At 44.8% G+C, this 144,179-nt stretch overlaps 1 protein-coding gene across 3 annotated transcripts; it reads right to left on the reverse strand.

Annotated features, from left to right (window-relative positions):
- Positions 1-5,553: 5,553 nt before the first annotated feature.
- On the reverse strand, positions 5,554-102,055 carry PRR5L (proline rich 5 like). 3 transcript variants are annotated; one of them, XM_023185528.3, is made up of 10 exons: positions 101,730-102,055; positions 101,168-101,243; positions 76,626-76,914; positions 74,512-74,592; positions 59,016-59,064; positions 46,176-46,233; positions 40,299-40,390; positions 24,231-24,371; positions 19,320-19,446; positions 5,554-8,366 (listed from the first exon to the last, which is right to left on the reverse strand). In XM_023185528.3, the coding sequence occupies exons 3-10, from the start codon at positions 76,787-76,789 to the stop codon at positions 7,972-7,974; spliced, it is 1,107 nt and encodes a 368-aa protein (XP_023041296.1). In that variant the 5' UTR covers positions 76,790-76,914; positions 101,168-101,243; positions 101,730-102,055; the 3' UTR covers positions 5,554-7,971. The 3 variants fall into 3 exon arrangements, with proteins under 3 accessions (XP_023041296.1, XP_026309856.1, XP_023041299.1); XM_026454071.2 differs by lacking the exons at positions 101,168-101,243; positions 101,730-102,055 and adding an exon at positions 78,361-78,551; XM_023185531.3 differs by lacking the exons at positions 74,512-74,592; positions 76,626-76,914; positions 101,168-101,243; positions 101,730-102,055 and adding an exon at positions 60,393-60,678.
- Between the last annotated feature and the right edge of the window lie 42,124 nt (positions 102,056-144,179).

Below are 144,179 nucleotides of genomic sequence, written 5' to 3' on the forward strand. Positions count from 1 at the left end.
TTGTACCCTCACCCACTCCAGGGACTCGGGGAAATCCTCTCAGGGGAAAAGCCAGGAAGAATATGAAGCTTTCCTCATGTTTCCTTTCTCTTGAGGATCACAGCCTCTCAGGTCCTGCCTGCACTGAATGTTCTCCAGTTCCTTTGAACAGTTCCTTTATATATTTTGCCCAGCTTTCCTAATTATTTTATAAGGAAAATTAATCTGATACAAGCCATTCCCATATGGCCAGAACCAGAAGCCTAATGCGATTTCCACTTACTGAACCCTTCTCAAAACTGCTCTAGACTAGGCAGCAAAAGTTTCTGTTGGCAGGCAAATAATTTAATCCTTACTTCAGCCTACAGAGAATGAAATGACCTCATAAGTTGGACCACAAACAAAGCTGAGATATTTAACTGATATCAGACTGAAATTTAAGCACTTGTTAAGAGTTACACAGTCCTGAGAATATAAAAGAATTCAGAAGTCTATTTGGTTCAAGGTGTTTACACGGCTTAGGATTTCTCTCAAAAGTCATTGGACGTAGGCTAGAATCACCAAGGAAATGAAAAGCCAATCTAATGAGTGACTTAGTGAGAAACACATACTGCTGAAGGTAACTGAAGAACTAGGCAATTGTACGATACAGGAACAAGGGCCCCGAGGTCACTTCTTTTAAGCTATGAACTCATTGACTAAGTAACCACAAATAGGACCCAGTGTCTCTTACGGACTCAGACAAGAATCGAGTATGCTCCACCTATAAACTCAAGAATGCTGAGAAGCAACCACCAAAATTACTGGAAGTGATAGGGTTTTCTTAGGTGTGGGGAGAAGAATCCACTCAATGTCTGCAGGTCTAGTTCTCACACCCGAAGGAAATTTCTGGTAGTGATTTGCCTTGGTTACCTGGAATGGTTATTATCTTCTTTAGTGGGTATTTTTTCAACCCTGGTTCATCAGTCTGGGCTAGTCAGAGGACAAAGGCCACATCAGTTATTTTAACAGAGAGAATTTAATATATGAATTATTAATCAGAAATTGGGCAAATAAGATGGCAAAGAGGGGACCCAGAGGAATCACAGAGGTGGTAACTACAAGAAGCAACTACCACCCTTAGAACTGGAGAAACAAAAAGAGTGTTAGAGGTTATTGAAATTTAAAAAGTTAGAGGAGGGGCCCCAGAGGGCTTCAGAATTCTGAGGAGGGATCCCAGGCTGGACAGTGCTTGCATCTCTAAGGGGAGATGTTGAGGCTGGTTCTGGGAATGTGGATAAACTGCAAACAGTAACTCAGTACTGCTGCTGCACCCAGCTGTCTGTGCCAGGTAATGTGGACAAAGACAGGATGAGTCCAATTCTTCTCCCTTCACCAGTCCCCCAGGCTCCCTCTAGCGCCCTCCATTAGCAGAACCTACCAGGGACCCAGCTGACAAAGCAGCAAGGTGGTTTGCAGAATCCCAGCCACAGCAACACAAAAAAAGAAAAAGGCTCAAAACTGAGAGACAATAGCTCACCAACACTTCAGGGAGGTTTAGATTTAAGGGTAGAAATATTTAAAAGAAATAAAACTATAGCATTAATATTTTATATTAGGAAGGAATATGTGCCTATTTGGTGTTTCAGAATGTGATATTTGAGAGAATAAAGCCCATTAGAGTGCAGTTTTACAACTCCACTTTAAAATGTATAATTGAGAATTAATTTAGATTTGTGTTTTTTTAATGGTGACATCTAAGTTTAAGTAGAGTATAAAAACATTGAAGAGGACTTAGATTTCTCTTTTAAGTTAAATTTATTAGCTTCTATAAGAGTTTAAAATTTGGGATGATTTTGCTTGTGGTCAGAAAAACCAAAGTAGTTAAAAAATAAACATATTAAATTTCTAAATTTGTTTAAAAATGTTTGAAGTGCTGAGCTATGCTTGTAAATAAGAGCAAGCATTATTCAAACACTCCTCCAAAGTTACTGCCACGATCTGCTAGACTTATAAAATAGAATAAAATTTGTAAGCTGAATTTAAAAGCATAAAAAATGTTTAAACTTTGCATCTGAAATGGAATATTGATTCTAAATACAAAATTATATTATTTATTAAATATAAACATTAAATTATTACTTTTTAAAGACAAATTTTAACATAAGTTTTTTTTAAAAAGCCCCAAAATCTTTTCTACATAGGAAATTTACTGTCCAGGATACCAGAGTCCCCCACCCCCACTCCCTACGCCATGAGGTTTTCTAGAAATGGTTGCAGAAAAGCAAGAGATGCAGCTTTGTTCCTCAGCTTTTCTAGAAACCCCGGAACATCTCTTACCTTGTAGCAAGCTGAGGAGATTATGCCCCTGGCTTAGTTATTCTTCATTTTCTATCAGGCTAGGGTACCTCCTAGAATAGAAGGGGATGACCACTGGACTTGTGGTAAACCTGGGGTCAAGTCCTAGCTCCATTGCTTAAAAGACCCAAGGCTCAGTTTACTCATCTGCAGAATGGGGGTGATACCTGCCTTGCAAGGTTGTTGTGAGGAACAGCATAGTACTCGGCCCTCATTCTGGATTCCTGAATGCAGAGAGGGTTGGGGCAAGGAGGCTCTTGTCTGAGCCCACTGGCCTGGGACATTCTCTCTTCTTGGCAGGAGAGTTTCTTCAAAGAGATGGCCCTATGGCAAACAACAGGTACTCTCACTGTCCTCAGGATTGCCAGGTCCCAAAGCAATCTCTTACCACGGACAGAAAGAGGGCAGGCCAAAAGAAAGAGCTGGCTCTGGAGCAAAATGTCAGCCCCGTGAACAGGGTTAACTCTCTGCAGGGAAGTGGCAGACATTGGCTGGAGCAAAGGGGAGGAGTTGCAAGAAGGGCTCAGACTCCCACCTGTGTTCACTGGGTCACCTGGGCACACAGCCTCAGTTGGAACATGCTTGGAGACAGCTGCATGAGGAAGATCCCTACCTGGAGAAAAAGGAGAGAGGTGGCATCCTTTCTGCACATACCTGGGAGGGGCGGGGTGGAGATCAGAATTATACCATCCCATTCATTTATTCAATGCACATGACTTAGAAATTTCTCTGTATTGTGAGGCCCTAAGCCTGCAAATATAAATCCTACACATTCTTGCCTTCCTGGATTAAGCCCCTGAGAATGTATAGAGGTTGAAGTGACTGCTTCTATCTGGAGAAGTGATGGGGAGGGCCCCCAGGGAGAGGGAACAGTGGGAGCATGGCAGGGGTTATGGAGATGGAAGGCAGCTTCCTGGGACAATGAACAGCCCTGGTGAAGCAGTTGGTCTCCAACTCGAGGGAGTCAAAGAGCAGCCAATGAGGCCGGGAAGGCAGGTGGGGTCGGCTTGTGAAGGACCTTGAAGTCAAGTTCAGGTGTATGGATTATATTGAAAGCCAAGGAAAAGTTTTAAGCAGGGGTTGCACCTTAGATCAAATGGGAATGTCCATAAGGGAGAGATGGAGTCTGTACACAAATACAGAAAGTACCAAGTTGTGCAAGTCCAGACTCGGGATGGTGAGGGCCTGACAGAAGGCAATGAGGCAATTAGAGATTGGAGCCTGGGACTACAGAATCGTGGTCTCTGTGGGAGTCTAGGCCATGGTGGGTGGAGGTCAGGCTATAAGGTCCCCAGGCCATGTCACCCAGTCTCCCCTGTACACTGAGACCAGCACTTGTATGCTGCAGTTTCATCTTCCCAGGCTCCCAAGTACATCCCATGACTGGCCTTTCTCCTGCTGGGAGAGAGATTTCAGCAGAGGCGGCAGCAGAGCAGTACCCACAGAAATCTTCAGTCCAGCTGAGAAGGGATGGAGACAACAGCAAGCATGCCAGGGAGGACACCAGTGCATCTCTGGCCAGCTGAGGGGCTCAAGGCCATTTAAGGACTTTCAGAAGAGCTTCAGCCAACTTACCACTGCTCCTTAGCGTGAAGGCAGGGTGAGCCCCTGGGGTGGACACTTTTTGTCCATCTTGCTTTCCTTCTCTTTTCCCATCGGATTCCACTGGGCCGGAAGACAAGGAGTTTCCTGAGTAGCTAAGCTGGTCTTTCAGGAGCTTGCCACCCACAAACAGTAATCAGTAGAAGCAGCAAAAACTAAGGATTATGTGGTAATCATCATTCTGTGGGGCAGAATAATGACTCCCCCTCCCCCATCAAGGATGTCCACGTCCTAATCCACAGTACCTGTGATATATCCTACAAGGCAGAAGAGACTTTGCAGATGTGATTAAAGACTTTGAGTTGGGAAATAATCCTGGATTATCTGGATGGGCTCAATGTAATCAACAAGGGTCCTAGGGAGGCTGAATGTAGTTTGGAGTGATGCCATGTGAAAGGGACTCAACCACCATTCACTGCTGGCTTTGAAGATGGAGGAAGAAAGCCACAAGCCAAGGAATATGGGCAGCCTCTAAAAGCTGGCAGAGGTAAGGAAACAGATTATCCCTTAAAGCTTCCAGAAAGGAATGCAGCCCTGACACCACCTTGATTTCAGCCCAGTGAGACCCATCAGACTTCCAGCCGACGAACTGTAATAATAAATAAGTTGTTTTGAGCTGCTAAGTCTGTGGTAGTTATGGCAGTGATCGGAAACAAAGCAGATCGTAAGGCTGGCTCCTTGTCACTCAGCTCTTGGGTCAGTTGACTTGGAGAGAGACCTCCCTTTGGCCATTCTACCCACAGTCATCCTTTCTTCACTCTCCAGTCACTGGCACTTTGCCATTTCACCCAGTGTTGTTCGGTAGTTGTGATGCTTGTGTTGACCTGATTTCCAGCCTTCCCCACTAGAGTAAGCTCCATGAGAGAAGGCACCTTGGTTATTTGCCCATCACCATATCCCTAGTACCAAGAAAAGTGCCTACACACAATGGAAGCTCCACAAATGTTTGATGGGTAGACGGGTGGATGAATGAATATGATGGTGCACTGCTATGTCATGGGCACACTAATGACATGAAACCTATTGAGACAGAATGCTCAGTGGTTGTTTACCATAATTATGACCTGCAAAGGCTCAACCGAAACATACACACTCTCCTTTTACATACTACAGGATGACTAATCAGTCACACCTCTTCAAAGGCTCTTATTAAGCCTTTAGAGGTCTCAGACTGTTGCCGCTATAGGCCTCCTAGAAGTATTTATGCAGAGTAAAATATGATAAATTTCCTCTGCCAAGCAGAATCAGAGGGGAATACATGAGATCATCCATGCGTACATATGCTAAGTGTTCCCTCTAGGTCAAATACTCTGGGAAGAAAGGCCAAGCTGGTTTTAGAAAAAGTGTTGGCTTCTCAGACTTTTTTCAGTATTTTCTAGGTCCACAATCTGTTTCTCCAGGATATGAGTTGCCAATCCAGTCCAGGATTGCAAACAAAACTCAGGGAAGACTGGCTGAGCTAAGGCTGCTGTCCGACTGTGGAGTGGAGGCAACAGGAAAAGAGATGAGGAGGCAGAAGTGGGGGCAGGGAGTTTGAGGGAAGGATGCATCAAAATCTAGTTTGAGGGAAAAAAAAAAAGATCTAATTTGACTGCTATACTTGCAAATTCAATCAAGACACCCTTGGGGCACCCAGCAAGGACAAAATGTTGTTTATTGAATTCGTTTTGGAAACAGACAACATGAAAGGTTTCTGTGAGCTCACTCGAAGAGTCATGATTGCTTCCTGTCATCAAATGTCAACCGTAGGAAAAACCTAGCATCAATAATGAAAACGAATCTAGGAGAGAAAAAGTGGTTAAAAACACCTCAGCTATCACTCTTCCAATAGCCCTCTGATAGCTAACACGATCATAAACATCAAAATTTTTATAGGTACAGTCTACTGCACAAATATCAAGTGTGTACATCGATGGTAAAGTTGTAAACTGGCTAACAGTCATCAGCAATTAAGTATACTGGGTCTATACTGACACTCCCATTCTCATTTTAAGAGCTTATATATTTAACTGATGACTGCTCTCCTCATCAGGGACATTTAAGACATGGAAAAGGCATTTATATACACATGCACGCATGCACATGTGATTAACCTTACAAACTGAAAAAGTAAGCCCAAACATGATTGATTAATTTGCCTGGATCAATAAATACTAGTCTCAAATGTTAAGTGTACTAATAAGGACAGAAGCTATCAGTTACATAAATCATCATGTTGCTACCTACTGATGTTCCATTTGCTAATGCATGTTAGCCAATTTGTAGACTTTATCCAGCACATACACAGAGATGATCATTTTTGTTTGAAATTCTCAGCCGATCAGCAGATCTCTTTTGGACATTTCTCTCCCATCGTTCTTAGAATGAAAATGAAATAACTCTTAAATTTCTAAATTCCCAGCCATCAAGAGCACAATTCTGATCATATTTCAAATCTTCACCCAGAAGGGAAATGCCATCAAGAGTTAAATGAGAAGATCTCATCACCATGGCAGCTTAGACTGATCTTCACCTTCTCCCAGCACCCTCTTGCCATATTGGAAGCCAAGGTGGCTCATCTCTTTGAGATATCATAAACATCAACAGGAAGGGTCAGAGGATGAGCCTTGTCTTTTTTCCTGGAGCTGTTATCAGTGAGACAGACAACTACAAAGAAGAGGATAGGGATTCAAGGTGGATAAAAGCCCCCAGACCTGGAGGGAGCAGTAGAAGGATGCAGCATCATGCTATGACCTGCAGCCCCAAGTGCTTCACGTGTTAGAAATTCCGGGCATTTCTTTAACCACAGGGAATAAACATCCTTCCAAAAGGTCCTGCCCACATCTCCCCTCTCTCCCCACACTGTAAAGCATAGAAACATTCCATTTTCCATGCTTCCTGGAAGAATCCTCTGCCCATGAGGCAAACTGGGTCTCCCCACCCCAATGCAGCTTTTCCTAGAAACCATGAAATTTACAAATTTACACAGGCCACTGTGGATTCAAGTCCAGCTGCTTCTAGAGCTCTGTGACATAAGAGCTCTGTGCACCATAGATCTCTTTATCCTGAACCACTTCCAGTCTCTTTTTCCCAGGAGCTCTGCTTGTGATTTTAGTGTGAAGACTCACCCCAATGGAAATGAACAGTGCAAGATCCCACGTGCAAACTTTGCAAACTTTGTTTTTGAAACAACACACATTTTAAAAATTCAAGTCAAATCCAGGTACAGGCTAGTTGGTTGGTATCAGTTGGCCCCTCACAGCCACCACAGGAAAGCATGATAAGAAAGTCCGTTTCTGAAATGAGAGAGACAAGAGGCATCTGGGGGTGAGTTCCTTGAGCTTGAGAGGAAGCCTAAGAGGGAAATGCTGAGGCTCAAGAAAAGACAAGGCAGCTCCAGCCTCACAGCCCCTCTGGGTCAAAAGCCAAAGGCCTCCGTGCAAGCAGCACATAGGATATGGATATAGGCGAGGACAGATCCTCACCCACCAGAGGGGTAACTTTCCCAGCAATTCTGAAACTAAAATAAGGCAGGCAGATTCCCAGAGCCCTGCTGAGTAGGGGCTGCAGGCTATTTTCACTCTACACAAAATGGGGGAGAGGAGTTCCCTCTCCACTAATTTTTCACCCATAACCCACCGCATCACAAGGAACCTAAAGGGGAACTCCAAAGGCCAACACATCCTTGGTGGTTGTATGTGTGGTCCTGACAACCTCCTGCTTCAGAAATGCCAGGAGTATTGGCTATGTCATTGGGAACATTAGGCAGTCCAACATCGGAGGAGGAAAGGCCCAGAGATGAGGATCTGAGTCAGGCTGGCAAGGCTGGAGTCAGAAAGTGACCATTAGGCAACTGGTCACTACAATTGGTGGCTACAAAGAACTGGTCACAGTCACCAAAATGAAGAGGTTTACAACAACGGTTTCCCCTTCGGGCATTTTGACCAGGACAGTACCCTAAAAGAAATAAGGCAGCATTGCATAAAGCCAAGAGGCCCCTCAGTAATCCATGGAGATGGAGGTGTCCTCATCCTGGTTGCAAAACAGGAGGTGGAAAGGCCTGGGGGTGGCGACTCAGCTGAGGGAAGCACAGTTCAGCTCTGAGCCCTCCTGGCTGCCCCTGGCCCCCTCCTCCAGTCCGTCAGGGCTATCGGTGATGTTGGGCTCGCTGGAGCACTGCCGGTGGGGTGGGGGGAAGCTGGGTGGCAGGAGAAGGCACTTGTCCTCACTGCTAGCCTCCTCCCCCAGGCCTGAGTGCATCATGGTGGCCATGGCCAGCAGCTGGATGTCCGAGTGGGCATTGGCCACCGTGTGCCGCCGCACGCTGCCACACTTCTCCAGGTAGGCTTCCCCCTCCTGCTCCGTCAGTGGGGTCAAGACCATCTCATTCAGTGGCCGGCTGACTGCGGTTATCGGGGAAGCATAGTTCAGGACAGTCACCTTGGGCCGGACCCTGGAGTGCCGCCTGGCTGCAAGAGAAGAATCAGCAAAGACTGTTATTGGGGAGGGGGTACCGGTGCTCAAAAGCTCCTAATCCAACTGGGGGAAAAGAACAAGGTGGTGGCTCAACCTTTAGGAGCAGCTCTTAGGTGCAGCCCTGCTACAATGCAAGGGAGGAATTTGGTGATACCTAAATGTTTCTCTTACAGCTTTACCTGTTTATGCCAGATCCTGCCCATAACCAACCCTACCCCACATATTAGGTGGTCACCAACAGACTTTCCTTGACAGATAAGGGTCAAGGGAATCTGGTGTGTTTCTCAGCTGCTGCCTGAGCTTCATCGGATTTGCCCTAAAATTCCCTTTCAAACAATGACCCCTGAGGACCTGGGCATGGGATGGCCAGCTTCCAAAAGAAGCACCCTGGCTTCCTGCAGGAGTGGCCTCTCCCATGCTAACAGGTGACATAAAAGAGCCTTCATAAGCTGAAATCCAGAGGAAGAGATAACTGGGGAGTTACCTCAGTTGTCAAACCCAAGGTAGCAGGACTGTCTTGCAAATCATAGGGAACCAGGGCTATCAATGACCCTCATCTCCCGCCAGGTCAAGGGTCTCAGACCTACGTTCTGTTCAAGTCAATTGTCCTGGACTCAGTCTTTAGCATCACCAAAGAACAGGCTAGGTTCCGTGGATCACCCCAAGGAGGCAGACACAGGAAGACTGGGTACTAATTATAAAACTGCTGCTTTTTGGTTTTGAGACAGTTTTGCTCTTGTTACCCAGGCTGGAGTGAAATGGTGTCATCTCAGCTCACTGCAACCTCCGCTTCCCAGGTTCAAGTGATTCTCCTGCCTCAGCCCCCCGAGTTGCTGGGCCTACAGGCGCCCACCACCATACCCAGCTAACTTTTGTATTTTTACTAGAGATGGGGTTTCACCATGTTGGCCAGGGTGATCCTGGACTCCTGACCTTAGGTGATCCACCCGCCTCAGCCTCCCAAAGTGCTGGGACTAAAGGTGTGAGCCACCGCACCCAGCCTACACTGCTGCTGTTGAATTGTCATCATGTTCCAGAAACTGCTAAACCTAGACATTTTATCCTTTGAATCCTCCCCAAAACTGAACCTAATTCATGGTATAGTATTAGCTTCCACTTTCCAGATGAGAAAACTTGAGTCTCAGAGAGGACGTAGCTTAACCAAGGTCATATAGATAGAAGGTAGTTTAAGCTGGGACTCAAACAAGTCTGTCTCTCTCCAGACCCTTGCTCTTCTAAGCTGCCCATCCAAGGCCCAAAGATAACTAGGGTAGGTGAAATAGCTCAAGGGAAGGACAAGCCAAGTGGAGGTGCTTCAAGGGCTGGAAAAAGCATGCCCATCTGGAGATAGGAAACTTGCCAGGAGGATGTACACTGGAGATGGACCTTTAGGATGGCAGAACTCCCAGAAGCGGGGAAGGGGTGACAGAGTTCTGAGCAATGGCAGCAGCCTGAGAGAGCTGCTGAGACAGGTGCACCATCAGGTCACAGCCTGGCTGGAACAGAGTCCAGGAGACAGTGGAGAGGTGCCCGGGCAAGCAGATGGAAGCACCTGGAGTACATCAGCCAGGTCACAGCAGAGCTGCGGGGACGCAGTTAACATCGAAGGTCACAGGGCAGGATGGGCTGTGCTCAGGAAGCTTCCTTGGGCAGAAGTGTGGCAGAATGGGCTGCAGCCAGCAAGGCCAGCAGCGAGGAAAGCCAGGGAGAAGGTTCAGGTATTATGTTCTATAATAAATATGGATTGCATGTGAAAAAAGGTAATGCTAACATCAAAGTGAGAGGTGATGAGGAAAGGAAGTAGACTTGTGGTGATATGGGTAAAGTGAGGATGACCACTGGAGACACCACAGAGATACTACAGAACCCCACAACTAAGAGATCCTGGGAGCGGGGCAGGGAGGAGGAGCTGTGGGACAGAAGGAGGGAATGGCAGACTTGGGGGAGGGGCGAGGGATGGGGAAGATGCAGAGGAGGCAGCTCGTGAGACCCAGTGGTGGGGCCTGGCCACATCGCATCTGAGATGCTGAGGGGCAACCTCCACGGGCAGACAGACATGCAGTTTTGAGCTGGGAAAAGGAGTTTCTATCTAAAGACAGAAATTTGGTCATTTTCAAATAATATTTAAGGACAGCGAGAAATGTTGATAATATTTGGTGATAAAAGCAGAATATAAACAACAGTATTACATGCATTTTGTCCCTTTTTAAGCCAAACTGGGGTTATACTGGGTGCTATATTCACCTACCACACCTATGTATAAAAGCTGGGAAAGGCTACATCAAAATATCTAGTTATCATCTCTGGGTAAAGGTATTACCCGGTGATTTTTAAAATTTCTTTATCTTTTCATTGATACGTCTTTAAAATTTTCATTCCATATGTGAGCATTTCTTTTATGACAAGAAGAAAACATTTTAGGATATGAAAATCAAAGTCCTCTGGAAATCAGTAATGGCTGGGGTCCTCCAAGTGAATGTGACCTCTCTGAAAATGAAGATTGGATAAAGGACTAAATTATTCTCGTGTGTGCACCTGTGCTGGGCGGATAAAGTGAGAGGAGCTAACAGCACTACTTTCAGAGGGGCTAAAGTATTAACAGCTAACACACAGGACAGCACTTAAGAGCGTTGGGTGCTAATCTGAGCATCTTGTATCAGTGAACAAATTATCAACCTAATGAAGTGGGTACTGTTATCACCACTGCCACTTTACAGATGGGGAAATTAAAGCACAGAAGAGGTTAAATAACTTGTTCAACATTACAAAGAAGAGGCGGAGCTGGGACTGGAGCATAGATGGCAGCCTCCAAAAGCCAGGTGAGCCTCATTGCCTTTCCAGAAGGAAGGAAACTCTAGGGTGGGTCAGAGAGGCAGGAGAAGAACCAAAACACTCAGGTAACCAAAGCCTGGGGAGTAGAGTCCCAAGAGAGGAAGCAAATCTGACAGCAACACCCCAGCTCCCGGGGCCTCTGCTCTCCCACCTTCACACAGGCTGCACCAGGGCAGAAACCTGCACAGAGTTTGAAATAGAATAAGCACCATGACAAGGCTGGGTCCCTTGGTCCCAGAGAAGTCCCCCAACCCATGCTCCTCTCGAGGCAGTGCTGCCTCCTCTGCCACCTAGGCCCGGTATCATGTTAGGAGCTGGATGGCTCTGGACCTGAGAGAGGCAGAGGCATGGGACAGTCCAGCCACTGCAGCTGGTCTGGCCTGGGAGAGAGTGAATCTGAAGGCACGGCCATGGGAGAAACACAGCTTCAGACGGCCGGGGGATGGGTGGGTTCTGTTCCGGGCCTCTTCTTTTCAGCCTCCCTTTCTGCCAGAGCACACCTCTCCCCAGCTTCCCATTCACACACCCAATTTCACCTGTCCCTGCCTTCCACAGCGCCCATATCTCTGACACACTGAAGACCCAAGAGAAAGGTGTTCCCTCTGCCATCCAGGCAGGACAGTGCAGTGGGGAGAAAGGGAGTGGGGCCCGATGGTATCAGTATTCCCACCACACTCGGACAGGAGGGGGAACACCCCACTTTCCAAGGGGAAAGCAAACCATGCTGTTCACAGACTGGCCGTGGGGACATGTGGCTCATGCTGCTTTAGTTTACTCTCTGCTCTTGCAGTGGATCTGGAGGGCCCTAGACATGTGTGTCAGCCACTTCCAGAGCCCATGCTCCCGGAAGGAGATCACAGCAAGACCTGCCCACATCCATGTGCAAAGCTCACAGCAGCTCCTGTCATCAGACTGTTGTGTGTGTGCAAAAATAATGAAGATAATAAAATTCTAACCCTTTGGACTAAATCTTGAGTCTACTGGCTCAGAAGCCCAAGGGGCCTATTTGGTTTTAACAACAATTTTTCAAAATCAAAGGATAATACATAGAATTTAGAGTATACAGTGTGTTCCCACCCAGGATCTCGCTGTTTAGTCCCAATCTCCCTCCAAAACAGAGTTGTTCTCAGTATACCCACTGCACAGATGAGGAAGACTGAGGATCAGCCCCAGTTCTCTTAGGTTCCAGATGGCAGTGCCCAAACTTTCCCCACTACACGCTGCTGTGTCTCAGAGGACTGCTGCTGCCCTCAGAAGACATGTCCTTTGAAGCGGCCCCCCTACTGAAGTCAAGTAACAGCAAACACTGCCCCCCAGCAGGTGCTAGACAAGTAGCTGACACTGGCTTCCCTCTTTGGAGATAGGAGACAAAACGCCAAGGAGCAACCAAGAAGAAAGCATCTACGCCAGGCACTGGCAGTTCTTCGTGAAGCATGGACGCTTGTACCCTCCAAGTTACACATTTCTAAAATGTTCCCGCATTCTTATAACCTGCATTACTTTTATGATCTCCAAAATCAATAACTATAAAACAGAAGCACCAGAAGAGTTCAAAGCAGCAAGGATCCCACTGAAAAACTGTCCTTAAAAAAAACGCCCTTGAGAACAATTCATTTCTCTCTCACTGCTGATAGAAGTACACACTTTAGATTGCTGTTGGGAAATCCATGTTGGGACCTGAACCCTACAGCCAGCCTAGCGGGAGACGGGAAAAGACCTATCTGGGGAGCATTTGCTGCATGCAGATGTCTGGGCTCCTGAGACTGGGTACCTGCCTGCCAGGAGGGGTTTGTGCAAAGGGTAGGGCAAAAGAGCCAGACGGTAGCGACATTATTTCTATTGTTGCTAGAGATTTCGATAATTTTGTTTGTTTTGAGACGGAGTCTCACTCTGTCACCCAGGCTGGAGTGCAGTGGCACGATCTCAGCTCACTGCAAGTGCCACCTACTGGGTTCACGCCATTCTCCTGCCTCAGCCTCTCGAGTAGCTGGCGTTACAGGTGTCCACCACCACGCCTGCCTAATTTTTTTGTATTTTTAGTAGAGACGGGGTTTCACCGTGTTAGCCGGGATGGTCTCCATCTCCTGACCTCGTGATCTGCTTGCTTCGGCTTCCCAAAGTGCTGGGATTACAGGCGTGAGCCACTGTGCTCGGCCTCAATAATGTTTTATAAGAGTATGGGGGACTCCTCTCTTTGGGGAAGGGGTATCTGGAAAGATACAGTATTAATGTTAGATTTTACAACATGGCTTAAACTTGGAAGAAAGGCTGAGACTAGAGAGGACAGAGGGTAAATCAAGGGAACGGGAAATCTACTTGCATGGCAGACACATGCAGCATCTTTGGAAGAAATGAGAATTCATCTGATGATTTCCACAGGTCCCAACCCACGGGAATGAGCCAGGGAAAGGTGTCTCCAATGATCCTTGGAGGGCCCAGGCAGCAAACGGACAAGAGAAGCCCCTCTGGCTGCTCACGGGTCAAGAGCTGGAGCCAGAGTGAGGGGGGCTGCCCTGGAGGAGGAGACCCCATACCACCTGTCCCCACCTTCAACAAACACTACTACCTGTACATGCAAAATGCTGCACTAGCTGCAGAGAAGAAAAGAAACATAAATCTGATGTGGGGCCCCCAACAGGGGCTTGAGCCCAGCACACTTGTGTACTTCCATGCATGGATGTTCACATGTCAGGTGCAAGAGTTCTTAGGAGCAACTATTTACTGAGCATCTATGGGATGCTAGGTACTGTATCAAAAAGGAGGTGCTCCACTGATGGCTTCTAACCACTTTGCAGAAGAACCTGAAGTTGAGATGTGGAATAACTACAGTCACAGTGAGTGAGGAAACCAGGACCCAAACCCAGAGCTGACAGCACAGGCCCAGCTCATGACCCCCACACACAAGTAACTGTTAGAACAGGTCAGTGTGGCAAATGTCAGGTCAGAGATACAGATGACAGCACCCTGGAAATTCAGAGAAGAAGGAAGAGAATTCACAAAGTCTATTTCAGATGGGCTGTGCTTCTCTAGGCTTGACTTACAGACTGAACCACTCACTCACAGGAGAGGTCTGTGCCAGGTCCTGGGATACAAAATCCCTGCTCTCAACGAGCAAGCTCAGTGTAAGGGAGAGGCTGAGAAACAGAAGAACATGGCAATACAGCCATGTTCTGGCAAGGCCAAGGATGTGGTCTGGGATCCAGGGCAGAGATTGGGGAGGTACACATAACCTCCCCGGAGAGTGATTTCACAGGGGCCAGGCTGCCTTTAGCTGGGGTCCATAACATAGCAGGCAGCTCTACCTGGCCCTTTCCTGAGACAGGACAGCTTCTTCCTCCTGCTGGCCCTGAATAGGAGGACAGGGCCTCTGTGCTCAGCCTTCTGTGGCTCAGAAGTTGCTCCGGGCCACACAGCTGAGCCCTAGCTCTTGTGGTTTCCAAGGCCCTGCTCTCTCCACAGTTGCCTCAGCCTCTCTCTCCCTGCTGATGACTCACCAGAGAGGCTACAGCTCTTCCTTCTGCTTTCTGGGTGGAATGTTTTCATTCCCAAGATTGGGTGTGGGCAGAGCCAGGACCACAGGGACCACAAGGCTGTGTTGAGTCCCCCGAGCAGACAGCGTTTCCTTGCTAAGTTCCCGCCCGACTCCAGAGCCAAGCCTCAGACAAGTGCGTCAGCTGTGTCCCCACTGGGAGGTCAGGCCTGCTGGGCCCCTTGGGAGGCCTTAAAACTGAACGCCATGCCCACGACTGGCAGACAGCGACTGACACTCTTGCTTCTTGTTCTCCTCCCCAACCTTTTCCTTCTTTGCCCCTGGGAAGGCAGGGCCCTGTCACCCAGGGAAGGGAATCTCCCCCTAAGGGACTGAGTACCCTGTGGGCACGCCCTGGGGCTCCAAGCCAGTCCTTCCCTTGCAGTGGTGCCCTTTTAGCAGGAAGAGGGCTGGGTCCTGCCATTTCAGCTGGCATCTCCAGGCCACCTCTGCCGCCTCCTCTTCCCTTTCACACGGGGTGAGGCCAAGGGGAGGCTTTATTCCCTCCTCACTCACCAGGAGCCCTGCTGAGCACTGGCATTCATCCAGGGCACCGGAGCCAGCAAGAGCAGCTCCTTTCAAACCCCCAGAGAGAAGCAAAGCCTGGAGAAGGCCGTCCTCGGGCCCTTTGTTGGGGACTTGGTTCCCAGGCTTTTGATCTCCCAGGCTCCCTGGCCAGGCCCCACCGGAGCGACCGCCATAATACGGCCATTGTGACCCCAGCACACCAAGCCCGTGGTGGGCGTCCCTCTCCAGGCTGGCACCTGAAAGCCGTGAATGCCGGCTTGTCACGCAGAGAAGTTACAGTATCCTGAAGGAGAAGGGCCCTCCCCCGGGAGACACAATGGATGGAGGCCTGTGGGAGGCCAGCGCCTTTGTGTGGGAGAAGTCGAGCGTGCTGCTGAGTGTACACGCTGGGAGAGCCCTGCAAACAGCAGGGAAACAGCCTGGAGACTTCGGGGACTTGAAAGGTGGGGCAAGGGCCAGCCTCTGAGGAGTCGGCCTTTTACAAAAAGTTTCAGTACCCTCCTCCTCCTCCCTCGCCAACTGCCACTGTTGCAGAAAAGTGGCTGCTTTGGAGAGGGGAGCACATTCTCTCACTCGCGTCATGGGCCTCCGACCTATGCATACCCAGGGGTGAAGCCGGACTGGCAGGAAGGGAGACCTTCGGAGAATCCTCGTGCAGTCGAACACTCGCGGGCGCATGGGTGCAGTGCGGAGCCCCGGGAATAAACCGCTTCTCTGGCTGTGGCCACCTGCCCTGCAGGTGACCTGGAGACTGAAAGCACAACAGTACCTTGGAGGATGGAACGAATTACATGCCAAAACCCTGGTCAGTAATCCAGCTTGAGTGGCGGCTTCTTAGGGGATGGCTGGCCCCTGCTGCCTGTGACCACGCCTACCCGCGACCATGCTTACCCATCCTCCGGCCCAAGTGAGCCGCGGCAAAGCCCTCCCATAGGTTTAAGGGGTTTTTCACCTCCAACCTCACTCCTTAGTTTTTACTTCAGCCAGCCATCTCAACACTCCCCTCCCACAGGCAAAAGAAACCTTCTACTAAGGGGCAGACCGAGGCCCCGAGAGTCCTCTCTTTATCTGGAAAGCCGTGTCCTCAGGACGGGCACCGCTGTGACCACTTTAGCTTCTTAGTATCCAGAGACATGGGATGAAATGTCTGGCTTAGGATCCCTCTTGGGCTAAGGAACACCTCCTGAGCTGTCCCTTAATAAAGTCACCTCCTCAAAGCTGGCAGCAGGCAGTGGGGGTGGAGGTGATGATGGCGCACGTGGGGCAGCTGATAAAGTATCCACAACTCCAGGCTCTGTAATCCTGGTTCCACGTGACCTTAATCCTCACTTGCTTCCCCTGTAAACCTGGGAACAGCAGTGTCTGCTCCATGGCCCACCATCCAGCGCCCCCAGCACCATGCCCAGGACGAGGTCTGTGTCCCGTAGCTTCCCTTGCCATCAACTTCCTTGCAACTCTGAAGCCCTTTCAGTTCCTCTAACACTCCTTTCTCTTGCTCATCATCTGTCCTCCAAACCCTCCCATGGTCCTCCCCTTGGCCTGGGGATAGTCATCCCTCTCTGTTTACTCAGCTAACTCATATTCATCCTGCAGGTCCCATCGCAGACATCATCACTTCCTCCAGGTAGTCTTCCCCGATTCCCTAGTCAAGGTGAAGTCCACATGCCCTGGGTCCATGGCCCCTGTACTTTCCCCCTCAGAACAAGTGTACTCTGATGAGACACTGCCTTGTTGGTGACTTCTCCCCTAGGCCGTGTGTGCTGGAGGGCAGGAATGGGTTGGCTTCATTTACAGATAGCACCTCCCAGAGTGCCAGGACAGGGTCTTAGTACACATTTGCTGAAATAATCTAAAATTAACCAAAAGAGGGTCACGTCCTTCCCTCCCTGCCCCTACTGTGACAACTCACCAGAGGCAGGGACTGTCCTAGGTACAAGAATAAAACCTCGAATCTTTACTTTATAATTTGGCGAAAATGTGCATTATTATTCTTTTAGTTGGAAAGCTAAAGCTATCCCCTCTTAGAGTGAGTCCTCACTGAACAAGCTTCCCAATCGACTCTTGTTCCTGGGATAGGATACCAGAATAATCCACCAAAAAATATGCCTCTTAGGCATAAGGATTTATGAACTGAAGGCAGTTAAGATGCAGATACAGGAAGCTCTCTGTCCTCCCTCTATTTGCTTAATTAAAGACAGGATATAGATGTATAAAGACAAAAGGTATCCCATCCCACTTCTACCAGGGAGAGCAAAGGTTAACCACTGAAGACAATTTTAGACCCTTATCAGCCGGCAATGGCACCAGAGAAACCTACATGAACAAGCCTCACTAACCAGCCCTTATCTGCCATCTATTTCCCTTCCCACAAGCTGCCTCCCCTGACTCAAAGTTGTTTTTCTTTGCCTTGTCACTTCTCTAGAAATTTATTTTTTGTTGTTGAAGATGCTATATGAGCTGAAATTCAAAGCCACGTATTTAAGAACTACTAACTCCCTGGTAGTTAGTAGTTCTTAATACTACTAGTAGTTATGAAACATACAATATTAATAACCTTCTGTTTGTTTTTCTCCTATTAATGTGTTACAGGGGTCTGTTCCAACTAAGAGCTTAGGAGGGTTGGAAGAAAAACTGTTTTTCTTCCTCTACACTGGCATTAGGCCCAAACAATGGTGGCATTCCTGCCATGGCCCAGCTAACTTGCCGACATCCTGACAGCTCCCTGGATGCCCCGTCCCCCAAATTCGGTGAGCTGAGCCAGCAGGAACGTGGGCTCCAGGGAGACTGCAGCAACATGGCGCCCAGCTCAGAGTGGGGCTGCGGAAGGCTATTTTCCTTCAGTGTCATTGAAACTGGCTCGTTCCAGCTCCTGGGAGGAATGAGTGAGGAAGGGAGGGAGGAGGGAGAAGAACCAGTAGGCAGCAGGCTGAGGCCAGCACCCTCCGATCTGTGGTGGCTGTGGTTAAGCTGGTGTCTCCAGAAAAACATGACCAGGGTGGTGAAAACTGCCAGCTGGCCCTGGCTCTTGCTGTGGTAGAGAGGCCCAGGAAGGGGCAGGAACCTCACTGGAGGACACTCCTTTCTTTGAAGCTCAACTACTACATCTCCATCAAAGCGAGAAGAGGGGGTATCAGGTTCCCAATGTGAGTAATCCATTTCCGCCTCTGCATCTCTCTGTGGGTGCTGGCTCCCCTGTCCCCGAAGTACCGTCGCTGCCATCATCTAACATTTTTTGAGTGCCTACTATATGCCAGGCACCATTCCTGGGGACAGAATAATGAATAAAACGTTTCTGCATTGTGAGGGTTTATATTTCAGACACTAACTGGGTTTATTATTATTATTATTAGAAGCCTTATCATACAGCTATTTCTACAAAGACTGGTCTGAGAGCTATTTTGTATTATATTATAGAGATATTTGTACTGAACCCATCTAGACTGCAGTGTCACTGAGAGAAGGAACAGATCTGATTCATCTCCAGATTTTCCAAGGTGCCTGGTACAGAGCCTGACACTCACTGATGCTAGGTTTACAGCCATCAAAAAACGGCCCCAACAGGATTTGTCCCCAAATCCAGGAGCCCCTTTCCTTGCCATGTGGTGGTACCTACAGAAATGGAGTGGGAGATAGCAGCTCGATAACATCTGGCCACGCATACAAGTCGACCTGGCATTTCCAGTTGGTTTCAAAGGGAAATCCATCACAGTAGGTTTCTCTACTCACCCAGAGGAAGAATGTAACAAAACACAGTTTCTGGTATCAGATACAGAAAGATTAATGTCCTAGGCACACCAAAATGATCAAAGCCACGATCAAAGATGTGGATCAGACAAGCACCACCACAAAGGCATAGTATCGGTCCTTGGGGAGGAATCGTCAAGGGGTAGAGGTTACTGCAACCTCCAGAGGCCAGGAACATGAGTGCTTAAGATGCACAGATTTGCACTGACCCACACAGGAAGCAAAAGGCTGGGCACATAATCAGTGCTCAGTTAAACAGTGCTGGTATCGTGATCACCAGGCCTCTTAACAACTTGACAGCTGCACTCCTTACCCAGCGTGTACGTAGGGCCTGAGAAGCTACGGTCCCCGCTGATGCCGAGGAAAGGAGAAACCACTTGCTTCACCAGCTCCTCCAGTTGCAAATAACTCTCACTTGGGCCTGTGGGCTCGTGAACACTCTGGAAAATGAACAAGCAAGATACACAAAGGTCAGTGTTCACTGCCATGACCAGCAGGTTCTCATTCAACAAATCCTGACTGTCCTCCTCCAATGTACAAGGCTGTGTTGCTGACAGGCAGCATCGCTGCAGTTAGAATGAAGGAAACTGAGGCCTGAAGCCTTAGTCACTCGCCATGGGTCGCTGCAATTAGAACTGTGCATGGTTAGTACCACGGCAGCCTCTCCCATTGGGCCACCAATACAGCGTGGGTGTCCCACCTCCAAGGCTGAGATCCGACTGGTCTCAAGGACAATAATCTTACCAACATGCACTGGATCATACACAGCACAGAGACATTTAATATATATAATGCACAGAGGTCTCCTGATAATGCAAAGAGGAAGGTCCTCTTATTATCCCCCTTCTATGGATGAAGAACTAAAGACCCAGAGAGCTTAAATACCTTGCCCAGAAAAACCCAGCCAGTAAATGGCAAAAACCCTGGACTGGAACCCAGGCTATCTGGCTCTGATCCCCTCTTCTGCCACTTGCTAACAGGCTAGAAAAGAAGGGAAGAAAGAATATGGAAACGTTCAGGGTGATAAGAGAAAAGGAGAATTCTTCTAGAGCCAGGAATCGTTTTAGCACCAAATGAAGAGCCAGTTAAAAACGCTAGCATGACAGAAGTCCTCAAAGCGAAGCCCTGAGTAAAGAACAGTCAAAAGCAGAAAGAAGCCAGTAACCAATGTTTTCTAGAAAACTGGCAGACTCCTAGGGAATTCAGCTTCTTGCTAGAAAGGACTCAAACATGCTGTCATGTTGAGGGGTTGCAAAGAAGCAAAGCCCACCTGGCAGAAGAAGGGACTGGCCAGGAAAGAAGTCTCCATGGGGCTGTGCCCAGCCCAAGGGGTTAACATGTCAAATTCTCGAAACGGAGTAGACTGTAAATCACTTTCACTTTCAAAGTAGACTCCACTCCAGTGCGGTGTTTCAGGGATTGAAGGGGAAACTGGTCAGGTAATGAGGCAGGAAGGGCTGACTCCTGCAGGCTGGTGATCCCAGGGGGAGATGTAAGCTGCCAAGGAAACAGGCTCTTCCTTGGCCCCTTTTTGGTACCATCACACTGAGATGGGTGTGGCTGGGGCTGGGGGAGAGAGGACACAGCTTCAGGAAATACAACGAGGCTGAGGAGGGGGCTATGGTGCAGATTTGGAGGTAGAAACAGAGCCAGAAGAGATGCAGAGAAAATGAGTGGCTTCTCCCCCAAACCTTCCATACATGCAAAACAGGGAGGGACCACAGAAAAAGGAGAAGTGGCAAAAGGTGGGAAGAAAATGGCTAATGAACACGTGATTTGGAGCTGGATGGTTTTCTCCCAGAAAAGTCGCTGCTGAGAACTTGGCTTGTGCACAACCCTCTAGGAAGGTGCTGACCTCAGCCCTCGGCTTGGCTGCCAAACAGCTATGGAATTTGTGTGGTCCAGCGTAAAATGAAAATGCAGGGCCTCATGTTCAAAACTCATCAAGAATGTCAAATGGCGATGGGAGAAAATAAAAACAAGCTCAGGGTCCTCTGAGCACAGGCTGCACACTCTGCCTGGCTGGGATCCCTGAGAATGCACCATTCTTACGGTGGTCTCAGGACCGGTCTGTGTCAGCTGGGAGGGAACTGATCTTCGCACTGGTCTACATCTCTGACTCTGCCTCTCACTGGGGCAGTTTGAAGGCAGCGCACGTGGCCCACTGTAGGAGTATTGGTACATTTTGGGAAGGGTAGAGTTGGGTCAGGGACACCGTGGAAGAGCAACAGAAAAGACAGAGCTGAAGGCCTAAGAGCTTCTTTCTCTGTAGTAGGGTCAGGTAGTTTTGAAAAATATCAGCCCCAGGTCTCATGGCACTGTGGAAAGTGCAGGTCTAGGGAGATAATGGACAATTCTAAGTACTGAGGCCCACATTTCCTGTAGCAGATACGGCCCCAGGGCAGTGCCACCTGGAAGTTTCATTCAGATCCAGAGGCCACAGCCCGGAGGCCATCGCCCCTGCTGCTCAAGATGGACTTGGGCCAGGGAAAGATCCGAGCTCTTCACAGTCATACCCCCAGCCCCAGGCTCTAGAACTCCAGGCGAGGAAGCACATGAGCCAAAGGCACCATTCCCAGGAAGCCCTCAGGGGAAGTGATGCCAGATGCCCTGCAGGAGAGTGGGACGATCTTTAATGGTCTGTAGGGTGCCTGTGGGGCATTTTCCAGTACCCTGGGAGACTGCAAAAGGAAGGCAGTAGCTGCCAAGAAAGGCTAAGTGGAGGTAGGAAGACAAGGGCTAAGGGATGGGGAGCAATCAAGCTCTGTTATCAATGAGTACAAGACCTTGAGAAAGGCCACCACCTTCTCTGAACCTCCATCTCAGCTGTGAGATGGGGAAAATAATGGTATAGACACAGGAGGAACTGCTTCCTTGCCTGACTTTCTGGAAATTCACCATGACCCCAGAGCTTCTCTGACTGTACTTCCCTCTGCCAAGAGAAGAAGCCCTGCATGATGGTCACCAACATGGGTGTGAGGTCAGGGACCCAGAGTCAGTGCTGCTCAAGCTTCTACTATATTCCATGGCCAGTGTTTAATTAATACCTATTATGTGTCAAAGACTGTGCTGGGTGCTGAGGGCTCAAGGGCAAGGAGAAAACATTGACCTGCCTTGATTAGACAGGGGATTGAGGGGACTGGAAAACAGTGTCCTGAGCAGGAGGAATGGTGAGTACAAAGATCCCATGGCAGCCAGGAGAAGCCAAGAAGACCAGAGCAGTGGGGAAGTCAGGTTCCAGGCAGGGATAGAAGGGTGGGAGATGCCGAAGGTGAGGGTATAGACTTGGGCTGGTTTTCTAAGATCAATTGGAAACCACTGAAGAGTTTGAGGCCGTCCCATGGAGAGCAAATTGGGGTGGAGACCAGAGTGCATGAGGGCAGATTCTCCTGGGCAAGCAGTCTCACCTGTCTTTGGGGACTCAGGACTATGATGACAGCTTTCTCATACGGTTGCAGGGCTAGCTGGCACAGGGCCCAGAATGTTGGAATGTGATAGGTGTTTTTCATTATAGACACAGGCCCTCCTGTTCCAGCAGTGACAGGTGAGAGCCTTCACCTGCAGGACTGGATCAATTCTCCTTCCCACAAAACCAAACAAACCACCACCACCCAAAACACAAAGGAATCGCTTCTCAGCCCTAAACTATTATAGACTGAAATGGGAAGATGGGAGCCCAACTTTCCGAATTTTCCTATCAGAATCCCAAAGGGCTCATTTTCAAGACTCCTTATTCAGGAAGCACGATCTAATTAAGGCTTCTCAGACCCGAGCCCCACATGCATTTTTCTATCCCTCTCCTTCTCCATCTCTTCCATAAAAATACTTGACCTGGCATTCCGGCCAATTACACCCACCCTCATCCTATTAGGCAACTCTTCCTCCTCCCTAATTATAGGAAAGGGGGAGAATGCCCAGAAAGATGGCCCAGCTTCAAGGACTGAAACATAACACCAGCTGGGGGATGTGGGGGTAGGATTGGGGCCCCAATGCCTGACATTCCATCACTGCTGTGAGGGCAGCAAGGGGTCACCACTAGCCTGATCAAGGATGAAGCCATCTTCCCTGAGGAAGGGCTCAGAGCTAATGCTGCAGCATCTGAACTTGTTACACAGATGAAGAGGCATAGCAGTCACCTCTTGGGGGTGTCCCTAGCCAAAAACCCTACTCTCTGAGAATTGTGTGGCCCCACCCATAGGAATGAGTTTGCCAAGGCCATGTTTATACTGCTTGATCTTATTCAAAGGTCATGGCTGATCGGGCAAAGAGGAATCATCTAGCCCAAGCTGGACCAATTAAATTATTTCCTCTGGGGAGGAAGCACGGTGTGCATAATTCCAAATCTTACTGCCTCTTCCTAGCTGAGGGACCTCAGGCAAGCACACAATCTTACTAGGTTTCATTTTCCTCACCTCTAAAATGGGAGTAACAACAATGCCTACTTCATACAGTGATTGTCTGGATTATCTGATTAAGGAAACAACACACTTAAAGCCCTTGGCCCGTGCCTGGCACATAGCCAAGGACCAATAATTGTTAGCTCAACTTCCTAGTATTGATTTAGAATTGGGATTGAGTGACACTAGGCAGCCACTAGCTAGTCTCTTACTGGAAGCACATCAACTGTGAGGTGTCACATTCAATCAGGTAAAAACCAAACACAGAACACAAACCTGCAGGGAGAAAAAGACCAAGTCCAGGAAAGATAGACAAGACGAAGACAGACAAGGTAGCCCAGATACAAGTAGAGACTAGGAAGCAGAGGAAGGATGGTGGCTTCCTGGCCTGAGACAGCCTCATTCCTGGTTGTAATCCCTCCTGAAGTCCATCTGCCTTGGGAGCTTTCCAGGGAGTTCCTCATCTGCTTAAGCTAGGCCAAAGTGTATTCTTTGCTGTGACTTGCAACTTGTGGCTCCCTGGCATCACTGGAGAGTGGAAAAGGGTATCTACTTCCTGAATGAAAGACTATGCTTCCTTCACTCCCCAGTGCAATCTTGGCACCAAGCACAGCACCAGGACCTAACAGGTGCTCAGTGAATGCACATCAAATGAACGAATGAATGAATGAATGAACGAACGAACGAACACAGGCCAACAAACTAAATAGTAGTTAGCCAAGCTAAGGTGCTCTGGTCACTAGGTTCCTTCCCCCTTATCTCAAAAAGGCAGTCTCTTCCCTCGCTCCCTCCCTTGGCCTTGGGGCAAGTCTCCAGCACAGCCTCACCTGCAGGATGAGCAACATCTGGACAATGGACGAGGGCAGCTTGGACTGGGCCAGCAGCAGCAGGTCACCCAGCTTCACCTTCAGCAGGACCAGGTCTCGGAAGCCCAGCAGGGAGATCTGGCGGATAGTCAGCTCCTGGCCCTAGAGAGAACAGAGAAGGGAAGGCTGTGAGGTGAGATCTTACTGAATCTGCCACCGATCATGTGAAGCTCAAGACAACACATGTTTATATAGCACCAAAGATGTGATGAGGCATCTGCAAGGGCCAGTGTGTCTTTCAAAGAGCCAAAGACCAGGCTCCTCTAGAATTAAAATGTCGTTAAGATAAGGCATGACTCAACCTGCCTACCTAAATGACCCAAAGACAATACAAGGCACATATGATCGGGGCCACACTATTATAAGTGCTATAAGTGGTTGGGAAGGAGAGAAATTCGAGAAAGATGGGAGAAACAAAGAAGAAGATCAATACTACCTCCCTACATTCAAGGCTGTTTTCCCAACTTCATCTATAATACATCTGAACACCTATCATACAAATAAAGAAGAAAAACACGGGACCTCTTAGATTGTTGTATAAATACCAACAATTGAGGAAGAAAAATAAATAGGAAAGTAGGAGGAAAGGGATTTGTTCAATTGTTGGGATGCGGTAGGGAGCAGAAGGTGAAAATAATAACTATCAATAAGCTAACATGTATTAAATTCTATGTGCCAGGCATGATTCTACATAGTTTAGATGTAAACAACACATGTAATCCCCACAACCACCCTTTGACCATTATAAAACTCATTTCACAGATGAAACACCCAAACGCCCAGAGAGTTACTATAATTCAACCAAAGTAGAGCTGCTTTCAAACCCAAACTTCTTGATTTTAGAGCTCCTCAAGTTCCCAAGACCAAAAGAGAAAGGAAGGTACATTTTCAGACTCTCCTTTGCACACATATATACAATGCGCACTAAAACTCAGTTGCTCTTGGTAGAGCCAAACCCATTTCACAGATGAAACATCCGAAAACCCAGAGAGTTACTATAATACACCCAAAGTAGAGCTGGGTTTCAAACCCAAACTTCCTGATTTTAGAGATCCTCAAGTTTTTCAAGAACAAAAGAGAAAAGAGGGTGCATTTTTCAGACTCTCCTTTGCACACATACATACAAATGCACACTAGAAGTCGGTTGTTCTTGGTAGAACCAAAGACATCATTAGGGTACCCTCCCAAGCTGACGGAGCTTTAAGGATGTTTTCTATTTCCTGCAACTCCATAGAGTTTTATAGAAACATGGTCAAGAGTGGTTTTGCTATCTCCATATCCCCTGGTCCCCCACATCCAACAGATACACACAATCACTACCTTTCAATAACATAAAAAATTATAGAGCTCACATTATGTTGAGTGCTTTAAGTTATCTTAAAATGAGAGACTTTGATTGGGTTTTTATTCCTTCAGTATCTTTTAAAAGTTGGCCAGTTGGTACTACCTCTGTTGGATGGGTTGATGGACAGAGATGCTAAGACAACAGGAGAGAGCCAGCATTAGGCAGCATTATTCTGGCCAGGTCCTGGCTCTTGGTCCTGTGTGATGCTGGAAGCAGAGGAGACATAACCAACTTTTTGTTCACAACCTTCCAGGGGAGTGAACAATAGAACTGTCTGATTTAAACTACAGATTGTGGGAAGACAGAAAAAGGAAGACTGGGGCAGGCAACCTTCTAGAAATTAGAACAGCAATTCTGGTGGGAAGGAAAGACTGCAAGGCAAAAGGAAACAATTCTAGGACCTCCTGCTCCAACAACTGCCAAATCACTTTCCAGAACTGATTTTCTAGGAATTCCCTAGAAGGTCATCAAGGCATCCTGAAGGACTCTTCATTCCCCAGAACTGCACTCCAAATAGACAATTATTTTGCCTTACTGGTTTTGGTTTTGTATTTACATCATAAAACATTTAAAGGCAAAGATTAAAAGAGATCGGAAAAAAGGGCTTAAGGTAAAGTTACAAGTCCTCTTCATCTAATCTCTTATTCTCACTCCATACTGGTAACTGCTCCTTGAGGTTTTTACTTATATTCTGGATTTCTCCAGAAAGCTCCTATATCCACAAAACCACACATAAAACCTTTAAACCCACACAGATATTATACCCCTCCTACTGTTCTGCAGCTTGCTTTGGTTCACTTTGTATATTTTGGAAATCTTTTCATACCAGCACATATTGACCCACCTCACTCTTAAGGCTGCGTAATATTCTACCACTGTATGAACACACTCTGTGTAACCAACCATCTCCTGACCAAGATGCTTTCATTTGCACACGTGTGTGTGTGTGTTTCAAACATATTTATCCATCCTATGTTGGGCATATTTTCTCAGCATATCCAGATTATTGTCCTGCAAAGGAAAATTGCTCAATCTAAATATGCCTTTTAAAAGTCTTTTAAAAAATACTGCCATGTTGCTCTCCAAAAAGACTGCATCCATGTGTACTCCCAGCAACAGTGTATAAGAGAGCCTACTGTCTCACACCAACTGGGAGGATTATTTCTTAAGTAGGATGATTAGGAAAATACATGTCATGACCCCACTTAGGCAACTCTCACGAGTTGTGCCCACACTTCCATAACAGTGCCAGTATATGGTAGATATTCATCCATAACAGTGCCAGTATATGGTAGACACTCATCCATAACAGTGCCAGTATATGGTAGACACTCAACAGTCATCCACTGTCAACTCATCTGCTCAGCCCATGACACAGGAAAACCACGTCCAAATAACTGGATTATCTGCTGTGATTCCAACACATTTTATTGTACAGAGAATAGTAATCATAATGATATTGATGATGATGATGACAATTGTTAAGCCCTTACTGTATGTCATATGCAAAATTAAGTGCTTTTCATGTATTATCTCACTTACTCTTCTTAACACTCCTGTGAAACAAGTTTTATTATTTTCTAGAAGAAAACCAAGGCTCAGAGAGGCAAAGTTATCTTCCCAAGAATATCAAGATGATAAGCAGCAGACTGAGGACGTGAACCCAGGTCAGTGACTTGGTTTGGATATTCGTCTCCTCCAAATCTCATGTTGAAATGTTTTCTCCAGTGTTATAGGTGGGGCCTAGTAGTAGGTGTTTGGGTCATGTGGGCGGATCCCTCATGAATGGCTTAGGTGCCCTCCCCTTGGTGATAAGTGAGTTCTCAGTTAATTCACATGAGAGCTAATTGTTTGAAAGAGCCTGGTGCCTCTTCCCCCATCTCTTGCTACCTTCTCTCATCATGTGATACACTGGCTTCCCATCACCTTCCACCATGGTTATAAAAGTTTCCGGAAGCCTCACCAGGAGCAGTTGCTGGTACTGTGTTTCTTATACAGTCTGCAGGACTATAAGTCAAATAATAAACCTTGTTTTTTTTCAAAAAAAAAAAAAAAAATTACCCAGTCTCAAGTATTCCATTATAGCAATGCAAAATGAACTAATACAGAAAATTGGTATAAGGAGTAGAATGTTGCTAGGAAGATACCTGAAGGTGTGGAAACAGCTCTGGAACTGGGTAATGAGCAGAAGTTGGAAGAGTTTGGAGGGCTCAGGGCTCAAAATATGACAAAAAGACAAAGGAAGGTTTGGACCTTCTTTGAGACTAGTTAAATGGTTATAACTAAAACACTGATAGAAATATGGACAGTAAAGGCCAGGCTGAGGTGTTCTCAAATGGAAATGAAGAAGTTATTGGGAACCAGAATAAAGATCACCCTTTTTATGCCCTAGCAAATAACTAGTCTGCATTGTGTCCATGCCCTGGGGATTTGTGGGAGGTTGAACTTAAGAGTGATGACTTAGAGTGTCTGGTAAAATAAATTTCTAGGGTGGGTGCGGTAGCTCACAACTGTAATCCCAGCACTTTGGAAGGCTGAGGTGGGCAGATCACAAGATCAGGAGTTTGAGACCAGCCTAGTCAATATGGTGAAACCCTGTCTCTACTAAAAATACAAATATTAGCCAGGCGTGGTGGCGGGCACCTGTAATCCCAGCTACTTGGGAGGCTGAGGCAGGAGAATCACTTGAACCCAGAAGGTGGAGGTTGTAATGAGCTGAGATTGTGCCACTGCACTCCAGCCTGGGCGACAGAGTGAGACTCTGTCTCAAAAAAATTCTAAGCAGCGAAGCATTCAAGATGTGGCATGGCTGCTTCTAACAGCCTAAAATCAGGAATAGGTGTAAAGGAATGACTTAAAGTTGGAACTTATAATTAAAAGGGAAACAGAGCATGAAAATTTGGAAAATTTGTAGCCTGGCCATGCAGTGAAGAAGGAAAAGGCATTTACAGGAGAGAAATACAAGAGAGCTGTGGAACAATCACTTCCTAGAGAGATTTGCATGATTAAAAGGGAAACAGGTGCTGATAGCCAAGACCACAGTTTTAAAAAGGCCTTGAAGTCATTTCAGAAACCTCTGGGAAAATCCCTCCCATTACACGCCCAGAGACCTAAAAGGAAATAATGGTTTTGGAGGCCACGCTCAGGGGATGCCCAGTGCTACCTCAGGATACTGCTCCCCACATCCCAGTTTCTCTGGCTCTAGCAGTAGCTCAAAGTGCCCCAGGTACCATTCCAGCTGCTACTCTGGAGGGAGCAAGCTATAAGCCTTGGTGGCGTCCACATAGTGCTAAGTCTACAGGTGCACAGAGTGCAAGAGAGAAGGAGGCTTTGCAGCTTCAACCCAGATTTCAGAAGATGTATGGAAAAGCCTGGGTGCCTAAGCAGAAGCCTACTGCAGGGGTGGAGCTCCCACAAAGAGACTCCACCAGGGCAGTGCCAAGGGGATATGTGGGGTTGGAGCCCCTGACACAGTCCACAGAGGGCCACTTCCTAGTGGAGCTGTGGGAAGAGGTTGCTGCTCTCTAGACCCAAGAAGGGCAGAGCCACCACCTTGCACCCTGAGCCTGGAAAAACCACAGGTACTCAACTCCAATCTGTGAGAGCAGACCCAGGGGTTGGCACCCTTCAAAGCCACAGGGGCAGAGCTGCCCAGGGCCTTGGGAGCCCATCCTTTGCGTCAGTGTGCCCTGGATGTGGAACTTGGGGTCAAAGACTATTTTGGAGCTTTAAGATTTAATGTCTGCCAGGAGGCTGAGGCAGGAGAATGGCGTGAACCCAGGAGGCTGAGCTTGCAGTGAGCCAAGATCGCACCACTGTACTCCAGCCTGAGCAACACAGCAAGACTCTGTCTCAAAAAAAAAAAAAAAAGGTTTAATGTCTGCCCTGCCCTGTTGTGTTTCAGACTCAAGTGGGGCCTGCTGTCCCTTTCTTTTGGCCAAATTCTCCCTTTCGGAATAGGAACGTTTACCCGGTGCCTGTGCCACCATTGTATCTTATAAGTAAATAACTTGTTCTTGATTTTACAAGCTCATAGGTACAAGGAACTTGCCTTGAGTCTCAGATGAGACTTTGAACTTTTGATTGAGTTGATGCTGGAACAAGTTAAGACTTTAGGGGACTATTGGGCAGAAATGATTGTATTTTGCGATGTGAGAAGGACATGAGATTTGGAGTACCTGGGGCAGAATAATATGGCTTAGATATTTGGTCCCTCCAAACCTCATGTTGAAATGTGATCTCCAGTGTTGGAGGTGGGGTCTAGTAGAAGGTAGAGTCATGGTGACAGATCCCTCATGAATGGCTTGGTGCCCTCCCCTTGGTAATGAGTGAGCTCTCACTCTTTTTTTTTTTTTTTTTTTTTTTTTTTGAGACAGAGTCTCACTCTGTCGCCCAGGCTGGAGTGCAGTGGCCGGATCTCAGCTCACTGCGAGCTCCGCCTCCCGGGTTTACGCCATTCTCCTGCCTCAGCCTCCTGAGCAGCTAGGACTACAGGCGCCCGCCACCTCCCCTGGCTAGTTTTTTGTATTTTTTAGTAGAGGCGGCAGGATGGTCTCGACCTCCTGACCTTGTGATCCGCCCATCTCGGCCTCCCAAAGTGCTGGGATTACAGGCTTGAGCCACTGCGCCCGGCCGAGCTCTCACTCTTTAGTGAGTTTTCACTCTTATTAGTATGAGAGAGCTAGTTGTTTTAAAAAGTCTGGCACCTCCTCCCCATCTCTTGCTTCCTCTCACCATGTGATACACTGGCTCCCCTGTTGCCTTCCGCCATGAGTGAAGGCTTGCTGTGGCCTCACCCGGAGCAGACGCTGGCAACTACACTTCTTGTTCAGCCTACAGAACCATGAGCCAAACAAGCCTCTTTTCTTTATAAATTACCCAGTCTTGGGTATTCATTTATAGCAACACAAACAGACAAACACAGTCAGTCATGAGCTAACTCAGCAGCTCATGCTTTGAACCACTTTGTTCCTCTTTGGTGCTGCTCCCCCCCACCCCCCCTCATTTCTTACCCAGATTATTCTGTTGCCGTCACTTCTTCATATGAAATACCTGTAGTTATTTGGGTCTAGACTGGGCCTGGGTAGTTACAGCACTCACCTGGAGAACATGACGGATTTTGCCTTTGGGACTTCTGAGCCCATGGTTAAACATTACACTCTCAGAAGAAAAGGCCTCGATTTATAAGCGACCAGTGGGGCATGTTGAATTGGTACCTAGTACTTCCTGTGTTTAAAGGTGAGCTGAACCGGGCCAAGGACAGCAACATGCCACGACCATTTATGTTAGAACTGGCTCCAATATCCCAGTCTCTCAATATCGAAATTCTTCCCCAGCATGGGTGAGGGGCAGGGGGCTTTATCTTGAGAACTCCTTGCTGGTTTCCAACCCATAAATTCTTTTTCTAAATGCAGAATCTGGCCTTCGATGTAGGCAGAAAATACTTTTAAGGGATGGTGTGGGGTACCTGGTTTATACCAACCTGATTAACTTGCCACATAAACAAGTTAATCATTGCTTTCTTCAAGGATCATTTGGGGCCATTAACCAGAGCACTGGCTTGTTACCAGGCCTTAGCCATCTCTTAGGCCCACAATGAATCAGAGAAGGAATTCACGCTAATCCAGAATTGGCTTTTCTTTTCTTGTTTTAGGCTTGGGGATGGGGGGAAAGCATAAGAAAACCAAGCCTGTCTCCTCACAACCTACATCCTCCAAAAAAATAACAGTGCATATCCCTGTTACCCAAATGCCATCCAGTTTCTCTAGGCTAAGCACCAAGGAAAAGTAAAGCCTAAGAGCATACAGTCCCATAAAACGATAAATATGTGAACCTGATCAGCTGAGAGCAAAAAGGAGGAGGAAGGCACAGTTTGCCTCCTTCTGGGTATGCTATATACCTTTGATGCCCATTTGCTACAGATCTTCACCACCTCCCTGGAATATTCCCTGTCCACAGTCTGAATTTGGACATGCCCATCTCACCCATACCCAATTCAGCTAATTGAATAAAGCAGGGTTAGCACATGTGAATGGTCTCAGGAGTTGACAGGAAAAGAGAAGCCAGCAAGGTTGGGGCCATGGCAAACTCAAGAAGAGAAGCAGAATTCAAGTCAGTCAGTGGGGAGTGAGGAGGTGAACAGGGGAAATATTAATTTTTGCCAGATCTTACCATGTTTCAAGAGAACCAAAACAGAGCTATCCTTAGACCCACATGTCTGGGCTCCTGCCTGGCTCTGAGCTTTTAAGACCCTCCCCCCATCCCCTGCCTCCACGTTTGCCCTCTTGACTATATTGGGGCTATGTCCACCCAGATCCTGCATTCTCCATTCTAGAACCATCTGGACACCTGCACCCTGGAATTCCCTACACAAAAGGCCTGAAGAGAGACCCAGGGTCCTTTGAAATGGTGGTACCATGTTGCTGTCCTGGATCTGGTTCAGCTTGCCTTTAAACACGTGAGGCAGCTGGTTCTAAGATGGCCAAATAGGAACAGCTCCAGTCTACAGGTCCCAGCGTGAGCGACGCAGATGGGTGATTTCTGCATTTCCAGCTGAGGTACCGGGTTCATCTCACTGGGGCTTGCTGGACAGTGGGTGCAGACCATGGAGTGTGAGCTGAAGCAGGGTGGGGCATCGCCTCACCCAGGAAGCACAAGGGGTCAGGGAATTCCCTTTCCTAGCCAAGAGAAGCTGTGACAGATGGTACCTGGAAAATCGGGACACTCCCATCCTAATACTGAACTTTTCCAATGGTTTTAGCAAATGGCACACCAGGAGATTATATCCTGTGCCTGGCTTGGAGGGTCCCACGCCCATAGAGCCTTGCTTACTGCTAGCACAGCAGTCTGAGGTCAAGCTGCAAGGAGGCAGCGAGGCTGGGGGAGGGGCGTCTGCCATTGCTGAGGCTTGAGTAGGTAAACAAAGCAGCCAGGAAGCTCAAACTGGGTAGAGCCCACCGCAGCTCAAGGAGGCCTGCCCGTCTCTATAGATTCCACCTCTGGGGAGAGGGCATAGCTGAACAAAAGGCAGCATAAACTTCTGCAGACTTAAACTTCCCTGTCTGACAGCTTTGAAGAGAGTAGTGGTTCTCCCAGCACAGAGTTTGAGATCTGAGAACAGACAGACTGCCTCCTCAAGTGGGTCCCTGACATCTAAGTAGCCTAACTGGGAGACACCTCCCAGTAGGGGCTGACTGACACCTCATACAGCTGGGTACCCCTCTGAGACGAAGCTTCCAGAGGATCAGGCAGCAGCATTTGCCGTTCTGCAATATTTGCTGTTCTGCAGCCTCCACTGGTGATACCAACCAGGGTCTGGAGTGGACCTCCAGCAAACTCCAACAGACCTGCAGCTGAGGGTCTTGACTATTAGTAGAAAAACTAACAAACAGAAAGGACATTAACACCAAAACCCCATCTGTACATCACCATTATCAAAGACCAAAGGTAGATAAAACCACAAAGATGGGGAGAAACCAGAGCAGAAAAGCAGAACATTCTAAAAATCAGAGCACCTCTTCTCCTCCAATGGAATGCAGCTTCTCGCCAGCAACGTAACAAAGCTGGATGGAGAACAACTTTGACAAGGTGACAGAAGTAGGCTTCAGATAATACACTTCTCCAAGCTGAAGGAGGATATTCAAACCCATTGCAAAGAAGCTAAAAACCTTGAAAAAAGGTTAGATGAATGGCTAACTAGAATAAACAGTGTAGAGAAGACCTTAAATGACCTGATGGAGCTGAAAACCATGGCACAAGAACTACGTGACACATGCACAAACTTCAGTAGCTGATTCGATCAGGTAGAAGGGTATCAGAGACTGAAGATAAAATGAATGAAATGAAGCAAGAAGTTTGAGTAAAAAGAAACGAACAAAGCCTCCAAGAAATATGGGACTATGTGAAAAGACCAAATCTATGTCTGATTGGTGTACCTGAAAGTGATGGGAAGAATGGAACCAAGTTGAAGGAAAACACTCTGCAGGGTATTATCCAGGAGAACTTCCCCAACCTAGAGAGGCAAGCCAACATTCAAATACAGAGAATGCCACAAAGATACTCCTCGAGAAAAGCAACTCCAAGACACATAATTGTCAGATTCACCAAAGTTGAAATGAAGGAAAAAATGTTAAGGGCAGCCAGAGAGAAAGGTCAGGTTACCCACAAAGGGAAGCCCAACACTAACAGCAGATCTCTTGGCAGAAACCCTACAAGCCAGAAGAGAGTGGGGGCCAATATTCAACATTCTCAAAGAAAAGAATTTTCAACCCCGAATTTCATATCCAGCCAAACTAAGCTTCATAAGTGAAGGACAAATAAAATCCTTTATAGACAAGCAAATGCTGAGAGATTTTGTCACCACCAGGCCTGCCTTACAAGAGCTCCTGAAGGAAGCACTAAACATGGAAAGGAACAACCGGTACCAGCCACTGCAAAAACATGGCAAAATGTAAAGACCATTGATGCTAGGAAAAAATTGTATCAACTAATGAGCAAAATAACCAGCTAACATCATAATGACAGGATCAAATTCACACATAACAATATTAACCTTAAATGTAAAAGGACTAAATGCTCCAATTAAAAGGTACAGACTGGCAAACTGGATAAAGAGTCAAGACCCATCAGTGTGCTGTATTCAGGAAACCCATTTCATGTGCAGAGACACACGTCGGCTCAAAATAAAGGGATAGAGGAAGATCTACTAAGCAAATGGAAAACGAAAAAAAAGCAGGAGTTGCAATCCTAGTCTCTGATAAAACAGACTTTAAACCAACAAAGATCAAAAGAGACAAAGGCGGCCATTACATAATGGTAAAGGGATCAATTCAACAAGAAGAGCTAACTATCCTAAATATATATGCATCCAATACAGAAGCACCCAGATTCACAGAGCAAGTCCTTAGAGATCGACAAAGAGACTTAGACTCCCACACAGTAATAATGGGAGACTTTAACACCCCACTGTCAACATTAGACAGATCTGTGAGACAGAAAGTTAACATAGATATCCAGGAATTGAACTCAGCTCTGCACCAAGCAGACCTAATAGACATCTACAGAACTCTCCACCTCAGATCAACAGAATATACATTATTTTCAGCACCACATTGCACTTATTCCAAAACTGACCACATAGTTGGAAGTAAAGCACTCCTCAGCAAATATAAAAGAACAGAAATTATAACAAACTCTCTCAGACCACAGTGCAATCAAATTAGAACTCAGGATTAAGAAACTCACTCAAAACCACTCAACTACATGGAAACAGAACAACCTGCTCCTGAATGACTATTGGGTACATAACGAAATGAAGGCAGAAATAAAGGTGTTCTTTGAAACCAATGAGAACAAAGACACAACATACCAGAATCTCTGGGACGCATTTAAAGCAGTGTGTAGAGGGAAATTTATAGCACTAAATGCCCACAAGAGAAAGCAGGAAAGATCTAAAATTGACACCCTAACATCACAATTAAAAGAACTAGAGAAGCAAGAGCAAACACATTCAAAAGCTAGCAGAACACAAGAAATAACTAAGATCAGAGCAGACCTCAAGGAGATAGAGACCCAAAAAACCCTTCAAAAAAAATCAGTGAATCCAGGAGCTGGTTGTTTGAAAAGATCAACAAAATTGATAGACCACTAGCAAGACTAATAAAGAAGAAAAGAGAGAAGAATCAAATAGACACAATAAAAAATGATAAAGGGGATATCACCACCGACCCCACAGAAATACAAACTAGCATCAGAGAATACTATAAACACCTCTACACAAATAAACTAAAAAATCTAGAAGAAATAGATAAATTCCTGGACACATACACCCTGCCAAGACTAAACCAGGAAGAAGCTGAATCCCTGAATAGACCAATAACAGGCTCTGAAATTGAGGCAATAATTAATAGCCTACCAACCAAAACAAGTCCAGGACCAGATGGATTCACGACCAAATTCTACCAGAGGTACAAGGTGGAGCTGGTACCATTCCTTCTGAAACTATTCCAATCAATAGAAAAAGAGGGAATCCTCCCTAATTCATTTTCTGAAGCAAGAATCATCCTGATACCAAATCCTGGCAGAGACACAACAAAAAAAGAGAATTTTAGACCAATCTCCCTGATGAACATCGATGCAAAAATCCTCAATAAAATCCTGGCAAACCAAATCCAGCAGCACATCAAAAAGCTTATCCACCATGATCAAGTGGGCTTCATCCCTGGCATGCAAGGCTGGTTCAACATATGCAAATCAATAAACGTAATACAGCATATAAACAGAACCAATGACAAAAACCACATGATTATCTCAATAGATGCAGAAAAGGCCTTTGACAAAATTCAACAGCCCTTCATGCTAAAAACTCTCAATAAGTAAGGTATTGATGGGATGTATCTCAAAATAATAAGAGCTATTTATGACAAACCCACAGCCAATATCATACTGAATGGGCAAAAACTGGAAGCACTCCCATTGAAAACCGGCACAAGACAGGGATGCCCTCTCTCACCACTCCTATTCAACAGTGTTGGAAGTTCTGGCCAGGGCAATCAGGCAGGAGAAAGAAATAAAGGGTATTCAATTAGGAAAAGAGGAGGTCAAATTGTCCCTGTTTGCAGATGACATGATTGTATATTTAGAAAACCCCATCGTCTCAGCCCAAAATCTCCTTAAGCTGATAAGCAACTTCAGCAAAGTCTCAGGATACAAAAGCAATGTGCAAAAATCACAAGCATTCTTATACACCAATAACAGAGAGCCAAATCATGAGTGAACTCCCATTCACAATTGCTTCAAAGAAAATAAAATACCTAGGAATCCAACTTACAAGGGATGTGAAGGACCTCTTCAAGCATAACTACAAACCACTGCTCAGTAAAATTAAAGAGAACACAAACAAAAGGAAGAAGATTCCATGCTCATGGATAGGAAGAATCAGTATCGTGAAAATGGCCATACTGCTCAAGGTAATTTATAGATTCAATGCCATCAAGCTACCAATGACTTTCTTCACAGAATTGGAAAAAAACTACTTTAAAGTTCATATGAAATGAAAAAGAGCCCACATTGACAGGACAATCCTAAGCCAGAAGAACAAAGCTGGAGGTATCATGCTACCTGACTTCAAACTATACTACAAGGCTACAGTAACCAAAGCAGCATGGTACTGGTACCAAAACAGAGATATAGACCAATAGAACAGAACAGAGCCTTCAGAAATAATGCCACACATCTACAACCATCTGATGTTTGACAAACCTGACAAAAACAAGAAATGGAGAAACGATTCCCTATTTAATAAATGGTGCTGGCAAAACTGGCTAGCCATATGTAGAAAGCTGAAACTGGATCCCTTCCTTACACTTTATACAAAAATTAATTCAAGATGAATTAAAGACTTAAATGTTAGACCTAAAACCATAAAAATCCTAGAAGAAAACCTACGTAGTACCATTCAGGACATAGGCATGGGCAAGGACTTCATGACTAAAACACCAAAAGCAATGGCGACAAAAGCCAAAATAGACAAATGAGGTCTAATTAAACTAAAGAACTTCTGCACAGCAAAAGAAACTACCATCAGAGTGCACAGGCAACCTACAGAATGGGAGAAAATTTTTACAATCTATCCATCTGACAAAGGGCTAATATCCAGAAACTACAGAGAACTTAAACAAATTTACAAGGAAAAAACAAACAACCCCATCAAAAAGTGGGTGAAGAATATGAACAGACACTTCTCAAAAGGAGACATTTATGCAGCCAACAGACACATGAAAAAATGCTTACATCACTGGCCATCAGAGAAATGCAAATCAAAACCACAATGAGATACCATCTCACACCAGTTAGAATGGTGATCATTAAAAAGTCAGGAAACAACAGGTGCTGGAGAGGATGTGGAGAAACAGGAACATTTTTACACTGTTGGTGGGACTGTAAACTAGTTCGACCATTGTGGAAGACAGTGTGGCAATTCCTCAAGGATCTAGAACTAGAAATACCATTTGACCCTGCCATCCCATTACTGAGTATATACCCAAAGGATTATAAATCATGCTGCTATAAAGACACATGCACACGTATATTTACTGTGGTACTATTCACAGTAGCAAAGACTTGGAACCAACCCAAATGTCCATCAATGATAGACTGGATTAAGAAAATGTGGCACACATATACACCATGGAATACTATGCAGCCATAAAAAAGGATGAGTTTGCGTCCTTTGTAGGGACATGGATGCAGCTGGAAACCATCATTCTTAGCAAACTATCACAAGAAGAGAAAACCAAACACCGCATGTTGTCACTCGTAGGTGGGAACTGAACAATGAGCTCACTTGGACTCGGGAAGGGGAACATCACACAATGGGGCCTATCATGGGGAGGGGGGAGGGGGGAGGGATTGCATTGGGGAGTTATACCTGATATAAATGATGAATTGATGGGTGCTGACGAGTTGATGGGTGCAGCACACCAACATGGCACGTGTATACATATGTAACAAACCTGCACGTTATGCACATGTACCCTAGAACTTAAAGTATAATAAAAAATAAAATTAAATTAAATTAAATTAAAAAAAAAAAAAGAAAATGTGGCACATATACACCATGGAATACTATGCAGCCATAAAAAAGGATGAGTTCATGTCCTTTGTAGGTACGTGGATGAAGCCGGAAACCATCATTCTGAGCAAACTATCGCAAGGACAGAAAACCAAACACCACATGTTCTCACTCATAGGTGGGAATTGAACAATGAGAACATTTGGACACAGGGTGGGGAACATCACACACTGGGGCCTGTCGGGGGGTGGAGGGAAGGGGGAGGGATAGCATTAGGAGATATACCTAATGTAAATGACGAGTTAACGGGTGCAGGACACCAACACGGCACATGTATACATATGTAACAAACCTGCACGCTGTGCACATGTACCCTAGAACTTAAAGTATAATAATAATAAATAAATAAACAAACACAGGAGGCGCCAGGTACTGATTCAACATGCCCCTTTGTCAACTTACAAATCCAGGCCTTTACTGTAACCCCCCTTCCAGTAGGGTTGCCGGATAAAACACAGGATGCCCAGTTAAATTTGAACAGTTTTTCAGTATAAATGTGTCCCAAATATTGCGTTATTTGCTTACATATGCAATTCAAATATAACTCAACATCCTGTTTGTTTGTTTATTTATTTGGAGACAGGGTTTTGCTCTCTCTCCCATGCTGAAGTGCAGTGGTACAATCTTGGCTCACTGCAGCTTTGATCTTCTGGGATCACATGATCCTCCTACTTCAGCCTCCTCCCTAGTACCTGAGACTAGACACGTGCCATCATGCCTGGCTAAATTTTTTTAATAGAGATGGGTTTTCATCATGTTGCCCAGCCTGGTCTCAAACTCCTGGGCTCAAGTGGTCTACCCACCTCAGCCTCCCAAAGTGCTGTGCCCAGCCAACATCCTGTATTTTTATATGCTTAATCTGGCAACCTTATCCCCACGTCTGTCTTCCTGAGAGAAGACTCATTGATGGCTGATGGGTGACTACTGCAAGGAAGGGGAAGGTTTCTGCAGGCTACAGGACAGAGGCTTCTATCTGTACTATCTTACTGGAAATGTTATGGGGTGGGTCTAACATGGAAAATGGAATCTATAAGCCTAACCTCCCAGGTTTTAGATATTTGACATATGTTTTCAGCAATTCAAAATTCCTTTAAAACACTGTTCAGACCAAACAGTCCACGTGGGCCTTGACCTCTGGCATAAGGTCATTCTACCCATTGCTTAATGGCTGTGTTCCTCTGCATACGACACCCACACTTCAACAATACCTAATTACATATGAAGCCTCAACCACAGTGGGAGGAGAGAAGAGTGAGTACACTGCAGCTTAAGTGAGAGAGACATGTATTTTGGAGAGGAACATCTACAGGTCAACCTTCCTTAGGGGTGGCATCGACCTGGCAGTGATCATCGTGGTATTAGCTCTACAGAGACAAGGGGGCAAGGATATCAACACAAATGTAGAAGGAGTGGAGGCCACAGAATAAGAATACTAGAGGTGTCATTCATATTTTACTCTAAATTCCTCGTTTTGCCGGAGATACGATGGAGCTATGCTCACAGAAGATAAATGACTCTGCCCAAACCCACACTCTTGAATCTAAGTCTACAGATTCCTAGTCCAGCGTTCTTCCTACTAAATCACATAGGATCCCTTACAGAGGAACACAGAATGTTACTCCTTTTTCATGATTTGAAGGCAACAACAAACTTGCTTTAAAATTGTGCTTCAAAAAAAAAAAAAAGGGGGAGAGAAGAAAGAAAGAGGCAGGGGAGAAAGAAAGAAAAGAAAGAAGAAATCTCCCTTCCCCCCAACTTCTCTACTTTTGAAAACTAAGAAAAACAAACCACTCCAAGAATATAAAGACATACTCAAAACCAAGAGGGTAACAAGAGCCTAAAAATTGCTAGTTATGCAGGCACTCTTCTTCACTTGAAGTTAGGCACTAAATATAGAACCAGAGAGCCCTTAAAAGATCTCTAAACTCCTTAACCAATGCAAGTGCCCAATCTCCAAGTTTTCTCCCGTTTACCAGGAGGCCCCAGGCTGCAAAGGCCAGGAGAGAAGACAGACTGCTGAGGATGGCAGGAAGCGTTCCCCAGTGAGACTAACCTGAACTGGATAAAATATTGCCTGCAGGGTAGGGAGAGTCTCAGTGAAGAAGTGGTCCCAGACTTCAGCCAGAACCTCAATGCGATTTTCACCTACAAGAGGGCGAGAAGATGGGAAGGGAGGAAGAAAGAAAAGAATTTGTCATTATTTGTAGAAGAGGCCAGAGGACAGTTCCACATAAAATGTCAAGTTGCACATGCTAACAAACTTGCAGCCAGGAGCTATTAAAGCCCAGAGAGCAGAGGTGTGGTACTGCAGGATCTTCATTCCAGGCTAAGACCAACAGAAATTCTCAGGGCAGAAATACATTCCGTCTCACAAGGATGCATGCATTGATCTTAGCTCACTGGTCTTACCAATAAGTAATCTAAACTTACCAGTCTTCACTAGTAAGACTCTGAATGGGAGATGCAGCATTAGGTGTGGGGAGGGAAGAGAGCACATTACTTACATTTGATCTACAAGGTGTTACTATAGTAAATGTAGGACTGGGTGGGAAAATCCAATGGAAAATATGCAAATATGCCTTTCCATCCTCCAATCCAGAAAAGGGAGCTGACATCTTAAAATCACACAGTAACTGTTATCACATGAATGGTTACAACATTATCCAGCACAATGCTAGTTTACTCACCTATAAGATATCTCATGACTAGACTCTAATACCCCCGCTTTACAGGCTCAGAGAGGCCAACTAACTGCCCCAAAGTCAAACAGCTCAAAGGCAGAGCTGTGATTCCAGAACCCATGCTCTTGGCCAGGCTAATCCGGGAAGATCATGTGCACAGCTATATACTGTTTTGTTTTCTTACTCATTAAGACACTGGGTTTATTCTGGGTTTCAGCTGTCAATGGAGAGAGGCAGAAAGAGGATCTGGAAACTGTTTTCTCCACCCACTTCTTTTTTTTTTTTTTTTTTTTTGAGACGGAGTCTCGCTCTGTCACCCAGGCTGGAGTGCAGTGGCCCGATCTCAGCTCACTGCAAGCTCCGCCTCCCGGGTTCACGCCATTCTCCTGCCTCAGCCTCCCGAGTAGCTGGGACTACAGGCGCCCGCCACCTCGCCCGGCTAGTTTTTTTGTATTTTTTAGTAGAGACGGGGTTTCACCATGTTAGCCAGGATGGTCTCGATCTCCTGACCTCGTGATCCGCCCGTCTCGGCCTCCCAAAGTGCTGGGATTACAGGCTTGAGCCACCGCGCCCGGCCTCCACCCACTTCTTTACAGTAACTGGGAGGGCAGCATTCTCTGAAAAGGCCCTCTGCAAAACACAGCACCTGACTTCTGGTGCTGTCCCTACTTACTCCTAGGATCAGGAAGCCTAAGCTACAGCCAAGTGTCCCTGCTACCCCAGGCTGGAGCACACAGGTCACCCAATACCATCGGAAGGCTGTGTGAGGAACTCTGCACCTCCAGGAAAGACAGGCCCTAGCAGAGAGAAGCCTGCATAGCAGTTGCTGTTTAATGACCTAGATATCAGAGCTGATATTGGTCACTGCCTCAGCTCATCCCAAGCAGAGAAACTGGGTCAGCCAAGATTAGACACTGAGAGACACGTTTGGCAAGACACTGCCAGTTCCACTGAATAAATCTTGAAAGATTCATTTGGCACCGTCTATTAATTTAATGGGCAATAAAAGCAGTGGCTGGGGAGAGAGAATAGAACAAGGGCATGACTAGTAGCCAGCAGGTCCAAAGATGTGCAGATTTTGAAAGGTCAGGGTGAAATTCACAGGGGGAAAATGCAAATCCAGGGCACCCTCAACCTTCCTGTGCAAACCACTGATCACACTTTATTGGAACGGTTTATTCACTTCTTCTCTGTCTTGTCACTGGAATGGGAGTGGGAATGGGGCCCTGCCTGTCTTGCTCATCCCTATATTGCTAGTGCTAAGGATGGTGCAGCCACTTCAATAAATCAATCTTTTAAAAGCTTTCCTTGAATGGATGGAAAGTGCCAAGTGTATAGATTTTTGCAGATACTGGGACTGGTGAGTGGAAGAAGGTTACCATTTAACCCAAATATGGGACAGTGTAGAACAGGACTTAATAGTTAGCATGAACATTTTCCTTTGCTCCTAGGATAAAGAAAACCTGAATAATATGATCTACACAGCCCAGGAAAATCCATCTCCTCCTTCTGGGTCTTGATCCTCTTCTGTATTCCTGTTGGCCTTTGAGCTCTAATTATCCCTCTTGCAGTCAGCCTTCTCTGTCATGCCACAGGACCTTTGCATGTGCTGGCCCTTCTGCCTTGACTGCTCTTTCTCTCCCTTCTTTACCTAACCTACTTTTGTTGATCTTTCTAGTTGCAGCTTGAACATCACTTCTAGGAGAAAGTCTCTCCCCAATGGTCAAACCACTCTGCTACAGATTGTATTCTTAGTACTTGTCCTGGGTACAGTTTTATACTTGGTGATGATTTGATTCATGTGTGAGCTCCAATGAGGGCCTGTAATGCTGTGATGGTTTCTCCGACTCCTGACTCCCCAGCACCTAGCAACGTACTGGCTCATAGTAGATAATCAAATAAACATTTGATAGAAGCAGTCAGTATCCTCTTTCAAACGTGGGCTATGCTGTTTCACTGCAGGGAGGAGGAGGGGGAAGTCTAAAAGGACCATCTCACATACTGAGTCATCCTGGTTCCTAGAACCAAGGTGAACTCCAGCACCTGGATAATGTACCCCAAATGGTAAAAGGTGACTCCAGCTTCTCTGTTGATGTCCCTTATCTTAAGCCTTCTACAACCAAGACAAGCACAGAGCCTGTTGATCTGAAGGAAGGGAAGAAGAGAGAACCTTACAGGTCAGCACTGGTGCCTACTTACTCCCCCTTTCAGTGCCAAGACAGGATGCTCGTTGACACACAAGGTAATTCTGCAACCTAGCAGCAGTAAGACGCCTCCCAAGAACCCAGGTCTAATTGCTGGCTGCAAACTTCAGAGAGTAATGGAGGTTTTGGAAAGTGTTCAGAGAAGAACATCAGACAGACACAGACACAGCAACAGGGCAGCCCTGGGGGAGAAAGAGTTAAAGAACGCAGGTGTCTTCCCTTCCAGAAACAGCCCATAAGTCAAGGACTTAGCTCCCTGCAAAAATGAAGGGGGTTGGATAGATAGTTCTAGATGACTGTCCCATACATCTGCCCTCTAATGTAACACAGCAGTTTAGGTCACCAGAAGTACATAGGTAAGTGTCAGAAACTTCCTAAGACTCAAGGTCACTAAGGCTCTAGAAAAGATGAACTTATTATGGCGTCTTCTGCTCACAAAAGAGCAACAAGTGGGTATGAACAGCCACCTGTCTTTTCTGCAGCAGTAAAGAAGGGGTGTGTGTATATAGACATGTAAGTATCTAAGCAGAGATGTCAACAAAGAGGAGTTTGTTCAGTGCCTGGACATATCATATTAATTGTTTTCAAACTTTGTTTTATAGCAAGAGAATCCTTTTATCCAAACAAAATTTTTCTTGGAGTTCTAATACATAAAATTAAAAAGTAGAGATGCCTGGTTGAAGACGGCAGAGTCCCTTAAAGGCTCCCCATTCACTGTACAGAAAAGACCCCAACACCCAGAACTCCAGGACTAGAAGAGACTCAGAGAGAATACCCAGGCCTGGTGCTCTCAAGCCACGCCAGGGCAGGGGCATAGAATGTGGGATGAACTTTGTTCATTCTGTCTAGCCCCATTTCTCATTTTTCACTCTGAGTGTATCTATGATGAGGGTTATTTGGGTGAGAGACATTCAACTTTCTCTTTTAAGGGCATTTGAACCTCTGGTTTTATTCAGTATCTTTTTCACAGAGCTGTTTTTCCACATTTCCTGGAGCTTGTAATAACTCCCCAGATAACATACATACAACTTATGTGACTAGGGACAATGTTTCTTTCCCTTCCCTTTACCAGGCAGTTGTTTTCCACGTTTTTGTACTAACCTGACTCCAAAACACAAAAGAGGGCCGGGCACAGTGGCTCATGCCTGTAATCCCAGAACTTTGGGAGGGCAAGGCAGTGGATCATTTGAGGTCAGAGTTGAGACCAGCCTGGCCAACAAGGTGAAACCCCTATAAAAATACAAAAATTAGCCAGGCATGGTGGCAGGTGCCTGTAATCCCAGCTACTCAAGAGGCTGAGGCATGAGAATCGCTTGAACCTGGGAGGTACAGGTTGCAGTGAGTCGGGATTGCGCCACTGCACTCCAGCCTGGGCCACAGAAGTGAGACTCTGTCTCAAAAAATAAAAAAAAATGCAAAAGAGCCACTAAATTCTTAAGCAAGTCACCTAAGAATAAGCCCCTTCCTTTGACACGTGAGAAGATAAAGCAAATGCAGCATGCACATACAATGGAATATTAGCCTTAAAATAAGAAGGGAATCCTGTCACATACTACAACGTGAATTTGAGGACCTTATGCCGAATGAAACTAAGCCAGTCACAAAAGGACAAATACTGTATGATTCCAATTATAAGATGCCTAGGGTAGTCAAAGCATGGAAACAAAAAATAGGATGGTGGCTGTCGGGGGCTGAGGAAAGGGGGCAATGTTGGGAGTTGTTCGATGGACATGGAGTTTCCGTTTTGCAAGATAAAGTTCTAGAGATCTGTTACACAACAATGTGAATATAAGTAACACTACTGAACTGTAAAGTACTGCAATTATAAAGAGGGTATATTTTATATTGTGTGGGATTTTGTTTAACCACGATTTAAAATTTTTTTCTAAAGGCCTTGGGTTACTGGGTATTTATAAGTTTGAAAAAAAAATAATGTCATTGATGTATTCAAGGGAAGAATGGCTACAGGTTCAGTCAACTCTCAAATGTGCAAAGGTTAATTTCTAACCTCTATTCTTCCCAAGGCTTGGTAAGCATTTACTGTATGCCGGACCTCAGAACTTTCCAGCGTCAGTTTCTCCTTTTCCTCCCTACTTTGTCTTTCTAGGAGCCCCTTTCCTGGACATACTAGTGTCTCTCCCAGGGAATGGAGAGAAACAAAAGGATGATGACATGACACCTAATAAGTCTGGGCCTGGAAGTAAGTTCGATCTATGGGACATTAGGCTGGAGCAGAAAAAAAAGAAGGGGTCCGGTATGTACACCTGCTGTGTGCCAGGTATGGTGCTACACCACTCATGTGCCTTATGTTCCCTACAACCCCCACCCCAATTTATCACTTCAAAAATGATAAAAGCTGAGACTTGGAGAAACCAGTAACTAACCAAAAGTCACCCAAGAAGTAGGTGGCAAGCTAAGATCAAGTCCCACTTCGGTGGGAGCTAAAAGTAGCCCTTGGTAGAGTCATAGGGTTGACCAAATCTTGCCTTTGGAACCTGTTTCCATCTCCATTCAGTTCCTTTCTCTCCTGTCAGTTGGACTTTAAAATCTAAGATCAGGAAATTTCCATTTGTCTATCAAATCATACCCTATTGAGTGAGTACCTGCTTAGCCTAATGTCCCCCAAATGGACAGGAATCCTCTATGACTCCCCAGAAATATTACAAAGGTCTGTAGGAAATAGCTTGGGGCAGACCAGAGGAAATAGCATGGAGGATTCACAGAGTAACTTATTTCTTCAAAAGAGACCCTTAGCCTGCATCCCATTAAACAAACAAACAAACAAACAAACAAACAAAAAAATCCTGAACAAGGTCTCCAAGGAAACCACCCCATCCCACTACATTTTTCTGAAACACAGTTCTGACTTGCAATGCTGTGAGCAGCTGACTCAAATGAAAGTGCTGCCGCCTAGGTAGGGAGGAAATAGACAGGGTGAATCACTCGCTTGGAGTCCGTCACTTCTGGACAGAAGCATCTCAGCTGTTCAGACATCAAAGGCTGAGTCACAGAGGCCCCAATCTACCAGGGCTGTCTTGTACTTGCCTTCACACAGCTTGATCTTCTCCTCCACAAAGAACAGTCCTTTTGCAAGAAGCTGGTTCTGCCAAAAGAGAACAAAGAACATAAGAATTTGGGCAACTCTAGAGCGTGAGTGATGAACCCTCTTCCACTTCCAGTGGGCAAGGGCACAGAGTTCTAGGCACTTGTGTTCTAGCCATGCCTCCGAGTTTAAGAAGCCTTTTTTCCTCTTGGAAGGCCAAAGCTTCAGGAGAAGACAGTAAGACTTCCCATAGCAAAAGAGCAAGTGAGATAAGAGGCAAACCCAACCGCCACCCTCATCCCTCAGACCAGGAAAGAGGCATGACACAGCTTGGATGAATTCGCTATTGTTGACACCCAGTGTCCTAGAGGCCCTTAGTGATCTAAATTCACAAAAGGGAGCACTGAGGCAATGGGAAACCATGCAGAAATAACATATTTAAAAAAACATAAATTTAGGGCTTCTCACACTAGCATGAAAGAGACTGCGTGCAAAATCTTACGCAGCAGTGAATATGCATCGGTCGATGAATGTGTACATGGGAAATTGTGGAAAGAGAAAAGTAAAGTCTTCTTGCAACTGCAACTAACAATTGTTGAGTGTCCTGTCTACATCATAAGCTTTATATCCTTCATCTCATTTAATTCAGTCCTATCAAGTTGGTGCTACCGTCCTCACTTTACTGATGGTCAGTGAAGAGACTTGCTCAAGGGAGACAGACTTGGTCTTGAGTCTGTAAGCCATGTTCTTTCCACTCCACTTCACTGCCTTCCAGCAAGTCTTCCCACCCAGACCCCTTTCTTCCCTTGAAAGGCTACAGCTGGCCACCTAAGACCTGGAGCAGCCTCTCTGCAAGTCACAGAAGCTCAGAGATCAATGACGGGCTGGTGTCTTTACACTCATGTCACATTATTAGATTAACAAGGCCTATGATTATGGGAGAGGCAGCGGCAAAGGTAATAATGTGTCTTACCAAAGGACCTAATGCATTCTTTAGCCTTCTCCTTTATAAAACCCTAGACCCTATTGCAATGATAAAAGAAGCATATGCAGCAGAGTGGAAAGAACTTGGGTATCAGTTCAAGTTCCAGTCAGCTACATTCTGGCTGTGCGATTTTGTATTTAATTTCCCTGAGTCCCAAGCTCTTCCTCTGTAAAATGGCATACTAGCAATACCATAACATTCTTCATTATAATCATTATAAACACATTAATCATTATAAACACATACACACAGTATTTTATGTCCTTAGTAATCAGCATTGGTGGTAGCAATAGTAATAACTGCTATCTCAGCCCAACTTCCCAAAAGGAGTGGGAGGCCGAGAGTCAGTAGTGAATGGGCCTTTATAAAATGTACTAATAGAACATTTTATCAAAGGTACTATCCCATTTCTGCAATGGATACACATTAAGCAAATTCACACTCTTATTAGGATTTACAAAATACGACCTAATTTGAGAAAGTAACTGGTCACCATGTAGTTCTTTTTTTTTGAGATGGAGTCTTGATCTGTCACCCAGGCTGAAATGCAGTGGTGGGATCTTGGCTCACTACAACCTCTGCCTCCCAGGTTCATGCAATTCTCCCACCTCAGCCTCCCATGTAGATGGGATTACAGGCACCAGCCACCATGCCCACCTAATTTTTGTACTTTTTTAGTAGAGACGGGGTTTCACCATTTTGGCCGGGCTGGTCTCGAACTTCTGACCTGAAGTGATCTGCCCACCTCTGCCTCCCAAAGTGTTGGGATTACAGGCGTGAGCCACCACAACCAGCCACCATGTAGTTTCAAGATGGCAGATAGAATACCAAATCAAAATTACAGTGACACCATATAGGAATACACCAACTTTGTTAAAGAAGAAAAAAAAAAAAGCAATTCCTTCACAAAGAACTGTGAAACACACAGGCAATAAAGACAAAGCCCTAACCTGTTCTTTAGCTTCCAGCCAAGTTCATGAATCCCAGCTGGGTCATGGCAAGACTTTCTGGGTCAGAAAGCAAGAAAATACCCCAGCACCAAATTGACATCTTGTGACAGCTGAGCTGGACATGAGTGGTCTGTGGAGGTATGTTCAAATGGCAACCACTCCACCTGAATACTTCTGAGCACAAATCTCAATTGTGTCCTGCAGTCTCCGCCTGGCTGGTCCCTTACACCTAGTCCAGGCAAGGTTCTCAGAACGTCCCCTTAGCATTCTGTGCACGGGCTCCTGAATGCCATTCTTCTCAGCACTTCTAGTGTCAACACTGATGTCCCAGGCTTCTATTAAAACAACTTTCTTAACCCTCCCTAATTTCACATTTCTGAAATCCACCTATAGAGGTAATAGAGATCGCCTCTGTGATGCAATTTTCATCATGTTGTTCTATCACTATAATTACCTACATGGGGGGAGGATAGGGGGAACTGAGGCATGGACAGAAATAAAAACCTAGTCCAGGTGATAGTATGAGTTAACAGAAATTAATTCAAACCATTCATCTGTTAGAATTTTAGGTCCTTAGGAGTGAGGGCATGTCTTATTTAATATCCTTGGCTCCTGGTATAGTACCTAGAACATAGTAGGTACCTAATAAATATTTACTGAATATATATGCTGACTATTTTAGTGATAAAAATCATTTTTTATTTTTAAGAAGCCAAGATAAAAGACAGAATATTTTTAAGAAGAATAAGTGCTATAGGGTCCCTAAGTTTGTTGCCATTTTCTTCATCTGAATTAGAAAATCATTTGAAAATTACATTGTCCACATCTTATGGAATAAACCTTAAAACATGGCCTGGATTTTCCTTTCTCCTTTCAAGGTCTTCTCCCTTCAAGGAGCCATTAGGAAAAAAAATCTTTCTTATATATTTTCAAGGAAAAGTAATTATTCCTATATTATGGAGAAATGATAAAGAAAATACTCCTTTAAAACTTCTCACAATACACAGCATGGAAATTCTATAGCTTAGACCAAAATAAGAGAAACACAAACTTGAGGTTAGAAGGGGTCTTAAGAATCATATAGACATTCTCTCCTCTCCCCAGTCCTATGGTCAAAACCAATTGGTCACACACATTTTGATGATATTTAGTGGATCCATTTCCATTTTCCAGGAGGCTACAGTACCTTTCAAAGGTATCTTGAAAATCCTTATATAACTCCCTGCTCCCAGGAGTCTGTAGATTTTGCTCTTACCTTATAGTTGTATAAACTGAGGCTAGAAGTAGGGTCTCCCTCTCCACAATTCCAATAAAAGACATGAGAGTGAGGCTCAGTCTCTCTACTACTCATGTTTTATTCGGCACACACTATCAGAGTAAGGATCTTTTGAGTTAGCCAAGCCCCAGGCCCCTCTTCACTGGGGAACCACTGCCATCCACCCAGTGGAGGTGTGCCCATTCATTTATGCTCCAACATCTGAGCCACAGCTGCATCTTCCAGCTTTGCTAATGGGTCTCAAACTGAACCCCAAATCTCCTCTCTAGAGAATTTGAGCCCCAAAGGGTCTTGCATTCTTAAGGGCCTTGTACTCTGAAAGCCTCCACTTGTGGTTGAGTGCTCTGCAGTTGCCATCTTTGATTCTTAGTATTTTTATCTTTGAATTTGTGTTTTATAAGTGAACATGCACGGGCATCTAAAGCCTCAGCTCACTTATGGTCCTGCCTCCTCACCACCTCCCCAGGAGGGATTTTCAGGCACCTACACCTCACCCCTGCTGCCTGGGCTCCATCACCAGTGTCACCCTACTCCCAAGGTGCTGACAGAGTCATGTTGGTGGAGGCCTCTGCACCGGTACAGGGAGAGTCAGGACTGGGCATGTGCCCTGCAATGTCTTGGGGAGAGGCATAGTGCCAGCCATCCTGCACTCCCTGGACTGGCAGTGCTGCAGTGCAATTGCTGCTGACTCAACGGGGACCTCTCACCCACCCTCCATCTAGGTACCAAGAGTGCCCAGTGCAGACATGCAATCTCCTGGGGACCCCTGCCCACTATGAGCTGCAGTGGCAGGCCCATGGGAAGGGGAGATTGGCATCCCTACACCAGTCTGGTTAGTAGAGTTATTTTAGAAGAAGCCAGGGACACCAGTGTTGACATTAGAGGTAGTGAGAAGAAGGGCATTCAGGAGTCCTTGCACAGAATGCTGAGTACCCACATGTTCCTTCTGGACTGGCCTCTGCAAATTATGACGCTCACCCTGTCACTTCACCTAAAGATATGCCAACTTAACATCTGTGGGGCTTAAGCCTGCTCAAATGGGTTGAAGGCGGGGCGAAACCCAGCCTTGGCTCAGGCAGCCATCTTGCATTGTGTGTTCTTCCTAAGTGTCCAGTCTTCCAGGACCTCACCTCACAGTATTCCCATCCCCTGATGAATGCCTGACTCCAGAAGTTTCTGAGTGTTTGCTGGCTGCTGAGCTGTAGTGACGGAGCTGTATGGTAACAGAGCTGGAGAAGGCCCAAGTTTCTCTTGTCCCACTCCTTGCCTGATGGCACCAACCCCCCACCACCTCCCCAGGCAGAAAACTAAGCCAAAAACGGTTACTAAATAGTAACCACCCAGGAAGCAACTTGGGACTTGGAACTGGGCCCATTGTTACTTAATGCATCCTCTCCCCACCCCATACATGAACTTGGACACAGTCAAGTCGCACTCTAATGAAGTGGCAGAGGAGATGGAAGTGAAAAAGAAAAACAGCTGACATATCTGTTTTTCCTAAGACATATAAAAACGGGCTGCAAACAGAAAAATGAGGCTTAGCTAGGAAAAATGTAAACAAGATGTGTGGGGAAAGGCATCTAAAACCACCAGTCTTCAATGGACAGGAAAGACCCGGCCCCTCCCGGGTCATCGCAGAGCGAGTTGGAGGAATGGGCAGAACAGAGCAGAGGGTGGCCGTGGGTGGTGTGGGGCTACCGACGATGCATGCCTCCTGCCAAGCAGGCACCTTCCCAGCCCGGTGGGAGGGACCCAGATGAGATGGGTCACCAGGGAGAACCCCATCTTCCCAGCAGGAAGAACTTTCCACGGAGACCAGGAAGCAGGAATTCCGTAAATGCTAAGGCTGCTAGCTACCGTCCCTTTTAATGTTTTAGGGGTGGTGATAATGGCAGTAAGAATGCCAGTGGAGTCAGTTATTGGTTTTTACTCAGTATCAGACACTGTCTTACGGTCTTTTGCTGCCTTCTCACATTTTACTTTCACCACAACCTATCCACTTTTTACAAATAAAGAATTTGAGGCTCGAAGAAGCAACTAGCAAATGTGAGACCAGACTTTGCACCCAGGTTGGTCTGCATCCAAAGCCCAAATCTTCCCCCTATTATATTCTTCTGGTTTACTTAGCAATAGTAATAAAAATACTGATACAAATACTTATCACTTGTTGACTGCTCACTATGTAACCAGACACTTTTTATACGTCACCTCACTTAGCAACCACATCAACCATATGAAGTAGGTCCCATGATTCCACCTGGATTACTATTAAGAGAACAGATGATCAGAGAGGTTAAGTAACAAGGCTGAGGGCACACAGCTAGTCAGTGTCCTAACAAGGATTAGAACCCAGATCTACTGGTAGAAGGGTTGGTGCTTTTAGACATCATGCTTTCCTGCCTTAGAGAGGTTTCTTATGTCCTTGCCCAGAGAAGAAAGTAGATGGGATCCGTTACAGATTCAGATACTGGGGCAGTTGGCTTGGCAATCTCAGGCCATGTAACTGGGTTCTGCCACAGGGCTCCACCCAGCTGGGCCTTCCTCTCGACTATCCACATTCAACATCTAGCAAGGGGAGTGCCTGGCACTCGAGCGGATATCCATTCCCAAATGAGATATTCTTTCCTACCCCAGAGGGAAAGCAGCTGTGTTGCTCTGCCTTCCCAGAACCTGTGTTAACCAGTTTCACTCCAGACATTTGCCTCCGGAGATATCAATGTCTTAGAAGGTTCCCGTTGTTGGCATAAACCCAGGGCTGGAAATCATAGGCCACTTCCAGGTTTTTTTTTTTTTCTCTATGACTTTGAAAGACCAGCCATCACCTCTAATGATGTGTACATCTCCTGTGAACCTGGATGCCTTCCTAGATAAACAACAAAGCCTTACAAACACAACTTACGCCCAGGCCCAGAGAATTCCTAATAAGCCAATGTTGGTGTGTGTGAGTGTGATGAGACTCACGAGAAGTCCCCAAATGGAGATTGAAGAAGTGGAAACGCGGTGCTAATACTAATTCTTCATTTAGCACCGTTTCAGCCATAATTCGAGGGTGAATTGGGGCTTTCAAAAGGTTATGTTTACAAGGAAGAAGGAAGACAGTCCATGTCTGATTTGCTGAACACTCAAAACAAAAACAACAACAAATAAAGTAAACCTGGAACTCCTCCTGCCTGGGTTTTTGGGATTTTTTTCCTGGGGATTCCTTGAGGGCATTTAAATATAGTCCAAGAGATTTTTCTTCTGTGGCCAGATGACCTGGGCTGGGTCTTCGCACCACCATTTACTAGCTATATGTATTTGTATCTTAGACAAATAACCCCCATCTCTGAGCCTCAGTGGCAGCATCTGTAAAAGGGGGATACATAATAACAGAACCATCCTCATCAGTCATCAGGAGGAATAAATGAGTTAGCCCAGGAGAAATGCTGAAAGCATTGCCAGGCTTGAGCATGCCTCACAATCACGCAGGACTCATCAAAACGCAGATTGTGGCTGGGTGCGGTGGCTCACACCTGTAATCCCAGCACTTCGGGAGGCCGAGGCAGGTGGATCACCTGAAGTCAGGAGTTCAAGACCAGCCTGACCAATACAATGAAACCCCATCTCTACTAAAATTACAAAAATTAGCCAGGCATGGTGGGGTGACCCTATAATCCCAACTACTCGGGAAGCTAAGGCAGAAGAATTGCTTGAACCTGGGAGGCAGAGATTGCACCGAGCCGAGATCGTGCCATTGCACTCCAGCCTGGGTGACAAGAGTGAGACTTTGTCTGAGAAAAAAAAAAAAAAAAAAAACAGATTGCTTGGGCCCCAACCCCAGAGTTTCTGATTCAGTTAGAATTTGCTTCTCTGACAGATTCCCAGCTGATACTGAAGCCCCTGGTTCGGGGACCATACTTTGAGAACCTTCAGCTTGGAACAATGCCCAGCATGTATGTGCTTGAAAATATTAGCTGTCATTACCATTATCATTAATTCTGTTCTCCTTATAGCTCTTAAAGAGCCTCAGAGAAAGTCACCTTATTGCTTTCCATATTGAACAAAAATTTCCCGACGCTTCCAACTCAGTTTCTACTTCTCATGCCCACTGAATCACTGAGTGTTTCCACTATTTTAATACCACATTGTTTCCAGCATCTGCTCCTACCTGTTATGCCTCCCCCATCAATGCCCTAAGCCTGGCTCCTGCTATTCCTTTCTCATCTACAGTGAATCACCAAATTCCCTACATAGTGAGTTCCTGCAAATACATGCTCATGTAGAATACCACACTTCCATGATTTAGGAGGAATTCTGTCCCCATAGAGCTTGAAAGGATTATGAAATCCCTAATTACACCTCATCTTCAGAGCTCATTTTTGGGTGATATATTTTCAGCCTTTGGTACCCATGTGCTCCTTTCTTCCACAACTGATGTGCAATAACCTGAGTCCAATGAGGATAAAGATTTGCCACTTCTGCAAGTCTATTGATTTTCATCTTTATCTCAATTATATTAAGACCTGTGGTCATCAATTTTAAGATCCATTTTTTCCAGATAAACTCATAAAGTATGGTAAAAGTACAATCAAAATACTCAACTAATTGCACAAAATTCAAATAATTGCCAAGGAGATTAAAAACGGCAAAGCTGCTGAAAAGTGACCTCTGGCAGGCAGCGAGCCCCACAGTGAGTAGCCCAAGACACCCAGGGATGCTTCTCGAAGCCCGCAGTCTGGCTCCACCTCATTCTCGCCCCTCATGGTGGCCAATGGGAGCTTCTAAGCCACCCCAAAGCTTACAGATTCCACAATGCTGTTCTTCTCTAAGTACTGGCCAAATAAAAAAAAAAAATGCAACCTCTAATGACCTCTCACCTAAAAACGTAACTTCTCCTCTGTCGTCTCACCAGATCCTCGTTCCATTTGTTCAAAGCCCCCCTGTGTGGATAGGCCCCAATTTCACCTTTAAAGAAGAATGTATGTGGAATTCCTTTTACTACTCTCTGTTCACCCAATTAGCTCTTTTTCCATTTTGGGAGTCCTGCTTGTTAGAGAAGCCTGTCCAGCTGATCAAAGAACAGCTGAAACTTCTGTCTCCTCCTCAATTTGGATTTCGAAATCACAAAAGTTACTTTCACCACTCTTGATCTTCTCTCTATCCAGCTTGCCATGAATCCTCAGAAATCCTATCTTTGTTCCCACAAAGTATAATTGCTTTTTCTGGGCCTGATTTAAAGTCTTTGCCATCCATTCAGGTCTTCAGTTAATGCTACACTCCTTCAGCTCTCTGCCATATGCTGTAAACTCTAGGGAAAACTGACCTCCTGGGACTCTTGCAGATACTAGCAGCAAATGGAAAACTAAATATATATGCATACATGCGCACACACAAATGTATCTCAAACATTACCAAGTATCCATGACCTACTGACAACTGTGGTAGCTAAGTTTCCTCTCTTCCTAGTATTAACCCATTCAAAGCCACCGACTCTAGCCTGAGTTTCTGTTATCAAGTGAAACACCAGTTCCAACAAAAGGAATTGAACTTTCTGGGCTTGGGGGAAAAGCTTGTAACACACGCAACAAAGCCAGTAGATACAGAATGGCAGAAAGTGCAATCTGCAAACACGCCCATGCTCTGAACCACCAAGATACCTAATTAGGTAAATAGGAAAATCCAGAACGTTTCATATCATCAGTTTCAAAAATTACAAGAAACCAATTATCCCTCAGAGCTGTCACTAGTATATAGCGTTTCTCTTGGAAACCCCAATTTTCCTTCCGAGCACAATTCAAAACAGAGGGAAAGGAAAAAAAATCAATACTGGAAATGTCAGAGACTTTTCCAGCCAGTGCCTTACGGACGTCTCTCTGGGCTTCCGCAGATCACACAGCTTGTCTTCTCTGTGTGCGGGCATGAGATAAGCACAGTTTTCCTACATGATTTCTCTTGGCCTCACCCGGGGTCATTTTCATTATTTCCCACTCAGGAAAGTGGGAAATGTGTTAAGACTCACAGAATGTAAAATAAGAATGTTCACTTACAAAAGCAGAGCCACAGAAAGGGCTGTCCGAGTGGCAAGCTCGGAGTTGGGGGTCAGAGTGAGGAGACAGACTTGACTGCTGAATGCAGATGCTTGGGCATGGCCATCTGAGCCTCTGCAGTGCAGAGCCCAGCACCCAGGAAGCCCATCGTTCACCTTTCCCAACAGCCACAGCCATGGTTTTGGTGGCTTTCCTGTCCACCCCTGGGTTCCATTCCTCATCTGTCCTCAGGCCTTCCTTCTGCCCCTTTACTGGAGGAACACACTTTCTGGCATTCCTCCTGATTTTCCCTCCTGAAACAACATCTGACAGTCGAATGTGAAGGCTAAGCTCACCTCTACAAGCCTTCCCTCTGGGACGTGCCTCCTTCTATGGAGATTTCTTCTGTAAAGTGAATGGTTTGAAACCGGCCCATTTTTAAGCAATACCTGGTAATGGGCTTTCCAAATCTGAATCTCTCTTGAACCACCTGCCTGACTAGGGCCAGAGCCAGGGCCACCTACATGATTATTCTTTGCATACTATTTTTCTTATATCAATCCACTTTTTAAACACATAAATATGTTTAAAACAGAAACCATAGCAACATCGTTTACACTAAGTGAAATGGAACTCAATGATCAACTCAATGCCAACAAAATAATGTTAAGAAATCCTAACTAGTCAGTGTCCCTAGCTGAAGACACTAAGTTCGAGGACTTCTCCTCCTTCTTCAAACAAGGGAGATTACCAAATCCTGGAGGAGGGGAGAGGACACCATGGTGCCACTGAAGATCCTCTCTAGCACAATGCCAAGGGTGAAAGGAAAATAAAAGAGGAGAGCAGTTTCTAACCACAAAGCCTAATGTTATTTAATGTCATTGCACGCATCACCTAAAATCATTTCAGTGATCTGTGGCAGAAAATCCCTCCCTCTCTCCCAAGAAGGTTTACTGAGTATCTACTATGTTCCAGGAACTTTGCAGGGAGTGGAGAACCAAAAGACTAAGAAAGAAAGAAAGAAAACAAGAAAAAAGCTGTGTACCCACATGACGCTTAAAATCTACTAAAAAAAAAAAAAAAACTGCATCTAGGAGAGCCTTGTTTCCAGATCAGCACCTTAAATAAACTCCGATTTAAAACTGTGAAAACCAGTCCTTGCCCCGCACCCCTGGCAAGAGACTCTATTCACATAATAGCTTCTCTGATTAGGTTCCCGATAGGAAATGACAAGTGGTTATTAGTTTTTAAGCATCTGGCACGCTTTGTAAGCAGCAGTAACCGCCCCCAAAAACCTCAGGGCTTCCCAGATAAACAAGTCCCCACCCAAACACCCTTTCCTATCCGCCCTAGGGGTAACCCCCAGCGCCAAAAGACAAATGACATTTAAAACCTGATGGAAACCACACCAAACTATGGAGCTTTTAAATGTCAAGGAGGAAGGCAATTCAACCCAGCAGGTTTCTCCAGGACTGACTGAAAAACCACTTCTCTGTAGTTAGATTTTTAAAAAATCAATCAGTAGAGACAGCAAGAGAAGAGAGTGAGGCCAAGACTGACCTTTGAGTCAAGGGCAACTGAAATGATTCACATTTGTGACTAATTATCGCTCTCTTAATCTTTATGTTTTTGTCTCCCTGAACAGGAGCTGTCTTCCAAGCAGCTGAGACATATGACTGGATTGAATTCCAGGCTTCTGTTGGGTCTTGGTTTGTCCAGATTTAGAGGAGCTGTCCGTGTGTGTGTGTGTGTGTGTGTGTGTGTGTGTTTAAACAACTGACATGTCATTCTTTTAAAGTGCATGTAAAAGTCTAAGCTTCCTGAATCTCATAAAGAAAAGTTATAAAAGGATGTCCGTACTGTTTTCAAAACCTAAAATCTCTTTAAACTGTCTTATTAAAAGTATGCTCTATTTGGATACAGAATAATATTGCTAACCTGAAACCAAGATGTTATGCATTGTATGCCACTTTTCCATTTGAAGAGATGGATTACACCTTAGAATAACACATAGGCACTTATATAAATTTAGAAAGCACTTATTACTGTCTTACTCTCTCTGCTAGTCACTGAGCACTTTTTATAAATAACTTATTTAGTCTTCACGACAACCCTATAAGGTCTGGTCCTATTACTTTTGTTGCACAGAAAAGGAAATACAGAGAGGTAAAGCAACTTGCTCAAAGTCACACAGCTAGTAAGTGGCTATGCTGGGCACCGAACCCAAGCACTCTGCCTCTAAAGTCTGTGATCTTGACCACTACCCCTATACTGCCCCCCTACACACTATGTGCAGAGTGCTTTACATGTGTTATTTCACATAAAGCACATAATAACCTTTTAAGATAAGTTGTATGTTTAGTCGCATTTTACAGATGAGGAAACCGAGGCACAGGGAGGTGAAACAGCTTGCCCACTCAGCAAACGAACGAGAAGTGGGGATTCTGACTTCACTAAAGTGCCGTCCAGTCAGTTACTCCTTGTCACCCAACACTCCCCATTCCCTCTCCACCATATATGCCTTTGGTTACAGTCATGAAAACAGCTTGTGTCTGTGAATGAGAAACTATCCTCTGATTGGTCCTGGAACCTTAAACTCACTAGCTTTATGCTAGAGCTTTATAGACAAGAGAGAAGTCTGACTGATCCAGACAGTGGATCCAGATGTGGTATGATTCAGGGTCCCCTGGGGGATCCCCATGGTCAAAACTATTTTCTCGGTAATACTAAGCTATCTGTTTTATTTCCCTTGCATTATCCACGAGTTTACAGTGGAGTTTTCCCAAAACTACATGACATGCAATACCATTACAAGTTGAAAATGAAGCAGATATAAGAATCCAACTGTCTTCTATGAAGCCAGACAATGCAGTCATCTCCTTACTATTTTATTCTGAGAGCTATTTTTCATAAAAATGTAATTGGTGCTAGTATGTAATAGGCTTATTACTTGAATAAATTAAGACATATTTTAAAGCTCTTCAGGTTTAATTTCTTTTTTTTTTTTTGAGACAGAGTCTCGCTCTGTTGCCCAGGCTGGAGTGCAGTGGCCAGATTCAGCTCACTGCAAGCTCCGCCTCCCGGGTTTACGCCATTCTCCTGCCTCAGCCTCCCAAGTAGCTGGGACTACAGGCGCCCGCCACCTCGCCCGGCTAGTTTTTTGTATTTTTTAGTAGAGATGGGGTTTCACCGTGTTAGCCAGAATGGTCTCGATCTCCTGACCTCGTGATCCGCCCATCTCGGCCTCCCAAAGTGCTGGGATTACAGGCTTGAGCCACCGCGCCCAGCCTTAATTTCTATTATGGTAGAGATAGACATAAGACATATAATGGAACCATCCATACTATTCTTTGTTTTGATCCAGACAAGGATCAAAATATTTTATGTGTGTAAAGGGGTCCTGAGACCAAAATGCCTGAGAACTGCTGCATGGGACTGGGATCTCCATTAACTGCTGGGGCACTCAGGCCTGGTGCCCCTCTGCAACACACAGCACACAGCAGGGACTAGGGATATGTAATTTTGGCTGTTGAAAGAATGTCCAGTTGTACAGTACTGGCCACCCCCTTTAGGTCCATGCCCCCACATGCATGATAATGACGGATGCTCATATCCACACAGCTTACCTGAAAATAGTCTGTAATGAATGATCCAAGTTCACTCTTCAACAGCCGCCTGGGGAGAAGGGAGAAGAGAAACACCGTCAAGCGGCCCTTGATGGTACAGCTCATGGTGACAATGTGCTCACCAGTGGCATGGGGTGGGGCCAGGCCTGAGAAGTTAGGGGCACTTTCTTAGGTCCTGGTCCCCCTGCCCCCATTGTTATCATGGAATTGCAGCAATAGAAATCCTAGAAGATGCGTTCCTCAGTTCACTCTGAGAAAGTAGCACTGTGAAGAGGGCAACCAGCCACAGGAAATCCTAATTCCAGCAGAGCTGCTAGGGGCAGGCCAGGGCACCTGGCTTTATATGAAGCAAAAAGAAGAAAAGAAAGACCATGATTTTGCACTCCTCCACATTTGCAGAGCACTTTATAGTTTAAAACGCATTTTTCATACATTCTTCAACCAAGGATTATAAAGTGTATGTTGGGGGGGGTAGGAGTAATTATTATTCTTCCTGTACAGATTTAAAAAATTATGCCTCAGAGAGTTCCCCAAAACAAGTCAGTGGCAGAGCCAAGATTTGAACCCAGACTTTTTGCAAAATCAACATCTTTCCCCATAACTCCACCCTGTCTCTCCTCCAAATCCAGAACCCCTCCCCCGACCCAAAATTCAACTTGGTACCATGGTTTGGTTGGTCTTACAACCCATGCCCAATGGACTGAAGCAGTCTTCAAGGTGGGCCACAGCAGGGAGAACAGAGAGATTTTATTTATCCAGCAATGAAGATGTGTTGAATGGCTCTTTATGTGTTACACGTTGTTCTAGCACCAGGAGTTCAAAGGTAAGTAAGACAGACAAGGTCTCTGCTCTCTTCTTGGGGGCTGATGGATAGATAGCATGCTAATAAGTACACTCACAAGATGATTTCAATGAATCTTAAGTGCTAATAAAATACAAATGGAAAATAGGGATATTGACGCTAGCTCTCCTTTTCCCTGTGACAAATAATGGAACCACCCATACTATTCTTTATTTTGATCCAGACAAGGTAAGGGAACAAAAAAACAAGAATAACTTGCTCCCCAGATCCAGTGAGTTCCCTAGGGAGTAAACCCTTCAGGATTTCAAATGCTTTTTTTTACTCATCCCATTGGCTATGGCTAATAAGGAGCAAATGCTCAAGTTTCTGACAACCCTTGCTGAGGATTCACTCCCCCAAAACATGTTCACTCATGTCACTGAAGGATAAACAAGAGGTTACAGCAAGATGTTGTTTTGTGCAGAGAAAACAGGCACAATAAAATTAAGACAAAAAAGAGAGAACCACACGATTTGAATTTCTGTGCCAGAAAAAGCCCTGGAAAACCACAAACACACATTGAACGAAGAAAATACCTTCCTTTTCCCATGACAGAAAATACGTCTCTTGTGGATGCTGCATTTTGAGGGCCAATTTAACGGCAGTCTCATGGAGGGCCACCCCGTCAACACAACCCAGGGGTTCTCCCAGATGTGGGCAGGTCTGATCCAAGAGAAGGAAGCCTTTGTCAAAAGCCACTGGACTAAGAGCAGGTTGGGCATCGCTAGTCTTTGAGGCAGAGGCTAGACGCGTCTCTCAGACAGGAAACAGCAACCTACGGGGCAGCCTAAAGTGGATGGAGGCTTTGAAACAGGAAGAGGTAAGAAGATTGCTTCTGACCACAGGAGGGAGAAACACCTTCTAACAAAGTCCTCATGGTCCTTGGGAAGTCTCAACGCCATAGGTGAAGAAGCCAAGCTTTCCGCACAAGTGGAAAAACAAGTCCTAACAATAGGCTACTTAGGGCAGAGCTTCCCAAGGAGGTATCTTGGGTACTCATGATGCTGAGGGACTAACATGGTTCTGAGATCATATAATACGCTGTGGAATTGGTGTCCCAAGGAACCCACAGTGGGAAAACACTGTGCTCATGAAGATGCCATGGGTAAGATTGGAAAAGAAAGAGGTCGGGGTTAAGGGGGCCTTCAAGATAAAAAACTATGGACATCCTCCTGGAGAGCAGCATGGAGGAGGGATCTATGCTGGTGTTGGAATTATGAGTTTGGGCTGGATATGACTGAACAAGTAAAAGTTGCCCCAGGCATCTCACAGTGGGATGCAGAAAAGCATCCTGATGCTACCCAGTTGAGGAATCCAAGACATCTCCTCTCCTTCGATCAGGGAGGGCAGGAAGGGGCTTCACTCTACAGGGAGGGTGGAAGCCCAGGAGCCTTACATTGCAGCCAGGGTGCAGCAAGCCACAGCCAAGGCCAGAATTCTGCAGAGGGTCCCAGGAAGAGAAGTCTAGGTAGAAATCAGCCTAACAGAGCAGAAGCTAAAAAGCAGACAATGCAACTTCCAAGATAAAGACTTAGCAGAAAGGACTCTGAAGCTAGAAGCAGCTATAACAGGGGTGATGAGATGGTAATGGGGAAGAATAAAGAAGTAGAACATGAAGAGGGGCCTTCTACCATGCTGCTAGTGATAACGATTTCTTTTTTTTTTTCTTTTCTTTTCTTTTTTTTTTTTTTTTTTGAGATGGAGTCTCACTCTGTCTCCCAGGCTGGAGTGCAGTGGCCGGATCTCGGCTCACTGCAAGCTCCGCCTCCCGGGTTCCCGCCATTCTCCTGCCTCAGCCTCCCGAGTAGCTGGGACTACAGGCGCCGCCACCTCGCCCGGCTAGCTTTTTTTTTTTGTATTTTTTTAGTAGAGACGGGGTTTCATCGTGTTAGCCAGGATGGTCTCCATCTCCTGACCTCGTGATCCGCCCGTCTCGGCCTCCCAAAGTGCTGGGATTACAGGCTTGAGCCACCGCGCCCGGCGGTAACTATTTCTTTACTGAGGAGGAACCAGACGTGATGTGGTAATCTGCTTTATATACTTTAAAAATAATGGTCCATAGCCAGGTACAGTAGGAGAACCACACATTTGTCCTTTTATCAAATCTAGAATGCAAAGCCTTCTCCACTAGGTACTGTTCATAGAATTATCTGAACAGAAAAGACCTTATTGATCACTTAAGGCAAGATTCTATTGCTCTACGTGGGCAAATCAGTAAGCTACACTGCCCTTATTCCTTATAAAATCCTGCCTTCTGTCTGGGCATGATAACATGGTTAGACAGGGTCACATGTCACATATGTGCGGAGTTTTTCGTTGCAGCAAAATATAGAAATCAACATAAATATGCACCAATAAAGTGCTAATAAAAAGATTATATTCGGCCGGGCACGGTGGCTCAAGCCTGTAATCCCAGCACTTTGGGAGGCCGAGACGGGTGGATCACGAGGTCAGGAGATTGAGACCATCCTGGCTAACACGGTGAAACCCCATCTCTACCAAAAATGCAAAAATATTAGCCGGGCGTGGCGGCAAGCGCTTGTAGTCCCAGCTACTTGGGAGGCTGAGGCAGGAGAATGGCGTGAACCCGGGAGGCGGAGCTTGCAGTGAGCCGAGATCGCGCCACTGCACTCCAGCCTGGGCGACTGAGCAAGACTCCATCTCAAAAGAAAAAAAAAAAAAAAAAAAAGATTATATTCATCCAGGCAATGGAATTCTATGCAACTATTTAAAAAAGGGAGTGAAGAAGTGCTCTAAATAATGACATGAAAGATTTAAGTCATAGTAAGCAAATAAACAATGCAAGATACAGAACAGTGTGTACATACAATAGGCTATCTTGTAAAATGGGAAGAGAAAAACAAGAATACACATTTTAGTTTACATTACATTAACACATTTGTCGGTCAATTCCACTCTTATAACTTGCTGTTCGAGTCTGTATTACTATATGAATGGGTTTCCCCATAGGCCCTTAGAATTGAAATATATAGCTCCGTGATTTTTAAACACAGAGAACACAAATACATTTTATTTATTTTTTAATTCATTCGCTGTTTTTTATTGAGACAGAGTCTCACTCTGTTGCCCAGGCTGGAGTGCAGTGGTGCCATCTCAGCTCACGGCAACCTCCGCCTCCTGGGCTCAAGCGATTCTTGTGCCTCAGCCTCCTGAGTAGCTGGGATAGCAGGCACCCAACACTGCTCCCAGCTAATTTTTGTACTTTTGGTAGAGATAGGGTTTCACCATGTTGTCCAGACTGACCTCGAACTCCTGACCTCAGGTGATCTGCCCACCTTGGCCTCCCAAAGTGCTGGGATTACAGGCATGAGCCACTGTGCCCGATCCACATATGCATTTTTTAAAATCATATGTAAAAAAGTACTGGGTTGTGTGTCCTCTTCTCCATACCTACAGGTAAAGCCTTGGAGAAGCTTGAAGTTGTTGCTAGAAATTACGTAGGGCAACACAACACTTTAGCCAACCCAATTCCCTGAAGTTTGGGGAAGATGCTGTCCTGCAGACACCACATCACCAGACCCCACTCCAGTCCACAGACCTTGTATAAAGTATCCAGTATTATCAACTGTGTTTCCATATGTATTTCTGACATACACATAAAGAAACTCTGGAAGAATACCCAATAAGTTACTGTTACTAATACTTACCTTCGAGGAAGAGAGAATGGAAAACTGGTTTCTGGGATACTCAGCCTCCCGAGTAGCTGGGACTACAGGCGCCGCCACCTCACCCGGCTAGCTTTTTTTTGTATTTTTTTAGTAGAGACGGGGTTTCATCGTGTTAGCCAGGATGGTCTCGATCTCCTGACCTCATGATCCGCCCGTCTCCGCCTCCCAAAGTGCTGGGATTACGGGCTTGAGCCACCGCACCCGGCGATATGTGTAAAATTGTATACCCTTGCTATATGTGTAAAATTTTTGAACCACATCAATACAACCCCATTCAGAAACAAATTTTTGCCGGGCGCGGTGGCTCAAGCCTATAATCCCAGCACTTTGGGAGGCCGAGACGGGCGGATCACGAGGTCAGCAGATCGAGGCCATCCTGGCTAACACGGTGAAACCCCGTCTCTACTAAAAAATACAAAAAACTAGCTGGGCGAGGTGGCAGGCGCCTGTAGTCCCAGCTACTCAGGAGGCTGAGGCAGGAGAATGGCGTGAACCCAGGAGGCGGAGCTTGCAGTGAGCTGAGATCCGGCCACTGCACTCCAGCCCGGGCGACAGAGTGAGACAGTGTCTCAAAAAAAAAAAAAAAAGAAACAAATTTTTAAGATTCTGAAGTTAATAACCACCACCAAGATTATTGCTGAATGGTCAGAAGCCCAAGAAAGAATCACAGGAGTAAGTCCCTATCAAGGGCACATCAGGAAGCAGGGTGGGTACCAGCTAACAGAGAATCCCACAAGTCCTGGGAGCCCACCAGTCCAGACCTGCCTCAAGCTGGTAACCCAAGAACCCTTTTTCCCAGGACTATAGAGAGTGAAAAGATGAGGAAAGGGGGCGAGGAGTCCCCAGCAGCACTGGCTAGGCCAGCCTGTGAGCAGACTGTGGCTGAGTCATGTTGCAAATCTATAATCCATGTCTATACTCTGTTTATTCTGCTTGCATTGGTTTATAAGGAAAGAATGTTTCTGAAAAAAACTCTATCTTGTCTCAGCTGAATTGAGAGAAGGGGATTTTCCACACCTCTGTTCCAACACACCATCTCCAGTGGAACTTGGCAGACACTTCCCCACTTAAAAGCTACCTTCCCCCCATCAAAAAAAGAAGGAACTCAGAGTGGAGACCCCATTAATTAATTATTTGAATCTTAACCATTTACTGAAAACATAATGTTATGTGTTAGACATGGTGCTAGATGCCGGAAGAAAAGGATGAAACAGAGCTCAATGATTTCTCCTGTGCCCCACGAGAGAGTGATCTGGTCCACTCTTTTATAGGGCACAGGAGGTTCATCTTACCCAAAAGATGAGAATAAAAAATATCAAGGCATTAGAAACCTAGGCCAAAGTCATAATGAGACAATTCACCCTATAGCCTTACTCACGTTTACCAATTTAATTTGTAAAGGACAAGAAAGAAGAGAAAAGCTGGAGACAGCCAAATTAAAGAGGCTGTGGTTTGTGGTTCCCTAGATGCAGGAAAGATGAAAACCCTGATTCCTAACACCTAGGCCGTAAGCTCCTTGGAGGCTCAGGCCTAGAATCTGGCAGCCTCCCTTCCACTTTTCCCACTCTATCCTGGGGTTGTTGCCCTGTCAACAGAAAAGCAATTACTTGTTAGAACAAACAATCATCATCATCATAAGGAATAATAAACAAATTGCTCTTAGGATGGAACCCGGCATTTTTCTCCAGTTAAAGTTTATTAAGCACTTACTGGGTGCTGGAAACCACTGTCAACAATGTAGGCGTTCCCACATTTAAGCCTAAAACAGAACTGTAAGCAGCAATAATAGCCTCACTTTTAATACACAAGGAAACTGACCGGAGCAAGCACAGGCCAGAGATAACATATGTCTTGTTGCGATCAGGGAGCCCGGAGCTGCCTGGCTCTGCATCCTGGCAGCCACTTAGTAGTTGTTAGCAATGACCTGGGAAAATTCACTGGTTCTTCATACTTCAGTGTCCTCACCTAGAATGTGGGGAGGATAAGGATAACTACTTCATAGGATTACTGCACAAGTAAAATGGGTTAATCCTCATCAAATTGCTGGAACGCTGCCTGGCCCACAGCAAGGCTTGGCAAGCATGAGCTGCTATGATTTCACCCAGGACTCTGAATCCCAGGGTCTTGAAAACTCCAGCCCACTGCTTCTCAGCATCTTCCTACAAGTACAGCCACACTATCATTTCCTATGCCTGGGATTGAGGACCCAGGAGAAATTCGTAAAGGGGGTAATATGTTAGGTAGGGCCAGACCAGCTGATGAAAGGATAAGAAGGTAGGAAGGTGGAGGCAGAGTTTTGGAGAAGAGAATTGCCGGGACGTGTAACTGACATGAAAGCAACCTCTCAGCCTCAGCAGCCCCCATATGCCATCTGTTTCACATACTGGACTTCCATGCCCGGTTTCATTTGAAAACAGAATTCTACTGCTACCAACCCCCACCACAAGCCACTGAGCTAGAAAAAGGGAAGCCGGGAACTGAGGGTAATGTGAAAGGGACACTTACATGGGGCCTGACCAAAATGAGAAACTGGGTGTGAAGTTCAGCCAGAAGCCAAAAGGAGGCATAATAGGGGGAAAAAATGGGGAAGCACTGACTGGTCTACATGATCTCACCCTTTCTCCCTCCCAGGCTGACCAGCTGAGACACCACCCCAGTTGACAGGATTTCCTGTTATTACACAGACCTGCGATCTCACGCCTCGCCGTCTTGTCAACTCAACTTCCCACTTCTGTGGGCTGAAAGGTAAAGCGGGCATTACTAAAAGCTGGAGCCAAGCTGGTGGAGAGGCACAGGGACAGCAGGATGGTAGCAGAGTGGGCAAGCGCAGAAGTGACAGAGGGAAATCACCTCGGACGGAGTCAGTCTGCCTTGCACACAGAGAAAGACCAAAGGCGGCGAAATCCTTCTCCTTGTCCCAACTGTCTTCCCACATGAGGTTAAAGAGGATGAGGCAGCTTGCAAGAAGTGCTGCAGGTGAGCCAAGATGAGTTGGAATAACCGTATCAGTAGTTAACATTTATGTGCCATTTTTGCCCAGAGTTCCCTAGCCCTGCACCCTGGCCCTTTGGTGAGATCCACCCAGACCACCTCAAGATCCAGGAACAGCAGAGGTCCTCCAGAGTCCTGTGCCCAATGCTGTAGCCGGTCAGTGCCCATCCAGCCTGATTGCTGAACGTCCTGATATCACCCACCTCGCTTCTGCGATAGGGTATGTTTCAAGGAGACAGCTTCTCTTAAGTCGGAACAGACAGAAAGACTCCCTCCCCTTCTCTGGTCCATTCCATGGGAACCCATGGGAGGTGGTATCCTTGACTCAGGACATGGAGTACTCCCACCTTTTGGGTGTTTGCATCCTAGTGGGTGGCAATGGGAACAGTGAGAACCATGGGAGGAAAACCGACAAAGAGCATTTACTGAACTCCTAGTGATGCGGCACACTATGCTCAGCAGTCTGCACACAGGCTCTCAAATTCTCCAACAGCCTCACAGGTAGGAGTGTATCCTCATTTTCCTGATGAGATTGATGCTCAGAGCTTTGCCAGGGGCATACCCTGGTAGATCCCAACTCAAATGGAGGCCAACCTAACCAGGCAGTGGTACCCCCCCCATGCCACAGGAGCAGGCAGGCAAGGAAGGGAGGCAAGTGAGTGTGTACTGTAAAGACCAAGAAAGTCCTTCTAAAGCCAGCAGCCAGGCCTCAGCTCCCCTGACAAGCTCCATGCCAGACCTTGAGTCCAGTGCCCAGATCTGACCTTTCCAGAGAGTCTGGAAACCTGGAGTTTTAGGTGAGATGGCCAGATTTCTAAACAACTTTTAAGCCAAACACCACATGCGCCAACCCCATGGGTTTCCAATCTGCCATTTCTAACAACCCTTCTTAACCTGAAAACCAAGTCTGTTTCTCAGCCACAGCAGGTACAAGGTAGTAACACATCATCAGGCAGAGTCACCCAGACCAAGAAGAGACCTCATCTTAATCCCTCCAAAACTAGGCTTCTCAGAAGGTCAATGCCCCCATCATGATCTATTCATGAACCTATGCTCAGGTACATCAAGCCCAAATCTGGATAATGCCAGCTCTGTGTGGCTCTTGCAGCCCACTTACTAAGGGTTTAAGGACATGGGAGACTTCGGTTCAAATCCCAGCTCAGGCTCTTACTGGCTACATGACTCCGGATGAGTTATTCCACCTCTCTGCGTCTGTACTTCCTCCTTGTAAAACAGGGATACACTATCTATCTCACAGGGTGTGGGGAGTTTTAAAAGAGTTGACATATATGAAGCACTTGGAGCCTGGCACATACTAAACGCTAAGCAAGTATCTACGGTTATCATTACCTCGTGGCATCAGGCCAGGGACTGGTCTATGATATCAGCCTGTGAGCTGGATCCAGGCTCACCTTCCTCCCGTCCCCTCCCAGCTCTCCCCACTACTGTGGGTCCCCCTCTCCTACAGTCAACAGACTCTGTTAAAGAGATGGAAAAATCGGAGGTGGATTTCCCTTTGGGTTTCCGGCAAGCAACTGACTCAGAAGGAAGATATTTCAACTCAGACCTGTCAGAGATCAAACACAATTCTTGGAACCTCCTCTTTCCTTGAAAATCTCTGGGGTTTTCTTCACACTACCTCCTCCCTCCCAGCAAGAACAGAAGCAGGGTGGTTGGAGAGAGAAGGAAAATGTGCGTTTCCTGTCTCAGGCCGGCTGCAGATAACTCATCTCTGGTTTCCGGAAACCTCATCTCTGAGCATTTATTTCTGCAGAGAAAAAGTCCTCCCAGGGAGTTTGAGGAGGCGGTAGGGCATGGAGTGGTGGTGGTGGCAAGAATGTTAGATCCTCAACTGCCCTTTCTGCCTGCTCCCGCTTCCGATTTCAACTTGGGTATCACTTTCTCCTAGGTCTAATTATGTGCCCATCCTCCACAGGCTTCCAGCACTCCAGATTCCACCTTCACCCCTCTAAGAGCATTGCCCGAGAACTTCCTGCCCAGTTCCTCTCTCATTCTGCTGTAAGAGCTCCAAGACACAAACCACCTACTCAGTGGCCACCCCAGAATACAGCCCCGTACTCCACATTTATTCAATAAAAGAATCAATGAATCAATGGCCCCTCCTTCGACACACACACCCCAATACTCAAAGACTGAATAAGAACTTACAAGAACATTGGCAAGCAGGTTCTTCAAAGAACCAGCAAACATCAATCTTGCTTTTTTTTCACACTTTTCTAATTCTTCTCGGTCGCATAAAATCAGTGGGAGAGTTGGCAGAAAAGACTGTTTAGGGAGAGCGCACTCCTGTGTCAGCTTAGCTGCCCTCGTTCTTGGAAGGGCTCATGAAACCCAAACCTCTAACCCGGACTTGTCCCCGCTGCCAAAATGCAGCCACATCAGGGGTGAGGCTGGAGAGGGGTGTTAAAAGCCGCACCAACACCCCACAGAGAAGTCAAAACAAGAAGATTCCCAGAATCAGCCCAAACTCCAGCAGATGGAAATTTAGGGAAGCCAGAATTGTTGATTGTGATGCCTGGGGATTTAGCCAGAATACGTCTATTCTGAAAGGTCATTTTCTTACCTTGAGAGATATTACAATGTGCAAGCTGTGCCTCCTAAGGCAGTTTCAATAGGAAATATTCTGATTTACGGTTTTCATATCAACAGACCATATGCCCTGACTTTTACACAGGGCAACACTGGCCACTATATTGAGGTGAAACATTTCTGTCGGATTTTTTTTTTTGAGACAAAGTCTTTTTTTTTTTAGACAAAGTCTCACTCTGTCCCCCAGGCTGGAGTGCACTGTGGTGCGATCTTGGCTCACTGCAACCTCTGTCTCCCAGGTTCAAGCAATTCTCCTGCCTCAGTCTCCCAAAAATAGCTGGCTGGGATTACAGGCGCACACCATCATACCTGGCTAATTTTTGTATTTTTAGTAGCAACAGGGTTTTGCCATGTTGGCCAGGCTGGTCTCGAACCCCTGAGGTGATCCACACGCCTTGGCCTCTCAAAGTTCTGGGACTACAGGGTGAACCGCTGCACCTGGCCTGACAGATTTATTCTTTTGTTGTTGTTGTTGAGACGGAGTCTCGCTCTGTCACCCAGGCTGGAGTGCAGTGGCGCAATCTCTACCTCCTGGGTTCATGTCGTTCTCCTGCCTCAGCCTCCCGAGTAGCTGGGACTACAGGCACCCACCACCACGCCCAGCTAATTTTTTTAATATATATTTTTAGTAGAGACAGGTTTTCACCGTGTTAGCCGGGATGGTCTCGATGTCCTGACCTCGTGATCTGCCCACCTTGGCCTCCCAAAGTGCTGGGATTACAGGTGTGAGCTACCACGCCCAGCTGGATTTATTCTTACCGTGTGGAGACACCTGTCTTTGGATCCAATACTGTGTTTTAGAACTTGACCTTCCTCAGTCCCAAGTTCTTCCTCATAGTTACTTCAAAGCCTATCTGCTAACATTTAAAATACAGTCTATTTTCAAAGACATGTCTTAAATGGAAAGGCCACTTATAATAATTACTGCATTACAAGACCCAGCTACATAAAACATCTTCCTTCCTAGTCATCCTTTGCATTGGCTACTATTTAAATAAATTTGTATTTCCCAGGTACATACTAACTCCACAGATAGAAAGTGGCCAGGGTGACTGGGATGAGTGACCCAAAGAACGTGATTTAGGCTTTGACCCCAGACTTGGATACTCCATCAAAAAGTTTATTACCATTTGGCTTGAGTAGAATGGAGAACTGAGAAAGTCATTTCCTCTTGTTCTTTTCTCTGTGGAAAGGAGAAACAGCTGGCTCTCCTTGTAAGAACTTAGCCTCACCCAAACTTCAACTCCAGGCACCACTCTGAGGATTCTGTCCCAGACTCTCTAGTTCAAAGTGAGCTCACCTCATCCAAACTGCTGGAGAAGTTTTTTCTGAGACAGGATCTTGCTCTGTCGCCCAGGTTGGAGTGCAATGTGCATCGTCACGCCCAGTTTTTAATTTTATTTGTAATTTTTTGTAGAAACCGGGGTTTCATTATGCCGCCCCAAGCTGGTCTCAAACACTTGGACTCAAGCAATCCTCCTGTCTCAGCCTCCCAAAGTGCTGGGGTTACAAGTGGGAGCATGACACCCAGCCAGGAGAGGGTTATACACAGCACTATTCATGGGGAAATTCATCACATCGGCCTGTGCTTTCATGCACTGTACTCACCCATTATGTATCACTTTACTATTTCTTAAGTGTTCACAGTAATAAGAATCATATGGCTAACATTTATTAAACTTTATTAAATCACCAGACCCTGTACTAAGGATGCTTTTAGCATTATCTCAATCCTCCCAGTGACCATGAGGTTAGGGCTATTATTATCCTCATTTCATAAAAGACAAAATAGACTTAGAAAAATGAAGTCACTTGCCCAAGGTCACGCAGCTAGCCCAATCTTGATCCCTGGTCTCTCTGAATCCAGAAACTGCTCTCTTTGGTTAAAATTTTCTATTAAACCTAGCACAAATCCTCTTGCGTATAAGAGGACTGTCACAACTGAAAAATGGGCTGAAGAACTGAGGCCTCTCTGTTTGCACATCTCTTTCTGACATCCCTACCATTCTGTGCCCCACCCTCTCCACCAGTCCTGCCTCAATCATGTTGAGTTGATTGATCTATTCTGCAAACAAGTCTTCCAAAAGGAAAATCAAAACCCAAGTGTCTACTTGAATGTAACCAGAGAGCAGCCTATTTCAGTGTTTAAGATGCTGGAATAAAGGCAGCTGTGTTTACCTCCACACAGGCACTTGCTGATGTGGGAGGGCTGGCTTTATTCAACCTGGGACATCCAGGTCACATTCAGTCCCTGGGAGATGCTTCACATCCTCAGTTATAATCTGCGTCTCTGATGTGAAAGCCTATCTTCATCCTCTGGCCTTCTCTAATATAGTGTGGCTAGAATACAAGGTACAGAAAAATGGGGAAGAAAGTTCTGATTTTTTTTTTTTAAGCTTTGGCTTACTCTGGGCTCAATTTATATCTGGGCAAATAGTTTCAAACCTCAACCATATGTAGTTCCCACTAGTCTGAAAAATCACTCAAGACACAGAGGACATCTAGTAGCCCTAACTCCAACACTGGAAAGGAGGGCTGGGGGAGTGTCATGCTCCTTAGGATGGGTATTAGTCACAGGATATGATAAGAGATGGGCTCACAGAGACCTCGGGAAAGGAACGATGGCAGAAAAAAGATCAGGAACCATCAGCTTAATCCCTCTCCCAGCATAAGACCTCTCTTTCTGACACTACAATATTGCCCAAAGAACAAAGGTGTTGCTAGGCATCCCCCCAAAATTTATATGTCAAAGCCTTAACCCCCAATTTGATGGGATTTGGAGATGGGCCTTTGAGAGATACTTGGGGTTACATGAGGTCATGAGAGTAGGGCCCACATGACTAGTGTCCTTATAAGGGACATCAGAGAGCGAGCTCTCCCCATCGAATGCAAAAGAGGTCATGTGTACACAAAGTACACATCTGCAAGCCAGGAAGAGGGCCATCACCAGGAATGGAAATGACCAGCACCTTGATCTTGGACTTCCCAGCCTCCAGAACATCAAGAAATACATTTTTGTTGTTTAAGTCATCTAGTCTATGGTATTTGTTATGGCAGCCCCAGCAGACTACTAGAGGTATCTAAGTCAGAAAGGAGTTCAAATCGTTATGCCACTGCTCATTGCTGTGTGACTTTGGACATGTTATTTTATTTCTCTAATACATAATTTTCTCATTTATCAACTACTCATAACAAAGGGCTGTGGGGAGGGTTGAATGTATTGATGTAGGAGGAAGGTACCTAGCATTTTTTGAGGACTCAACACCCCGAAGCAGCAATACCTCCCCAATGCATGCAACGACTAGTATCATAAAAGGGCAGCTTCTTGGCCATATTCAGTCCACAGATGTGTTTTGTTTGGCCTGCACTAATGTTTGGGGAAATTTGGATTTACCAACATTTAAAAGTCAGAAAATTTCACATAAACATCTCAATTTCCAGTTCTTCTTGAAAAATAAGAGATGTATCACAGGGCCTGTGTTCTGCCAGGGTAATCCTCTTTCAACAGAGGACAAGATCTCACCACCCGGCACCCACACCAGCTTCACCCATTCAGAAGACCTGCTTGGTACCTGAAGTCTTTTGAGTTAGCAGCCCCTGGGCTACCTGGGCTGGTGAAATCTGGCTTGGCCTGTACTTATCCCAGCTGTCCACAAACAGCTTTTAAGTACAATTTCAGGATCAGCCTCCCAAAGTGAAGAACAATTAGCACATTCCTGAGTCACTGTTTTATTTATTTATACTTGTATTGTGAACTAAAGAACCTCATGGAAAGGCCAGAATTTTAGTCCTTGGAGAAGAATGAAGCTTGGCAATGTGGGGGTTGGCTGACCCAGATTTGCCCCTGTCACTCAACTTCTTGGGGCCTCAGTTTCCTCCTTTGTAAAATGAGGCCTTGGGCTAGATATCTTTTGTCTTTTTCCATATTTATATAAGATGTGAAATTCAAGAACATGGATGGAAATGTAATACAATTCTAAAGACTTTAATGAAAGTAGAGCTCTTAAAACACCCCATTGACCTTAACACAGGCCTTAAGTAACTGTAAACAGGACCAGAACAATGTACTTGTTTATTGTTCTGCCCACTCCAGGGTTGGGTCTTTAGCCTTGAAGTTCTGCACTTAACATATCCAGAAACAAATGAATGCCAGGGCCTGAAAAGACCTGATGGAAGCCAGGCGCCATGGCACATGCCTATAATCCCAGCACTTTAGGAGGCCAAGGTGGGTGGATCACGAGGTCAGGAGTTCAAGACTAGCCTGGCCAAGATGTGAACCCTCGTCTCTACTAAAAATACTAAAATGAGCCAGGCACGGTTGCAGGCGGCTGTGATCCCAGCTCCAGAGGCTGAGGCAGAGAATTGCTTGATCCCAGGAGGCGCGGGCCTTAGTGAGCCAAGATGGTGCCACTGCACTCCAGCCTGGGCAACAGAGCAAGACTCCATTTCAAAAGAAAAAAAAAAAAAGACCTGATGGATCAATCTCCTATCCCTAGAAGATCCTGGTGCTCTGAGCCCTGCCTGACTTGCTGCTCTCATTTCACCAAAACACAGACCTAACTGCACAACTACCCAACAGCAGGTGCTCTACGCATATGGATGGGCCTTCTTTTGGTTCTTTGCTCACTGCAACCACAGGAACTTTGCATGCACAGTTTCTACCAACTGGAGCTCTCTTCACCTAGGTAATATCCGTGGATGTTTCAGATCACAGCAGCAGCATCACATTCACCCTTCCTGGCCTCCTTGACAAAAATCAATCATTCTAACATATGCTTTCATCACATCAGCTGTGTTGGAGTAGCTGTCTTAGTTGCACTGTTACATTTCACATGTGTGGCTAGTTGACTCATGATTCCCTTCCCAATGAATATAAATTCCAGGAGGGCAGGGTCCATGTCTGTCTTTGGTCCTTGTTGTCTCTCCAGTGCCTGGCCAACAGAGACGCACTCAAATGTTTGCTGGTAAGACACTTAGTAAAAGGAAGAACAGCGATAAAACCCCAAGCAGTCTGGTTCCAACAACCAAGCTGAATTGCCTATTATGGTGCCTAATGGTTAGGAGGGGCACAATAAATGCTTGCAGAATAAATGACACCTGCCATCTATCAACCCTCTACCCCTTCCCCCACAAAACACACTACATACTGAACAAATGATTCTCTCTGGATCAGAAGTTTAGACAGATATAGGTCTCAGAACACAACAGCCATGAAAGCAGCATAGCTGACAGAAGAAGCAATAAGAGCCAAGCAGGAAAAAAAAACAAAAACAAAAAAACCCCTTAAGGCCCCTAAGGGGGTAGCCCCTCTGCCCCTGCTCAGGCTTATATGGGAAAATGGCACCAAGTCTGGCCTGCCACATACCTGATGTTTTCGTTCAGTGCATAGAGCTCGTTGCTTTGCAAGCCGCCCCCTTTGAAAACGTTGATTACAGCAGTCTGAACGCTACAGGAAAAGAGAATAACACCTAGTTAGAGAATCTCTCTTCTTGGGCCATTTCAATAGCAGCTCAGGGCTGAAGGTGGGTGGAGTGACCAGGAAGCTCATAGCACAAACCTGGTCACATTCTCCATCCATCCTCCATTTCCTCCTCCATGTCCTTGGAGAGAAAGGAAGACGGAAGCCGAAAAGACTCAAAAGCAGCCCCCGCTTTCTTGCAAGCTGGCGGGTCTTCCTCCCTCACCTCGCTGGCGGCCCTGCTGGTGCAGCCACAGTCAAGGGCTGGCAGTGGGATCTGACTGCAGGAAACTGCATGGGCCTGGGAGATTCCAAATGGCATTTCCTGCAAGCAGAAGCTGACCCACGCCTGGGGTTCTTTCACAGCCACTGTCTTCACAGGGAAGCTTGGTGGCCTTGAACTAGCATGAACCGGTAATTCCTTTCCTTTTTAACAGCACTTTCCTTGGAAGAATTTCCCGCAGGCCAGCCTTACAGGCCCCTCATATTTCTACTCCTGTGAGGTGTACGGGCAGTAGAGTCAGTCCCTTGAGAGGCCATATCAGGGCTTACTCCACAGCCTCTAGGACGACAACCCAGTGTTTCAGCAAAGGAGCTGCTTACGATCTTGTCTGTATTAAGGGCCCTGGCCTTTTCTTTAAAGAATAGGGATTCATTTAACACCAAAACATTTTGGAACCCCCTCTCTCCATCCCTATCATCAGAGTCATGCTTTCTGTGTCCATTCATTGAAAATATCCATAATGGGTTGGGCACGGTGGCTTACGCCTGTAATCCCAGCACTTTGGGAGGCAGAGGCAGGCAGATCATTTGAGGTCAGGAGTTCGAGACCAGCCTAGCCAACATGGTGAAACACCGTCTCTACTATAAATACAAAATCAGTCAGGTGTGGTGGCGTGCACCTGTAAACCCAGCTACTCAGGAGGCTGAGGCAGGAGAATCACTTGAACCTGGGAGGCAGAGGTTGCAGTGAGCCAAGATCGCACCACTGCACTCCAGCCTGGGTGACAGAGCAAGACTGTCTCAAGAAAAGAAAAAAAAAAAGAAAAGAGAAAAGATCCATAATGACCCAAACTACAAAGAGTTCAGTCATGCTTCAAAATAATGATGCATTTAATTTCTCCAAACAGTATCTGCAAAGATTTGAAAAACAGTAGCCCACAAGCATATAAGACACAGTGCTGATTCCGTCTGCTCAATTCTTGGTGCACAAAAGGTTGGCTAGAACCTAACAAAACTCTGTGCCTCCTCTTCTAAGCACCCGTGGCTCACAGGTCTTCATAATCTTTGGTTTAAGCCACTCATTTAATTTTTCACACACATGTTTTATCTTCCCAAGCGGGAAGTAGGAAGTAAGTTACTTAAGGTTACTTATAGAAGCCCACTCTCGGCTATGCTGACAGTTTCAGGTGTGACTAATGAGCATGACTAGTGACTGTAATTCCAGTACAGCTGTCCCAGTCTCGTAAACTGACTCTGACAGGCCAGGGGCTCTCAGTGGTCTATTTTCCGGCTACTGAAACAAAGAAAGCTAACAGACCCACTGGATGTAAAAAAAACCTTCCCCTCTTGGCCAGGTGTGGTAGCTCACATCTATAATCCCAGCGCTTTGGAAGGCTGAGGTGGGAGTGATCCCTTAGGGCCAGGAGTTCAAGGCCAGCCTGAGCAGTATAGTGAGACCCCAGCCCTTTAAAAAAAAATTGTTTTTTTAATTAGCTAGGTGTGGTGGCATGTGCCTGTTGTCCCAGTTACTCAGGAAGCTGAGGCAGGAGGATCGCTCGAGCCCACAAGTTTGAGGCTACAGTGAACTATAATTGCACCACTGCACTCCAGCCTGGGTGACAGAGTGAGACCCTGTCTCTAAATAAAGGAGAAAAAAAAGAAAATTTGCTCTTGTCATCATTTACCCCCATAATCACGACCTTCCCAGAATCAGCAGAAGCTGAGTCAGCCCCCGTATGCCTCCCTCCCTGCCATGGCCCTTGGCAGCCCTCCACCCCACATCCTGCGGCCTCCTTCACCTGTTCCAGGCTGAGCTGGAGCTCAGCTGCAGAGCCTGCCGAGTTGCTTGGAATCGGGGAAGGTCGCTGAGCACGGGGGAACTCATGAAGCGCGGTCTAGGCCTGCGGAAGGAGCCCATCTTGTGGAACTCGCCAGGCAGAATGGGAGCGAAGCCACGGGTCATAAGTCCTGGTGACAGTTCAGCTTCACCTCTAGGAGCAGAAGGTTCTGAATGCCCTCAGAAAGGGCTTTTCCACGGGCTGCCTTCAGGTGCTCAGGCTTTCTTAAAACCACAAAAGTAGCCAACACCTGAAAAGAGAGAGTAGCTTTTATTGAGAACTCCTGGCCTGAGAACACCTCTTAGAGGAAGTTGGCTGGGACTTTCCAGCCTAACTACCCCCAAAACAACTGTGGTACCCAGAAATAGCATCTATTCCCTTGTAGGTTGTTCCCATTCACAGGTTTGTACAGATCTCTTTTTCGTTGTTAACAGTGTGGTCACCCTCAAGTAGGAAGACAATGACAATGGGGCAAGGCTAAGGCCAGTCCTGCAGAAAAATGATTTCTAAGCTGTGCTAGACTCTGGTTCTAATATGCACCCATCAATTTGGGCATTGCCTGGGTTTCTGTGGCCCATGATGTTGTGCAGTAAGAGATAGATTTTTTAAAAATGTCTCAAGGAGGACACAAGAGCTCCTCATCCTGGCATTGATGACCTTCCATCATACGCCCTTACCATGCCAGTCTAAATGTATTGCTCAGTTTTTCTCAAAGTATCAGTGTCTCTTCACTCAGGCACATCTCACCTTCCCTTACCTGCTATTCCTTCACTCATTTCAACAGGACACACTCACTGAATCTTTGCTATTTATTAACCACTGTGAGTTGGAGAACATCCAAAGATTTCTAATACCAAATCCCTGCCCTCAGGGTACTCAGTCTATGGAGAAGATAACTATCTTTTCAAGTACTCACTCATGCAATAAATATTTATTGAGCAGCTACTATGCACAGGCACTCAGGCACTGGGACATATAAGATGGCTCCAGAGGCCATGGTGCCCTGCACCATGGAGCTCACAACCAGCAGGCACTCTTCTATGTCATGCCTGATCCTTCCACCACACTTTTGCTCGTACCAACTGCTCCTCTTACCCAGAATTCTCTTTCTTTTTCCCTCTGCTTATTTAAACCCAACTCACCCTGCAGGGTTGGGTTCAAGGACACTGTCCCCTTATAGCAGTTGCTGGGAGACTTTGCGGCTTCACAGTTAAAGGCAGTGGCTTCAGGTTTGAGTCTTAACTTGGCCACTCCCAAGTTGTGTGACTTCGGACACACTGAGTCTAAAGTCCTCAGCTGTTACTAATGCCCACTTTCCAGGACTGGAGAGACGAAATGAGATCACGTGACATGGCCAGCAGACTGGCACAGCCATGGGCCTCAAGGACTGGCTATTTCCATTTCAGATGAATTTCTTTCTTTCCTTGACACCTTTGGACCTGTAATTTCAGTCTCTTATTCTTTAGTGACTCTAAAGTCCTTCAGTGACTCTAAGGAATGACTTAAAAGGTGAGTATTAGAGTTCAGCAGAGTGAAGGACAAAAGGAAACACCACGAATCTCATAGTCACTTTTTACTTGCGGGTTTAGTAGGTTTGGCCCAGAAGTATGTTCACTGACATCTCTCTCACCAGCTAACTCTGCTATGTCCCAAAAACTAATGATGCAAGAAAAAGATATTCTAGCCTTGAGTCAACCTTCAGGTTGCCAGGGGAGAAGGTTTTTGCAACTCCAGCTGGTTAGCATTTGAAGAAGGGGGAACCGAAGTCTCAACTCCAAATCGAACATGCTGTTATGGTCAGAAGAGTGAGTTAGGCCACTCAGATGGGCACGGAGGCAAGCCATCGAAAGGGCACGGGAGGTGTTAGCAGCTGTCTGCAGGCAACAGGCATAGCAACAAGGAACTTGTGATACAAAGAAGCAGAAAATATAAGACTTGTCCTGTCTCTTAACTTTTTTCTTTTAAGGAAAAAGCAGACTTATGTCCTGTTTTTCTGTACAGTCTTTGCCCCTTCACCCCCTGCTCAGAATGAGTTCAACAGTTTTGTTAAACTTTATTAACAAAAGAAGCATAACAGGCCTGTCAAGTTTCAGAAGGTCTCAGCAGCTTCATAAATGCCACTGCCACTTGGAAAGATCTACATAAACCAACAAATGAGGTGACGAAGAAATAAAGCCACACAAGGTCCTTCCGTATCCTTAAACCGGCTAGCTTTGGGATTTAACTCGTCCAGTAAAGGTCACACTACAAAGACAAGATCCATTTCGCTGCCCTTCTTCAAATGGGCCTGCTAACTGCAATTCACCTGTGTAATTACAGGATATTAACTCCCTTTATGAGGATCTTAAACGAGTTAATGGAGCTGCCTCTCATTCCATGGTACTGGTACAGGGAAGTAGAAAAGTGAGCAGAATGGATCATTCCAGGTGTTTACCCACCACCTTCCTGCCGAAACACCCACTTCTCCAGGAAACTGTAAGACACTGAGGATCACAGGCTGGCTCCTGTCCCCATCCACTTCTCAGTTAGTGTCCCCAGGCCGCCTAGTCCAGCAAAGCGCCAGGGCAGCTCCATCTACACACTCAGCCCCTCTTAAATAAGGGTCACTTTCAGCCTACAACTGTGGCTCCCGCGGACTCATCAACTGCAGAGTCACACACAACGAGTTGCCACTGACTCATTTTTCTCCTCCCGAATCCGCCACTCTCAATGCTGACATTTGAAGAGAATGCGAAGCTGTCTTTGTCTCCACCGTTCCTACTTTCAGGCAGAGCCAAGAGACCTCCCCAGAGCAGCACAGGGAGGAAGGAGGAGGCCGTTGGGAGCATTGACAAGAGTGCCCTAAAGGGAAACGCTGATACACCCTGGGTTCACCTGCTACAGCGCTGGGCCCGCAGGCGCAGGCCTGTCCTGACCTAAATCTGACAAGTCAGAAAATGACAGAACAGACGGGCCCTCGGAGTGGGGCCAGTCCAAGTCCCATTCACAGATGACAAAGGTATAGCAAAGAAACAAAGAAACTCGTCCAAGGTGCTCGAGGCAGGAGGAGAGCTAGGACTGTGACAGCTGTTTCCCGACACCTGTTTGAGCATGTTCCCCAGCTCCCACCTAGGCCAATCCGCAAACTCCTTGAAGACAGGCATAGGGCTTTATTCACCTCTGCATCCTCAAGACTAAGCTCACTGCTTAGCCTGTAATCCCAGCACTTTCGGAGGCTGAGGTGGGTGGATCACCTGAGGTCGGGAGTTCGAGACCAGCCTGACCAACATGGAGCAACCCCGCCTCTACTAAAAATACAAAATGAGCGGGGCATGGGGGAGCATGCCTATAATCCCAGTGACTCAAGGCGCTGAGGCCGGAGAATCACTTGAACCTGGGAGGCGGAGAATGCAGTGATCCAAGATCGTGCCATTGCACTCCAGCCTGGACAACAAGAGCAAAGCTCATCAAAAAAGAAAAGAAAGGGGAGGAGAGGGGAGGGGAGGGGAAGGGAGAGGAGGGGAGAGGACAGGAGAGGACAGGAGAGGAGAGGAAGGGACGAGAGAGGAGAGGAGAGGAAGGGAGAGGGGAGGGGAGGGGAGGGGAGAAAAGAGATGAAGGAAGATATAAGAATTAAGAAGACATTGGCTAGGCCAGGCACAGTTGCTCTCATCTGTAATCCCGGCACTTTGAGAGGCCAAGGCAGGCGGATCACCTGAGGTCAGGAGTTCAAGACCAGCCTGGCCAATATGGCAAAACCCTGTCTCTACTAAAGGTACAAAAATTAGCCAGGCATGATGGTGTGTGCCTGTAGTCCCAGCTGCTCAGGAGGCTGAGGCAGGAGAATCGCTTGAACCCGAGAGGCGGAGGTTGCAGTCAGCCAAGATCGCACCACTGCACTCCAACCAGGGCGACAGAGCGAGGCTTCAATCTCTCTCGGAAAAAAAAAAAAGGCATCAGCTGCCTGGCTGCCATGAAGCCAAGCATTGTCTCAATACATAAACTTCCTCAACCCTCACAAAATACCACTTGAGCTGGGCACAGTGGCTCATGCCTGTAACCCCAGCACTTTGGGAGGCCAAAGTGGGCAGATCACAAGGTCAGGAGTTTGGAAATCAGCCTGACCAACATGGTGAAACCCTGTCTCGACTAAAAATACAAAAAATAGCTGGGCGTGGTGGCGCACCTATAATCCTAGCTACTCAGGAGGCTGAGGCAGGAGAATAGCTTGAACCCAGGAGGCAGAGGTTGCAGTGAGCCGAGATCGTGCCACTGCACTCCAGCCTGGGTGACAGGGCAAGACTCTATCTCAAAAACAAAACAAAACACTTGAACATCAGAGAAGTTAAGTAACCTATCCAAAGTCACACAGCTAGTGAGTGACAGATCATTGACTGGTGCCTCATTCCCTAGCCCACTCCCACCTTTCCGTGCTACCAAACTCAGTCAGAAAACCAGAACTGGAGCCACTAAGTTAGGAACCAAATTTCATATCAAAAGTTCAATCTCATGCCCCTGAGATAAATAAACTGGCATAAGGAACTCTATGACCATACTTGATGGGGCAAGAGGAGTGGTGAGAAAGGATGAAAGGAGAAAGCACAGTTGCCTTAGACACCCACTCCCTACTAGCTGTGTAACCTTGATCAAGTTACTCGACCTCTCTGAGTCTCAAATTCCTCCCACACGAAATGACCCTGAGTGACTGCCTGAGGGTTGAAGGAGGATTAAGTGAGTAAATATTTGTCAAGTACTTAGAACAGTACCTGGCAAATAAGTGCTACATAAGAGCTCGTTCAATAAATAAAATCACGTTGTTGCAGTGATTCCTAAATTGCCAAGCCGTGATAGCAGTGGGGATACAACAGCAGCTCCCTCTGCTTCTGGTAACCCAGTGGCATCTGGAAGCACTCCACTGAGGAGCAGACAAGTCCTCTGAGCCCCATCCCCCTCACAGTGCACCCAGGCTTGCCTCCTTAGCCCTTTGATTGAAAGTGGTTTTCCACCCACAGTTGTGCTTCTAAGTCTTACCTCAATCCTGTAAGGCAGATGGAGCAGACAGTCTGTCACAAATTAGGAAACTGAGGCCTGAGAAGGTGCCTGACTCGGCTAAGGCTGGACAGCTGTCAGATCAGGGACTCAGCCCCGGCCGGAAGTCTCCCAGCCTCACGCCTGGCTCACTGTTGAGCCTGCCAGGAGATTCCTTTTATGTTTTTTCCTATATGTTTCAAAATATTTTCATTATGAAACATGCTTTAAGAGTTTATACACACACAAACATATATTTTAAATAATAATAGGAGACCAGGCATAGTGGCCCACGCCTATAATCCCAGCACTTCGGGAGGCTGAGGCTGGAGGATTGCTTGAGCCCAGGAGGGTGAGACCAGCCTAGGCAATGTAGTGAGACCCTGTCTCTACAAAAAATAAAAATAAAAATGAATTGTTCAGCGATGGTAGTGTTTGCCCGTATTCTTAGCTACTCAGCAGGCTAAAGCAGGAGGATCGCTTGAGCCCAGGAGTTCGAGGTTACAGTGAGCTGTGATCATGTCACTGCACTCCACCCTAGGCAACAGAGCAAAACCCTGTTTCTATTTTTTTAAAAAAAAACTAATAAATAAATAATGATAATAAACTAGTATTTACTTAAGAAATAGAATGTTACCTTGGAAACTCTATGTGCCCCTATTTTTCTGATAATAGCATACTTGGTCATATATTACAAAAAACATAAGAATTCACATAACTTTATAACATACACAGTGAAAGGCCTCTTTCTAGCCACTTAGTATAGAGCAGCTCTATCCTGTAGAACTTGGAGATGACACAAATGTTCTGTATTTGTGCTGTCCAATATGGTAGCCACTAGCCATATATGACCATTGAGAACTGGAAATGTGGCTAGTGCAAGTGAAGAACTGAATTTTAATTTTATTGAATTTTTAATAGCTGTACACATATGTACACACACATTCTTGTTAATATGCTAATAAGAATGAGTAATGTTTTTCTTTCCTTTTAATAACACGTCATGGCCGTCTTCCCATATCACTACATATTGATCTACTTTATTATGTTTAATGGTAGCTTGACTATTCCATTTAGGAGGTATTACGTTTTATTTAACTAGTCCCCTATGGGTGGATATTTAGGGAGTTTCCCCTTTTTTTGTTACTGTAAAGAATGAGTGTATCTGTGGGTCTTAGGGATGACATGACCACGTTTGTAAGGTGGCTTCTCAGCAGTGGAACTTCTGAATCAAAGGGCCCAGAAATTCTTAGTTATGACTCTAATGCCCACCCCTACCAGAGCCTAGAAATAGCATTGCAGAAAAGATGTTGAGAAGTATAATGCTTATAGCTCTGAAGGATGTACAGCCACAAGTGTGTATCATTCAGAGCTTTGGGGGCAGATAAACCCTAAAATCAGTGGTCACTTTGCCATTCGCTCACTGTGGTAGGCAGAAAAACATCTCCCGACCCCCTACAAAGATACATTCACTTGTCACCAAAACCTGTGAATATTATCTTATATGGCAAAAGATGCGATTCAGATAAGAATTTTGAGAAGAGAAGCTGGTCCTGGATTATCCAGGTGGGCCATAAACACAATCACATGTGTCCTTATAAAGGGGATGCAGAAGGTACTAGAGACAGAAGAGGAGAAGACACAGACACACATAGAGAAGAAGGTGATGTGGAGACAGAGGCAGAGACTGGAGTAATGCAGGCACCGGGAGCTGAAAGAGAAAAGAAGCAGATTGCCCTCTACAGGGAGTACAGCCCTGCCCCACTTTAATTCTGCACTTATGGCCTCAAGAACCATGAAAGAATATATTTCTGTTGTTTGAAGCCATGAAAGCTGTGGTCATTTATTATAGCAGCCACAATATACTCACAGTATGACCTTGGACACCTCTGAGCTGCAGTTTCTACATCTGAAAAGTGGGGAAAGGAAGAGTTGTGGTGACCAGAAAGATTGTCTATGAAGTACTTTGCATGGTTCCTGGAACTGTACAGGTGCTAGACACAGGTGCAGTGGAGGCTGGGAGAAAAGTCACCCAAGACAGGCTGGTGTCACCACTTCCTGTGGAGCACTGAGCAGGTGATTTAGGATTTGCAAGATATTGGATGAGATGACTCAAGTAGGACTTAGAATGCTCCTTGAACACAGCAAGTGCTTGATAAATGCTACCTATGGTTTATTGTATTACCTCCATTACTGCTACCCCTGTATTAGCCTGTTCAAACTGCTATTACAAAATACAGCAGCCTGCATGGCTTACACAACAGAAATTTCTTTTCTTGCAGTTCTAGAGGCTAGAAGTCCATGATTAAGGTGTCAGCAGGGTTGATTTCCTTTGAGGTCTCTCTCCTTGGTTTACAGATGGCTGCCTTCTAGCCATGCCCTCACATAGTCTTTCCTCTGTGCACTCATGCCCTTGGTGTTTCTCTTTATGTCCAAATTGCCTCTTCTAGGACACACACACACAAATGGAAAGACATTCCATGTTCACTGATTGAAAGAATCAATAGTATTAAAATGTCCATACTATCCAAAGCAGTCTACAGATTGAATGCAATCCCAATCAAAATACTAATGACATTCTTCACAGAAATAGAAAAAAAAATCCTAAATTTATATGAAACCAAGAAAGACCCAGAATTGCCAAAACCTTCCAGAGCAAAAAGAACAAAACTGGAGGAATCACACTATCTGACTTCAAATTATACTACAGAGCTGTAGTAACCAAAACAGCATGGTACTGGCATAAAAAACAGACACACAGATTAATGGAGCAGAATAGAGAACCCAGAAACGAATCCATACATTTATAGTAATTCATTTTTGACAAAGGTGCCAAGAACATACACTGAGGAAACAACAATCTCTTTAATAAATGGTGCTGGGAAAACTGGATATTCATATGCAGAAGAATGAAACTAGACCCCTATCTTATATATAAAAATCAAATCAAAATGGGTTAAAGACTTAAACCTAAGACCTTATACTATGAAACTGCTAAAAGAAAGCATTAGGGAAACTCTCCAGGACATTGGACTGGGCAAAGATTTCTTGAGTAATACCCCACAAGCACAGGAAACCAAAGCAAAAATGGACAAATGAGATCACATTGATTTAAAAAGCTTCTGCCCAGCAAAAGATACAAATCAACAAAGTGAAGAGACAACCCACAGAATGGGAGAAAATATTTGCAAACTATCCTTCTGACAAGGGATTAATAACCAGAACATATAAGAAGCTCAAACAACTCTATAGGAAAGAAATATAATAATCTGATTTTAAAATGGGCAAAATACCTGAATAGACATTTCTCAAAAGAAGACCTACAAATGGCAAACAGGTATATGAAAAGATGTGCAACATCATTTGATGTGGTTTGGCTCTGTGTCCCCACCCAAATCTCATGTTGAATTATAATCTCCACGTATCAGGAGAGGGACCTGGTGGGAGGTGATTGGATCATGGGGGCAGTTTCCTCCATGCTATTCTCATGAAAGTGAATGAGTTCTCATGAGATCTGATGGTTTTAAAGTGTGTGGCAGTTCCCCTCTTGCTCTCTCTCTCTCCTGCCACTATGCTTCCCCTTTGCCTTCCCCTATGATTGTAAGTTTCCTGAGGCCTCCATAGCCATGCAGAACTGTGAGCCAATTAAAACTCTTTTCGTTATAAATTACCCAGTCTCAGGTAGTTCTTTACAGCAGTGTGACAATGGACTAATACATCATTGATCATCAGATAAATGCAAATCAAAACTATAATGAGATATCATCTCACCCCAATTAAAATGGCTTTTATGCAGAAGACAGGCAATAGCAAATGCTGGTGAGGATGTGAAGAAAACGGAACCTTCATATACTGTTGGTGGGAATGTAAATTAGTGCAACCACTATAGAGAACAGTTTGGAGGTTCCTCAAAAAACAAAAAAATAGAGCTACCATATGATTCAGCAATCTCACTGCTGAGTATATACCCAAAAGAAAGGAAATCAGAATATAAAGGAGATATCTGTACTCCCATGTTTATTGCAGCACTATTCAAAATAGCCAAGACCTGTATGCAATCTAAGTGTCCACCAACAGACTAAAGAAAATGTGGTACATATACATAATGCAATACTCTTCATCCACAAAAAAGAATGAGATCCTGTCATTTGCAACAACATGGGTGCAACTAGATATCATTATGTTAAGTGAAATAAGCCAGGCACAGAATGACAAATTTCACATGTTCTCATTTATTTGTGGTAGCTAAAAACTAAAATGATTGAACTCACGGAGATATGAAAATGATGGTTACTAGAGACTGAGAAGGGGTATTGGTGGTGGGAGGAAGGGGGGATGTTAAATGGGTACAAAAATATAGTTAGGTAAAATGAACAAGATCTTGTATGTAATAGTACAATAGGGTGACTACAGTCAACTGTACTTTAAAATAACTAAGAGTATAATTGGAATGTTTGTAACACAAAGAAAGGAACAATGCTTGAAGTGATGGATACCCCATTTACCCTCATGTGATTATTGTGCATTTCATGCCTGTACCAAAATATCTCATGTACCCCCTAAATACACACACTAAGTACCCACAAAAATTAAAAATTAGAAGAAATGTTCTATGCCCAATGTCTCTGAGTTAGAGAAACTAGAATTTTGGTCCATATTCCTTTCTGAAAGACCAATGCCAGTTACATTAAGAAAAATTCCCTTCAAAAGCAACTTAAAAGTTTTGGTGCTGAAAGGGTTCACTTCAGTTATCTGGAAAGCCCAGGCCCTGGGTCCAGGAAATTCTGTGGTGGTTACAGAGTTACTGGGAGGTATCACAGGCCTTGCTAACACTCAGCTCACATGAGTTTCTTCAAAAACTTCCATGATGTGTTTCTTGGAGAAAAAGAATGTGTCATCTCACTTTCTCCTCACAGCTGCCACGGCCAGGGCATAGAGATGGGGCAAAGCCCTGCCTACTGGGGCAGTGGGTAGAGGAAGATACTGCACTTAGTGGAAAATGCAAATGAATTCCACTAGGGCTCCAACCTTTGACTCTGAAAAGGGAAGTAGAATCATGGCCCAACAATTTAAAACAAAGAAGTAGGTGGCTTATAATAACTCTGAGGCTTCCAGGAAAAAGCCATTCTGAGTGTAAATAACAAAGAAGTCAAAGAAAACAGCCATGCCACCTGATGTGACTGCCTGGAAAACAAGGAGAAACTAGTTCCCAGGGAAACAAGAGAGATGACCTCTTTTACACATAACCCTTGGAAGCTTCTACAGTCAGAAAGCCCAGCATGCAAATCCTTCCCTGGGCCATGAACACAGGAATGACCCAATGTCCTTCCACACCACCAGGATTTAGATAATGATCAGTCAAATTCAACTGATCCATTCTCTAATTGCAGTCAGAATGGTCTTTCTAATGACAACCTTGATGATCATGATAGCACCATTTACTGACTGCCAATTGTGAGGCGGGCACTTGCCATGTATTATCTCAGCATTTTAAAAATGAACTTAGAAGGTCTTGACTTTTAGTGAAATAGAATAGAAAGTATCAGAGTGCATCAAATTTGGAGAAAACAAATGTATTCATGTTTACTGGGTTTAAATGTCTCACTTGTTTCATACCTCATATGGTACTCAAAACTACATGAAAGCATCTGTTTGGGAGTACCTGTGTCTGATCTTACGACCACAAGAAGGCAGGTGCTATTACCAACCCCAGCTTACAAAGAAGCAAGTGGAGGTGCCTAGTGTTTAACTTGTCTCAGGTCACACAGCTCATGAGAAAGGATGCTGGGACTAGAACCCAACAGTTCAGAGCCCACCACGCTTACGTCACTCTTTGCTGCAATGCCTTCAAATGTTCCCCACAAGTCTTAAAATAAATTCACAAACTCCATCCTCACAGCCTCACTTCTCACCACTCTGCAGTTCCTCTCATTGGCCTTCCTTCATGTCTTCCACCAGCACCTGCTCTGCCCCGCCCCAGGATCCTTCCATGTGCTGTGGCCTCTATGTGAAATATTTCCCACCCCACTCCCCAGGTTCAAACCTGCACCCCCTTTATAGCCCACCATCACTTGCTCAGAGAAGCCCTCCTTTCTCCTCAACCCTGATTAGGTTCCATTACCCCAGAGAGCACCCTCCCTACCTCCTTCGTCATCTTGTCATAATCTGCCTTAATAAATGACTATAGAATGATTTGTTACAGTTTTGTGAGGCCCATAAGGGCAGGCACTATCTGTCATGTTCTCAGGTACATCCCCAGGGCTTAGCACAGGGCTTAGTGAAGCAGGAATTCCATAGATATTCTCTGAATGAGTAAATGAGCCAGGTGTATGTGAAGCATCACTGCTAAGAGACAGGAACTATAAGCAGGTGTTGGCTCAGAACACCAACATTTAAAATTACATGAGCATTTTGGGAGGCCGAGGCGGGTGGATCACCTGAGCTCAGGAGTTCAAGACCAGCCTGGCCAACATGGTGAAACCCTGTCTCTACTAAAAATACAAAAATTAGCCAGGTGCGGTGGTGGGTGCCTGTAGTCCCAGCTACTCAGGAGGCTGAGGCAGGAAAATTGCTTGAACCCAGGAGGCGGAGGTTGCAGTGAGCCAAGATCGCGCCATTGCACTCCAGCCTGGGTGACAAGAGCAAAACTCTATCAAAAAAAAAAAAAAAATTACATGGGGCTTCACCATGGGTAAACACCAGGGTATTGAAATCTGACTCATTTGGCTTCAAATCCAGACTCTACAGCTTATTAGCTGGATGACCAGTGTATGTTCCTCATAGGCTCTGAATTTTCAGTATCCTTGTCTGTCAAATGGTTGTAATGCTTAAGTGCATGTTGTTAAGATGAAACTGAGATAACCTAGATCATGGCCTGGCCATGAGTAGAGGCCCAAAAAGCTACAGTTATTATTAATATTTTTAAACAACATTGTGTTCTTCACAAAACTCTCTTAGGCTTCACAAGGTGATGGGTGGTGGGGTTGGGGGAGACAGGCATTCGCACGCATTGTTGCAGGGAGAGCACCCTGACTTGACTGCTGCGGAAGGAAATATGACAAGATCTATCAAACTGACAAAGGCCATACCCTCTGACCCAACAAATCTATTTCCAAGAATTTTATTCAAGGCACATCAAGTGGCTTATGTAACACGGGTTTTACTGCAGCCTTCTTTATAACAACAATGAGCTGGAAATAACCTAAGTGCTCACCCACAGGGAACTGGCCATATGTAAACTATGGTGTCCCATATACTGGAAGACAAAGCAGCTCTAAGAAAGAGCTGACCTTGGGTCCGTCGCGGTGGCTCACACCTATAATCCCAGCACTTTGGGAGGCCGAGGCGGGCGGATCACGAGGTCAGGAGATCGAGACCATCCTGGCTAACATGGTGAAACCCCGTCTCTACTAAAAATACAAAAAATTAGCCAGGCATGGTTGCGGGCACCTGTAGTCCCAGCTACTCAGGAGGCTGAGGCAGGAGAATGGCGTGAACCCGGGAGGCGGAGCTTGCAGTGAGCTGAGATCCGGCCACTGCACTCCAGCCTGGGTGACAGAGCAAGACTCCATCTCAAATAAAGGACAAAAAAGAAAGAGCCAAACTTGAATGAAAGAAAGGCTAACCACAGAGCCATGTGTACATTATGCTACCATCTATGTAAAAAAGATAAAAAAGAGCATTTACCCTTTTCATTGCATGTGCGTAAAATGTCTCTGGAAGGGCAAACCGGCAACAGATAACACTGGTTTCCCCCAGGGCAAGGAGCTGGGTAGCAGGGACACAGTAGGGAAGTCTTTTCTCTACAAGCCCTTTTGGACTTTTTGAATCAGAAACATGACAATGCCTTACTTCTTCAAATAACGAAGTGTAAAGGCAATAGTGACTCCCCTAACCTCCCTTCCACAAAAGGAAGACAACAAATAAAGGTCATATGATTTCTTCAAAGTCACCCAGCTGTTAGGAGGAAGTCAAGATTCAGCTTCGGATCCCAAGTTGGACTCTAGCAATGACACTTCATTCATTTGACACCAATTTTATGTATTTAGCATTTATTCCACAACAGGAGTGACCCTGTGCAGGAACATATGGGCTAGCAAATAAACACTGGCAGGAAAAGTAGATGAAAGGAAGAACCAATTTCTTTTCTTTTTTCTGCACTATGCATCATAAGCAGGCCCAAAGGGTCAGGCTGGGACCAGCTTAGGGAGTGGGGCAGGTGTGGACAGTAAGCTTGCTTTACTACCAGCACCTGACCTGGCTAAAGGAGGCAGCCACTACTCAATCCGATCCGGTGTTTGCCATCTTCGGATATAAGCCCGGTTTTGCCAGATCTGATATTTCCCAGGAAAAGCCAAAAATCCAAATTTTTAGAAATGTGAAATCACTGGATTTGTAAGTGTTGGCAACTAATTCAACAGGCCAACCAGCACTTTGAAGGCCAAACATGTAGGTTTGTGACCTTTACTCTACCACCATCACAGCTGCAGCCTCTGGTCTTCTTAGACCTTTTATGCGGAGCCTAAGCCAGGTATAAGGTAAGCTTGCACTAATCAGTCCCTGTGGCCTTGGGCAAGTCACTTCACTTCTCTGGGTCTGCTGACTCACCAGTTAATTAACGGTTTGGCCCAGCTGATGGCCACGATGTTCTTTCACCATCTCTGGCTGTGCATTCAGCCCCTACCCTGGGAGCCATACACACTGAGAACCTTTGAGAGAGGAGGCAGGGACTGATACACTAACACAACACAAACTCAGAACCATCCCTCAGCCATGCTTGAACTCCCACCTACCACATTATGTAATTCACCAGCCTCTTAACTTAGCGGCTCTCTGTCTTAACTCACTCTCAACCCATTATCGATTTCTCTATGAAGCCTTATGTATGACATACTCCCTCCCCTATGTATTATATACACACCCAGATACAGGGTAAGCCAGCAGCACCCAAGATATTGCTAAAGGAAACACACAGAAAGCAGAACCCTCCAAGCCAGCATAGGAGACTAGATCTGGACCCCACGCCTGCCCCAGGGCCAGACCACTGGACGGAAACTAGATCACAAGCAAATTTTCAAAAGTGGTGGGGCCATTTGGTCAAATCAATTGTTTACCATGACTATTTTATTATCATTATGACTGCTGATTAGAATAATATTAACTATCATCAGAGGCTGGCCAGGATGGTCAAGACTGTGTCAAGCCTCTATTTGCATCTATTACCTCAGTTAATTTCTACTCTGAACCAATGAGGTAGGTTTCATTAGGCTCATTTTGCAGATGAAGAAACCGAAGCATAGGGATTCACTTGCCCAAAGGTAGAAGACTAGGAAGGGGGACCAAGAGGCAAATCCTGTATGATTTCAGAGCCTGAACTCCTGACCCCTCTGTTTTAAACAATGCTTGTGTGTGCCACACACAGAGCTGAGAGATTAAACGCCACCCATTGCTTCCCTTCATAAACATCACCCATAGCTTCTTACCTTAGAGCAAGAGGACTCTGCCCCTCAAGCAAGGAGTCTTTGTTTCCTTGTGGCACCCAAAGACCAGGCTGCAGTTGTTGTGTTTATTTACTTGTTCAGTGTCTGATGAGCCCTGACAGGATGGAAACTCCCTAAAGGCAAAAATCTTGCCCGTCTTGTTCACTCTCATATCCCAGTGTCTAGCATGGCACCGAGCACATGAAAGGTACCCCAAAAATATTTTTATTTTATTTATTTTTAACATATTTTTAATTATTTTTACTTTTTTTCTTTTCTTTTTTTTTTTTTTTTTGAGACAAGGTCTCACTCTGTCATCCAGGCTACAGTATGGTGGCACAATCACAGCCCACTGCAGCCTTGACCTCCTGGCTCAAGCAATCCTCCCATCTCAGCCTCCTGTGTAGCTAGGACTACAGGTGTGTACCACCACACTCAGCTAATTTTTGTAGAGACAGGTCTTGCTGTGTTGCCCAGACTAGTCTTGAACTCCTGGCCTCAAGTGATCCTTCCATTGTGGCCTCTCAAAATATTGGGATTACAGGTGTGAGCCACCATGCCTGCCCAAATACTTTTAAATGATGGAATGAAAGGTGCACTTCCAAGTCACCAGGAAGAGTGGCCTTCCCTTTCCTGAGAGATCAGAATAATTTTCTTTGCTGCTGACTAAACTTGGGTCCACCTAAGCATTATTGTCCATGGGGACGTAGACCTGGGCCACATAGGTGAGCAATCCTGAGTCTGTTTGCTGGTCAGTGGAGCCTACGGACATGGCAGAGCAGAAGTGCCTGCTACATAGCATAGCACATTTGTTTCTATTAAGGACCAATCTTTGCAACTCTTAGGAGACAACAGCCAGCCAAGGAATGAACACTGACTCTTACAAACAAGCAGATGTTAAGGGTCAACTGTGAACTATGGAAAGGGCTCAACAGGAAGCAAGTGACAACTTTCTCAGGCGCTACTGGAAACCGAGTGCAGACAGAAGAGTCTGAGAGTCCAAACTGGCGCAACAATAAATATTAGGGCAAACAGGATACACACTCAAGTGTTTATCTCTGCTTAACAGTGTTCACTAAGTGTCCACAGGATTCAGAAAGCTGACAATTTGGACGCACCTAGAAGTAATTATATCATCACGTCATCGTCACATTGGCCTGCAAGCCACTGTATAATCACCAGAAAAATCCCCTTCTGTGGTACAAGTTAAGCAAAGCTGTGGGAAATAACCACACATCTTATTTACTCATCTATAAGCCCACTTTAAGTATCAAGTTTCTTGAAGTGCACATTGTCTGGGTGTGGCCCACAAATGTCATCCAGAGTGATTCCACAGTGCCTACCAGATGGTAAGCCAAAAAGTCTAGACATAAGCAGTAGCTAAGACTGACCATTACATGAGTGAGTCATTACATTTCTGACATGTAACATATATAAAACCCTGGTGAGAGAAAGAGTAGTCAAAAGCTACAGTCTGGCAGCCAACAAGAGTTTTAAGTGTGGGAAAATGTGCTCTAGATTAAAATGTGCAACTTTAAAAAATTAGCTCCACTGTCTCACTGCAGAAATAAGAAAATGTTTTTTTCATAAGAAAAGGAGATGAGGCTGGGTGCAGTGCCTCACACCTATAATCCCAGCACTTTGGGAGGCCAAAGTGGGAGAATCCCTTGAGGCCAGGAGTTTGAGACCAGCCTGGGCAATATAGCCAGATCCCATCTCTACAAAAAAATAAAAAACATATAGCCAGGCATGGTGGTACATGCCTGTAGTCATACCTACTCAGGAGGCTGAGGCAAGAGGATCCCTTGAGCCCAGGAGTTTAAGGCTGCAGTGAGCTATAATCACGCCACTGCACTCCACCCTGTGTGACAAAGTGAGACACTATCTCCAAAAAAAAAAAAAAGAAAAGAAAAGAAAAGGAAAGAAGGAAGGAAGGAAGGAAGGAAGGGAAAAGAGAAAAGAATGGAGAGGAGAGGAGAGGAGAGGAGAGGAGAGGAGAGGAGAGAAGAGGAGAGGAGAGAAGAGGAAGGGAAGGGAAATTTCTTCTCAGGTAGTATAGCCAGGTATAACAGGCATTGAATAGAGACTCAGAAAACTGATGAAATAGCCACATATGATCATTTCATGGACGTAATGAGTCCAATTCAGGCCCATTTAACTCAACCAAACATTAGAGTGCCCACTGGATGCCAGGATCTGAGTAAAGGAAGTTACAGGGGGCAAAGAAGAATAAATTATCTTCCCCCAAGGAGCTCAGAGTTTCTAAGGAAATATCCAAAAGTAATACTATAAATGCAAGCAGACACCAAGGGCTGTAATTGAAGATAGACAACTGAGACAAGATTGAGGCAGAAAGGTTCACTCACATTCTAGAGTTACGAAACAAAGCTAATGAAAGGTCAACTGAAAACTACAGGTTCTCCACTTCCTTGCCCATAAGTCTAATGAATATGGGGCCTGGAGAATGGAAAGGAAATTTTGAGAAGGAAAAACAAGCTTTCATATGTAAGAAGTTTTAAAAGTTCAAGGTGTATTCAAGTCTTAACTATGAGAGACCAGGTGTAGGATGAAAACATCACATCTCAACAAATATCTAGGGAGTACCTACTACCCTTGCCACAAAGATGAGCCAGATATGGCTCCTACAATAATATAATAATAAAAGGGAATAGTAATTGGTCATGATTAAAGAAAAAGACAGGGGTGGCCGAGGCGGGTGGATTATCTGAGGTCAGGAGTTTGAGACCAGCCTGGCCAACATGGTGAAACCGCATCTCTACTAAAAATACAAAAATTAGCTGGGCATGGTGGCAGGTACCTGTAATTCCAGCTACTCGGGAGGCTGAGGCAGGAAAATCACTTGAACCTGGAAGGCGGTGGTTGCAGTGATCCAAGATCGCGCCATTGCACTCCGGCCTGGGCGACAGAGCCAGACTCCATCTCAAAAAAAAAAAAAAAAAAAAAAGAAAAAAAAAAAAAAAAAAAAGAGAGGAGAGGGGGGGAGGGGAGGGGAGGAGAGGAGAGGAGAGAAAAGAAAAAGACAGGAAAGCCTAAAGCTGGGATGGGAAACAATGCTTACAGCAGACCAAAGCAGAGAATGTGAACAAGATTAGCGGGGCCAGGTGGGGAATGTGGCAAATTAAAGAGTGTCTTCAGACTCCTTTTGGTTTATTACAGAAAAGCTGAAAACCTGTGTTCGGATGTCAACTCTCCCAACTTTTAAATACTGGAAAAATCATCTTGTTTTCTTCTTTTCCCCAAAATACAATGCAAGCCAAACAGTACATGTCTGATGCCAAAGTTTGGCCCATGGGCTGCCAGTTTTAGACCCTTGCATGAGACTGAGTGGGGACAAATGTACACAGCTGTTGACTGTGAGGGCCAAAGGAATGATGAAAAGACATATTGTGAAGGTTACAGAGCTAAGTCTCAAGAAAAAGAAATACAGCCCCGGGGAAAAAAAGTAATTGAACCAAAAAAATTAAACTCCGGAGGCCTGTGGTATAACACTTGCCACTAACATCTGCACAGCACTTTATAGTTACTAAAGCTGTTCCTCATGTTATCCCATTTGACCACCAACAATCCTAGGAGGTGGACACTATTATTATTCCTATTTTAGAACTGGAGAGCTTCCGGTTCAGAGCATTTAAGCAACTTGCCTGTGTGGTCCCACAGCTATGGAGGGATAACACCAGAACTCAGGTGTAGCTCTTGTACTTTTTCAGACTCTCAAAGAGAAGAATTCCAGGCCATCTCTATCACCTGATTTTTAAAGAATATAGATTCTTGGGCCCTCCCCTAGTGATTTTCACTCACTGGGTCCAAGATACCTAAATTTGTACTTTCCAGATATCTTCCAAGTGATTCTGATGTACAACGAGGCTTGGTAACACTGGTCTAGACCAATGTCCTCAACTAGGGGCGATTTTGTCCCACTGCCTGGAGACACTTTTTGACAGTCATAACTATGGGAGTGGGGGGTGCTATGGGCATCTAATGGGTAGAGGCCAAGGATGCTGCCAAAAATCGTACTATGCACAGGACAGCCCCCACAACAAAGAATTATCTGCCAAAAATATCAATAGGGCCAAGGTTGGGAAGCCCTGACCAAGGCTCTAGTGCCCTGCTACCCACATTGTGATCTGGGAACCCACAGAATCAACATTGCCTGGGAGCTTCTTAGACATTCCAGCCCTAGCCCAGACCTACTGAATCAGATTCTGTGGTTTAACAGGATCTCCAGGTGATGCCCATGCACTTTCAGAAGCACAACTCTAGACCACGCTTCCTTGGCCATCAGGGAATTTTAGAACAGAATGGAACCTTAGTGGTAGGCCAAAGTCATTACTTTTTAAATAGGGAAACTGAGGCCCAGAATAACTCACCATGGTCATACAGCTTGCTCATGGCAGAGCTGAGATCAGATTGCAGATCTCAATTCCTCAACCTGTGTTATCTCCGTGATGCCCATTAGGACCAAAATGAGGGCTCATTCAACAATCCTGCCTCTCTGAAAAGTTGATACCAACCTTGGTGGGAAGCTTTTCTTTTGTTTGAGACGGAGTCTCACTCTGTCACCCAGGCTGGAGTGCAGTGACGCGATCTTGGCTCACTGTAGCCTCTGCCTCCTGGGTTCAAGCGATTCTCCTGCCTCAGCCTCACCAGCAGCTGGGACTACTGACACACACCACCATGCCCGGCTAATTTTTTTGTATTTTTAGTACAGACACGGTTTCACCATGCTAATCAGGATGGTCTAGATCTCCTGACTTCATGATCCACCCACCCCAGCCTCCCAAAGTGCTGGGATTACAGATGTGAGCCACCACGCCCAGCCGGTGGAGAGCTTTTTTGAGGCCTGAAAGGAATCTATTGTCCTGTTGGTGAATAATAATAATAAAAAAAATTATCCCGAACACCACAAAAGAGTACCATGTTTACCCACTAATTCAGCCTGCGAGATGTTTTACAAGGAAAGCGGCCATACTGCTCCCATAGTGGTGATGTCCAGGAGCTAGCATGATGAAACCGTTCTCCAAAATGACGGCAGCAGTCAATATGGTCTCCCCAAAGACATCTGGGGAAAGATATTGAACCAGTTCCAAATAAGTATTTAGAATTAAATGGCAAGTGTAAAAGGGTTTGCACCAAGGATTTATGCGGCTGAGGTCATAAGCAGGTTGTGACAGGGTTTAAGACAGCCTAGTTCAGTCTGATACAGACACACATCAGAGCCAATGGTAGATTTTCTCCCCCTCCCCACCCACCCCTACCCTGCCCTCTGTCCTTGGGAAGAAGACAAAAACAAATCCTTTCAGCTATTCTTCCAGGCTCAACTTAAGCTAACATATACTCCAATTCCTAAACAGCTGAGTGCAATGCAGTCCCTTAATCCTAGTATTTGCTGGAAACCCAACTGCTGTCAAAGATGCCATCAACAAAATACGGGACGCATCCTGTGTCGAAAAGAACCAGCAAAGTTGGAGAAAGTTCTGTAATAGGTAAAGCAAGGAGAGAACGGAAAAGTGGAAGTATTGCTGGCATTTGGCAACCAACTAAAGTGAACCAGAATATTGATGTGCGGGTGAGGGAAATATATTCGCACCTCAAAATTGAGGAGAGATAAAGAAGAATGAAAGCTTTGCGAGTTTAATACATGAGTAAATACATAATTTTATGTAACATATAATTATATGCTAAATAAATTGAACAAATAATAACGACAGGTTGTTTGGAGGGGGTAGATGTTTATCAGGTCTTCCCACAGGCCACAGTCAGACGAGTTTCTGCCGCTCTCCACAAACCCTTCTAGCTGAGCCTAGCTGTGAGCTTCTGCTTTTTAATGAAGTTAGTATATAGTGATGTCATTTATTATCCTGCTCTAGAAATGCAATATTTTTTAAAAGGGGGGGGGAAGCAGAGAATGTCCTCTACACATTTGAAGAATATATAAAAGCCTCTAAAATCTCAGAATATGTTACAGCTGGAAATTTCAGGGAGTTTAAAAAAAAAGCTTAAATTTCATAGACCGTTTAAATTCTTAGTTGATGGTAATTAGGGAGCAAGTGGCATTTCTTTAAACGCTGCTAGACAGAACTTAATCCAATTTAGGTAATCACTAACCTTTGCTTTTTTTCTCTTTCTGTCTCTCATACATGAAATCCAAGGATTGATCTACAAAGACCATAAACTGGCAAAACATAAAAAAAGAATATTTAAAGAGGGAGACTGGGTGACTGGAACCTCAAAGGGCCAAGTCTAATTAAAATGGAAACAGGTCCCACAGGCTCCCTAATTTATATTGACTATAAAGCCAACATCGAGCAGCAGAAGACATCGGGAGGGAGGTGGAGACACTTCCGCACTCTTCTCTTCTGGGAACCTTGTCTGGTGTGTTCTGCAGTGTGACAGCCATCCTCGCCCAGGCCAGTGCTAGTAATTCTCTATATTCACAATAACTACAGGGTGTGACTTTCCTTATTCTGTGGCATCACTACTGTAAGAATTATCCAGACTGTCCCTTCAGGCTTCATTGTTCACCCACCTCCTGTCCCCTCATGTTACAGTCCCTGAATAGCTCCAGCCTTGACTCCTGATCCAGAAACTTCCGATCCAGAAACTTCCATGTGAACCACTAGGATTTTCTTGAGAACTTGGGACCCTGGGTTCTCCATGGAAGGCTTTCAAGGGTAGATATCAAAATGTACTGAAAAGAGCAAGACGCTTGAGTTCATGGCTGTGTGACACTGGGAGAGTAACAACCCTCTCTGAGCTTCCGTTTTCTCAACTGAAAATAGAGAAAATAATACCTTCCTGCCTGGGTTGTTGGGAGGCACGAATACCATTACCATAGCTATACCTGGCTCACAGAAGTTGCCCAATAAATAAGTCAGCTCATTTGCTTTAACTGTACAAGTTACAAAGTAAATCCTGGATCCCCAGGTACCGACAAAAATGTGAATTAACTCAAGTTCACCTCTGATGCCCCATCACTGCCATCCGTCCCCTTCCTTGGCTCTATGTGAAATCTCTTGTAAAACAGTGCTTTCTGCTTATCAGGGTACTGCTCTCTTTGTTCCCCAATTCCAAAATCCGTATTATGTACAAAATCCACAAAATATTTTATTCCTATATTTCAGCAACTAACATATTAATTCACACTGACTTGTTAACACATGGTCATTTCTACAAGCATTGCCTTTAACATGTATTTACATTTTCCATACAGAGAGGCAACTCTTGAGAACAAACCTTTAATGATGAACATTAGACATTGTAGGGATCTTTCAGAGGAACTCACACACTGTTTTTCAAATCAATTCTGTATTGAGTCTAGCTCTGCAGAAAGAATGAAAAGGAAAAAGGCTGCAATTTAAGAGAGATTTCAGCATATTTTACCTTGTACGAGAGGAACAGCCACAGGAAAACAAGACACATGCATACCTACAAATCATTAGTATGGAGAAATCTGAAAAAAATTAAGTAATCCACAAAGTCCTTACTGAATTCAATTCTCTAAAGATAAATGGCTTTAATGTTGAAGATACATTAAGTCAAGGAGCAAAGTGAGGATTATAATTTAGGTCTGGACTATTAGCAAGAGATTTTCAGATAATCAGTGTAAAGGTTTTCTAAAGACAAGATTAGGGCTTTTTTCCCCAATAACTGAGCCAATTTGTAACACTCTGTTAAATTTTAAAAATAAATTAAAAACCATCAATCTAATCAACTATAATGTGAGCTAATCAACAATGGAGAATTGAAGGGAAAGACATCTCCAGACTACAAGTCTGGAGTAACAAATCTGTAATCCATTCTCAGCTCCATCCCTGTGTTTACGGCCTTAGACAAATTATTTAAATTCTCCAAGCCTCAGTGGGCTCATCTATATGATAGGGATAGAATAGTACCTATATCATTGTTTGCATGAGGAGTATATAATATTATCAAAGTCTCTCAGTGCAAAGTTTAAAACATTTTAAGACCTCAAGAGGTGTTTGCACCTTTCCCCTTTTTAAAACAAGTGGCACATATTGTAATGTTCAAACACAGAACATTATTGAAATCTCACCCACAGAAATAAATATATATCCATGGCCGGCTGGACCTCAAAGAAATGAGGTCCCTCCCTTGAGAAACAAACTAGTCTAAACTAAGCCTTTTTTGACTTTTTTATTTCTTGTGCCTTTCTTCTTTTACATATTAATGGTTCCGGTTGTTAGAAGCATCAGTAACATACTCAAAGAGCAATGGCTGCAGTTGGAAAAACTGAAGACAACTTTGTGGATTGATGAAGCATCACTTCCCTTATCTGCAAGGCTACATTCTACAGAAACGGCTCTAAACAGCACCCTTGATTCTGATTCTAGGGCTGCAACCAGAGAAGACTAACCAGCCAGGTTCCACAGACAGGAGCCCTGCACCTTCCTCAGTCGAACTGGGAACCTTACCAGGGGCTAAATTTTAAATGGGGCTAAATTAGTTTCTGCAAGCTCCATTTCCCCTCCTGACCCGCTAGCTGCTTCGTGTTGTAACAGCGCCTTCCACCCCAGAGCAATTTACCACAGCTCAGCACTTTGACATTTTGCAGTATGTAGGGCAATGAAATGTCATGACTGCAAATTTCTACGGTGGTTAGGATCACCAAAGAGGGATCAAAAAGGATAGTCTCGCGGGCTTGATCAGCAAGAGTCCCTTGAGGATGGTGGGGGATTGAAGGCGTCCACTAGGCCGGTGGCATCCCTTTGATCCTTAGTATGGGTCATCGGAATGTGCACGTGTCGTCTGGGCAACAGGTCCAGAACTCCGCCCAAGCAGGGAAGCCCAGAGATTCCAGCCCAAAGTTTTTTCCACGCGGGTCTCCGGGGCAGACGTGCAGCTCAGACGCAGCGCGTGAACCTTTCGTCTTGTGGAGCGCATCGCAGTAATTGAAACCTTGCACACCGCAGGACTGCCGTGGCGTCTATAAATACCGCCTAACTGCTGACAAACAAAACGCGGGCTCCCGGCACCGCGGAGGAAGAGGCGGCGGCGGCATGTGACCGAGGACAGGGGCTGGGTGGAACTGGGGGAAACCCCTATTGCCAGACAGGAAGGCATCCCGGAGCCGATTCCTGAAGCACAGTTAGCAAGCACACAGCCTGGTCCCATCCCGGGCGGCGGCCTCTAGGAAAACCGGCCGGAGGGTTGGGCAGGCAGGGTCCTAGCTGCCGGGGCGGGGCCCCCAGAGCGCCCCCTGCGTGCAGCTAGCCCGGCGTGCGCGCACAGTAGGCGCGCAGAGGAAAGTCTCGCCGTAAGGAACGCAGGCGGGAGAAATAAAACCGAAGGGGGATACTGCGGCCTCCCAGCGCGGGGTCCGCAGCTGGGCCGTCCCAGGGCTTGCTCGCAGCCCGTCCCGGCGGGGTCCCCGCGGGGTCCCCGCGGGCTGGGCCCTGGCCCGCCCTAGTCCGCAGAGCGCGCGTGTGCATCAACGCACGGGACAAAGTGGCTCCCTTCTCTGCCCTTCTCTCCCTCGCCTCCTTCCAGAAAAAGGGGGACGGCCGGGAAAAGGCTGCTGCAGGCGCGAAATCACCCGCGCTTAAGCGGGGACAGCTCTTTAGATTTGCCCCCCAGACCGAGGGAGAAAAAGAGAGTCAAACAAGCCGACTTTCTTTTTCGACCTCCCGGCTCAGCCTAGTTCCCGTGATCACCAGCATCCCCGTCCCACCCCAACGGCGGTACCTCAGCCACCCTAAACAGCAGACCGGCAGCGTGGCCTGCCCACCGCCCCACCATGGGGGTCGCGAGTAGGATCCCCTACGCCTGCCTGCAGCGTCCGATCGGAGGATCCTTAACCATGCAGGAGTTCCCACCTGGTTGCCCCCCAAATGTGACACTTTTCCCCAGCTCCTCCCCCGACCCCCGCCCCGCCGCGCCCGGTGAGATTAGTGCGCGGTAATTTTCTGCTCAGTCCTGCGCTGTTGCTGAGCCTATGACTCCGGCCCCTCCCAGAGACGTCCCCCACCCACCACTCACCTCCTTGGGGTCTCCGGCGTGAATCACACCGAGTCGCACACATCCGCCGCTCGCCTCCGCCCCAGACTCCGCGCGCCTAGGAAAAAGTTTCCGGTCTTCCCGGGGAAGTTTTCTCACCGGGGAGAAATGAGCGACCTGGATGGTTCTCCCTGTCGCGCTCTGCCCAGCTCTCCCTCCCTCCCTCCCTCCTTCCTCTCCCAGCTCTGCCCTCCGATGGGGTCTCGTCCAGCCTCGGTTCCTCTCCAGAGCTAGTGAACAAACGCATCGGCCGCGGAGCTCCCACAGCCGGGCTGGTGACACGTTTCCCTCCTCTCTCATCTTACGGCCTCCTCCTCCCCCTCCTCCCTCTCCTCTCTTCCTCCTCCTCCCACTTTTCCTGTCCCGGGCACCTCGCTTTAGTTTCTCTCCAACAGCCCCCACCTCACTTCACACCATCCCACTCCTCCTCCCCTTCAGCAACTCTCACCCTGCTGGGGAGAGCGGAGAGGGGGCCCTGCACTTAAATCCAGTTCAACAATTTCAGGAAACCCAAACTTTTTGACTTAACAAAAAAAAAAAAAACCAAGGAGGATGCAGGTCAACGGAGCTCCGTGCTTGTGTTTCTCTCACACAAGGGGAGATCTGCAGCCCCCGGCCCCGCTGCCCCGCAATGGGAAACTGTCAAGCCAAGAGGTGATTCTGGGGCTCACTTGAAAGGAGCAGGGCGGAGCTGAATAGAGGACTGGAGCCTGGAACTTTCTTTCTTTCTTTTTTTTTTTTTAAGGAATAGTCCCTAGGGCGATTCCAGAAGTTGTTTCAAGTGCATTAATGAAAACATAATACAAGTGAAATCTTTCCCCTGTTTGCAAATTCTTTTAAAGCTCCCAAACTCATTTTCTAACTGCAGGTTTAATGAATTGGAGGGTCCTTCAGAGTATGAATACCACAGAAAACCAACAAGCCAAAAATTAAAAACAATGCATAATTATTTTGAAAACTGTTCGTGTGTGTGTGTGTTGAGTTTTTTTGTTTGTTTTGTTTTGTTTTTTTGTTTTTTTTTTGTTTGTTTTTTTGCAGGTGTTAAGAATTTAGTGCAGCTGTTTGCAGGACTCACTACTTGCATCATTTCACCCTATGGTTGAGCAGGAAATACTTTAAAAATGCTGCCCGATCGCACATCACACATAGGCTTTGAAACCACAGTGACATTTGCTAAAGAAAAAGATGTGCGTGTCCTTTTATCTCAAAACTGAGCAAGACTCATTTTCATTTTTTGATTTGGTCATTGTGACCCTACAAAACCTACGTGTTAGGGTTGTTGTGGGCATGGGAGCGGGTTGAGGAAGTTCTGGGTGTCTCATTTGTCCTGTGATATTAGGTAAAGCTAAAAGATCCTCAACAGAAGCCCTAGAATGATGAAGGGCTTTAAATTTCATCCCAGGAATCACACACAATGAAAGAGACGGCATGGGACACATGCCTGGGAAACAAAATCTTTTTTTTTTTTTTTTTTTTTGAGACATTTCCCCTCTGTCATCCAGGCTGGAGTGCAGTGGCATGATCTCGGCTCCCTGCAACCTCCAACCCCCTGCGTTCAAGCAATTCTCATGCTTCAGCCTCCAGAGTAGCTGGGATTACAGGCATGCACCACCATACCCGGCTAATTTTTGTATTTTTAGTAGAGACAGGGTTTCACCATGTTGGCCAGGCTGGTGTAGAACTCCTGACCTCAAGTGATCCACATGTCTCTGCCTCCCAAAACGCTGGGATTACAGGCATAAACCACCTTGCCTGGCCAGAAACTGAGAGGACAAAGAGCAGGGAGGAGACGTAAAAGAGGCTGGTCTGAGGGATTAAGAGCCAAAGCCTGGAACCAAAATGGCAAGGTCTCTACAGCAGCTCCTCTTCTTCCCATCCTCTGGTTATTAGCCAAGTTACTTAAATTTGCTGTGCCTCAGTTTACTCATATGAAAATGGGAATAAAAGTAGTAGCTATGTCTTAGGGTGGCTATGAGGATTTAGTGAATTCATACAGAAAAAAATGCTTAGAAGCCCTGCTGGGGTTCAAAGGATATTAAGCTATTATTATTCCTGTCATTGTCCCTAGGACCAGGGAAGAGGAAAGGGAGCTAGTTCTACCCGGCTGCAAGGAGATCAGTTTGGGAACATCCGTTCTACATTGCTAACTCTCTCATCTCCTTCTAGTCTGATTTCAATGAGACCTACCCTACTCCACCTATTTAAAGTTGTAATTCGCCCTTCCCTCCCAGTCTCCCTCATTCAACTCTGCTTTTTTTTTTTTTTTTAATAGCATCTGTCACCTTATAACATATTGTATGGTTTACTTTAAGAAAAAAAATATGGCCAGGTGTGGTGGTTCACGCCTGTAATCCCAGCACTTTGGGAGGCCGAGGCAGGTGGATCACGAGGTCAGGAGTTCAAGACCAGCCTGGCCAACATAGCAAAACCCCATCTCTACTAAAAATACAAAAATTAGCTGGGTGTGGTGGCGGGTGCCTGTAATCCCAGCTACTCAGGAGACTGAGTCAGAGAATTGCTTGAACCCGGAAGGTGGAGGGTGCTGTGAGGTGACATCACACCACTGCACTCCAGCCTCTGAGACAAAGAAAGAAAGAGAGAGAGAGAAGGAAGGAAGGAAGGAAGGAAGGAAGGAAGGAAGGAAGGAAGGAAGGAAGGAAGGAAGGAAGGAATTATCTCTCTTTTACCACCTCCTACTTTCAGGGTAGAACATCAGCTCTATAAGGGACTGCTGTAGTTAAACAAATCCAATTTTTTAAAATTCACTGATATTGCCCCAGTTTCTAGAACAGTGTCTGGCACATGGTATGTACTCAGCAAATGCCATAGAAATGAACTCATTTAGCATATGCTATACTGATTGCCTATGGTGGGCAGGGCATTGTGCAATAAGAAAAAAAAGTTAATTATGAGGCCTATCCAAAGATGAAAGAGGCTCCTGTGGAAGAAGCATACTTCCTGGTAAACAGAAGTATTCACAATATAGGAGCATGCCGTAAAAAAGTATTGAAGGACTGAAAGGGAAGTTTAAAGAGGTTAAATTCTTTTCTAACCCTAAGAGTTTCTCATTTTGTAAGCAGATAATTTTTTTTCTTCTTCTTTTTTTTTTTTTTTTTTTTTTTTTTTTTTGAAACAGGGTCTTGCTCTCTGGCCTAGGCTGGACTGCAGTGTCTTAATCATAGCTCAACATAGTCTCAAATTTCTGGGCTCAACTGATCCTTTGCCTTGGCCTCCCAAAGCACTGGGATCACAGCCACCACGCCAAGCCAGAATTTTCTTAAGATGAGAAGTAGTCAGTATTTCCATGGAAATCAGAGCTTCTCCTTAAGGAGCATTAATGCCAATATGTGATGCTTGTCACCACCCAAATTCTAACCAAAATTTCACCTAAATGTCAATAGGACATTGCTTTTTCTTATTAAGAAACAGAATCTTCATAGGAGAAACCAGTACATTAATTTATGAGGAGGAAATTCTAGGTCTTTATTAGATATATACACAGCTTGCCATGTCCACAGCCTCCGAAATGGAAGTCAGTCCAATAGAGGCTCCTGTTGAAAGAGTAGCTAGCAGGGCACCTAAGCCAGGTGCATCCAATCCATAGATTTGTCCTGTGAAAATTCTGGCCCCCAAAAGTACACTTTGCCAGTAAGATTACATGTCAGGAATGTGAACAAACACACACACACACACATACACATACACACAAGTATTATGCAGAGCAAAAGCTGAAGTTTGTGACTTTATTTGAACTTTACATTCTAAAAGCTGCAGACTGGCTGTGGGCTCGTTAAATGTTATATATTAGATTGTATTGTTTGAACCTCATGAGGTCAACATTGTTTGAATTACTTGCCAATATTTTAAAATCAGAAAACATTATGCGAAAATACAGATTTTTCAGCTTGCCTTGAAAAACCTGGGGGACCTGGCATGATTCTTGCTGCAGACCTACAGTCCACAATTGACTAGTTCTGCAGTGCTTTTTCTCCCTTTTAGGGAGAACATGCAGTTTCCAGTTTGCCACAGTCCCAGCCACTCCCTGCTTCTCCTGTTACCAGCCTGATCACCCATTTTTCTGCCACTCTGAATGCAGCTTGCAAGGGATGCGGACACATAGTTAGAAGGGGCCAGCGCTATGAGCAAGCAGAAATTATGCAATAGAATGGCATGGGTTCAAACCATTTTACAAACAAAACCTTGCTTGGAACCACATAATTTGAACACTACTGAGATAAAGGAAGCAGTAGAAGACAATTGGACATCAAGACCAGGAGAAGCAGAGGCCCTCCCTGAGAGGCTGCCTTGTGATCAAAACCACCTTTCAGATTCTGTTCTTTCAAAAGTCCATTGTTCTAGTTTTGCTTTGTTCCCATGACAATGCCTGCCCACCCCATTCCCATTACTCATTTCTACCCCACAAAGAGCCTAATCGCACCAAGTTCAGGCAGGGTTAGGTGACTTGTTTAAAGTTATACACAGGCGAGAAAGGACAGGACAGAAACCTCTGATACCCATTCACTCTCTCTTCCTCTGATTAACTGCTTCCATCTCTGAATGATAATGAAAATTACTCAATTTATACATTATCACATGTATTTATTCATTTTATTATTTATTTATTTATTTGTTTTTGAGATGGAGTCTCTCTCTGTCACCCAGGCTGGAGTGCAGTGGCACGATCTTGGCTCCCTGCAAATTCTGCCTCCTAGATTCAAGTGACTAGGTTCAAGTGACTCTCCTGCCTCAGCCTCCCAAGTAGCTGTGATTACAGGCATGCGCCACCACACCTGGCTAATTTTGTATTTTTAGTAGAGATGGGGTTTCACCATGTTGTCCAGGCTGGTCTCCAACTCCTGACCTCAGGTGATCTGCCCACCTCTGCCTCCCAAAGCACTGGGACTACAGACCTGAGCCACCATGCCCAGCCCATATTATCACATTTAATGCCTTAGGGGTCTGATATACAATAGTTGTGAAACAAATGTCTGCCAAGTTTAGGTGTTTAAAGTTTGATCTCCCTCCACGATAACCCCAATGTCTCATACTATGATATAAAAGTATTCCAGTGAAGAAAAACATATATCCTCCCATAAGCTTTCTCCTTTTGTAGATGGAAAAAAGGAGGTCCTGAGAATCCAAGATCCTTTGTTAATGCCTAGCACAACTTGTGAGGAGCACAGGCAGGTCTCCCAGCCACGTGCAACATAAGAACACACAGTTTTTCAGGTCCTTAGAGCTCAGGTAATAAAACGAGTTAACGTAGTTACTCATGATAAATACCAATCTAGATATAAAACTTGTGTAAGCACTCAATATACCACCACAGCACTGCGCTATCCATAAAAATGGGACCATTTGAGAAATATACTCAGCATCTGATCTAACACCAGGCTGTAAAATCAGTGACCTTTGGTACAGCATGGAGATGTAGCACACAAATGATAAAAGTTTGCCCTCCTTCTGCCTTCCTTGTAACTTCCACAGTAGAAAAATTGAGAACGCTGAAGTTCGCTTTTTGGGAGAATTTTGGATGACAGAAACAAAATAATTATTTTAGTCCCCTTCATCCTTCTCTTGTTAGCAATGGGGTATTTCTGGTATATTGGGTTTTACCATCGTTTCTGTCTTTTGGTATTGGGGAGAGTCTGCCCTCCATTCTAAAGTGGCTGGTAGTGAATTAAATCTGACTGCCTTTTGAGGATAATTTGAATAAGCAAATTTTAACAGGGAAAAAAGAAATTTGGTGATCCTACTTGACTTTTTCTTGGATAACTTTCTTTCTATTTTTTTTTTTTTTTTTTTTTTTTTTGAGATGGAGTCTCACACTGTCACCCAGGCTGGAGCGCAGTGGCGCCATCTTGCCTCACTGCAACCTCCGCCTCCCAGGTTCAAGCGATTCTCCTGCCTCAGCCTCCCGTGTAGCTGGGATTACAGGTGCCCACCACCACACCCAGCTCATTTTCTGTATTTTTAGTAGAGATGGGGTTTCACCATGTTGGCCAGGCTGGTCTCAAACTCCTGACCTTGTGATTTGCCTGCCTTGGCCTCCCAAAGTGCTGGGATTACAGGCGTGAGCCACCTCGCCCGGCCTCTTAGATAACTTTCAAGGGTTTCAATTACTCCTTCCCACAATCCTAAGTCCATCGGTTGGTCAACAAATACTGGCTGGTCACTTATTGGTGTCAAGCACCAGTGATGCAATGATGAACAAAAAAGGCAAGGTTTCTAACACCAAAGAGCAGAAGACAAACATTACACATGGAAACAAATGCATAAAGGAGATCATCTGAAGTACTGATGTGTGCTGTGAAGAGGATAAACTAGAGTGACTGGAAAAAAAGAAGAGAAATGCTTTATGTAGGGTCATCAAGGATGATCTTCTGTAGAAGATAACTTTGAAATCGAGACTTAAATGATGAAAAGAGGCATCTATGGAAACAGAAGAATGCTGCAAACAGCAGAAATTGTCAGTACACAGGCCCTGAGTCAGGAAGAAGCATGGGAATTTAGAGGGAGAAAGCAAGCCCCTATAGTTGAAGCACAGGGAACAGGTGGAGAGGGGACAAGATGAGGTCCAAGCAACAGAGCAAGGTCATGGTAAGGTCATGGTAAGGAGTTGGTCACAGTGGGAAGTCACCACTGCCATGATCAAACAGGCTGCCATTATATTGCCCAGTTCATTTCCTAGAAGGCCTTTTGCTTCAGTGGAAGACACTCCATTGCAAATAATCCCTCTCTGCATCCTAAGACAGGATTGAATGGGAAACTTTCCAACTAAATACCGAGTTGCAGGCGGGGCATGGTGGCTCACGCCTGTAATCCCAGCATTTTGGGAGGCCGAGGCTGGTGGATCACCTGAGGTCAGGGGGTCAAGACCATCTTGGCCAACATGGTGAAACCCCATCTCTACCAAAAATACAAAACAATTAGCCGGGTGCGATGGCAGGAGCCTGTAGTCCCAGCTACTCGAGAGGCTGAGGCAGAAGAATTGCTTGAACCTGGGAGGGAGAGGTGCGGTGAGCTGAGATTGCGCCACTGCACTCCAGCCTGGGTGACAGAGTGAGGCTTCAACTCAAAAAAAATAAATTCCCAGATTTACCCAAAAAAAGAGTTCTTCATCTTTCTTGGTGATTGTAGGTGCTTTGGGGGAACATCTGACCAGACCATACTGCCTTTTCCAGGAACCATCACACACCTCAGACTCTGCAGAATGGTGCAGCAGATTGTCCTAGACTTGTATCAGGTGACTGGTCCTGGGACTGGGCACCTGACACATGAGCAGATGAGATGTGCCAATCAAAGTGTCCTTTGGAATTCAAACTAAGGGACCCACATGCCATATAAGATAACTGGTTTCCCAGCTTCATCCTCCCCCAGCAGAAGCTGGCTCCATGTGATTCTGGTTTCCTCACAACAGTCAGCCTCAGCCTCAGCATCACTCTCTGCACTGCAGTCATCAGGACTGGCCACCTTATGCCCTGCATCATTGTCTCTGCCCATCAGTTCAAAGATCAGGGCCAGGGTTCTTTTAATCACCCCAGATTATCACCACCATGTGCTTTTTTCCATCCCCATTTCTGACCTGTCTCCCAGCCCAAACCTCCTTTTGTGTGCCCTGAAACCCATAGTCCATCACCAACAAAATCCCCTACACTTTGACTTCTTTTCTCAACATTTCCTTGGCCTTTATGCCCTAACTCAGTGGTTCTCAAACACTTTTATCTCATGACTCTCTAAAGTGACTGAGGACCCTAAGAGCTTTGATTTGTGTGGGTAATATCTATCAATACTTACTGTATTTGAAATTAAAAATTAAAATAATGTATTCTCTTTAAAATAATAATAAAACCATCACATATTTTATGGAAAATAACTATATTTTCCAAAACGAAACAAAAAAAAGTACTGGGAAGGATGGTGTTGTTTTACATTTCTGGAAATCTCTTTAATGCCTGGCTTAATAGAAGACACTTGGATTCTTCTACTGACTTCTGCATTCAATCTACTGTTGCATTATCACACATTACGTAGACTCTGGAAAATTCCACCATAGACTTGTGAGAGAATGAGAGTGATAAGGTGACTAATATCTTAGTTTTCTATGAAAATAGTTTTGAGCTGTGGATCTCTGCCAGGTCTTAGAGACTCCCTAAGGGTCCCTGAAGCACATTTTGAGAATCACTGTTCAAAGTGAATTCTGCTTTTCCACTGAGGCCCTAAAAATCCTCTCAAATGATGGTAGTTTTTCTCCCACACTCATGGCATGGCTGGACTTTGAGGTAGAGTTATTGTTTTCCTTGTTTTTTGTGCCACTTCCAGAAAACAATTCCTCCCTAAAATCCTCATCAAGCCATTAGACTATTCTACTCACTATTCCCTGCCCCCGTAGTGTTCATTACAGATGCCTGGGTTATCTCCCTCCTGCCTTGAAACTTTCAGACCTGGTTTATGATCACTGTCTTAGATGTTGCTCTTTTCATAATTCTCCATGATTTCAATATCCATAGAAATAATTTTTCCAGTATCCCAGAAGCTCAGATCCTTGACATCTGCCCTGGTGACCTTGTTCTCCACTCTACAGCAGCCACTTACTCTCACAGTCAGCCTTGATGTTGTCATTTCCTATTTACACCGACTCCCACTCTCTAATCACCACCTCCCATCTTTCACGGTCATTCCCTCTAGTGCCTTGGCTCTTACAAATCTTCAACTCCCCTGAGATATACTATCTTAACCCATGGCTGGTCATTCTCAAGTCTTCACTTCCATCCTCACCCAGATTAGATTCCCTTATTATATTAACTCCCTCACATACACTTTGGACTCTCTTACCCTTTTGTTTACCTCATACACTTCATTGTATTTGCTTTGAGAGAGAGACAGCAACAGAGAGAGAGAGAGAGAGAAGAGAGAGAGAAGTTCTCTGGTCCCAGTTCCCATGAAGCCTGGCTTGGACTTGTTTCTATGAGATGCCCCTTTTATTTGAGATAGTGGGGTCCACGGTCCAGGTCAAGTTGTCCTTTGAAACCCAAATATCTTGACCAGAACAGTCATCCCTTCTAGTATAAGCCAAACCTTAGGTCAATCAATGTTTCCTTGTGGGGAAAAGGGCTAAGGTTTGGACTGAGACCTGGTAGTACCATTTAAGGACAATTCCATTTGAAGGCAGTGAGAGTCTCAGTTGCAGACACCACCTGTTTCTCAGGGATTTCGTGAGGCCTAAATGAGGTTTAGGAGAGCTGTGTGAAATACTTGGCACAATGTTTGGCACATTGTAACACATTTTTTAGTAACAAAAGAAAAATAATTAGATACCATATTTAAAATAAGAGACCCTTGTATGTTATTGACCAACTATCATGTTTGTTTCCCCACATAAACAATCTCAATTCTTTTATGGCAAAGCCTAGTATTTTATTCTATTCCCAATTTGGTGAACATATGTTTTAGCCTTTATTTATATTTTGATGCGTATTTCTGCATGCTGTTGAATATAAATGAGACCTCAATAAGTGGTCCGAGAATACGGAAATACAGTTGTAATCTTCAAAATAAACCATGACATTTACACCCTTCCTACTTCAGAAATAGATAAAATCAAGATAAGGTACATAATCACATGAATATAACATAAATAATGACACAAGGCAGCAGTCTGCATTGGCTATATAGAAAAGCGAATGGAATAGGCAAAAATTTATATATGCTTATTCCTGTCTGTGGGAGAAGGGAGGAGAAGGGAAGGAAGGGAGGGGAAAGAAGGGGAGAAAGAAGGAGAGAGGAGTTTTAAACTCTACTGTGAAAGAATTCTGGCCAGGATAGTTTATCTAGGTTATTCAAGAGACCCGATCAAAAATTCCTCAAGGCAATCTCAGCCCCTTTCCTCAGAGTCAAAGCCTACTGTACAACCCTCTAACCACTAATTTAGCATCCTAGGCACCATAATACACCCACAAGGTACATCCCATACAAAGCGAGCTTTGGGGGATTAACTCATGCTAACTACCTTCCCCAGAGAGTGACGAATAAACTAAAATACTAATTAATCAGTAATTTGGTTTCTAGAATTTTCTACCTAAAATCACATTTATAAATTATCTCTTTAGGCAAAAGAGATGTCAATAATAGGAAATGTATTTATTTTTCATTTAATCTAAATCTTCCTTTGCAAAATAGAGTTTACATTATACTCTAAGCATGGCATATGCCTCCCTCTTCCTCCCCTTTTGTCTTCTCTCTCTCTCACACACACACACAAATATGGAATTGACAAAAAAAAACAAATTACAACTGACATTAACATTAATTGCAAAAAAAATTAATTGCAGATGTACAATGTGCTGACACCGTGTGAGGTACTTTCAAGCAGTGGCTCACTTACTCCCCAGACAACACCAGGAAAGAGGTGCTATTATTATCCCCATTTTATAGATGAAGAAGTTGAGATTAAAAGAAATAGCTTAGTCATTTCCCGAGGTCCCACAGCTTGTCAGAGGTAGAAATAACTACAAATTATACAGTTTTATTTCCCAATGTAAGTTCTTCAGTCATCTTGACCTCCCAATTAAGGAAGAGGAAGTTGCAAAACTGTTTGGGGAAGATAAATATTCTCATCCAAACCACTCATTGCAGGGAGGTTTTCTGCTGGATGTGAGAAATTAGATTTCTGCAGGAGCAGAAAGTGAACAAAGAAACATGCCCTGTCCTCTAGCAGAACATGTATTGTGCTTGAATGTCTCACTCAGTCAAGGTGAGCCACGCCAGCCAAGTGAATGGCTGCCCTTCACAAAGAACTCTGTTCTTTCTCCAGCATTAACTGGGGGGAAGTTCTAGTCTGACAATAATACAGACTGGCCCATCACTCAACATCTGCTTCACTTCTTTTCCTAAATATAATACTTGTGTTACCAGAGTTTTGGTATTTCAGCCTGGCTTTTATTGATGAAGTCTGGCTTAGCTATCCTTGATGGGCATTTCTCAAACTGTTCCCCAAGAAAAGGAAGGGATAATACCATGAAATGTTGCTGGTGTTGCTGCAGAAACATTCCTTAATCTAATAACTTTTGGAAAAATGCTGCATGCAATACTGTAAAATGCAGTATACTATAAAATGTATATTAAGAACTTGGAGGTGGTCTTCAGAAAAAAAACATTCAATAGTTTAATTTCATTTCATGGAATACTATTAACAGCTTGAGGAAATAATATTCTGCAGGACATACTGGGAAATGTGGTCCTAGACAGAAGAATTCCCTGTCAGTCAAACTTGCTTTGAAAGGGCCAGAGACTGTATAAGATGAGGGGAGATCTTAATTGAGTCTACGCAGTATACTCTGCTTTCGGCTTTTTAATTTCTTGGATGACTGGTCTGCTGATAGTCTCCCAAATTTACAGAGAGAAAAAAAAATCCTGCTTCAGTTTCCACTGCAGAAACAAAACAAGTAACCTTGAACAATCATTCCCCCTAAGTGCTTTATCATAAGAACCAGCTACCTCCTTCACAGAAGGGATGATGAGACCCAACAGATAGGATCTAAGGACGTTTGATAGGAAATCAGCATGAGCAGCCATTACTTACTGAGTTTACATTAAGTACCAGGCCCAGACTAAGCCCCCAGCAGATAGTAACTCGTTTAATCCTTATAGCCTGCCTGTGATGCATGGATCACTGAACTGTCCCTTGGGGAATATCTAGAACCTCACACAGTGCCTTCTCCACTGAGCAGCCACTGAACAAATGTTCACTAGAGGAAGGAAGAGAGAAAGGAATGGAGAGAGAGAGAAAGGAAACAAATTGAGGTTTAGAGAAGTCAAATTGCCCAACATCACCCCTTCAACAAGCAGGAGAGTCAGGACTCAAACACGGGAGAGCTGAGCTCTTCCACACCAGGACAAACTGCCAAGCTTCCTGCTCACTAACACACAGCCAGCCTCTAGGAGCTGGCTTGAGGCTCTGGCTACACTTGCTCAAGATGTTAGCTTTGGGCAGCTTGTAGCTTGTATAATCAAAACTGCTGTGTTTATATGGCACTTTTTTTGAGTTTGTAATAATGCAATAGGTAAAATTTACTGAGCACTTACTAAGCGCCAGACACTACTCTAAGAACTTTACAAAGCTCATTCTCCATGAGCATCCTAAGAAATAGGTGCAGTTATAACCTACCTTACAGATGAAGAAACTGAAGAGTAGAGAGGTGAAGTGACTTAACCTCTAATTAAGTGATGGAGTCAGGACTTGAACTGAGGCAATTTGATCCCCAAATCTCTGCATTTAACCTCTCTACTAAATTCATTCCCTCTATCTAATGACAGACCTCATGAGAGAAGGAAAGGACAAAGGCAAGTCCCATCCGCAGCTGGATAATTAAATATATGTATTAATTTAACCCCCAAAAATGTTTACTATGCATAGCTCTCAGCACATCACAAGTGTCAACTCATTAATTCTCCTACAACACAAAACAACACTATGAGCCCAGTGCAATTGTTATTATTTCCATTTCACAGATGAGGAAACTGAAGCACAGAGAGGCAAGTAACTTGCCCAAAGTCACACAGCAAATGGCAGAGCTGAAATTCACATCGGGACATTCTGCTCCAACTAGTCTATGGGTTTAACCACCACAGAGTGCAGCCTGACAAGAACACGCAGGTGCCTTGAAATACCCTCCCAAGACCAGTGGCTAAAAATGGTCTCTAAGAGGAAGGCAGAGCCATCTGTAGACCTGGAAGTTAAACAGGGCCAGGGAGCTTGAATGACTTAATCACGGTTCAATTTAGATTTCCTGGCTGAAAGCGTTCCTGTTCGTCCTGCTGGAAATTAATAGCCAATTGTTTCTTGGCATTCTTATGGGAGGGGTGGGCCATTTTCCTCTGGCCCAGCTGTTTCTGGAAGAGTAAGTGCCTGGCCAGTGTCAGGCAGGTACAGAAGGACGGGTAGGTAGAGGGGACCAGGTCCCTTTGTCAAGCGAGCTTGTCAGAATTCGATCAACTCCTGCTTTTTCTACTGATCTAGGAGCTGCAGCCCTTCCTCCACTCCTTGCAGGAAACCTGCCTTGGGGTTGATTCATCTCTCAAAGGCGGGTCAGGAGGAAGGGGAAAAGAAAAGACAAGAGTCAGGTCATTTATTATCAGAAGGGGTAAAAGAACTTCTAAGGAAGCAGTGAGGAGCTGTAACCACAGCATCTCCAGAAAAGGCATTGAGCTATTAACAGTGAACTCTGCTTAGTGCAGTCATTCTGTCCCCAACTAATCTGGAAAGAAAGACATGAGCTCCCAGAGGTCAGGGAGTGATGTCTGCCCTCACACTTCAAAAGCACTCCAGGAATATATTTTAAATAACTTGTGGCATGAATGTAAGTTAACAGCAAAGAATTGGGCTTGATTTTTCTCCTGGTCCATAAATATTTGCCTCTCTTTTCTGTCTTCTGGTATGACACAAAGAGTAGTGTGTGGAGTCTTGGCCACAACCTCATTCCCGGCCACTCTTTCCATTTCACCTCACCCTATGCCCAGGCACACTGAGATCCCTGTGGTCTGGAAAAGGCAGTAGTTACTGCACACAGGTCGAGGATGCAGGGTGCAGAGACAAACCAGGCTCAGGCCTGGTCCAGTGACATGGCCATGTGAACCTGGGTGCATGGCTTAGCCTCTCTGGGCCTGGAGCACCTTGTTCTCTTTCTCCCCCTTACAAACACCCACTTCCCCCTGCAGGAGCCAGGTCAAAGGGCTGCCCTGCTCCTCCATCCGAAGCAGGCTGCCCTAGCACTCAGCACACATACCACCTCCCAACCCCCACCCATGCAGGATTTGCCTCCTCGTGTTACAGTGATCAGTTTACCTGTCTGTCGCCACTCACAAATTATAAAATCAATGACAGCACATTATTCATCTTTGAATCCCCGATATCTAAGCAATGCCTGGGTTATAACAGAGAATCCATAAGACCTTGTATGGAAGGAAGGAGGAAAAGTGGAAGTGAGAGAGGAAAGACGGGTGGAGAGAAGAAGGGAGGACAGACATAATTGATTATACTTTCAACCAGAAACATCAGGCATGGTGTGAGAAGTGCTAGAAAAGCATTCTTTCCCCAATATGTTAATTCTACTTGTCCAGTGTCTAAAACGCCCTTTTTTGGAGATTTGTTCCTGGGGTAAAGATACTGTCTCTGGTTCTCCTTGTCATGGTTTCCCACCAACCACCGCCCCCGCCCCCTCACCCCCACCCCACTAAGGGTGATGTGTGAAACTGTCAATAGCCAAGCACCTTAGCATTCACTTGCAAGATGGATTTTCTAAAGACAAGTGGGGAAAAGGCACGTCAGTACTTTGGTGCTAAAAGTGGAGGAATAGGGGGCCCCAAAAAGGGAAGGGAGGGATCCGTTTCAGTGAGTCAGAGTCATAAGAATGAGAGCATGCGATTCCCATACCCACCCAGCCCTGCCCTCCCATCGGAAGCATTCTCCCTTGCCTACATCACTCGGAGCAAGTTCTGCTTTCAGGACGGAGCCGGTGGCCAGTTCTCCTGCCTAGGGAAGGCAGGAGTCTCTGGTGACTGCCTGCTGCTTCCGTGCTGACAGAATGTCTTTTTTTTTTTTTTTTTTTTTTTTTGCCTTTTATGTACTCATTTGTTATTACTTCAGCCCCCTTGACTTTGAACTTGGTAAGGGGAAAGACTCTCTCTACTTTCATCCTCCAAACTGAAAGGGCCTTCAGAGGTCACTTTATCCAACTCTGCCTCAAGCTGGAATCGTCTGTAGCACCTCTCCCAAGCCCCTCGAGGGAAGAGAGGCTAGTGATCTCTTTTTAACAGCCATTCCGTTTTGGAAAACTCCAAGAGCTAGATACAAGCTAGAACCTGTTGCTCTAAAACTTATACAAAGGAGAGAAACAAGTCAAAACAGGTGACTTGTGTTAGGTCACAGTTGGGAAAATTCTGTAGAAGTCCAAGGGTAATGAAAAAGATTGTCTCTTTGCCTTATTTTTTTCAGTAGACATTGATTGGCCCACATAAATGAACAAGTATAAGCAAACACACTATCGTTTGATCACATTCCCACAATGATTTCTTTTCTCTAGCAGAAACAGTAAATACCTAGAGATCAGTGACTCAAACTTTTTGAACTCAGTACCACTTTAAAGTCTTAGAAACCGTTATGAGCCTTAAAGTCTTTTGTTTTTACAAGTTATATCTGTTGATATTTAACATATTAGAAACTAAAACTGAGAAAATCCTTGGTTACTTATTAATCAATTTAAAAATAATTTTAAAAGCCATTACAAATTAACATAAGTAACATGTTTTTATGAAAAATAGCTATATTTTCCAAAAACAGAAAGTATATATAGCAAGAAAAGTGGCTTTTTTTTTTTTTATTATTATTTCTGCAACTCTCTTGAATGTCTGGCCTAACAGATCTGGATTCTCATATCTGCTCTGCACTCAATCTGTTGTAATACCAATGCCGTGTCACCTCCGGAAAACTCCACTGTATACTTGTGTGAAAATCAGAGTCAAAGGCAAATAATATATTAATACTGTTATTACCGTTAAAATAGTTTTGAGCTCATGCACCTCCTAAAAGGATCTCAAGTAACTAAGATCACTTACATAGGTGCGGACCAGTGCAAACTGAAAATGCTGTTTCTTGTCCGAAAGTTATGAAGAATTTCAAGACAGCCACAGCGGAACATTGAACTGAGCTCTGAGCATGGGGCCCCGTGTGACTTCACGGCTCCTGCAGGCAACTTCGGGGGTCTCTGACCACATGTCGAGAACTGCTGCTGTAGAGTTATACTTGCCTCTTGAATCAAATGAGTGGCTTAAGACAATTAGCGTACACCAGGGTGATATCAAGTTAGTGTGTACATGTATGTGTGTTTGAGCTGCTGGATCACCAGGTATAAGTGTTCTTGAGTAATAACATATACCTAACAAGATAAAAGCATAACTTACACAGATTTTCCCTCTGGGTGTATATCATAAAACCTTATTCTCTTATTCAGCCTATTATTCCACACTGACCCTAAACACACACACACACGCATTTATGCATGCACACACATACTCCTTGAGCTGATGAGTTGCATGCATGTGGGTATGTGCGTTACACGTGTGATGGGTTGCACATACCCTTTGTGTTCCAAATGGCTGCACACCAGATAGTCAGATATTTGTCATGGTTTCCTGTTTTGGGTTTTTATTGGGTTATAGGCTTTGATCAGCAAAACTGCTATCGCTAGTCCCCATTTTCCTGTTTGGTACCTCATACATAGTAGACACTCTAAGCATTTGCTGAGTTAAATTTTATAACTCTTGTGGTTAGAGAAAATTATGCTTATTAAATACTGTTAGCAACTGATGGTTGGCACATAGATATCCCGTTTGATTCTCCTTCCTGAGAACTCAACACTTAGGGAGGTCACCATCCCACTAATAATAGGTAGACTTGTCCAAAGAAGAACAGTATGTCATTGTCATTCTACTAGAAACAAGGTAACAATGTTTCATGATTCTCCTGAGATTCAGGCATGAGTTTAGCTAATAAAGAACATAAGAAGGTTTCTGTAGTATTTGTGAGTGTGTGTGTGTGTGTGTGTGTGTGTGGGAGACAGAGTCTCACTCTGTCACCCAGGCTAGAGTACAGAGACATGATCCCGGCTCACTGCAACCTCTGCCTCCCAGGCTCAAGCAATTCTTATGTCTCAGACTTCCTAGTAGCTGGGACTACAGGCGCACACCACCGTGTCCAGCTAATTTTTGTATTTTTAGTAGAGACGTGATTTTGCCCTGTTGACACTCAAACTCCTAACCTCAGGTGATCCACCCACCTCAGCTTCCCAAAGTGCTGGGATTACAGGCATGAGCCATTGCACTCAGCCAGGCTTCTGAAGCATTTAAAACAATACCCTATAGTTTCTGTTACATAACAGCCTGGATGGATCCCGTCTCTGTTTCTGTTGATCCCGCTCCTTTGGGACGTACTGTTAGTGTCTTCATGGCATCTGTTCTGGAATCGTTATGTCTGTATCTTATCTGTAATTTTCTACATTTTAATGAAAGTGTCATTGCCGATATCTTTGCATCATTATTGATTATCAACATTTGATCACAAACATTTATGTCTTCCTAAAGAACAAAATGCCAGAATACAATGATAATTAATATGTAAAAAAAAATTAAATATAATGCCCTAGACTCCAAGTAACAAATTAATCCATTTCAAAGAATAGTATACACATGTATAAATATAATGTGGCCTCAGTTACAATTCTGGTCAAATCACCTCTCTCTCCAACACTGAAGAAAGTGACTGTGGCCTCTCTCCCACGCTAAGACAAACTCTTACAATAAGAGGATTAATCTTTCACCTAAAATGACAGAATATCCTTCTGTTCTCATTAGAAGTTAATACTGCTCCAAGTACAAAGGACCCCAGATCTTTAGTTCAAATCTGCCACTTACAGATAAGGAAACTGAGGTTCAGCCACATGAAGCGACTTATCTGTCCAAAATCACACACAGCTGTTTAATGGCAGCACTGGGACTCAAACGCAGTTCTCCTAACATTAGATAAAGGACCATCCAACCACAAGAATGTGAGCCTGCAAGTCAGCGTGGGTCCAGGTAACTGAAAATCTAACCACTGATTACTAAAAATCCAAGCACTGATGTATTAGGGATCGTCAATAAGTAAAATACAAAACATCTCCATATCTAGCCAGGTGCCAAAGCCCTTAACCAGTGCCCTGAGCACTATCCCCTCCCAGATGTATGAAGTATCTTTCCTTCCTCTTTAGCATCTTCATTCTCTTCCCCTTTACCAGCCCTTTTTCTTACTTCCGATGTATATTTGTCACCTTGGGAAGAAGAAAAAACAAACCTCTACATGGCTGGCTACTCCTTGTAGTTGTAATTCTATTTCTTTCCTGACAGTTACTGCCAAATTCTCGGAAGTTACATACAGGCATACCTTGGAGATATTGCAGGTTTGGTTCCAGACCATAGCAATAAAGTGAATAATAATATCACAATAAAGTGAGTCACACAAAGTTTTGAGTTCCCTGGTGCATACAAAAGTTACGTTTATACTATACTGTAGTCTATTAAACATGTGTGCAATAGCATTGTGCCTAAACAATGTACATACTTCAATTTTAAAATACAGCTAAAAAATGTTGATCATCTGAGTCTTCAGTGAGTAGTAATCTTTTTTGCTGGTAGAGGGTGTTGCCTCAATGTTGATGGCTTCTGACTGACCGGTAAGGATACTGGGTGCTGAAGGTTAGCATGGCTGTTGCAATTTCTTAAAATAAGACAACAACGAAGTTAGCCTCATTGATTGGCTCTTCCATTCACAAAAAACTCTTCCTTTCACAAAAAACTCTTCCTTTCACAAGAGATAGCTGACAGCATTTTACTCTCAGTGGAATTTCTTTCAAAATTGGGGTCAGTCCTCTCAAACCCTGCCACTGCTTTATCAACTAAATTTATGTAATATTCTAAATCTTTGTTGTTGTTTTAACAATGTTTATAGCATCTTCATCAGGAGGAGGTTCTATTTTAAGAAACCACTGTCTTTGCTCATCCATAAAAAGCAACTCCTCATCTCTTCAAGTTTTATTATGAGCTTGCAGGAATTCAGTCACATCTTCAGGCTCTACTTCTAATTCTAGTTCTCTTGCTATTTCTACCACATCTGCAATTACTTCCTTCACTGAAGTCTTGAACCTCTCAGAGTCACTCCTTAGGGTTGAAATCAACTTCTTCTAAACACCTGTTAATGCTGAGGTTTCATCTTCCTCCCATGAATCACTAATGTTCTTAATGGCATTTGAAATGGTTAATCCTTTCCAGAAGGTTTTCAACTGACTTTGCTCAGATCCATCAGAGGAATCACTATCTGTGGCAACTTTAGCCTTTCAAAACGTACTTCTTAAATCATAAGACTTGAAAATCAAAATTACTACTTGATCCCTGGGCTGCAAAATGGATGTTGTGTTAGCAGTCGTGAAAACATTAATCTCCTTATACATCTTCATCACAACTCCTGGATAAACAAGGTATGCCTGTAAACCCTGGAGGCCTCCCTTTTCTCACTTCCTTAAACTAGGTGCATTGTCAAAGAGCAGTAATGTTTTTAAAGACATCTTTTTATTTTTTCTGAATAGTAGTCTCAACAGTGGGTTTAAAGTGTTCAGTAAAACATGCTGTAAGCAGATGTACTGTCATCTGGACTCCTTGTGCCCCTGACAGAGCACAGGCAGAGTATATTTAGCATAATTCTTAAGGGCCCTAGGATTGTGAAAAGGGTAAATGAGGACTGACTTCAACTTAAAGTCACTAGCTGCATTGGCTCCTAAGAAGAGAGTCAGCCTGTCCTTTGAAGCTTTGAAAACAACCATTGACTTCTCACTAAAATGAAAGTCCTAGAGAGCATCTTTTTCCAATGAAAGATGTTTTGTCTACATTGAAAATCTGTTTAGTGTAGCCACCTTCATCAATGATCTTAGCTAGATCTTCCATATAACTTACTGCAGCTTCTCCATCAGTCCTTGCTGCTTCACCTTGCACTTTTATGTAATGGAGATAGGTTTCTTTCCTTAAACCTCATGAACCAACCTCTTGTAGATTCCAGCTTTTCTTCTGCAGCTTCCTCATCTTGCTCAGCCTTCATAAAATTAAAGAGAGCTATGACTTTGCTCTGAATTATGCCTTGGCGTAAGGGAATGTTGTGGCTGGTTTGATCATCCATCTAAACCACTAACATTTTCTCCATATCAATAATAAGGCTGTTTTGCTTTCTTCTTATTATTGAGTTCACTAGAGTAGAACTTTTAATTTCAAGAACTTTTCCTTTGCATTCAGAACTTGGCTGTTTGGCCCAGCTGAGATGGGCTTTTGGCTCGTCTCGGCTTCCAACATGCCTTCCTCACTAAGCTTAATCATTTCTAGATTTCGATTTAAAGTGAGAGATGTGGTCTTTCCTCCACTTGAACACTTAGAGGTCATTGACTGATTTCAATATTATTGTGTCTCAGGAAATACCAAGACCCCAGGAGAGGGAGGGTCAAGGGAACAACCAGTTAATGGAGCAATCAGAACACATATAACATTTATTGATTAAGTATGCCATCTTATGCGGGTACAGTGTGTGGTGCCCCAAAACCATTACAATGGTAACAGCAAAGATCACTCATGATAGATCACCGTAACTGATAAAATAATAATGAAAAATTTGGAAATATTGTGAGAATTACCAAAATGTGACACAGAGACATAAAGTGAGCACACGCTGTTGGAAAAATGGGGCCAACTGACTTGGCCAGAGGGTTGCCACAAACATTCCATCTGCCAGAAGCACAGTATCTGTGAAGTGCAATAAGGCGAAGTAGAATAAAACAAGGTATGCCTGTAAACCCTGGCGGCCTCCCTTTTCTCACTTCCTTAAACTCCCTTAAGGCCTCACAGTCTGACTGCCACCCCAGTACCTTACAGAAACCACCCACTCAGAGGTCAATGATCTGCTTGTTGCTAAATCAAATGACTTTTACTTAGTCACAATTGTCCTTGATATCAGTGATCATGCTTCCCTATTAGTGACAGCTGCTGCAATAATACAGAAGCTTTGATATTTAAAAATAGATCAGATGTTGGCTGGGCATGGTGGCTCATGCCTGTAATTCCAGCACTTTAGGAGGCCGAGGCAGGCAGATCAATTGAGCTCAGGAGGTTGAGACCAGCCTAGGCAACATGGTGAAACCTCGACTCTACAAAAAATAGCTGAGCATGGTGGCATGTGCCTGTAGTCCCAGCTACCTAAAGGGCTGAAGCTGGAGGATCGTTTGCGCCTGAGAGGTCAAGGCTGCAGTGAGCTGTTCGCGCCACTGCACTCCATCTTGGGCAACAAAGGGAGACACTATCTCAAAAAGAAAAAAAACAAAGATCAGTTGTTAATAGGCTCTTTGTAAATTCAGTGTAATCCCAGCACTCTGGGAAGTCAAGGCGGACAGATCACCTGAGATCAGGAGTTTGAGACCAGACTGGCCAATATGGGGAAACCCTATCTCTTCTAAAAAAAAAAAAAATACCTGGACATGGTGACACGCACCTATAACCCCAGCTACTCAGAGGCTGAGGCTGGAGAATCACTTGGACCCAGGAGGCAGAGTTTGCAGTGAGCCGAGATCGCACCACTGTACTCCAGACTGGGTGACAGAGAAAGACTCTGTCAAAAAAAAAAAAAAAGCGAAGCAAAGCAAAGCATGGACTCTGGGGTCAGACTACCTGGTTCAAATCTTACTTGTACAATTCACTAACTGGGTCCCTTAAGCAAGTTGTGCCTCCACTTCTAAATCTATAAAATAGGGACGTAACACTAACTAATTCACAGAGTCTTGGTGAAAGTCCATGCAATATGCTTGGAACTGTCTGCCACATATTGCATTCTCAGTAAATGCGAGTTGTTGTTGATGCTATATTCGTAAATCCAAGGTGAACAAGAAGAGACTAAGTTTGCAATCTTCACTCACATATTCACCAAATAGAAATGTTAGTTTAGGCTCTGAAGTTTATGTTTCTCTTTGCCACCATAAAACATTCCACTCTTGGACATCCTTCCTTAAAATGGATCAATTTGTAAATCTGTTGAGGCAGATGAGACCTCCCTCTGCTGATGGTCTCTAGAAATATCTGAGAGGTATGGGATCCATGACCCAATCATCTGAGATTCATTTAAATAAAGAGCACATTCGAATGAATGAACTTAACCTCACGGAATGCCCATGGCTTACAACAATCATCTCCAAGCAGCATTTTCTCCAAGCTACCCCTTTATGTTCTCCAATCTCTAGCCATATCCTGAATTTGCATAAGGCATCTGAAATTCAGGCTGAGCTCTAGCCACATATTCCAGATTTTTTCCAGTTTAGTCTTCACTTTTCCTTGTCCCTGGCTAGTAACTGTCTTGTGTGTAAGCTCAACATTTTTCACATACCATATGATTCCCTCTTTGTTCTGCACCACCATAATAATCATAATCACAAAGGAAGATGTTGCTTGAGTGCTCACCATGTGCCAAACTCATTTCTAAGTATTTAATATGTATCGTCATCCCCATCATCCGATGCTTCACTTCAAAGGCACATGTAACATTCTGCATTTTCTCACTTTCTTTTCTTTTTTAGATAAATATAGAATGGTCCTATTGCAATACATTTTCTCACTTTCAATTTTAAAAAATGACCTCTACTTTCATTATGACTGCAGCACATTCCTCTCACTGCTTCTGTGCATATAGGAAATAACAGGCTTAGTAAACTTTATCATACCTCAAAACCCACCACAGATGCAACCAACAAATTATTGATAAGGGACAGCCAGATGGCCAAAGCTAAAATAACTGTCCCAACAACCTATTCCAGTCTTTGGTGGCAGTTGATGTGCCTTTGCCTGGAGTGCAACTTTGTTCATAGCAATAAAATAGTATAAACTGAAAGATGACTAGAGACACTTATGTAGGTTTGTTGCATGTTTACCAGGTCCCAGGCACTGTTCTAAGAGCTTCACATGTATTATTTTTATTTCATCTTCAAAACAGTCAGGAGGGGACTACTGTTATGATTTCCATTCTACAGACAAGGAAACTGAGGTTAAAGAAGTAATTTGCCCAAGTCATAGTAAGCCAGAATTGAGACACAGGTGCTCCTGACAATGAAGTCTATGTCTCAGCCACCCAGTGCCTAGATTGACTTCTGTAGCAGTGTACTCTCCTGTCTTTCTAGCCACTTCTGACTATTGATTCTTTGTTTCCTCTGGCTTCTCTCCCTTTTTCCTTTCTCCACAGGACTCTTGAAGTCCTAGGAATGGTCGCTCACTTTTACAGTCACTGAGCTTGATTATAAACCCTCTGGAGCAGGGGTCCCCAACCCCTGGGCAGCAGATAAGTACCAGTCTGTGGCCTGTTAGGAATGGGGCCACACAGCAGGAGGTGAGTGATGGGCAAGCAAGCATTACTAGCTGAGCTCCACCTCCTGTCAGATCAGCCGCAGCATTAAATTGCAGCATTACATTCTTATAGGAGCGCTAACCCTATTGTGAACTGCACATGTGAGGGCTATAGGTTGTGTGCTCCTTATGAGAATCTAATGCCTGATGATCTGAGGTGGAACAGTTTAATCCCAAAACCATCTCTCCCTAGCCCTCCGTGGAAAAACTGTCTTCCACAAAACTGGTCCCTGGTGCCAAAAAGGTTGGGGGCTGCTGCTCTAGAGTCCAACCTGTTCATTTCTGTCTCCCTAAAGACCGTGTCAGCGCCTGGCAATAGTACATAAACAGTATATTTTTCTTGAATGAATGACTGAACATTCACTTTTCTCAAGATTATTTGGAAAATAGTAATCATTTCACTCTAAATGAATGATAGGAGCTTCGCCCTTTACAATTTTATGGTTTTCTTTGACTCAGGTGATGCCGGAGCTCATCAATATAAGACATTGGTTCTCAACCAGGGGCAATTTTGTCCCTCCATACCCACTCCTCTGGAGACACTTGGCAATGTGTGGAGATGTTTTTAAATGTCACCACTGTAGATGTGCAGAGAAGAAGATGCCAATGGCATCTAGTGCCAAGGATGCTGCTGAACACGTGATGTGCAAGACAGGGATGCTGCTAAACATCCTACAATGTGGGTGACAGTCACCCACAACAAAGAGCTATATGAGTTTGAGGTTGCAGTGAGCTATGATTGTGCCACTGCACTCCAGCCTGGGCGACAGAGCAAGGCTCTGTCTGTAAGAAGAAACAAACAAAACCAAATAACCAAATATTTTTACACCATCCTTCTCAGTCAGGTGGGCCAAGTTCTTCCTGTCACTTCCGGGATAAGGCAGAAATCTATGTGACCCAAAGGACTGTGCCCGATATGGCTGTCCACCTCTCCAGTTCATCTCACACCATATTCCCTCTCTCTGTCCTCTCTGTCCAAAAGTCAATAGTGCTGAGGTTGAGAACACTGGTATCAGGGTTTGTTCTTCATAAAACTGGTATCCTGGTATCTGAGGAGGGCCAGGGATGTCTAAGCCCCACTGTTTAGCTGAGTGCCAAGTACTGTAACCTGGGATTAGCACTGCCCTCTGAGCTGAAGAGAAGAAACAGGGGAAAATTGGGGATCCAGCCTGAGGATCCAGAGATCTAATTACTGGCCCTGAAGCCAGGTACCGACATGAGTTACTGCTGTAGGCAAGTTGTTTAACCTCCTTGGGCTCAACTTTTCATCTGTAAAGGGGAAAGGGGGAAGGAGTAAGGTGAGCCCTGTCTAGATCTAAAACTCTGTAGTTTCAAAGATAAATAGATGGGACTCAATTAAACTAAAAAGCTTCTGCACAGCAAAAGAAACAATCAGCAGAGTAAACAGACAACCCACAGAGTGGGAGAAAATCTTCACAATCTATACATCTAACAAAGGACTAATGTCCAGAATCTACGGGGAACTCAAACAAATTAGTAAGAAAAAACAACAACAAATAATCCCATCAAAAATGGGCTAAGAACATGGATAGACAATTCTCAAAAGAAGATATACAAATGGCCAACAAACATATGAAAAAATGCTCAACATCACTAATGATCAGGGAAATGCAAACTGAAACCACAATACCATACCACCTTACTCCTGCAAGAATGGCCATAATCAAAAAATCAAAAAATAATAGATGTTGGTGGGGATGCAGTGAAAAGGGAACACTTTTACACTGCTGGTGGGAATGTAAGCTGGTACAACCACTATGGAAAAAGGTGTGGAGATTCCTTAAAGAAGGAAAAGTAGAACTACCATTTGATCTAGTAATCCTGCTAGTGGGTGTCTACCCAGAGGAAAATAAGTCATTAAACAAAAAAGATATTTGCACACGCATATTTATAGCAGCACAATTCGCAATTGCAAAAATGTGGAACTAGTCCAAATGCCCATCAATCAATGAGTAGACAAAGAAATTGTGAGATATATACAAAATGGAATACTACGCAGCCATTAAAAAGGGATGAAATAATGCCATTCGCAGAACCTGGATGGAACTGGAGACTATTATTCTAAATGAAGTAACTCAAGAATAGAAAACCAAACATCACATGTTCTCACTCATAAGTGGGAGCTAAGCTGTAAGGATGCAAAGGCATAAAAACGATACAGTGGACTCTGGGGACTTGGGGGAAAGGGTGGGAGGGTGGTGAGGGATAAAAGACTAGACACATTGGGTACAGTGTACACGGCTCGGGTGATGGGTGCACCAAAATATCAGAAATCACCACTAAAGAACTCATTCATGTAACCAAACACCACCTGTTCCACAAAAACCTACTGAAATTTTTAAAAAGAAAAAATAAATAAATAAAACTCTAGTTTTAACAAATTCTGAAACATGAACTTTTTTTAACTGGTCCTGTTTCATAACCAATCCCAAGTCAAGTTTTATCTTTACCTTTAAGAACCTCTTGCCACTGTCCCTTTTATTCTTCACCCCCTCTTATTCTTCACTCTCTATTATTCTTCACTTCTCCACCACCTCCTCCTCCCCGGCACATACATGCACACATATACACATTCACACACATTCACACACACACATCCACACCCACACACACACTCTCCCATTCACAGACTCACATATCCACACACTCACCCATCCCACACACACACACTCACTTATCCCACACACACACTCACAGTCACCCACCCCCACACACACACCCTCCCACACACACACCCACCCACCCACCCACACACACACACACACACTCACTCACTCTCTTCCTCCATCCGGGCCCTCATTGTCACCACCTGGATTATAGCAAGAAACTCCTAATTGACCTCTTTTTCTCCAAGGTTAAACATTTTAACCTGGATTCTCACCACCCTTCCTACAAAGCGTAAGGTATGTTTCCCTCCTCCCTGTGCTCTTCTCATCCTCCCCAGAGAGGTGCTCCTGTTTCAGATTCCTTCTGCAAGGAGGCTTCTCTGAAATCAGCAGAATTGCCTCTTCTTTGCTCACATTCTAGTGCCAGGTTCCATTTTCCTCTTGCGATTTTTCACGATACCTTCCCTGCAGCTAGGAGAGCAGTACTGGCCCTGGGTTACAGTGCTCAGCACTCGGCTAATTGGTAGGGCTTATAAATCCCAGGCCCATCTCAGCCAGCAGAGCATAGGTTTTAGGAAATAATAAGAAATCTATACATCTGTGTGCTTACAATGTGTCCAAGCATTACCTCAGCCACAGAATGGTGAAGATGTGCCTCAAACACACTGTGGGAGGCTGGGGTAGGCTCATTGTTTCTGCTTGCCAAAGACGGGCACCACGAGATTCCAGAGAAAGAACAGAAGGCCCCTCGCCTTCCTTCCTATGAACAATCGACCAGAAGGAAGCGGGATACTCGGCCAGGACTTCCCTGCAGGAAACCTGGGTCCTACTGGGGCCTCCTGTTTCCCCTCCCTCACTCGCCCTGGTTCAGTTCCAGGTGAATGATCAGCCTGTTTGGTAAACAGATACCAGAAAGAGGCAAGTGCAAGCTCCTATGGAATTTTTTTTTTTAACTTTAACTTAGTTGTTTTTAGAAACAACAGTTTTTGAAATCTTCAAATTTTCTTTCTTTCTCTTTCTTTCCTTCTTTCTTTCTTTCTTTCTTTCTTTCTTTTTTTCTTTCTTTTTTTTTTTTTTTTTTGGCAGAGTGTCGCTCTGTCACCCAGGCTGGAATGTAGTGGTGCAATGTCAGCTCACTGCAACCTCTGCCTCCTGGGTTCAAGCTATTCTTCTGCCTCAGCCTCCCAAGTAGCTGGGATTATAGGCAACCGCCACTATGCCCGGCTAATTTTTGTATTTTTAGTAGAGATGGGGTTTCACCATTTGGTCACACTGGTCTTGAACTCCTGGCCTCTCGCCCACCTTCATCTCCCAAAGTGCTGGGATTACAGGTGTGAGCTACCACACTCAGCCAAAATCTTCAATTTTTTAGCGAGGGATGCTAAGTACATTTTACATCATATGTACCCTGAACCTACTGTGTGCCTGATACCCTGCTTGGCCCTGAGAGAATAGGAAAGAACCAGTCTTTTACTATATGTGAGTGGTCATGAGCTAGCTAACTAATTTTCCGAACTCCACTGCTCATCAGTAAAGTAGAGACATTGGTACCTGAGTTATAGGGGTGTTGCGATGTCATCCAATGTTGATCATCTGTGAAGATATCTGGCACCATTTCTGACACACAGCAATCTTCTTGAACTTGGCATCAATTACTCATTTTAAAGTAATCTTTTTTTAATAGCTATTTATATGAAAATATGTAAGACAAAGACCCAACTCTCTAAAATCTTACTTACAGTTATGGTTATGACACAGCCATGTGAGATTATTCATTTATAATGCCAACCAATACAGCCCAAATGGGCAAGGCAGACAGAGGTGCCCGGAAGTTCCAGGAAGGAGATAAACACATGGTCGGAAGAGGCAGGGACTTTGGTTAGCTAAAGGAGGAGCGGGATTCGGATGCACAGAAAGGTGAGGCAGGGAACTGGGGCTTTGGGCACTGTGTCACCTCCGATTTGCATCTTTCATTTCTCTCTCTAAGGATATATCAATGGAGTCTTTCATACATCATCTGCCTTATTAAATAGGAACAATAGATACTATGAACAGCCTGTTTTACAGATGAAAACAACCAAGGCCCAGAGAAAGCCATGCAGCCAAGCTATCACCTTGGTTTTGTCTAAGAAGAGTATAGGGTAAAATGCTGTGAAGTTAAGGGGACCAGCATATCAAACACAGCTACCGGAGTAAAATAAGGCTACTCCGGCAGCTGTTACAGTAACAACCACAATAATAACAACCAAGCCAACAACAAACTGTTAACATGTACTGAGCACTTACTGATTGTGCCAGACATAATGGAAAATGCTAAATGTGCATTGATTCATTTGATTCTCATAATAGCCCCGTGAAATAAGTATCATTATCATAATCTTATTATGGCTCTTTTACAGAGGAAAAATGGATGCTTGGAGAGATTCAGAAACTTTTTCCAAGGTTGCAAACTCAGGTCTGTCTACCCCAAAGCTCAGGCCCTGAACCACCATAGGAACTTTCTTCCCCCCAAGCTCCTGAATCTTGCAGAGACCAGGCCCTCCTGAAATATTTTAGAAGGAGGCTATATAAGGATCTCGTCCTTACATGGTGGCTGGACCATCATCTGCTCGACAAGAAGTGGATGTCAGTGGTTCAGGGCACAGCCTGGGGCATGGGTAACCGTTCCTTTCTCCTCTTTAGGATGTGAGGGCAGCTTTTATTTCTTCCATGCTTGCCCTCTCTTCTTCAGGCTCAGCAAACTCCACTCCTCTTGACAGCACTTCCACACTCTTCACCCTCCCAGTCTCTGTCTTCAGCAAACATCTAGTTTGTCCATGTCTGCCTTATAACTCAGCACCCCAAAATTAAAAGAAAGTCCTAGATATGGTTTGACTGTTGCAAAAAATGCTGGGACTGTCCCCTCTATTAATCAGAAAATTGTATTTTCATTACTACCATCTCAAACTAGGTTAGGCTTTTAGCAACTGCTGGTTTCTTGAAGCTTGTGGTCAACCAAAATCCCCTTAAATCAAGTCAAAACTCTCCCATTCCATAGGCAAAGTCATTTCTATACATCTGGGAATTCCCACTGCATACGTGTTTCATTGTAGGGATGTGAAAAAGAAATTACGAAACAATACATATGTTTCATTTCAAATCAAAGAAAACAGAAATGAATAAAGAAAAAACAAATAATCACCCTACTGCCAATCCCACCTTTTTTCTCCCCAAGGTAATCAGTATTAACAGTTTGGAGCCTATTCTTTTTTTTTTTTTTCTTTTTTTTGAAACGGAGTCTCTCTCACTCTGCTGCCCAGGCTGGAGTGCAGTGGCGCAATCTTGGCTCACTGCAAGTTCTGCCTCCCGGGTTCACGCCATTCTCCTGCTTCAGCCTCCCGAGTAGCTGGGACTACAGGCACCTGCCACCACGCCCGGCTAATTTTTTTTAGGAGAGACAGGGTTTCACCTTGTTAGACAGGATGGTTTCGATCTGCTGACCTCGTGATCAGCCCATCTCGGCCTCCCAAAGTGCTGGGATTATAGGTGTGAACCACTGCGCCCGGCCTGGAGCCTATTCTTATAAAACACATGCACAATATCCAAAGTTTCTTTTCAAAGATATCATACACTATGCAAAGTATCTGCAAACCATGACCCGTGGACAAAATCTGATGCACTGCTTGCTTTTGTAAATAAAGTTTTATCAGAACACAGCCGTGTCTATTCTTTTGTGTATTGTCTATAGCTGCTTTTGCACTACAATTGCCAAGCTCAGTAGTTGTAACAAAAACCATATGGCCCACAAAGCCTACAACATTTACTATTTGGCTCTTTACAAAAAACATTTGCCCATTCCTATCCTATGCACTATACTAGCTTCGTTTTTCAATGTTTCTTAGTTAAGAAAACATTGTGGACATTAGGTCACTGCCTATGCAGCTAATATTCTTATAAAAGCTATCCAGTATTTCGTAATATGAATGATCCACAGTTTCTTCTATTATTTCACTATTACTAGACACTGAAATTGTTTTCAGGTTTCTGTCACTGTGGACAATGCTGTAATAAACACCTATTTCTTTTTTTTTTTTTTTTTTTCTTTGAGATGGAGTCTCGTTCTGTCGCCCAGGCTGGAGTTCAGGGGTGCAATTTGGCTCACTACAAGCTCCTGCCTACCAGGCTCACTCCATTCTCCTGCCTCAGCCTCCCGAGTAGCTGGGACTACAGACTCCCGCCACCACGCCCGGCTGATTTTTTGTATTTTTAGTAGAGACGGGGTTTCACCATGTTGGCCAGGCTGGTCTCGATCTCCTGACCTCGTGATCTGCCTGCCTCAGCTTCCCAAAGTGCTGGGATTACAGGCCTGAGCCACCACGCCCAGCCTACACACCTATTTCTTAAATCCTTCAGAAGGCTGGGCCGGTCGCTCATGCCTGTAATGCCAGCACTTTAGGAAACTGAGGCTGGAGGATCGCTTGAACACAGGAGTTTGAGACCAGCCTGGGCAAGATGATAAGGCCCCATCTCTACGAAAAAAAAAACAAAAAACAAAAAAACTAAAAAACTAAAAAAGCCTTCAAAAGAAACTGCGTATAATGAAGAGAGCCAAGGGGCTCTCAAGAGAAACACAGCCCTAATCTCAAACGCAATGCTCTCACTGTGTCAATAAACCTCTTCAAGCAGCAGTGAGAGCCAGCCCTGGGTGTTGCCATGCTCCTGTGAAAGGAATTATACTTTTAGGAAACAGAATATGTCTCCAAGTGAAAATCTTGTCCTGATAGACTCACCTATACTCTTCCCAGCTTTCTGCCAAAGCACAGAGCTTTTCCCTGAGCATCTGCTGTTACCTGACCTACCCACATCTCCCACTAAACCCTCCTTTACAACCCAGGCATTAGGCTGGGGCACACACCACTGCATCCAGGCAGGGTTTTCTGCCACTGCCAGGGCAAGAGGCACCTTGGAACAGGGGAGAAGGAGTTAGGCTCAGGAGAGAAGATACCTCTGATCCTAGAGATGGAGGGAATATACACACAGGTCACTTGTTTCTAATCTTTTGGGGATCACAGACTCCTGAAAGCTATAGACCTTGTCTCCCCAAAAACTATGTCTGGTTTTTATTCTGCATGAATTCTTCATAAATTCAGGGCATGCACAGAATTCCTGAAGATGCTATCCATGGGGCACAATCCCTAGGTTAACAACCCCAGCTCCAGGTACACTGCAACCACGTTCCCTACAGCGGGTTACACACTGCAATCACGTTCCCTACAGCGGGTTACCCGCCCCTTGTCAGGAGTTTAAGACGCAGCATATTTCTCTGTGATTCATTAACACTTCCCTTCCTCCCATCATCGACCTTGTGCCTGCTGTTCCAAAAGACTTCCTTGGGCTGGCGGTCACGTGCCCCCTTCTTCCTCTACCTATCCTGTTTGGGAAGATAAACGGACTTCCTAGCCCTCAAACCACCTCTCACTGGGCACAAAACACAACCATCAGTCCCATGCGCTGACACGGTCCTTCCTGCCACTGCTGTCACCCTGACCTCCCTTCCTAGCCTCCAGTCAAGCCCAAGCTGGAAAGACCCTTTTCTCTCTAGCCCTTTGCCATCTGGAAAAGTCTTCCGGAACATTCCTAAAAGCTGTAAATCTTTGTGAACTAGTTTTTCCTTTCTGGCCTCTGCCTGAAAATTTGATGACTTTGTTGTTGCTGAATTATAACAAATCAAGCTTGGTAAAAACGCTTCAAAAATGCCAAATTCAATAGTCAAGGAGGAGCTCCATGGGTATTTGTGCTGTCCCTTCCTTACTGGTCAGAAAAGTAGCACTAAATAAACCTGACGTCTGGTCAGTTCGTTCTGTCAGAATGCTCGTGGTTTTCATTTATCTTGATTTTTTTATCAGTCTTGAAAAGTAATGCTCATTTTTTGTTATTTACAAAAACCGAGTGCACTTTAGTGTATTCTAATGCCTCATAATGTCCAATAAACTGTTCTTGCCCTTTGACCCAGTAATACCCTTTCCAGAAATCTGCCCTGATAAAATACTAAGAAATTAAAACCAAAATTACCTTCAGAGATGGCTATCTTGTTGTTATTGACAATAGCAAAAAGTACAAATGAAGTTAAATGTCCAAAACAGGTGATACAATATAGCCATAGAATGGAACATTATGTTTGCCTTAAAAATTATGTCAATAATTTTTAATAATATCAAGAAATATTTATAACATGTTAAGGAAGCAAAACACAAAACTGTAAACACAGTGCAATCTCAACTAAATGTGCATGGAAATAAGTCTGGAAGTAATACACCAAGACTTAACATGATTTTCTCTGAGTAATGAAATTAGACTATTTTATACATTTATATATTTTTCCAATTTTTCTATGAGCATGTGATTTTTTTTCTTTTTTTTTTTTTTTTTTTGAGATGGAGTTTTGCTCTTGTTGCCCAGACTGGAGTGTGCAGTGGCACAATCTTGACACGCTGCAAGCTCTACCTCCCAGGTTCAAGTGATTCTCCTACCTCAGCCTCCTGAGTAGCTGGGATTACAGGCACCTGCCACTACGCCTGGATAATTTTTGTATTTTTAGTAGAGACAGGGTTTCTCCATGTTGGCCAGGCTGGTCCTGAACTCCTAACTTCAGATGATCCACCCACCTTGGCCTCCCAAAGTGCTGGAATTATAGGCGTGAGCCATTGCACCATGCCAAGCATGTGATATTTTAAAAATAAAAACAACATAAAACTTATTTCTATGTAGAAAGAGCATGGGCTTTAGAATCAAATGACCTAGATCTATATTCTGACTGTGTCCTTGGATAAGTGACTTAAGCTTTCTAGACCTGTTTCCTCAACAGTAAGTAGAGGTAATAATAGTGTTTACATCATGGAGTCATTGTGAGAATCACGTACCTTATGTACGTACTCTTAGTTTCTTTTTGTTAAGTGATGGAAACCACTATAAAGGCTGATGGTTGAAGGTTAGCTGCTCTTCTACCACCCAAGAGCAAATCTCAGATCAAATCTTCCACAATACCAACGTTTGCTAAACTTTTAGAGTAAGCAGGAATAATGTGGTTCCTACAGCCTTTACTGCATGTTCAGTGAAGTCCTTGTTTGCTGTCTTTTTAGCTGTTCAGACCAACCTCCACCTTGCATGAAAGGGTCCTCAAGGTAGGTGAAACCATAGTTCAGAGGTAAGGTTGTGAGACCCTTATAGACAGACTCAAGCAACAAAGAAATCCTCTAAGTAACTAGATAGATGACCTTATAAGGGTCAAGTCATCTTATATACTTTTCACACAGGGTGGACAATAATAATACTTTTTAGCTAATCTGCAAATCTTGCATATCACTCACTGAAAATACATGTACTCCCTTACAGATATCGAACTAGAATTTGTCTCTCTCTTCTGTTTTTTTTAACATTTGAAACAATTCCGAATGCATTTCTGATTAACATGGAATTCTGATACAAATCACACAAGCCAGTCACATCCTGGTCCTGAAGGAATCATTTTGGGGTCTTTGCCCAGCTGCCTTTGAGATTGTCAGCCCTTCATGCTAAATAGTGAATCTGTGTAAGCTGCCAATCACTTTAAGAATCGCTTTTGCAAAAAACCATGATCTCCTTTGAAACATCAAATTGTTCTTGCCTTTCAATTTAACAATTCACTTATTGAAGTCTGTTCTAAAGCAGTTCTATCCAGTGCCCAGCACGCAGTCCCTGGTGCATCGCTGGTATTTTTTTTTTTAATGCCTGCAGGTTTTTAAAGGAGACTATGAGAAAAAAACAACATGCCAAAGTGATACATGAATTAATTTTTTCCCATTTCTTTCTAAAGTGTGGCTACGTTTAAAGGGGGACGAAGACTGGATGGTAAAGGGTCTCTGGTCAGAACACTGAGAGGAAAGAGTCAGCCCTGACCCTGAAGTTCCTAGGGCCAGAAAGGGTGCCCCATCCTACACCTGATTCCAAGTCTCACTCTACCTCAAGGGATCCCAGAAGGAGGCCTGCTTTGGTATTCTGAGAGTTCTCCATTCAGAGTGGTTTTATCAGAGAAACTGAACCAGAAGGTATTTGACTCCAATAACAGGATTAATTAACATTCTTCTCATTCTTCAAACAACTGATCAGGGTGGAGTACCGCCCATGTCTTACTGGAGGTAGACCTGGCACACCAGCTGCCTGAGACTCTCCTGGGATTTCCTGAAGTCATTTATTTCTGCTGAACCCTAGGCTTCTCTAGGGATAATGTGTAATAATAACACACTCCCCTTTTTCTTTTTCTTTTTCTTTTTTTTTTTTTTTGTTTTGTTTTGTTTTTTGAGACAGAGTCTTGCTCTGTCGCCCAGGCTGGAGTGCAGTGGCGCGATCTCGGCTCACTGCAAGCTCCGCCTCCCGGGTTCACACCATTCTCCTGCCTCAACCTTCCAAGTAGCTGGGACTCTACAGGCGCCCGCCACCACACCCAGCTGATTTTTTGTATTTTTTATTGGAGACAGGGTTTCACCGTGTTAGCCAGGATGGTCTCGATCTCCTGACCTCGTGATCCGCCTGCTTTGGCCTCCCAAAGTGCTGGGATTACAGGCGTGAGCCACCGCGCCCCACCCCCTTTGTTCTTATGGGGCATATTTTTCCTCCCCTCTGCCCTATTGATTTCCAGCTTTATATGTCCAGGTTAGTGTTGATAGACCAAAGCCAGCCTACATAATAAAGATAATGGTAATAATAATACGGTTTATAGAAACTTCTCTGTGGACTGGTACTAGGCTAAGCACTTGGTGTTCACCAATTCAACCTTAGCTGAGCCTTCATGGAGTGCGGAGTGGGACGTGGGGAGTGTCTCAGCTCCCACTGCCGACTCACCTTGAGTCTTCTGTATCCTCCCAAAAAGATCTACCTCCATCAAGACATTCAGGAATAATGGCTATTTTACTGAAGACTTTATGCAGAGATGGGCTTGTAGATGGAATCACAGTGTAGACCGAACGGTAGGAACTTTGAAACATTTCCGTTAGCTTTCCAATGTCCACCCAACATTTCTTTCCTCTTCTAGTTGTCTCTTCATTTCTCCTGTTCTCTTCCCCACCTTTGCCTCTGTAATTCCCTTGGATATTCCAGAGCCATTAAGCACTGGCTCTACCTTGCAAAGCCCACCTGGCATCTCAGCTTCTGGAAAGCCAGGTAAACACCACCGAGCCCAATGACTTGACCTCAAGCTCTTCTCTTGTGGGGAGGGGGTTCTTAGCAAATTCTAGCCACTATTATTATCTGATAGAACACTTACAACATTTATGAGAGGCAAGAGCTCTGTACTGTTATTGTTCCCATTTTGTGCAGCAAGAAACAAGCTCAGAGGTTAACTTGCCCATGGTCACTTAGCCAGATTCAGAATTGGGAGCTCCAGAGCTGTGGGTGGTCTTAATGGCTCTGCTTACTGTGACAGCATGTCCCAGTGAGCTCCAAATAGTTCCAATTGAAGCCTGTGTTCTTCACTGTCAACGCACTCTGGTCTGGAATCTTGTGATCGTCTTAACTATGCTAGAGGCTTATCCATTGTTGCATCCACAGGGCCTGGCATATCGAAGTGCCCAGTGAATATCTTCAGCTCCCAGATTGGTCTTGGGACAGCCTTCACCCCCTCAAACCAGCCATATTCCCTTTACCTCTGAATTACAGAAGCTTTCAAATGAAATTCTGACTTGAGCCAAGCATATAGAGGGCTCACTTTCCCATGGCTGTGAGGCAAGTAATCCTGACCCCAAATTAATCTATCTCTGTGTGACAGGCTCCATTTATCATGTTGTGGACTCTGCAGCACAGGGAGGCTCAGGAAGGCTGGGCGACCACTGTGGACACTGGCATGAAGGCCAGGATGCTTACTTAGTCCAGCACCATGTTTCATATCTGCCTCTCCATCTGCCTGCCTTTCCCGGAGAGAATCTGGGATGGAGATGGATTACACTTGTTTATGGGCTTATGTTTCAAGTGAGAGTTGGACGGAGGCTTAATAGAATTAATTAATTCCCTCTGTTCCATGAGAGATAGAAGAAAACTCTCTCTACCATAGCTGTCTCTGAGATGGCCCCAGAGACACTGCTAGGTGTTCACCTGGGATCCTTTCATTGCCCCCATCTCTGGTGCAAGTTCAACTTTGTTTAGAGCAATAAAGAAAAACAGTCTTTCCCTGCTTGCACATTATTTGTATAGGAAATCAGCTCTGGGGTTTTTGTAGTTTTGATGTGTCAGCTTCAGGCAGCACAGGGGGCAGGTTCTTCCCTGCTTCTCTCTCCTTTTAGAGCAGAGACACAAATTCCATTGTCTGCATCGAGAGGTAACAGTGCAGAGCTTCAAAGCAAAGACTCTGAAGCCAGAAATGCCAGGGTGTGAGCCCCAGCCATTTCACTACTAGTGTGGCCCCAATTCCCTTATCTGCAAAGTGGTGCCAGTGTAATAGTACCGCTTCCCAAAGTGACTGCAGTGATAAAAAGTAAAACACTTTGAACAGTGTCTGACACATAGTGTTATATGTATGTGCACTCTGTATCATTATTATCAGTTATTATTTATGACAAGCTAGAAAGGAAAACAAATATGGCTCTGAGGACCCAAGTCATAGGGAGGAGGGACTGTGCCATCTTAGACAGCACATGCCTCATCTGCACTTGGCAGCCTAAGCACATGGGCATACAGATCCAATGTTTCCAAAATCTGCCAATTTTTCAAGAGAAACTAAAAATCCAGATTTTGTGTGACATCTAATTTGCAATTGCTGACAACAAATTTAGAAACATTATTAAATACTGGGCTGGACAGAACAAAACCACACAGATTGGTGAGCCCAGTCCAGCAGGGGGGCTCCAGACTACAGTCTTTGCTCAGTTACTCCTTCCTGTCACTGCAGAATGGATGAGATCAAAGCTGTACACAGAAACACAGTTGTGCACTGGATGGCAGCAACTGTGCAGTAAGGACGCAAGGAGGGGGAGCCCAGAGGTTGAGAGCTCAGAGAAGAAGTTGGGTGCAGTCATTCAGGCAAAACACAGAAAGAGGTGAATTGTTTTTATCACATCCAAGTAGGATTTGATAACCAAAAGGGAAGAGAGGGAGAGAGGGCTGGCAGCTGAGACTCGGATGGCAAGTGGTAGGTTGGCAGTGCCCAGGCTGGGGCAAGGCCATCCCAGCCCAAGAAATCTTCCTAATGGGCTGGGGTAGCTGGTATTGTCCACATTGTGGATGGATATTTTAAATAAAGGCAGTAAATCTTTAAATTATGAGACCACCAATGTTTTCCAGTCACCTTTTGGCCATAGTGACTAAGAGCCTAGGCTCAGGAATCAAGTTACCTGGATTAAATCTTGGCTCCACCCCTTACCAGCTGTGTGACTTTGGGCAAGTAACTTAACCTCTCTGTGCCTCGTTTTTATCTGTAAAAATTAATGGTGCCTACGTCCTAGATGTCAAAAGAAAGAAATGAAATGATACACATGAAAGACTAGCACAGTGCCTAGCACATCGAAGTTAATAAATATTATTGTGAATATAAGTTAAAATCAATTAAATAAGTGTCAGCTTTTATTCCTCAATAAACCAACAGGGATTCATGAAGTACTTAATAGATGCAAGTTTTAAAACCAGATTCCAAGGCCAGGCACGGTGGCTCACACCTGTAATCCCAGCACTTTGGGAGGCCGAGGCGGTTGGATCACCTGAGGTCAGAAGTTTCAGATCAGCCTGGCCAACATGGCAAAACAGTGTCTCTACTAAAAATACAAAATTTAGCTGCATGTGGTGGCAGGCGCCTGTAATCCCAGCTACTCACGAGGCTGAGGTGGGAGAATTGCCTGAACCCAGGAGGTGGAGTGTATTAGTCCATGTTTACACTGCTGATAAAGTCATACCTGAGACTAGGCAATTTACAAAAGAAAGAGGTTTAATTGGACTTACAGTTCCACATGGCTGAGAAAGGTCTCACAATCATGATAGAGGGCAAAAGGCACTTCTTACATGGTGGTGGCAAGAGAGAATGAGGAGGAAGCAAAAGTGGAAACCCCTGATAAACCCATAAGGTCTCATGAGACTTATTCACTATCACAAGAATAGCACGGGAAAGATGGGCCCCTGTGATTCAATTACCTCCCACTGGGTCCCTCCCACAGCACATGGGAATTCTGGGAGATACGATTCAAGTAGAGATCTGGGTGGGGCACAGCCAAATCGTATCACAGAGGTCACAGTGAGCCAAGATCATGCCACTGCACTCCAGCCTGGGCAACACAGTGAGACTCTGTCTAAAACATATATCTATATCTATATCTATATATCTCTCTCTATATATATATATATATTTCATAGGCAACATGAGGATTTTGAGGAGTGGTCCGACATCTTATTCCTTACAAAATTCCCAGCACAGAGTACGATGTCATATGTGAAGTACATGGCCAATAAATATTCCTTGCGTAAGGGGATCCTGCCCTCAGGGAATCTAGAATGAGGGATTGAAGTGAGGGGTAAGACCTAAGTATGTAAAAAATTAACAATGAAAGATTTTAGCTTTTCAACTCATCAAAAGAAGAGAAATCCAAGGCAGAAGAGAGTGATTATCTGAACAAATCTCATGGTCATTGCTAGAAGAGTTCAGTTTCAGAAGTCATTTCAGGTTCCAGCAGTTAGGGGAAAGAATCATGGAAACAAAATTACAGCTTGGATGTGAAGCAAAAAAGCATTCCAAGAGGGGTGAATGAATGGAGAGAAAGTTACAAAATACAAGGTGTGTTTCAGAGACTGTGAACACAGGAGCTCGATGGAGATAGAGTACTAAGAACTCCAAGTAAGTAAAGGAAATCTGAACAGCTGGGTTGATACTTGACTGAGAAAGGCCTTCAATGCCAGGCTATGGTAGAGACTACTAGATGTCTCCCCCTTCTTCCATTTTTAACAAGATATCTAATTTATTTTCCTAGCATAGACTATATTTCTCAGCCTTACTGGTAGCTGGGTGTAGCCACGTGACAAAGTTCTAAAGAATAAGACTTAAGGGAAAGTCCTATGCACAAATTCTGAAATGTGAACATAATGGCTGGAACTTCGGCACCATCTTAGATCATGAGGCAGAATGTTAAAGATGATGAAAGGAAAAGAAAGGCACCAACCTCCCTGATGAATATATATCAGCCCTGGACATCTGACCTCTGAACTGTTTCACATTAAAGAAACTTCTTTGTGATATAAGCCACTATTATTTTGGATCTTAACCTGTGCCTGAAATTATTCATAACTGATGAGCAAGCCAAAGACTTCACACTTTCACCCTGGAGCAGCAGGCAACCATTGGAAGTTTAGGAGCAGGCAGGTTGTAAGATGAATATGTGGTGTGGAGGATACCACGGGAAACAAGATGGCAGCAACTGTGCAGCAAGGAGGAAGAGCCCAGAGGCTAAGAGCTCAGAGAGGAAATTGAGTGCAGCTGTTTAGGCAAGAAGAATAAATGAGCATGTGCTGAAACCTGTCTGGGGGTAAAACCATTCTAAGAATTGGGATTTTAAAAAGTCATAAATACACAAGAGAATTTTCTTAGTCCATTTGGGAGGCTGTAACAGAATGCTCTAGACTGGGTGATTTACAAAGAGCATACATTTATTGTTCACAGTTCTGGAAGCTGGGAAGTCCAAGATCAAGATGCCAGAGGGCTCGGTGTCTGGTGAAGTCTTGCTCTCTGCTTCATCGCTGGCACCCTTTGCTGAGTCCTCAGGTGGCAGAAGAGGGGAGAAGTGGGAAGGGGCAAACAGACTCCTCTAAGCCCTTTTTATAGGAGCACTAATCCTATTCAGTAGGATGGAGTCCTGATAGCCTAATCACCTCTGAAAAGCCCTCCTTCTTAATACTATTGCATTAGGGGTTAGGTTTCAACATATTAATTTTGGGGGCATGACCCATGGGGGGAATGACCCATGACCCAGCGACCATGGCAAATGCTTTTTAGCAACAACCCTTGTGGCCTAACTCCTCTATGCCTTGGTTTCTTCTTCATCTATATGAAGAAGATATCTATATCGGAGATAATAATTTCCATGCCAGGATAACTGTAAAGATATTTTTTTTTATTTGTAGATGTTTGTAGTATACCTATAATGTGCCCCCACACAGTGCTAGATGCTCAGGATACAGAGGTCGACAAAACTCTTAAGAAACAGAGGTACCCATCTATAAGGGGCAAAGACAATAAGTAAATAATGATATGAGACAATTTCTTCAGTGACAATTGCTATGCAGTTTAGAAAACTATGGTACAGCGGGCGCGATGGCTCACGCCTGTAAATCCCAGCACTTTGGGAGGCCGAGGCGGGTGGATCACGAGGTCAGGAGATCGAGACCATCCTGGCTAACACAGTGAAACCCCGTCTCTACTAAAAATACAAAAAATTAGCCAGGCATGGTGGTGGGAGCCTGTAGTCCCAGCTACTCAGGAGGCTGAGGCAGGAGAATGGCGTGAACCCGGGAGGCGGAGCTTGCAGTGAGCCGAGATTGCACCACTGCACTCCAGCCTGGGCGACAGAGCGAGACTCTGTCTCAAAAAAAAAAAAAAAAAAGAAAAGAAAAGAAAACTATGGTACATAGGTATATTACAGGTGGCATGCAAGAGGATTCTAAATGGGAAGCAGATATTTTTAATTGTAATAGCTATATGTTTTTAACACATCTTAGAAAAATACATGCTTTTCTATTGATGAGAATGACGTTTATTCATTCAACAAACATTACTTAAGCATCTACCAGGTACTAGATTAGGCACTAGGGGAATACAGCAGAAAGCAACACAGAAAAATCCCTGACATACCAGCGCTGGCATTACACATTAAAAAAAAAAAAAAATTAGGCCAGGCACAGTGGCTCATGCCTGTAATCCTAGCACTTTGGGAGGCTGAGGCAGGCAGATCACTTGAACCCAGGAGCTCAAGACTGGCCTGGGCAACATGGCAAAACTCAGTCTCTACTCAGTCTCTACAAAAATTAGGCAGGTGTGATGGTGCAGGCCTACAGTCCCAGCTCCTCGGGAGGCTGAGGTGGGAGGATCGCTTGAGCCCAGGAGAAGGAGGTTGCAAGTGAGCCATGATTGTGCCACTGCACTCCAGCCTGGGCAACAGAGACCTCATCTCATATTTAAAAAAAAAAAAAGTTTTCTTTTTAAAATTTGAAAAATGGAGTCTATTTTATTAAGTAAACAAATGCCTGGTTGGTTGGTAGATATGGCAAAAATGGTGAGGGTGATACAAAATCAGCCACATTTGGATGTGCTGGGTCAGAGGCAGCTTACTAAGTACCTATGGGAAGAAGAGTTGTCCAGGCTGGTGCTCTCACCTCGAACCTCATGGCCACATTCCCTTTCCTCCCAGGTTCTGCCTGCCTCCTCCTATTCTCACCCCAAGTCATGCAGTTACTCCTTTGACTATGTTCTGCGGCTTACACAAGATTAAATCAGAGTACTTCCATTTCAAAGTATAAGAAAACCCACTAATAGGATTCACTGTGGCAAAGCTTTGTAAATGAATAAATGAAGGAAACTTTGAATAAGAAAATATTTATAAAGAAAAGTGGTTTCACTTTTGCTTATTATATAGTTGGCTAACCATGAGTCACACTATGGAGAACATGGTTTTTTGAATCTATATTAATATCCTGTAATTATCCTGTCAAAGCTCCCACTTAAGTAGACCATACTGTATTTGCATTCTAAATAAATACCACATACTAGAGAATAATTTATCTCCTCAAGTAGATCAACAGAGCCCTACCTCTCCAGTTAAATGAACAATATAACCACATCACAACGTGTGGCTGCTTTCCCTGGAGCCTGCTACACACCAGTCCTGTTTCTACCCTAAATAATTCAAATTTCCCTTATAGAAAACAGGCATTAATGAACTGTACAGTAACTTTCATTTCCACAAACTTTACTCATTTCACATTACCCCCCAAACACCACACACACACACACCACCACCCAAGCAGACAATATTTACAGAAAGGTTTCTACTCAGCCAAGCATGGTGGCTCATGCCTATAATTCCAGCACTTTGGGAGGTCGAGGCAGGCAGATCACTTGAGCCCAGGGGCTCGAGACCAGTCTTGGAAAAGTGGAGAAACACTGTCTCAACAAAAAATACAAAAATTAGCCTGGCATAGTGGTGTGCACCTGTAGTTTCAGCTACTTGGGAGAAAGCCTGAGGTAGAGGCTGCAATGAGCCATCCTTGCACCACTGCACTCCAGCCTGGGCCACAGAGTAACACTCTGTCTTAAAAAAAATAAAATAAAAAAGATCTCCACTCAAAACATAGATGGAGACTTAAATAAACATTTATGGTGGTGGTACAGATCAAATGATCAGATGAAATACTATTCAGTATTTCAAAAGCAATACCTAACAAAGATAATCAGTGGAGTGTTTTGCAGTCAGAGCTCAGTGGAAGTACAAAATTATTCCTTAGCAACCTCAGATCAATTAACAGTATGAATTATTATATACAATGGATTCATTCATTTGATCACTCAACAAAAGTTTATTCAGTTCCTTCTGCCTTGCTAAGTACTGGGTTAGACGCCGGAATACAAAAGTGCACAAAAGCAGCTTACAGTCTAGCGTATGAGGAAGATGTAACCAAATTACCACACAAATATAAAATTACAAACTGTGAGGAGTGCTACATAGAAAAGGTAAGTGTAAAACAAAAAGGGCATCTGACCTATGCTGAAGAGTTAAGATCAACCAAACAAAAGCCAAAGGACAAAGAGTGGTTAACCAAGCAAAGAGGGAGGGGAAAGGGTTCCAAGCAAAAGGAAACAGAGTAAATAATAACCTCGATGGTGTACCAGAGGAGCTGAAGCCAGCAAATACTGGGTGGAATTCAGAACTAGACCAGAGTAAGGTACAAGGCAGGCAAGGGCCAGATCGCACAGGTTCTTGGAGGCCAGGGCCAGGAGCTTGTTTGGACTATATTCTGAGACCAATGGAAAGCCACAGAAGAGCTTTAAGCAGAGAGGGAAATACAATCAGATGCACATTTTGAAAACCAGATACAAGTGGCAGTGTCAAAAACACCTGCTAACTGTCCCTCAGTATCCATTTTTCCATTCTTCCACAGTCATGAAATTTCCCCCAGACCCAAGACCATCCAGGATAAAGACTACATTTCCCAGCCTCCTTTGCAATAGATGCATCTCTGTGACTAGAAGACGGCCAATGGCATGTGAACAGATTGCCAAGTGGGAGGGGCTTCTAAGAGACTCCCCATGTGCTCTTTGTTTGCTTTGGCCCTTCCTCCATGATGCAGCCTGGAAAGCAGATGCTACCATCTTGGACCATGAGGAT

Source organism: Piliocolobus tephrosceles, chromosome 13 (genome assembly GCF_002776525.5).
Source record: "Piliocolobus tephrosceles isolate RC106 chromosome 13, ASM277652v3, whole genome shotgun sequence".
Classification (NCBI taxonomy): domain Eukaryota; kingdom Metazoa; phylum Chordata; class Mammalia; order Primates; family Cercopithecidae; genus Piliocolobus; species Piliocolobus tephrosceles.

Excerpts from the sequence above, each read along its gene's own strand:
- PRR5L (XM_023185528.3), bottom strand. The coding sequence starts at position 76,789 with ATGACCCGTGGCTTCGCTCCCATTCTGCCTGGCGAGTTCCACAAGATG. Across the intron at positions 46,234-59,015 it reads TCATTACAGACTATTTTCAG|AACCAGCTTCTTGCAAAAGG; the intron begins GTAAGCTGTGTG and ends CTCTTTTGGCAG. Across the intron at positions 19,447-24,230 it reads AGATGTTGCTCATCCTGCAG|AGTGTTCACGAGCCCACAGG; the intron begins GTGAGGCTGTGC and ends TTCATTTTCCAG.